General features: G+C 56.8%; 1 protein-coding gene across 2 annotated transcripts; it reads left to right on the top strand.

Annotated features, from left to right (window-relative positions):
* Positions 1–23,686: 23,686 nt before the first annotated feature.
* Positions 23,687–109,635, top strand: Grm4 (glutamate metabotropic receptor 4). Of its 2 annotated transcripts, XM_048347945.1 has the most exons (11): positions 33,208–33,214; positions 36,760–36,771; positions 55,219–55,435; positions 77,448–77,583; positions 79,936–80,090; positions 82,128–82,268; positions 93,942–94,142; positions 94,358–94,494; positions 96,740–97,675; positions 103,604–103,850; positions 109,012–109,635. In XM_048347945.1, the coding sequence occupies exons 1-11, from the start codon at positions 33,209–33,211 to the stop codon at positions 109,059–109,061; spliced, it is 2,238 nt and encodes a 745-aa protein (XP_048203902.1). In that variant the 5' UTR covers position 33,208; the 3' UTR covers positions 109,062–109,635. The 2 variants fall into 2 exon arrangements, with proteins under 2 accessions (XP_048203901.1, XP_048203902.1); XM_048347944.1 differs by lacking the exons at positions 33,208–33,214; positions 36,760–36,771 and adding an exon at positions 23,687–24,578.
* Positions 109,636–139,344: the final 29,709 nt, after the last annotated feature.

A 139,344-nucleotide genomic window follows, 5' to 3' on the forward strand; every position in this document is an offset into this window, starting at 1 on the left:
AGGAGCCATGTGGGGCTCCGAGTCCTACAGGGCCCTCGTTGGCCAGGCCTGAGAGAGAGATGAGCCTCAGGATGGCGTCTCTTGGCCTGCAGGTTGAAGTTCTGTCTTTCTTGGGCTCGTAGCCTCTAGCCCGGGGCTCAGCCCCCTGGTCCTCCTCTCTCCCTGCACACCCCTCTGCGGCTGCTCTGACTTCATGGCATGCTCTTCAGTTCATTCAATTTTCTTTTCTTTCTGTGTTTCCTCTTTGGAAGCTTGTGGGATATCTACCTAAATCTTCATGATAGGCTCTGACGAGCTTTTATTTCTCTCCATTACATTAGAACTTAATGGAAGAAACTCTTAGAGAAATGTGCTTTTTGCTTTGTTTTGTTTGTGCTATACTGGAGCTTGGACTCAGGGTTTTGCGCTCTCTCTCTCTCTCTCTCTCTCTCTCTCTCTCTCTGTTAGTCATGGAGCTTGAACTCAGAGCCTGGGCACTGTTCCTGAGCTTTTGTGCTCAAGGCTAGCACTCTATCACATTGAGCCGCAGCTCCACTTCTGGTCTCCTGGTGGCTAATTGGATATGAGAGTTTCACAGACTTCGCTACCCAGGCTGGCTTCAAACTGTGATCCTCAGATCTCATTACCTCCCACGTAGCTAGGATGACAGGTGTGAGACCCCAGTGCCCAGCAAGGCTTTGATCTCTTGCTTGACTTTATCAAGGCCGGCACTCTACCAACTTGCTAGTTAATTGGAGTGTCTCTCAGATTTAACTGCCCAGGCTGGCTTTGAAACCCCATTGTCAGATCTCATCCTCCTCAGGAGCTAGGATTATAGCAGTGAGCCACCAGTGCTTGGCTCTCCAGCCTGCCTTTTGCTGGTGATTTTGGAGATGGTGTCTAGTGAACTTTTCTACCTCAGCTGGCCTTGAATTACAATTCTCCAGAACTCGGCCTCCTGAGTAACTAGGATTACAGGCCTGAACCACTGACATCCCCTATGACTTAGTATTGAAAAGTCCTAAGCTAGGTGCTGAGACATGGAGACAGGCATCCCACTGTGTCCTTTTCTAATTGGTTCTGAGACCACCGAGCTGCATGCTGTTGAGGAACCGCACAGTTCCTCCAGATCTCAGTTCCTTCCGCCGAGTTGTGAGGATTGGACTCTGTGTGTGGTGGATTGTTGTGGTTGTGGGGGGAGGATTACACGTCAGGCGTGGACGCTCAGGTTGGTAGCAGCTGTGGGATGAGGCGAGGAATTAGAGAGGTAGGACAAAGAAGCCTTAGGACTGGCTACTCCCAAAGACATGGTAAAAAGGCAGACTCCCCTTCTGGCCTGGAGAAAGTGGCTGAACCAGTTCTGTCTTTTGAACCGGCTCCAGTTATTGGCAGGGATTATGTATCACTAAATCCAGGGACTGGAGAAGTCATCTGTCCCAGTCCTCCATCTGCCCCCCCCCCCCCCCCGTGCCCATACCTGCCTGCAGAGTTGGGCTGGCTGCCTCCTGGCCGGCTGGAAAGAGTCAGGGTCCCTGCTGAAGAAGAGAGCAGCCACTGGGCCTGGAAGTCCGTGGTGCGTGTTTCTGCACACACATCCTCACAGGACACCCCCGGGCTGCATGAGCAGGAGCTTAGGAAATCAGGATCCCGGGCAGGGCAGCGTCCACCCCCAGGGGAGGGACCCAGGGTGTCTGTCCCTCTCTTTCTCTTTGAAGCTGACCTGACCCTTGCTTGCTCCTGGCCAGGCTGACCTTCCTCAGGCAGAAGCAGAGGAGAGGAGGCTGGGGCAAAGGCCGCCGGGGGAGGGGGCACGGCCACTGCTTGAAGGATCAAGGAGGTGGGGGTCTCCCCTGGCTCCCTGGCCCCTTGGGGGACTAGAGCCACTCGCTGGACTTCCCGGGAGGACTCTCCTTCTGCAGGACCCCTCAGAGAGAGCAAGGCAGGAAGAGCCAGTACAAGCCCCCCTGCAGAGGTACCAAGTCTGTGGAAGACCCACCCAGTACCTGCTCCAGGAGAAGCCCAGCTCTGGGTGCTAGAGTACCCCTGAGCCTAGGGCCCCCTCCTTCCAGGCCCCAGCTCCTGCCTGGCCAGGACCTCCCTCTGCCCGCCCCCCCCATCAGTCCTGGAAGAGGTGGAGTTGGGGTTATTATTATTTTTATTTGTTTTGTTTTTGTTGCATGAACTCAGGGCCTGAGCACTGTCCCTGGCTTCTTTTTGCTCAAGGCTAGCACTCTACCTCTTGAGCCACAGCGCCACTGAAAGGTCTGTTGTGATGAATAAATGACACTGTGCCTAGCATGGTGCCTGGGACACAGTAGGGGCTCTGCAATGGCAGCTTCCTCCTCCTGTGCCTCTTCCCTTCCCAACAGTCCCCCCACAAGCCCCCCAAAAATCCCAGCCTAAGAGCAGGAACCATGGGAGGGCACGAGGGCATTGGAGCGCCCTCTGCTGGCCACCGGTGGTGAGAGCCCGAGCAGAAACCAAGACCTTCTGGCCAGGCCCAGCCCGGGAGCCTCTGAGGACGGAGCTGCCATATTTAACCTCCCAGCTCCTCTGGAGGAGGGATCAGCTTCTGCCCTGTGTGTGAGAGCGTGCGCGTGCATCGTGTGTGTGGTATCAGTAGCTGCCTGTGCACATCTGCTATCCCCTCAGACCTGAGGCTCCAGCGCGGTAGGGGTCTCCTGCAGCTCCCGTGCCTGCAGGTGTGGCTGGAGGGAGGGGCTGGTCTGAGCCTCCCCTCTCCTGATCTTCCACAGGCCAATGGGGAAGCGAGTTCTACTTCTTCATGTCTTGGTGCTGGGGGAAACAGAACCCAGAGCCCTGTGCCTGCCAGGTGGGTGTGAACCGCAGAGCCACCCTGCCCCCAATGTGCCAGCCGCTAATTTCTGGGGGGCAGGAAAATGACTCGGCCACAGCCGGGCCGGGGAGGGCCTGGTCTCAAAGCCAGGACTCCAAGGGCCCGTGCTGTTCCTGTGACTTTTACTGGAGCTGTAGAAAGTTCGTTTCCTTCCCGCTGGTTGCTCCCCCCCCCCCCCCCCCGCCCCCGCCGTGTCTGAGCCCTGTGTCCTGCTGCGCTGTGCCCTGTGCCCCACCCCGGCCATTCTTGGCTTTTTGTTTTTGCCAGTCTTGGGCCTTGGACTCAGGGCCTGAGCACTGTCCCTGGCTTCTTTTTGCTCAAGGCTAGCACTCTGCCACTTGAGCCACAGCGCCACTTCCGGCCATTTTCTATATATGTGGTGCTGGGGAATCGAACCCAGGGCTTCATGTATATGAGGCAAGCACTCTTGCCACTAGGCCAAATTCCCAACCCTCACCCCAACCATTCTTACCGCTGCAGAGGGACAGACCCGGGCCTCTGTGAGGCAGATGCCTTCCCGCCTGTGCCCCTTCCACGGGACCCTCCGACCCGGAGGTGTGTGCAGTGTTTATTGGGGGGGGGGGTGTCCCAGGGTCTTTGAAAGGAGGCCTGCTCTGCTCCTTCCCTGTGTGCCCGGCACGGACTGATGTTGGGGTCATCATTGTTATCAGTAGCGTAGCTCCAGACTTTCTAGAAGGGGTGTGTCCTGAACTTTCCTATCACCCCAAGTTAGGCTGACTCCCCCCTCCTCCCCGTCTCTTCTTCATCCCACCCTTCTCCCCTCCTCTGCTTGGTGTGTCACGGGGTCTCCTGCAGGCCTCCGCACCTTGCGTTTCCCCCTCAGAGACGACATCGCAAATGCTTGTCCTAAAACCTTGCCCCGACTCCAGTGCCCTGGTGGCGATGTCCCACATCACCAGCTGAAGGGACCCCGTGCCCAGAGCCCGCTCTGACTTCAGCCCTGCTGAGTTTGTCTTTGGGCCTCTTCGCTTTGCAGGTGTGTGAGCCCTGGGCTGGGGTAACAGCTCAGGGCGCGGCAGGGCCAGGCTCAGCCTTCCTCTGCAAACGGGCTGCTGTCCTTTCCTCTCACGCCACAGGACAGTGAGACAGTAAGCAACCCGTTCCTTTCTTTTTTTTTTTTTTTTTGGCCAGTCCTGGGCCTTGGACTCAGGGCCTGAGCACTGTCCCTGGCTTCTTCCCGCTCAAGGCTAGCACTCTGCCACCTGAGCCACAGCGCCCCTTCTGGCCGTTTTCCATATATGTGGTGCTGGGGAATTGAACTGAGAGCTTCATGTGTAGGAGGCAAGCACTCTTGCCACCAGGCCATATTCCCAGCCCCCGTTCCTTTCTTATTTAATGTATTTATTGTCTGTCATGGGGCCTGAGCTTTTTCACTCAGGCTAGCACTCTACCACTTGAGCCACAGCTCCATTTCCAGTTTTCTGTTGGTTTAATGGAGATGAGAGTCTCATGAACTTTCCTGCCTGGGCTGGCTTTGGACTATGATCCTCAGATTTCAGCCTCCTGAGTAGCTAAGATCACAGACACGAGCCATGGGTGCCCTGCTTTTACTTTTTGCCAGTCCTGGGGCTTGGACTCAGGGCCTGAGCACTGTCCCTGGCTTCTTTTTGCTCAAGGCTAGCGCTCTGCCACTTGAGTCACAGCGCCACTTCTGGCTGTTTTCTGTATATGTGGTGCTGGGGAATTGAACCCAGGGCTTCATGTATACAAAGCAAGCACTCTTGCCACTAGGCCATATTCCCAGCCCAACTTCAGGGCTTTTGTGGTAGTTAATTGGACATAAGAGTTTCATGGGCTTTCCTGACTGGATTGGCTTTGAACCTCCTAAGCAGTCAGGCTGTCAGGTGTGAGCCACAGGGATCTGGCTTAGCAGCTAGCTCCTGAGTAGGCCCACCACGGTTGTCAATGTATTTTTCTCTGGGAGAAAAAGCAGGCTGAGTCTGAGTCTGAGCTGCTTTCTATGAGGGGCAGGGGCAGGAAGCAAACCCATATTCCTGCCCCAGCAGGGTTGACCGAGACCCTGGACAGTGGCCACTCTACTTCTCCCCAGCTCCCCAGACCTTACGGAGCTGCACCTGGGGCTTCTCATTTGCGACCCACTGCACCCTGCAGGGACACTGTCTGGTCAGAATCTCTGCTCTAGAGGAGGGCAGCCATCTTCTGGCTTAAAATGGCTGTCATTGGCGGGTTCAGGATGCACCTGATCCCGCTTGGCTAATCCTATTACATTAATCCTAGCCAAAGTTTCCTGGACTCAGAGCATGAGATTAGGCCCAGGTCCTGTGAATTACTTTTTGGAAACCGATCCAAAAAGCAGTAGTCAACCACTCTATCATGTAGAAATCAGCAAGAACTCAACCTCAGGTGTTCTTGTAGGCCACGTGGGTAACATACCACATGTTCCGGTGACAACCTCCTGATTTTCATCCAGGAAGTACCTCCTTTTCCTCCCATGTGAGGATTGTGCTTTGAAGACAGCCTAGGCAGGAAAGCTCATGAAACTCTCATCTTTAATGAACCACCAGAAAGCCGGAAGTGGGGCTGTGGCTCAAGTGATAGAGTGCTAATCTTGAGCAAGAAAGCTCAGGGACAGTGCTTAGGCCCCGAGTTCAAGCCCCAGGAGCAGCAAACACACACAAAAAAGTGATGTCAGGCCAGAATATACATGATTTAACTTAAACTAGTATGAGACATGCTAGGCACATTCCTAGTGATAGCAGAAGGGTCCGGGGCTGCCCTCACGGGTCATCAGTGTTACCTGGGACATCGCTGGCTGCATCAGTTTAAGCTGGGTCCACACACAGGTGAGATCACCCTGGCAACAGCACTGTCTAGGTGTGCTGTGTGTTCTGCACCGCGTCTGGGGTGCTGAACTAGGCCACCAGGCCAAGGCGGAGTCCCTAGGCTTCCTTGGTAGGGGTGCCTCCTTGTTTCCCTGGGTGAGATTTAGAGCAGATGATTCCAGGTCAACTTCCTTACGTCCTTGATCTTGTTTGTATCTGGAAATTTACTCTTTTCTGAGGGAAGGAGGGTTCTACTTGCATGTGATATTCATTTTTCCTACAGTTTTCCTCCTCTTTGCTTGTGTGTATGTTGGACCTTCTTTGCCTAAACAAAGCCCAGAGGTGAACACTAGTTCTCTGTCAGCCTTTCAGAGCCTCAGTATGATGGAGATTTTCTTATACACCTTGGAGGGCCATGCTGAGCCGGAGAGAGCTACCCCAAGACTGCTCCCTTGAGCTGGAAGCCCCTAGTGGGGTAGAAGCTTGGGGTCTCCTGGTCAGACCTGATTTAGTGGCTTAAGGGGTGGCTTGTACCAGGAGTTCATAGGCTCTCTGGAGACTTGAATCCTCAGCAGGGTTGCAAACCATAGGGTGAGGTGATGCTGGTCAGGAAGCAGAGGCAGAGGCAAGGGTGGCTTGGATAGGAAGGCTGAGTTTGCAGGTTCCTGTGCCTCTCTTCAGCACCCCACTTGGTGCCCCGCTAAGGAAGCCAAGGATCCCTCCCCACCTGCTCCTGGCTGGGGTCTTTAAGGTTTGCCTGTATATCTGTGTGCATCAGAAGAGAGGGACCTCCCCCATTTCTTCCATCAGAACAGGTGAGCTGGGCGTCGCATGAATCTGAGGAGAGCCCAGCTGGGAAACAGCCTGGAAATAGATCCTCTCCCCACCCCCGCCCCCGCCCCCAGCTGTCCCTTGTACGAGTCTGCTCGGAATTTTAAACCTTTCCCTCTAGGTGCCGGACGTGGGAAGACAACCGTGCTGCAAGTGGTGCAGGCCCAGGCCCGGGTCCTGCTCCGCTCCAGGGGTATAGAGCCGATCAGTGCAATGTGTGAGGTTGGCCACAGGGTGGCGCTGTGGAGAGCTGGCGGGTGCAATGTACATGCTTGGTCACCAGGCCGCACTATGGAGGTCTGATGCAGTACCCATGCTCAGCCACGGGGCAGCGCTACAGAGCACAGGCCAGTGCAGTGTACATGCTTGACCATGGGGCAGCGCTGTAGAGGGCGGGTGCAATGTGTGTGATCGTCCCTGGGGTGGCACCGTGGAGGACTGGCCAGTGCAATGCACGCTAGGCCAGAAGGAGGCTCTGTGAAGGGCCGACCAGTGCAGTGCCAGTGCCTGGCCGACTGGAGGCGCTGTGGAGAGCCGGTCAGTGCAGTGTGAGTTCTGGGCCACAAGGTGGCACTGTGGTGGGAAGTGCCGGGGTCAGTGCTGCGGAGGGCTGGCCCATGCAGTGCTCGCACTTGGCCACATGGTGGTGCTGCAGGCCCGCGGCCCTGAAGGAACCCTGGTGCGTTCTGGGCTGCTGGGAAGTGATTGCCTTTCTTCGGTGTGGTAGCTGAACCAGGAGTCTGTGCAGCCAGCGCCTCCACTCTGCTGAAGGCACAGGGACAGCCCTTGTAGGCTCGCTGCAAGTCTGTCCTGGGTGTTTTGTCCCACATTTTCCTTTTGAAATCTAGATTGGGTGGTGGTCGTCGGGGAGGAGTTGGGCCCATGCATCATCTTTCTAGCCATTCAGTCTGCCCACCATTCACCTACCCAGGTTGCCCATTGTAAACCAAAGAAAAGGGGGGAGAGGGGTGCATCAACCCTCCCAGCCCCGGATGTCTCAGAATTCCGGACCAAGGGCCATGCTTAAGCTTGTCCTTTAAAGTTTCGGAGGGAGATGGGAGGGTCCCGGATTTGAGACTAGAGGCAGGGGCAGCCTTCAGAACAGCCCAGCTGCAGGCTTCTGCCTGAGGAAACTGAGGCAGGGAAGGACAAGTGGGCACACCTGGGGGAGTCCCAGGGGGTCAGGTGTGAGGGATGGCGTGGGCCGGGGTGGGGGGGGCGTGCTTGGCTGTTAGCTGCCGCGCATGTCAGCTGCGGCCTGTCCACCCTCACGGCCGAGGCCTGGCTCCGGCTCTCAGGACGCTTTTTGTGTTTTGAAGGCAGGAGACAGGATTTTGCTACGTAGCCCAGGCTGGCTTCAAACTCCGAGCGCTTCCTGCCTCCGCGTCCCGGAATGCTCGGGCTAAACGTATGAACAACTGGCGGTGTTCTCCTCTCCTACCGGCTCTTGGGAGAGGGTGGACTACAGTGCAGGGAAAGGTGCTATCTTGGGAAGGCGATACGTGGAGAACGGAGCAGAGCTAAGCAAGTTGCTGCCTTGGGGTCCCTACTGTGGAACCCCACACCTCTGGAGGCAGTGAAGTAGACTGGACTCCATTCAATTGCTGTGGAGCCCCAGCCTCACTCTGCCCAGCTGCTCCCTGTGTGTGTGTGTGTGTGTGTGCACGCGTGTGTGTGTGTGTGAGTTGGGCAGAGCCACCGAGGCTCTGGTGTGGGGCTCCAGGATAGTCTTGGGGTGAGATGCACAGGGGTGGCGTGGGAAGGCCTGGCCCCTCTGCCTCGGCCCCTTCTCCCCTCTCCGCGTGGGGTCTACCTGTCCTGTGAGGCCCGTGTGAGCCTCGCTTGGTCTCCGGGCCTTTCCACTTGTCGAATGGAATTGCGGCCCTGGGCTTGCAGGGAGGAGCTGCTCGGAAGAGCACCCCGGGGCCCGTCCCCTCCAGCACCCCGGGGCCCGTCCCCTCCAGCACCCCGGGGCCCGTCCCCTCCAGCACCCCGGGGCCCGTCCCCTCCAGCACCCAGCAGCCCCGGTCCCCCTGTCCCCTCCACCAGCCAGAGCCCACCCGCCCCTCGCCAGGAGGCACCGTCTTCCCTCACCCCTGCCACATTCACACCTGCCTGGCTCCTGGTGTCCCCTGGCTTCCATCTTGGGGGCCTTGTGCCCCACTCCAGCTGCTTGGAAGTCTATTAATATTTCAGTTTGATGAATTAAAGATTCTTTTCTACCCTCCTCCTTCTGATGTCCCAGGAGAGAATTAAAAGCGCATCCGATCCAATCAAACGCCATTAAAATGCAGCCCACGAGGGTAGGAGCTGGCGGGTGTGGGCTTTTCTTCCCCAGCAATGCTTTGTCCTCTTTGGGGGGTCTGTGTGGTAGTCCAGGATGAGAGGAAGAGGAGGAGGAGGAAGAGGAAGAGGAGGAGGAGGAGGAGGAGGAGGAGGAGGAGGAGGAGGGGGACCTGGGGCTGCTTTGCATAAATGCTGCTGCCTGAGGGGCACCCAAGCTAGGCATCCCAGAGTAGCTGGGTGTCCTGGGCCTGGTGCTCGGAGGTGTGGGGGGAGGTGTGGGGTGTGGGGGGGGTGGGGGGAGGTGTGGGGGTGGGGGGTAGGTGTGGGGGGAGGTGAGGGAGGAGGTGTGGGGGAGGTGTGAGGGGAGATGGGGGTGTGAGGGGTGGTATGGGGAGGTGTGTGGGAAGTGGGGGGGAGATGGGGGGTGGGGGAGGTGTGGGGGAGGCATGGGGGGAGGTGTGGGGGGTGGAGTGGTGTAGGGGGAGGTGTGGGGGGAGATGGGGGGTGGGGGGTGTAGGGGGAGGTGTGGGGCCTGTGGGGGGAGGTGTGGGGGGTGTGGGGGAGGCATGGGGGGAAATGGGGGGTGGGGGTGTAGGGGGAGGTGTGGGGGGAAATGGGGGGTGGGGGTGTAGGGGGAGGTGTGGGGGGAGATGGGGGTGGGGGGGTGTAGGGGGAGGTGTGGGGGGAGATGGGGGTGGGGGGTGTAGGGGGAGGTGTGGGGGGAGATGGGGGTGGGGGGTATAGGGGGAGGTGTGGGGGAGCCCAGTGGGAAGTGGGGTGGCCCAGCTGTGATCTCAGGGCCCCCCTCCAGGTGGAGCACCCCTCTTCCCCTGTGGACTGTATTTTCTGGGTCCAGCCAGTCTCCCCCGCTGTGTGTGTGGGGGGAGACACCTCTGCCGCAAGGACGAGTGATTTGGAGACAGCTGGGATGTGGGATCGGGATGCCGGATGGATCGATGTTCCGGAGGCTCTGCCGGCGGGAGGTCCCGGGGGTCCTGCCCAGCGCCGCCAGGCCGGTGCCCCCGGGGGAAGGGAGCAAATGCCAGGGCTTTCTTCCCAGTGCCAAGCAGTGTGCAGAGCTCAGTGTGTGTGGGAGGGGTGTTGACAGGGGAGAGGGCAGCCAGGTTCCCCGTGCCCCCGCCCCCCCTTGTCCACAACCTGTCCTTGCCTGTTCCCAAGGGCCTGGCCGGAGGACCAGAGCCACCAACCACGGCCTCCCTTACAAATGCTCCTCACTCTTCCTAGCCATCCCCCATGCAGCCCCTAGCTAAGGGGTCACCCCATGGGCATCACGCCCCCCACCCATGGAGATCACAGTCCCCCACATAAAGATCACAGCCCCCGACATGGAGATCACGCCCCCCACCCTTGGAGATCACACCCTCCCACTCATGGAGATCACACTCCCCCCTCGGAGATCATGCCCCCACCCCATGGAGATCACGCCTCCACCCATGGGAATCATGCCTCCACCTATGGAGATCATGTCCCCACTCACAGAGATCACAGCCCCCCCCCCCCCCACCCATGGAGATCACATCCCCACCATGGAGATCATGCCCTCCCTCACCTATGGAGATCACACTTCCCCTTTGGAGACCACGCCCCCACCCATGGAGATCACAGCCCACCATGGAGATCACAGCCCCATCATGGAGATCACACCCCCATCATGGAGATCACACCCCCCACCCATGGAGATCACACCCCCACTGTGAAGATCACACCCCCACTCCATGGAGCTTCACATTGGACAGTGGAGCACACAAGGCTGGGCACAATGGTGGATGGTGTCTGTGGCCAGGATGATATGAATGTTTACCTGAGGTGGGAAGGAGAAACGGGGTGGGAGGGGGAGGAGGGAGATGGGGAGGGGAAGGAAGGAGGTGAGGAGGGAGATGGGGAGGGGGAGGAGTTGGAAGGGGAGCGGGTAGAGGAGGAGGATGGTAGGCTGATGAGGTAGACTGGCCAGCAGGGGGCGCTCAGGGGCTGTGGCTGAGCTCCTTGCCCGCTCTCCCCGGCCAGCGGGACGAAGTCCCCCCTTGCCATGGCCGGTCGGCTCCCCTGGTGCCCAAGTTCTGCCACTGGGCCTGAGGAGCCGGCTGGCAGGGAGGCCGAGGGCGGGAGGGGCTTTTAAATGTTAATTGTATTTTGACATCCTGGCTTGTGACATCCATCCTAATGACATTTGGCTCCAGGCTGACAGCCCCCAGCCTTGGGGAGGGAGGGAGGGAGGGAGGGAGGGAGAGAGGACAGAGTTTTAAATTGCAGCTTGGCAAAAAAAAAAAAAAAAGGCTGGAAAATCCTGAGTCTTAAGAAAAAAGGGAGGGAAGGAGGAGAAGGAGGCAGGCTCTCTCTAGGGGGGTCAGTCATCCATTGCTTAGCTGTAGAGCATTTACTGCGCTGTCTGCCTCGCGGGGGTGCAGGTGCTCAGGGTGGCTCTGTGCCCCCCTCCATGGTGGGTCTCTCATTTCAGAGTCCTGCCCATTGTTCAAGGCCAGACTGATGCTCTGCCACATCCCTGGACCTCCTGGGGGCCAGAGAGAGGCCCCGTCAAGACCTGTGTCCTGGAGCCGGGTGGGGGGACCTGTTTCGGAGGTGGCTCTCTTGGGGGGCTACCCTGCCACTTCCTGCCCCACCTTGGGGTGCAGCCTGGGCAGGAGGTGCCCCTTCTGGCCTCTCCAGGATGCTGCCCACTGGCTGGAGGCCCCGATGCTGTTTCCTCAGCAGACGCGGCTGTGACCAGTGTCCTGCCGGGAACAGCATCTTCCTGCGAGCAGCTAGCAGGCACGGCAAGTGCGTTTTGTGCCAGGTTTTGGTGTGGAATGAATGTCAGGGCACCCTGGACTGCAGAGTGGTAGCAAGGAGCCCCCACTTCAGTAGACTCACGGCTCTGAGCTGGGGTGACCGGGAGGGTTCCTGGAGGCGGGGCCACACTGGTCTGAGGAAGAGCAGCCCTTCCCCAATGGGAACTTACCTTGTTCCAGCCTGTGCCGGAGCCCAGGCTGGGAGAATTCCCCGTGTTCAGTCCTCAGGACTCAGCAACCCCTGGCAGGGGATGGAAGAACAGTGGTGACCCCTAGAAAAGGGAGAAGGAGGTGGCCTGTATGTTCCTCAGGAGGCTGAGATATGAGGATCATGGTTCAAAGGCAGCCCAGGCAGGAAAGTCTGTGGGACTCTTATCTCTGATTAACCACCAGAGAACTGGAAGTAGAGCTGTGGCTCAAAGTGGTAGAGCACTAGCCTTGAGCTGAAGAGCTCAGGAACAGTACCAAGGCCCTGAGTTCAAGCCCCACGATGGACCAAAGAGAAAAGTGAGAATAATTTGCCCCAGGACTCTTACCCTGGGGGGTGGGGATGTGGGTTGAGACCCCATCAGCCCAGAACTCCTCCTCCTCCCCCTCCTTGCTGCCTGCCGGCGACTGCTCAGCCTGCTTTTCATCCTGAGGACGCCCTGCCCTGAGCAGTTAGTGTGCAAGCCAACTCTCCATCCTCCCACACTTCCACCTAAGGGCTAGTTTGGGGGAACCAAAAACCAAATTCCAGGAGATGCAGAGGCTTCATGGTTTGCTCAGTGCGGGGATGATTTGCAGGTGACCCAGGCCTTCCAGCCTCTCTTGGGGCTGGTTCTTTGCTTCTTGGGCCATGTTTCCAGCCCTGGTTTTTGCTGGCTATTTTGGGGGCTTGAATCTCTCAGATTTCTCCATGAAAGTCTGGTGCGGCCCAGGACGGCTGTCGGAAGAGCTAGGCCTCAGGCTGGGAACCTCCACTTGGGCTGAGCCCAGAAACCCAGCTGGTGTGACCCAGCTGGTGGGGGGGGGGTGGGGACAGGATAATGATGGCCGGGGTGAAGTCAGTTGGGAGGGGGAGGGGAAGGTGGCTGACTGAGTTAGTTTCTCAATAAACTACAGCTTGTGTTATTTTCGGTTTCATCCTTCCTTCCATCCCACAAAAGGGAATTGATGATTGTATTCTCTATTAGGAAGTGCTGTGGCTCCCACTTGCTTGTGGGTGCTAAACATGGCACAGATGCTGTGCACGCGTTATTTCCTTTCCTTTTATGCCCTCAGCACGGCCCAGACCGGACACCAGCTTGGGCCAGCTGCAGCCTCGAGGTGTGCTGCCTCCTTTGTCCAACCCGTGCCCCTCCCCCTGGTGACCCCTTGTAGTGAACCACCCCAGCAGTAGACCCTTGTAGTGCCTGCACCCCAGGCGGGCGGATCCCCGGGATAGCACCTCTCCAGGGATGGCTGGAGTCCCCCGCAGGCTCTGAGTATGCGCATGGCTGGGTGGCTGGGCTCTCCTGGCCTTTGCTTAAATCTCCAAAGTGTGCTGTGGTCTGCATGCTGCAGTCCCCTATGCCACACCCTTCGGGGGGCAGGGGCACCATTGCACGGCTTGTGTGTTCCCAGGGCCTTGAACAGAGCAGGATTTGGGTTGCACACACAGCATGAATGAATGGTCTGATTCCTTCCATCAGACTGTAGGCTGATTGGGTAAATGAGACATGTACAAAGAGTACATGCCTTGCCAACGGTTATTCATTCACCAAACAGTGCTAGGCCTCACTGCGGTGCAGAGGTGGTGCCCGGCCCTGAAGGGCTCGGAAGAGTTCTGGTCTGCATCGTCACAGTCAGGGAGGAGGGGACCAAGCTGGCCTTGAGAAGGGGCAGGGCGTTGAGTGATGGGCACGGAGGGAGAGAAGCTGAGGAGGGACGACTCAGCCTCTTATTCCCAGACACGGCTCCGTGCTGGGGCTTCTGTGGAAAGGCGGGACTGGGCGCCGCAGGCCTGGGCGCAGCACAGGCGAGGTGGCACTCTGCAGGTCGGTCGGGATGGCCGAGGGGCCTGCGCCCAGGGCCCCCTGGCCGGCCTCTCCAGCTCTGCCGCCAGCCCCAGTCTTCCTGCGGTTGTCTGGCATGGTGCTGTGCACCCTTCCCGGGACAAGGACAGCCACCACCCGGCCCGAGGGCAGCCACCTCAGCAGTCCGGCGAGACGCGGTGGCCTTTCCCCCTGCTTCCCCCGGCCTGGGCTCAGGCCGCCGCTCCTGGGAGGCAGGCGGGCAGGCAGGACGCGGGCTCCCCTCCGGGGGCCCAGGGAGCACCTCCCTCCCGGAGATCCCGCAGGCCACCTGTTACACCCAGCCAGCCAGCGCGGCCCTGTGGACCGCGAGTGGGGGTGGGGGATGGGAGGGGGCTCAGGAGGAAGGGTCCCCGCCCCTCAGCCTGGCGCAGGGGGGATCGCCGGCCTCACCGGGCCTCAGTTTCCCCTTTACATGCTGGAGCCAGAGCCGTGGGGTGGGCGAGCGGAGAGGGCGCGCGCCCCCGCCCGCCCCCCGCGCGCGTGGCGGTGTGGAAGCGGCCCCGCGGCCGGGGGTCCCGGCGGCCCGCAGGGGGGCAGTGGCGCACCCCTTCGCGCCGCTGTACTTTTCGGGGTGCGTGCGCGCGTGGGGCGGCTCCGATCCCCGGCTCGGGACCGTGCGGGGCGGTGGGGGGGGGTGGCACGGGCACAGAATGAGGGGGCAGCGGGGCTTCCGGGCGCGGGCGGCCGCGGAGGGTGGTGCTGGGGGGCCCGTGACGGAGGCGGGGTGCGGGGAGGTGGGGCGCGGGCCCCGTGGTCGCGCGGCGGGCTCCCCTTAAAGGCCGGGCGGGGGGGGGGGAGCGCGCTGCTCGGCCGCACTCGCTCCGCTCGCTCGCCGCGCAAACTTGCGGGGCTGGGCCGGAGGCTCCGCGCGCGGCTGCGGCCCCGGCCCCCCGCGCTCCCGCCCTCCGCGCCCTCCCCGCGGCTGCCGCGCTCGCCGGGCTCCCGCTCCCTCGCTCGCTCTCCGGCGCGCTCGCTCTCTCGCTCGCTCGCTCGCTCTCATTTTCTCCCCGCCGCCGCCGCCGCCGCTGCTGTCGTGGCCGCCGCGGCGCCGCCAGGCGTCCGCACCTCGGCCGGCCGCGCTCGCGCTCCGCTCCCGCTCCGCTCCCTTCCGAGCCCGGAGCCCCGGCCGGACGCGGCTCCGCGGGTCGCCTCGTCCGCGCTCCCGGCTCGGACCCCGGGCTCCGCGGCGGCCGGAGCCGAGCTCGCCGCCGCTCCCGGCTCGCTGGCTTGGCCATCGCGGGAGCCGCCGCCGGCCGCCGGCCGCCACTCCGGGAGTCCGGGCGGCCCCGTGCCGGGCTCGGTCCGCAGCGTCAGCGCCGCCCGCCCGCCCGCCGCGGCCCGGGCTCGGGGCACCCCGGGAACCGAGCGTGCAGCCGCCGCCGCCCCGCGCCCCCCGGCCGCGGCTTCGCCCTCGCCGGCGCGCGGTGAGTTGTGGCCCGAAGGGGCCGGGCGGAGGGGACCGTGCCGGCCCGGGGGGAGCGCGGGCGGCCCCGGGGGAGCGCGGGCGGCGGGGGGGGGAGCGCCGTGGCGGGGGGGGGGGACCCCGGCGCCGGGCAGGCGGCCTCCGCCGGGGGCAGGGCCCGCAGACGGGGCCAGGGGGCGCGGACCTGGCCGGGGGTCCCCGGGAGGGACCGGGGAAAGTAGTGCGGCGTGCGGTGTGCGGGGCCGGGTCGGGTTCCGGGGAGGTGGTGCCGGCTCCCGGGTGGGGGCGGCGGAGTCAGCGCCCCTCTGCGGAGAGGCCCCCGCCGCACCTCCGCCCCGAGGTCTCCGGGCAGCCCCGCAGCGCCGCCCCGGGCGCCTCGGCTCCTCTCCGGGCACCGCCTTCGCCACCGGCCGGAGCGGGACAACCGCTGGCCCGCGGCTGCCGCGGACTTGGGGCGGCGCTGCAGACCGGGGGGTCCCCCGGACTTGAAGCTCTGTGCGGACACTTGGGGCCGTCCCTCTGCGGGAGCCGGTCCGCGTGTGCGGGGCGCGCGGGGGCGCGCGTGCGGGCCCGGGGCCCGGCGGGGCTGGGGTCGGTCTCCCCGGGCCCGGCGGGCCGCGCGGTCCTCCCCCTCCCCGCGTGGGGGCGGGGCCCGAGCCCGAGGCCCCGACTGCGAGGGGCGCCCCCGCACCCCGCGGCCGCGGTGCCGAGGTGGGGCGGCGTTGGCGGGCGGAGGGGAGTCCTGGGGCGTTCCGCGCGGACGAGCGCCCTCTGCCCTGGGCCCCGCGACACTCCGTTTGGAGGGGCCGCCTCGGTTCCCCCCCTTCCCGCTTCTCACCTGCCTGCGGGGGTGCGGGGGGCTGGAGAAAAACGGCTTTGGGGGACGCCGCCTGAGCCTAGCTTGAGGGTTGGGGTGCCTGAGGCCGCGCGTTCTGCCAGTCTGCGAGGCACTTGGAGGGGCTGGGGGGCTCGCGGGCCCCTGTCGTCCATGCCCCGCGTCCATTCTGGAGGGGTTCAGGCGCGAGGGGACCCGTGCCCCAAGGGTGTCTATACAGAACACCCCAGGCCCACGGCGGCTGCACCGCCCCGCCGGCCCCTGGCGAGTGGAGAGCCTGGCAGGCTCCCTCTCCAGCCTCGGGTGTCGCCCCCTCATTCTGCAGGGCCTCGGGCTCAGGTGTTGACGAAAAGCTGGGGACTCTGGAGGGGAGCTCTTCTGAGGTGCCGAGAGCGCCCTCAGGGCTCCTGACTCTGCTGAGGGGGTGCCCGGAGGGGGCCCAGCTCTTCTCCTGGGCAGGTTGTGGGGTTATGGGGAGGGTCTGCGAGGGCGGGGAGGGGTGTCAGTTCTTTCCTGCCCCCCAGCCCAGGGCCGCTCTCCAGGGAGGCTCCCCCTTCTCCCCAGCCTGTCCTGGGGGTAGCCCTTCCGAGATGGTGCCCATGAGCCCTGGGGTGGGCATGCCTGCCCACTTGGGAATTCAGTGCCTACTAGCTTTATGTCCCTGACTTTTGTTCTTTTCCATGTAACCTTTCCCCACCCACCCACAACTTCACACCTCCTAAGGACGACAAACTCACCCCCAAAAGTTATACCCTCCCAGTAAGCCCGCCATGCTTTCACCCAAAGGAATGTTCTGTGGATGGCTTTTCAGCCCCTTGGGGTGGGGGGTGCGTGGCCTGTCACCTGGAGCAGGTAGTGAGCAGATGGAGGGGAGGCCAGAGTGTTGGGACTTGAGCTGCTTTCCAGGCCCCAGGGGCCTGGTGCGGGCTGCCCCTCCTTCCTCCTTCCTCCTTCCCTCCTCCTTCATGCCTACTCCGACCTGCTTCTGGGCAGCTTCGACTTCATTCTGTAGGAGCTGCGATGTCTCTGGTGGCAGCAGGGCTGGCAGGCCTGTGGGGGAGCTGCAGGCCGGAGGATCTGTGGCCAGGCTGGGGCAGGAAGGGACTCTGCAGCTCCACCCCCTTCCGGAGGGGCCCCCACAGAGTTGGGAACAAGACCCAGTGGACCCCCCAGCCTTATAATTATAGCCGACAAACCATCCTCTTCCCTAGACAAGTATGGAGCCTGCAGCCCCTAATTACCACCCATCCCAAGACATCTGCCCACCCCTGCCTGCTGTCCTCCTTGTCTCAGCCCAGAACCCAGCTTCCAGTGGGCAGGCTGTGCTGGCAGCCCGGGCAGCTGTGGGCTGGGAGGTTATCTCCCCTCTGCACGGTGGCAGCTGTGTCCCTGCCTGGAGGAGATGTGGGGGAGTTGGCATCTTGGTCCTTGCCCTACCCCTGGGGCTGGCAAGAGTGCTGCCCACGGAGCAGGCCCACAGCGGGGAGAGGCCCAGAGGCTTGCCCTGATGGCTTTCTGTGGCGCCCGGCAGCTCCTGGGAAGAGTGAAGAGGCTTGTTTGTGTCACCTCTGTCCTTGTTATGTGGGACCATTGGCACTGTGCTGAGAGGTGGCCCTGCCCGATCTTCTAGAATGCAGGCTGTTCCCTCCCTCTCCTCCTTGCTCAGCTCTGAGTCTCTGTGTGGTCTTGGCCTCCCTCAACCTCTCTGCTTCCTTCTCCCCAAGCTGATGGCTCCTCGTCCCCCCTCCCCCCTCCCCCCCCAAGCTTCATTTTTCTGGCCTTAGTCCCTCTGTCCTCTCCCCTGTTCCTGCCTGGGACGGCCCCAGTCCACCGTTGCCTGTCTCCTACCCCCCCCCCCGCCCCCCCGGCCCCCATGCAGCAGACAGAGGCTGTTCTGATGGTCTACTTTTCTGCTGGGAGAAACAAGCATCCCTGGGTATGAAACATTCCCCTTAAATTCTAGCTGATGACTCCCACTGAAATGCTTTGTTATGAACCTCCTTGTTGACTGATCTCGTGGCACCACGAGGCATAAATATATGTGAACTCACATATATTAAATAAGTAATGACATGATCGGGACCCGGCTCAATTCAGGTAGATATTATCTGTAGTAATTGGGAAGTGATAGCCCATGACGGCCCAGGGGGTGCTGGGCAGAGGGACGTGGTCGTGTTAAGTGACTGCCTGTCTGGGCCAGGCCAGGCCACCCGTCAGTGAGTCCAGGCTGAAACGACCGTGAGCCCAGGGGAGCTCAGCCACTGCTCCCCTCGGCTGGCCCACTGGAGTCAGGAGTCCAGGATTCTGCCTGCTCCCCGACCCCTGCCACCCCCAGCCGTCCCCCACTCTCGAAGGGGACACACACCGGCCACTGGGCCTGCCTCCTGTCAGGCAGGACTTGTAGTACCATTCCCGTCCTCGTCATAGCACCATTTGGAGGTTCCACTATAGAAAGGAAGACGGGGACTCAGCCTGGGCTCCAGCTTCTCACGGGCCTGGCCACCGATGGCGTCTGCTGCCCCTGCCTGCCGCGTGGCCTTCTCGGGGGCCTGGGGACCAAGTCTCCCCAAGCAGGGCAGGGGCGTTGGGTGTGGGTGGGGGCTGGCCTGAGGAGGAGGACAGGAAGAAGCGGGATGGGGAGCCCACCCGAGGGCCGGCTGCAGACCAGTCACTTGCCTGCTTGGGTCCGGGCTGCACAGCCTGGGACGGTGTTGTCCCCGCGGGGTGGGGTGGGAAGGTGAGGCCTGCGGGGGTGGGGGTGCTGGCTGAGAAGAAGACCTGGTGGATGTGGACATGGTAACTCAGGAGGAGGCAAGTCAGCACTGGGTGCTTTTCGGGCTGCACTGGGGACCGAGGGTTGGTGACACCTGCCTGCCTTGTGCCTGGTGATGGAGCACGTTGGTGAGACTTCCACCTTAGGTGGGCTGTGGCCTGAGCAGGTGGCTGTCCTCCTGTTTCTCTTGTCACAAGTCCCCAGAAGCCCTTTGAGCAACCCCTCGTTTCTCTCTACACTGTAGCCCAGGAGGTCTGGCTTGACCCTGGCTGGATGCCTCCTCTGGTTTCATCTCCTTATCAGCCCCTCTTTCTTCCCACCATCCCTCAGCCATGGGAGTGTCTGTACTAAGCCTTGTGCACCACAGGGCCTTTACACTTGCTCTTCTATCTGGAGAGGCACGGGACTCCTTCCTTTCACGCTTTTAATCTGAACACCACCTCCTCAGAGAAGGCTTTCCAGAGGATGTGCTTCCCAAACAGGCCCGCTCCCATGCTCTATCTCTGCTTGCCCCCGATTCCCCAAAGTCCCCTCTACGCTGACGTATTTGCTGACCCTGGACCGGGAGCCCCACAGGTGTTTCTGTGTCACAGCAGGGCAGGTGACTGTGGGTGGCTCTGCTCACCTCAGAACGCCATGGGAACGGCTCAGTGGCCGTGGTGGGAAGGACTGCATTCGCTCGGCCACACAGCAGGGCTGGAAGAATTCAGTGCGAGGTGGGGGACCCTCTCTGTGGAGGGGAATGCCCCCGCAGACCTTGCCGTGGGCTCTGCCTCTGCCTCAGAGGTACAGGGGGCTTAGGGGCTTCCTCCCCTTGGTTCTTGCTAGCGTTGAGTGGAGGAGTGACTTTGCATCCATCTTCCTCTCTCCTGCCTTCTGTCCTTCCATATGCGTTCGCGCAGGGCTCTCTGCCCAGCACAGAGCCGGGCCCCTGCTCTGGCTCAGGGAGTGGGCTCTGGGGGGGCTGACACAGCCCGGGGGAACTCAGGGTAGTGGGAGCAGAGGCGCCTTCCCTCTTGCTCTCAGAACATGGCCTGAACTCACAGCCCAGATCTCACTGTTCCAGCCATTCCTCTGCACAGAGACTCCTGTGAGCACTGTGGAGCGCCCCCCACCTCCCCAGACCTGCTGGGTGTCAGGCGCAGAGGGCCAGGGCACAGACGCGGAGGTGAACGGGGCCTCACATCCATCCGGGGGTGGCTGTGTGCTGGGATTGCAAGGACCGAGCCGGCCATGCTAGGCTCCCCCTGTGGGCTTTGTCCCAGGGGCAGCTGCTGGCGGACGCGGGGCGTGGGGTGGGGTCCTTTGGGTGACCTCACCCTGGGTCTAGGTCCAGCAGCCTCACCACCACTTAGCAGCAGCGCAGGGCCTTGTGGCCTCGGGACCCTAGGTGAAGGGAGGGGAGGCCAAGCGTGTGCTTTGGGGGAGCAGTGGGGAGGCATCTGGAGCTCTGCAGATGCCACAGAGATTTCACATGTCCATTTAGAGTCCACAGCTTCCTGGGCATGTGGGCAAGGCCGAGGTGTGGCGAGAGGAGAGAGGCCATAGGTGGTCCAGAGGCAGGAGGGCTGAGGGTGTGTGCCGGGCTCCAGGCTGGAACCCCTTCTTTCTGAGTGGTCCCCCCCCTCTTCCCCCACCATCTTGTGGACCCTACTCTCAGAAGGCCAAGTTCAGCTCTGGTTCCCCTGACCTGGAGCCAAGCATGAGACGGCTGTTCCCTCCCAGTCTTTGCCCTTTACTGTGGTGTTTGGGTTTTGTTCTGTTTCGTTGGTTTTGCAAGAATGAGAAGCAGCTCAGTGAAAAATAATTGGGGGTTTAGTGAATCATGGTAGTTGTCTTGGGCTCTGGTTGTTGCTTTGTGGTTTGTGGTTCTCCCTGGCTTGGCCGTGGCTGGGCGGGGAAGGACTTAGAGCAAAGAGCGTGAAGCGCCTCCTTGTTAAGACAGCAATGCCATGGAGTTGGGGGTCCCTGAGCCCCTGGGGCAGCAGAGGGCCCCTCCCTTCTGCGCTCTTGTCTTCCCCCTTCTGTGAGAGCTCTGTCCTGCTTGGGGACAGAGGTTAGCCAGGACCAGAGAAAAGGAGGGAATGGGGAGAGGGTGGGCAGACAGAGGGGAAGAGGAGGGGAGAGATGGGGAGGGGGGCTGTCACATACCTGGGCCTGCAGCCATCCTGGTGGTCCCTTCTGGGAGAGGGCTCCCCCAGCTGCCCCACGCCTGCACCTCCAGGCTATTTTGGAATTGAGGGGAAAGGACTTCAGAGAAGAACCCCCTCCAGGCGGGCCCCCAGCCCCCCCTCCCTCTGCAGGTGGAGACAGCGCCTGGCAGCCCCCAGCTCTGCTGCCGGCTGCTTTCACTGGGGTATTTTTACTCTGCCTTGTTCCTGTTACACGATCAAAGGAGAGAGGGGAGGCTGAAAGAGGCTGTGCGTCTGCCCGGCTCTTTGGAGGAGCTCGGCCTGCGAGGACCTGCTGTGGTCAGAGGCTGGGTCCCTTCTCAGAAGGCGCCGAGGGAGCTGCCCAGCTGGCCGGAGCAGGCCCAGGCTGCAGGCTCAGCACACTGGTCTAGGGGGAGCCAGCTTCTGTCTTTCCCTCCTCCCAGACTTCCTTCACCACAGGCCTCTGTCCTGTGTGAGTGTACTTGTGAGTGTGAGCATGTGTGTGCACGTGTATGAGACTGGGGTGAGTGCGTGTGTGAGTGTGCATGTGTCCACGTGTGTGCAGACTGTGTGTGGGCATGTGTAAGTGTGCATTGGGCATATTTATGTACACGGAACATATGCATGCAAAGGCATGTGCGCGTACACACTAACATGGGCACACACGTGTGTAAACCAAAAGTACAAGAGTGTGTATATATGAACATGTATGCACACGTGTGAGTGCATGTGCAGGCTGCATGAGTACGTGTGTCTGGGCATGCGTGTGGGGTGTGCAGGTGTACACACATGGGTGCATGTGTGAGCATGCGTGCGAGTGTGTGAGTGTGTGTCCCTGTGTGTGCACAGTGCTCAGCCCGGACGTGCTTGGCCTCCAGGAGGAGCTGTGTTGACCCCAGGAAGGATCTAGACGCCGCTGTCAGGCTCAGCTCGGGGGCTGCTGTGTCTCCCCCAGCCTGAGCTGGCCTGCGGTGGCCAGCAGTCATGAGGCCAGCGTCCTCCCGTGTGACATTCCTGGGGACCATTGTTATTCTCTGCGTTAGGACTGGCAAGCCATGGGAGCCAGTGCCTACTCAGCGTCCCCGTGTTCTGTGTCACTGAAGTGTCAGTGCCTCAGTTTCCTCCGCTGTGAGAGAAGGGTGAAGTATCCCCAGCTCTTGGGGCTCAGGGGCTGTGGGTTCCCCCAGGGCTTGCGAGTACAGCCGGGCAGGCCAGGTACACAGCGGTGTGCTGTTATTTTCTGTGGACCACGGTCGTTTGGATAGCCCAGAGCTTTGGCTGTCCCCACCACGGAGGGCAGGTGGCATCTCTGAGACCCACCTGCACCCTGCTAGCAGGTGGCTCCCCCACATGTTGCGTTAAACCCTTCCCAGAGCACGGCTCTGCCCAGCTTCAGAGGTCTGGGCCCTGGATGGCCGCATCAGACAGCATCCCATGGAGCCTTCTCAAGTTCCTTCTGGTGGCTGCTACTAGCTTCCGTGCCTTGTTTTGCTGCATGACATTGGAGAGTTATGCAATGCTTCTGAGCTCTTGGCTCACCTGAAGAACGGGACTAAGAGGACTTGGTAGCCATAGTCTTGTCTCTGAGGTGCCTTGTGGCACAGGGCTTTATGCTTGCTAAGCAGGTGCTCTCTCTCTTGAGCCATGTTCCCAGCCCTTTTGCTTTTCGTTTGTTTGTGAGATGGGATCTGGCTAAGTTTTGCCCAGGCTCGACTCGGACCTTGATCTTCCTGTTTGCCAAGTAGCTGGGATGACAGGCCTGATCCGCCGTGCCCAGCCTAGCTGGAGACACTTGGATGAGGGAGTCAGAAGCGAAGTAAGGGTCCTTGAGGGTAGAGAAGACCAAAAGCTAAGGCTGGATTCTGGGGGTATGCTCTCTTTCTTTTCCCTTGGCTGAGAACAGGAGTCTTTTTCCACCTTCCTGGGAAACTGAGGCATGAAATAGGCAAGTGGCTTGCTGGTCTCCATTGGACAAACCCACAGGGAAAGGCCTTGGGCTGCCTTCCCAGTCAAGCCTTTCCCCTGTGGTCTCAGTGCAGAGGAGGGAGGCTCTGAGCCGGGGGGTTGGGGGGGGGTGAGGGAAAGAACCCCAGGGGAAATTAGCCCAAATTAGCAATGAGAATAAGGAAGAGCTGGTGTTCTCTTCTCTACCCTTGCAGATAAATATTTAATCACAACAACAATAATAATGACGATGACCGTGGTAATGTGCAGGGGCAGGCTGTAACCCGAGCCTCACTCAGAGGAAGGAAGAGCGGTGGAGGAGTAGAGAGAGGAGGAAGACCAGAAGGAGGGGCAGCAGAGCATGTAGAAGGGGACGGGACGCAGGGTTTACCCCTGGCAGATGGGATGGCCATGTGGGAAAGGAGGTTGCTACTTGGACTTCCTGCGTAGGAGAGTTCAGAACCTCTACAGAGCGGCAGCTCTGGCCTGGGCTCAGCGTGCACCCTAGCCTTGCAGGCTGCTTTCTTCCGGAGGCCTGGTTTGCTTTCCTGGGGGCCTCAGTGTCCTCTTCTCCATACTGGGGTTGGGCCAGCCAGACTGGTTTCTTGCCATATCTGCCCTCTCCAGCCGTTTGTTCCCACAGCTCCTGGAGGGCTGGGGACCCCCAGCCTCGGAGGGCAGTGGGCACGAGCCCTGAGAAGTTTTCAAACGTGACCTAGTTTCTGCCTCCAGCTCTCCCATTTCAACCAGAGTTGAGCTGCAGCCTGGAGGAAACCAAGTCGAGGAGATTTATGGAGTCTTTGGCGATAACCTCCCTCTCCCAGGCTTCTGATGAGAGATCAGAATAGCTAATGTCTTCTCTGGGCTTGTGTTTGATAGTCTCTCTCTCTCTCTCTCTCTCTCTCTCTCTCTCTCTCTCTCTCTCTTCCTCTCTCAGGTCGGTAGGAGGAAAGGAGCTGTTTTCTGCTTGATGCCAAGATACGCCAGGCTAGAAGCGCCCTTCCCTTTCCACGGGCACCGGCCGCGAGTAGGCCTGCAGGCCGAGGGGCCAGGCCTCCAAGCTTTCCTGCAGCCCCGGCCTCTCCCTGCGGCCTGTGGGCCTGGGCTGTGCAGGCACCTGAGTGCTGTCCCAGTGCTGAAGTGGAGAAGGAGGAGGAGGAGGGAGAGAGCTCAGGCATGGTCTGCCCTGCTGGCCGCGCTCCACTGTCCTGCTGCTGAGACAGCCCTGCCCATGTGCAGCTGGGCTGTGGGAACAGTGGCCTGCCGGAGCTAGGAGGGAGGCCCACCGTTCATGGGCCTCTATGACTTTCGAGATGCCCGGAAAGAGAGGCTGGGGCTGGTGGTGGGCCCGGCTGCCCCTCTGCCTGCTCCTCAGCCTTCCTGGCCCCTGGGTGCCTGTCCTCGCGAAACCTAAGGGTCACCCCCACATGAACTCCATCCGCATAGACGGGGACATCACGTTGGGAGGCCTGTTCCCTGTGCACGGCCGGGGTGCGGAGGGCAAGGCCTGCGGAGAACTGAAGAAGGAGAAAGGCATCCACCGGCTGGAGGCCATGCTGTTCGCTCTGGACCGCATCAACAACGACCCGGACCTGCTGCCCAACATCACGCTGGGCGCCCGCATTCTGGACACCTGCTCGAGGGACACCCATGCCCTGGAGCAGTCACTGACCTTTGTGCAGGCGCTCATCGAGAAGGACGGCACGGAGGTCCGCTGCGGCAGCGGCAGCCCGCCCATCATCACCAAGCCTGAGCGCGTGGTGGGCGTCATCGGTGCTTCAGGGAGCTCAGTCTCCATCATGGTGGCCAACATCCTCCGCCTCTTCAAGGTCAGTGTCCGCTTGGCCTTGCGGGTGCTTCCACCAGCAATCTCGCTCTCCCCAGACCCTTCCTTCTTTCCCCATCCTACCACCAGGGGAGAAGTGAGGCCATTCCACGGCTCCTGTGGCCTGGCCTGAGTATGCACATGGCTGATGGGGGGCCACGAGCGGAGCCCCAGAACCCAGCTCTGGGTGCCGACCCTGGCCCTCCTCCGGGAAGAGCAGCAGGGCAGGTGGCAGAGGCAGAAAGACACGGAGAGACAGAGAGAAAGGTGGACGGATAGAAGGACAGACAGATAAAAAGGCTGAACAGAAATAGGCACGCCAGAGATTGCAGAGAGAAAATGCAAGACTTGTTTTGACATTGTTTTCAAATGATTGCAATTCCCAGGAAAGAGATGTTTTTCTTTTGGTGAGTGGAGGAAGCCTCCAGCGGCCCTCCCGCTCCACCCCGTGACTGCGGTTGGAGAACTTGCTTTGTGTGTTCAGTTTTTTGAATGGGGTGCGGCTGGCTGGGCCTGACGGGATGAAATGCAGGTGAGGAGGGGCTCACAGGCCGGGCCACGGGGCCTCTGGGTCTGGAGCCCAGCTGCTCCTTCCTCCTTCCCGCTGCCCTTCCTCCTCACACACCTTTCTCCCCATCCTCCCGGAGCCCCGCCCGGCCCCCCTCCACGAGCCTCTCCTCCTCTCTTCCGGGGGCAAGAGCTGCTGATTTGCAATTCAATTGGAGCCAAGTGCTTCGCTAAGCTGCTAAAACAACTGAAAGCTACTGGATAGAGAGAAAAACATTACAAGCATTTTACCAATTATTATGTGCCCGCTTTTCTCTCCCTGAGCCTGCCTTGTTTGCTCTGTGTGCGTCTGTGCGACAGCGTGTGAGAGAGATAATGGGAGAGGGAAGGGGAGGGACAGGGAAGCTGGCCAGTCCTTCACTCACCGTGGGGTCACTATCAGCCTCTCTCAGTCTCCAGATTGCAGAAGGCCGGGAGACTTTGCACCGTGCCGTGCAAGGAAGAGCCAGGCCCGGTCCTGCTCACCTGAGCTTTTCCAGGAATCTATTTGCCCAGATCCCAGTGTGCATCAGTGTGAGGGGCGTCTCTGGAGGCCAAGGTGGGGCCTCTGCCAGCGTGGGCATCAAGGGCCCTTTCCCCGAGTCTGGCTTTACCCGGTGATCTGGGTAGAATAATGTGGTTCTAGTTACAAATGGATGTATATGAAGAAAGCCGCATGGGTCCACGTGCTAAGAGGGACCCGGAGGCCTGCGGGGGAACTCTGTCCCTGCAGGGGACAGGGTGAAGCATCCCTGGGGCTTGGGAATGGGTGGCTGGTGGGTCGGGTCTCGCACTGAGGAGTGCAAGTGGACAGCTGGGGAGGACAGGCTGACCACGTGGGCCAAGGATGTCTGGGCTGGCTGAGTCATCCCTCCAGCTGCCTGGCCAGGCCTGCGAGGGAGGCAGCCTGGCGGCAGAGGGACCAGCCCCGGGCTCCCTGTCTGCCTCGGGGAAGGCCGCACTGCACAGGGGCTGCTGTGGCCCCCGCATGTGAGCTCTGCCTGCCAAGCTTAGAAGGATGGGGTAAAGCAGCCTGGCCCGGCAGGGCTGTCACATCAGTGCAAGTCCCTCCCACAAAGGAGGACCACTGTGATTTACTAGGACAGGCTCAAAGGCCACCTGCCTTGGTGTGTGTGTGTGTGTGTGTGTGTGTATATGTGTGTGTGTGTGTGTGTGACCTGACACACAGAGGCCCACAGTGGCCCCTCTGGGTATTAGGTGCTCAGAGTCACCAACAGTCCTCAGCTGTGACTTTTGTACCCTCTTCTCCTGGGATGGGGAAGGTGGGGTGGGGGAGGGGCCAGGGTTCCCTGCCAGGGCTCATAGGGACACCTGACTGTTTTTCTCCCTGGGCAGAAATGAACATGGTGAGCTGGGCATGGTGGCATATGCCCGTAATTCTAGTCACCCAGGAGGCACAGGTCAGGAGGTTCAAAGCTAGCCCGGACAAAACATTAACAAGGAATCCCAACCAACAAGCAGGGCATGGAGTGTTTGGCCCTCATCCCAGCTGCTTTGGAGTCAGGTAGGGATGTCACAGTCAGGGGCTGGCCCCAGGTAAAAGCTCAAGACCTTACCTGAAAAATAATGAAACAAGGGGCTGGGAATATGGTCTAGTGGCAAGAGTGCTTGCCTCATATACATGAGGCCCTGGGTTCGATTCCCCAGCACCACATATATAGAAAATGGCCAGAAGTGGCGCTGTGGCTCAAGTGGCAGAGTGCTAGCCCTGAGCAAAAAGAAGCCAGGGACAGTGCTCAGGCCCTGACTGACCCAGGCCCAGGACTGGCAAAAAAAAAAAAAATAAATAAAAAATAATGAAACAAGCCAGGCGCCAGAGGCTCAGGCCTATAATCCTAGCTACTCAGAAGGCTGAGATCTGAGGAGAGTGGTTTGAACCCAGCTCTGGCAGAAAAGCTCTTGAGACACTTATCTCCAATTTAACCACCAAAAAGCCATACATGGAGCTGTGTCTCAAGTGGTAGAGCACAAAAGCTCAAAGACAGTGCTCAGGCCCTGAGTTTAAGCCTCAGGACTAACACACACACACACACACACACACACACACACACACACACACACACACACACACACACCCCAAAAAGGGCAAAGCTGAAGTGGTCAAGTGCCTATCTAGCCAGCCCAAGGCCATGGAAACCCCAGTGCAGGAAAATTTCTTTGAAAGAAAAAAATAAAGAAATGAATGATGTAGCCTCTCTGAGTTGGGTCATAGTAATAGAGTGAATGGGCCAGAGGTCAGAGGGGTCAGAGACAGGACTAGAGGTAGAGGCCTGGGGAGCAGAGGGGGACCAGGGAGGCCTTGCTGAGGAGGGAGAGGAGGTAGGAACCCAGATGGCTGTGTGCTGCCTTCCCCGGTCCCTTTTAACAAGTGTTAATGGTCTGGGTTGGTGACAAGAGGCCTCCTCAATAATTAAACTGGTAGAAATGAGAGATGAGAGGCTGGGTGAGAAACTTAAAAGCCATTTACAGAGGCAAAAAGATTGTGCTTTGGAGAGGGAGGTCAGGGGCTGAGGGAAGGCACCTGAGGCCAGCAGGTGTCTGCTCCTCAGGGAGACACTGTCCCCAGCCCTGTGCCGGCAGCTGGGCTCGCGAGACAGTGCTCCCAGCTTCCCTTGTTCTGGAGGTGGATTTCTGGTGCCTCTTCCCGGAAAAAGACCTGGCGAAGGGGCTTGGGGTGGTGAGTGGGGGAGGGGAAGTTCACTTCCCGCCTGGATAAGTGCTAATGAGGTGCAGACAGGACCCGGTGGCATGAGCGCCACCCAGGAGTGTAAGGCTGCCAGGGGCTGACCCCCAGCCTGGAGATGTGGAGGCTGGGCTCTGATGACAGGGCAGGGCCCGAGTCACGGCCCCTGTCCACATGCCCGGTGCCCTCCACACCGCCACGGTGGCAATGCGTACTCCTGACTTCCGGCCCCCACCTCCCTGCGTCTTCAGTTGCCCCGGTTCTCTTTCTCCCAGGCCCAAGGGCAGAGCCGGCGCGGCCGCCCGCAGAGCCTGTGCAGTGCCATTCTGTGGGAGCACCCCAGGTTCCCGCGCCAGACGCGGTCTGAGCGCGGTTCCCTCGTCCACCACACTCGGCTCACCTCCGTATCAGTCGTTGAACCCCGATGTCAGTGTGGTCTTTTTTGTTTTGTTTTCTTTCTGAGACTAGCCAGTGTGGCGAGGGGAGGGGACCGAACAAACCGATGGAGCGGTTTCCCAAATCTGGACTTGTAAGAGCTGTCAGGAACCCAGAAACCCGTCTTTCTGACTTTGCAGTGGAGAGAAGTGGGGTCCACCCCGGGGAGGGTGCGGTGGTGCGCACTTCCAGTCTGGCCAGGGCCTGAGCATCTCATGCTTGCGGTGAGCGCCGAGCGAGGCCAGCACGGTGCCTGGCACACAGTCAGCCCACAGGAAATGTCAGGGCGCAGCTTGGGCTGGGCCTCAGCGTGAGAGACTCCACTCGTGCAGAAGAGCGTGGCGAGGGCGGGCAGCGACAGACGGTGACCTTTGAGGCGGATCCCAGAGAGTTCCCGCCATCTGCACTGGCTCCTGGCTGGCTTGGGGCACCGGCCGAGCGGCCGGCTTTGCTTTTGGACAGCAGCAGTGTTTCTGCGGTGGCCCGCGGGCACGGGAGGGAGGAGGAGTCTTGGGGCGGCTGCCCCGAGTCCTCACCTGGAGCACCGAGGAGGCTCTGTGGCTCAGGTGGCACCAGACTTCCTGTTGAGGACGTGGCTCTTGTGGCTGAAGAGTTTTTCACGGGTGGCTTAGCCAGGAGGAACTGTACACAGCTGTCTTTGTCTTTCCAGGTGCCCCCACCCCCCCAAAACAGTTACGTGTACTGCCTTCTTTATGCTCCTTGAAGATACCGCAGGGCCTCTAGGGCAAGAGGGCACAAGTGGGACTGACCTCTTGAGTCATCTCCATTGCCTGCCTTTCTACCCCCAGACAGAAAGATACCCAGGTGGATGTTCAGGCAGGCAGGCAACTCTGGAAGCCTGGGAGGGGATGTGGCTTGTGGGCTGGAGGCCTCCATCGATGATCTGCCCGCCATCCTCCCCTCCCCACCCTCCCCTCTTCACCTCTAACAAGCAGCGTGCCTTTCATTCTCTTCCCAGTGGGCTAACGCAGCATGTGTGTGTGTCTGGCTGACCCAGGCAGGTTGGGCAGGAAAAGGCGAATCCTGCTTTTTATTCAAATGGACCTTTCTGCGTGCCAGGGGGCTGCGCTGGGGCGAATCCAGGACACACAGGCCAGGCTTGCTTCACAGAGCCAGTGCTGCCGTGGGCAGTGATGGCCGGAAGGTATAGTGTCAGAAGGGCAAGGATACCCTTAAGTTCATTTTTGTTTCCCTCAGTGTGGAGAGGTCCTAACAGGTCCTGAGAGGCCACAGCCAGGCTGGGGTTCTTTCCTCCCTGTCCTCCAGGGCTGTGGTCCAGGGGAGGAGGGGCCGAGTTGGCCCTGTCAGGGAGGGCCTCCTCCCCATTCCTAGCTTAGATTCTGGAATCTGAGATTTAGAAATCCAGTGTGGCCCCATTCTAGTGCAATGGCAAGCAAGCAATGCTTAACCCCACGGGATGAGTTCTAGAAGACCAAAGGTTTGGGGGGGGGGGGGAGAGAGAGAGAGAGAGAGAGAGAGAGAGAGAGAGTGTTCTAGTACTCAGGCTTGAATTCAGGGCCTGGTGCTGTCCCTTAGCTTTTTTTTCTCAAGGTTAGTGCCTTACCACTTGAACCATACCTCTACTTCTGACGTTTTGGTAGTTAATTGGAGATAAGAGTCTCATGGACTTTCCTGCTTGGGCTGGCTTTGAACTTGATCCTCAGAGTAGTTAGGATTACAGGGGTGAGCCACTGGCGCCCAGCCCAACTGGTGTTTTGTTGCAAATAAAAACCATCGCATGAAGTGTCTCCATTGAGGGTCTTCTCCTTTCCATTGACATGCTTGTGTTTTTTATTATTTTGTGTGGAGGATGGAGCCCAGGGCCTTGAGCCTGCTAATACGCACACACTCTACTCCTGAGGCCCCTACCTAGCTCCCTTGATATATCTTGCAAATGATTCTAAGCATGTGGCAATTATAGCGAATACTGTAATGGACAACGCATACCTAGCACCTGGCCACATATTGATTCTTGCTCTAATAACATCCACACTTGTTTTTATCTTAGAACCTTGCAAATAGGATGAAAGGCCCCTTCCCTCCTTGTTTTTTTCCCCCAGTGCAACTGCTACTTGGTCCTGGAAGTGTTAGCTTACATCTATTTATTCCCATGGACTTGAAGAAATATCTAAATATAAATAATGTTTGGTTTTGTGTGCTTTAACTTGATACAAACAAGACCTTGCTCTATGCATTCTACTCCCCCCCCCACCTGACCCTGTGGTTTGTTGTTTCTTTTCCTGGCTGCATAGTGCTCCACAGCAGGATTCTGTCGCTGTGCATTTATGCATCCATCCTCCTGTGCAGGAGGACCTTCCTCGTGTTACAGATGTCCTTGTTGCAGAATAGAGTTGCGAGATTGTGGGAACATGCCTGCTGATGCTCCCGGGGGTTGGTGCCTTACTGCCCCCATCCTGTGCAGGGCACGGCGAGACCTGCTTCTGATCGGAATCCTCTTGGGCTCATTCATGCACAGGGTTTTCAGTGTACCTAGGCCTGCGTTACACAGCCTGCCAAGGGACTCACAGGGCATGGGGTCTTGTACCAAGCCCCTGGGGTCCTGGACTTCCATGTGGCCGTACCACTGTCCAGCTGTTTTTTTGGTTCCCTGGCGTCTTTGCTGGCTTACCACTCACTGGCTGTGAGCCTTTGGGGAAGTCCTGGGCTGTGTCCTCGTCTGTGAGCTGGGCAGGGTGTCAGCGGAGACTTCTGGTGGGAGGCTGGTGGTGGCTGACACTCAGGGGCTGTGATTGCCAGGTGAGGAACTTCCGGGGAGGGCGCACAGGGCATGAAGGCCTGGCCGTCACAAGCAGAGAGCTGTGCTGTGGGCAGAGGCTGCTGGACTGTGGGTGGCCACCTCCAGGGCAAGGATGCTGCAGGGGCAGGGGACCTGACAGGAGTCCCCTCCTCTGCCACAGTGGCTCCGCCAGGCCTCCAGGGCAGCTGGAAGGGGCTTTAGAGAACCGTCTAAGTGTGAGGGAATGTTAAGTGCCTTATAAGTACTTTGATTATTTTAAATAGCTTAAGTGGTTTTCCAAGATGGTCCTACGTATCCTGAGGACACAGATAGATGTAAAATCAATTAAGAAAGTCCAACACACCGAGGGGAGGGAAGTAGCCCCTCACCTGCTCCTGCCCCCACCCCTGCCAGGGCCCGTGCCATCTCCCTCCCCATGCTGCACGGAGCTCTGCTGGCCTCGGATCCTGCCTCCCTCCGGGCGTGTTGGGCTGCAAAGGCCTTGGGTGGATGGGAGACGGGCCTGAGAGGGTCTCCTTCGAGGACTCCTCTCCCTGCCTGGGCCTTTACCCAGCTGTCCCGGGGGCCTGGGGTGCTCGCTCCCCCCACATGGTCTCATAACTTACAGTTTACTGTTTAGTGCACTGTCCATTCCCACATGCCCAGGCTCCAGTACCCACCACGGCAGCCAGGGCAGGAGGGGCCCCAGGCACACCCGCCACGACCCCCTGTGACCTCAGGAAGTTCCAGTGCACAGGCCCCTTTTCTCTGTGAGGGTGCTTCCTGTCTTCCTTCATGGAGCCTGCTGGGCCACCATCCTGACCACCTTGTGCAGCCAGGCACTGGTCAGGGTGCAGATGTTTGTGGAATTTCCATAGACAAGGCCACCTCAGCCTTCCTGCCAGTGAGGGCAAGGGGTCCTGGTGCCTGGCAGTGGGGCTCCCGGCTCTGGGGCCAGCCGGGCAGGGCATGGCGGAGGCGGCTCTGGGCCCATCCCCACCTGGCCTCAGTAACCTGCATGGCAAGTCGGCGCAGGGTTTCCTGTTCCTTCCTTCTATGGATTTCCACAGAAGGCAGTGGGAAGGCCAGAAAGACTGTTTAAGGAAGAGGTGTCACTGTGAGGAAAGCCATGCCCATTACTGGCTCAGCGCCAGCTGGACACAGGTAGTAGGTACCCCGTTCAGCCGTGGGCGGCTGGCTCCCTGCTCATGAGGGGTCAGGTGAGTGGGTTTTGGGGCCTGTTCATATACTTGTCTATAGTTTGGTAAATTTTATTTAGTATCTGCTGATTTGCTATTGAACAAGGAGAGCTCTCCTCTTTTCCTTTTTCTTATTCCTGCTATTGAGACTGACTTCAAGGCCTTGCACTTGCTAGGAAGGTGTTGTACCACTTCAGCTGTGCCTCCAGTCCTCCTCATAGCTGTTGGTCTCCAGCTGGGTTCCTGTGTGGGTATTTGAAGTGTACCTTGGGATTCAATACTTGAGTGTAGCCCACAGTGTCTTGAACTTTTAGATTACAACTGTGGACAACTTCTGGGCATTTCTTAGAAGCTGTGGAGGGGACAGAGGAAGGGGCTGGTGGAGAATGTGAAAAGGGAAATCCTACAAGGCTTTTTTTTTCTTTGGTGCTGGTACAGGGGCTTAAACTCAGAGCTTGGGCACTGTCCCTAAATCTTTGTGCTCAAGGCTAGTGCTCTACCACTTTGAGCCACAGGACCATTTCTGGCTCTTTGGTGCTTAGTTGGAGATAAGACTCTCATAGACTTCCTGTCTGGGCTGGCTTTGAACCTCTATTCTCAGCCTCAGCCTTCTGAGGAGTTAGGATGACAGGCATGAGCCACTGGTGCCTGTCAGTCCAGAGAGTTCTTTATGGTCTTTCATAGTCACTCCTTGATCAAAATGGTCAGGGCACTGTCCTGTTTTACAGATGGGAATGCTGAGCCTCTGAGAAGTTAAGGGGGGTACAGGTCAGTTAGAAGCCCAGCCCTCTGTGTGCCTGGAAGCCATGCCCATGTGTTTTGGTCTCGTAGGTGCTTTCGGTCAGAGTTGGAAGGTGGCTGTTGAAGCGAGTCTGCAGGCTGGAGTCAGATCGGCCCTCTCCCTCTGACTGGGCACAGTCAGGCTCTGACTGCTGTGTGTGAGCAGCCTGATGTCCTCTGACTCCTTCCTGTTGTGGTTATAAAGAGCCAACATGTTGGTTGCAGGTCTGGAAGGAAACAGAAAAACATCAAGAAGCAAGTAGAAATTGCTCAATTATCCCCCTAGCCAGGGTGACAACCTTGATCCATTTGTGTATTTCCTCCAGGCCCTTCTGTGTAATTTACCAAGTCGATATGAAAACATCTATATGTTTCTGCAGCTAGTTGTTTGTCCACCTACTGTAGTGGTGAGCATCTTACAATCTCCTCAGACACTCCGTGAGGCACAGTGTTGGACGGCTCTGACCACCATTGGGGCATGGTGTCTTAGAGGTAACATGTCCCACGGGCTGGGAGGTGGTTTGGGTCTCAGCCAGCCTGCCTCTCTGTCCCTGAGCTTCTTTTTGCTCAAGGCTAGCACTCTGCAACTTAAGCCACAGTGCCACTGCCGGCCTTTTTTTTTTCTATATATGTGGTGCTGAGGAATCGAACCCAGGACTTCATGTATAGTAGACAAGCACTTTACCACTAGGCCATATTCCCAGCCTTCTTCCTTCTGCACTTTTTTGGTGAGAAGATATGACAATGCAGCCCTGCAGCCATGTGGGGTGCAGTAGGTGGGAGGCTCTAACTGGAGTAGTTATCTTGGAAAAGCCAGGTGCTCAGGTGGAGGGTGCGTGGGGAGGTGGCGTGGAGGAGTCAGAACCAGGTGTCCTGGCAGTGTGGAGGGGTCTAGGGCTCTGCTGAACCCAGGGCATGGAGGCTGAGATCTGAGGATCACAGTGCAAAGCCAGCTGGGGCAGGAAAGTTTGTGAGACTCTTCTCTCCAAGTAACCACCAGAAAACCAGAAGTGGTGCTGTGGCTCAAGTGGTAGAGCACTAGCTTTGAGCTGAAGAGCTCAGGGACAGTGCCCAGGCCCAGAGTTCAAGCCCCACAACAACAACAACAACAACAACAACAACAAATCCTTGGAGCCCCAGAAATTAAACGCAGAGATTTAAATCAAATCAAGCCTCTTGGCTGAGAGAGGGGTGGCAGGGGGCCAGGCTGGCAGGGAGGGCCATGGCCTCCTGAGCACCCATGGCTGTGGACAGGTGGCGGGTGTGGTAGGAGGGACCTGGAAGGAGGAGCTGGGAGCCCTGGGGGCTCCTATAGAGCCTGGCCCTCTGTGTCTGGTCATCTCAGGTTAATTCTTTCCCTCTGGCCCTGCCACGGGGGTGGGTTCTCCAGGCCACTCCCTACACGCCATCTGCTGGTCCTGAAGATGGTCCTGCGCCCCTCTCCCCCAAGTTTCTCAGTATAACTTACCCATAGGGAGATGCAGGCTGCGTAGGCACAACCTGTGAGGTTTTGTTTTGTTTTGTTTTTGGACATGGAGCTTGAACTCAGGGCCTGGTCACTGTCCCTAAGTTCTTTTGCTCAAGGCTAGCACTCTTATCACTTTGAGCCACAGCACCACTTCTGGTTTTATGGTGGTTAATTGGAGATAAGAGTCTCACAGCCTTTCCTGCCCTGATTGGTTTGGAACTGTGATGCTCAGATCTCAGCCTCCTGAGTAGCTAGGATTATAGGCATAAGCCACCAGCGCCTGGCTTTGTGTGCGTGCATGCGTATGTGTGTGTGTGTGTGTGTGTGTGTGTGTGCATGCATGCGTGTGCATGCGTGGGTGCTTGCCAGTAATAGGGCTTGAACTGGAACTCAGGGTCTTGAGCATTTCCTTAGCTTATTTGTTCAAGACTGGTGCTCTACAACTTGAGCCACACCCCCATTTCTGGCTTTTTGGTGATTAATTAGAGATAAGAGCCTCACAAACTTTCCTAGCCAGGCTGGCTTTGAACTGTGATCCTCGCATCTCAGCTTGCTGAGTAGCTAGGATGACAGGTTTGAGCCATAGACTCCTGGCTAAACTTTTGTGCTTTGATGCATGTAGGTATCTGAATGGCCATCAACACAATATCCTCAGAGTCTAGAAAGTTCCCTAGAGGCCTCAGGGACAGGGTCTCCTGCAGCCTGGCTCAGAGTGTGGGACCTGAGCTTCATTTGATGCCCACAGTGAATGCTTTCTGTCTGGTTCTTTGGCTCATTTGTGAGCCCAGCCCTGGGGCTGGGTGTGTTGATGGCTTGCTCTTTTTTCATGGCATTGTAGTATTCCATCATGCCATTTTATTTTGGTAGTTATCCATTCTGTTCCTGTTGGATATTTGAGCATGACGAGTGTTTGGCTATTATGAAAAACGCTGCTGTGGACATTGGTGAATGTGTCTTTCAGTGGAGGTAAGCGCTCATTTTTTTGTGAGTGTATTGTAGGTGGTGCTGTTGACTCCTCTGGTTATGTGAATGATGAGATTTAGATATTTTCCCAGAGTGGAACCTTCTAGCCATCTCTTCCTCTCTCTCTTTTGGCAGTATTGGCAGGTGCTATAGTACCTAAGCCATGCCTCCAGCCCCATTTTGCTTTGCTTTGATTATTCTTCTGTTAGGGTTTCCCACTTTTCACCCAGGACTGGCTTGGAACTGCAGTCCTCCTACTAATAGCTTGCTCCCTGGCTAGGGTAGCAGACACATGCCACCATGACCAGTTTGTTTATCACCATGGAGTCTCTTTGCCTGGGCTGGCCTTGAGTCACACTTTTTCTGATCTGTGCTTCTTGAGGATCTGGGATTGTAGGCATGCTGCTTCTCCAGGCCCTGACCATCTCTGCTTCTGGACTTCCTATATGCTGTCTTCCACCATCTTGATAGATGCCACTGGGGCTCTCTGGGGGTCAGCTTCACAGACAGGGGGGTCTGTCTTCTTCCCTGCCTTGCCCTCCAGTGCTTGGAAGGTAGTAGGGGCTTAGTAAAACGTATGGCCGGCTTGATGTGGTGTGTGCTAGGACTCTCATGGAGATTATTTGGTGCAAGTGGTCAGCCAGGAGGTGGGTATCACTGGCTCCATTGTGCAGGCGGGGAAACTGAGGCTCAGTGGAGGCCCCAGGACCCCAGCACTGCCTGTCTCTGAAGCCTGTGCTCATTTCAGGATCCAGACGGCAATGTTGTAGTTCCTTGCTCTTTTTCAGCTCGCCCACTGTGATTTCACTCGGCCTCATATTCCATTCCGGGGGCTGTTGGATTAAATCCCATGGTGCCCCAGTTAGCTTGTGGTCCAGACAGTACCGGAAGGATCTGCCAGCTTTTGCCATTCTGAGCCAGGGCCCCGGAAAGGGCGATCCAGGCTGGGGTGGGTGGTGAGGCAGGAAACCCACTCACACACACTGTCTCTCTCTTGGTATGGCTGAGGGTTGTACACATTGTCATCTTTTCAAAGTCCCGGTACACTGATTGAGACCATCTCTTGGGGGCAGAGCCTCTCCACTGTCATTTTGCATTTTCTGGGTGAAAACTGGGGTGGGGGAGAGAGAGAGATTGAGAGAAAGAGAAAGAGGGAGAGGGAGAGGGAGAGATGTGATGTGTCTGAATTCCTCCTTGACCCTGAAGATCAAAGTGAGGAGTTTGAACTGCTGCCTCTGGCCGTGGCCTGTCGTATTTTAGGGAGACTCTCTGTGGGTGGAGGAGTGGAATCAGGCCCACCACAGCCAGTACAGCCCCTCCGGGAAGCTAGAGAGGCTGTTTCAGGTCATTGATTGACTAAGTGGTCCACGAGAAGTCTGGAAGGTCTGTGGTGTCTTGAGGCTGCCTCTGAGTTGCATGCAGTTCACGGTGGATGCCCCAGGCTGCTGTCCAGGGTCCTGACTGATGTGGGCGTGGCCTGGGAGGCAGGGCCCGCCCACAGAGCCCTGGGGCGGGCTGTGCAGCCTGTGCAGCCTGAAGTCTCTCTGGTTCACGGTGGTGGGGGCTGGGCATGGGCCAGGCAGACGATGTGTGTGCCTTGATATTTTCATTGAAGCCCGGAGACATGGTTGCTCTCTCAACTGTGCTAACAATGTACAGAATAAATAATTCAGTCATGGCTGTGTTGTGCCTGCTGTCTTGGCCCGTGGGGGCAGCCACACATGTGCATCAAGGCCCAGGGGCTGCAGTGAGGGGCTGTCTGTATGGAGGCAGAGACTTGCTGGTTTAACAGGACCCTGGCCACCTCTCATCCCCTGAATATCCATTTTCTCCCAGGCAATCCCTGCAGAGAGGGTTGCAGAATGTGGAACCAACCTTTGTAAGCAGCGATTAAGTGGCACTCAAAGGTCCATTTGTCCTCAGAGCAGCCTAAAATGCCAGCAACCTGGAGGCAGGGACCCCCTTAACGGGCCCGTGTCCAGGGCTGTGTTTGATGCAGCAAATGTTTATGGTGCTTGAAGCTTGTGCAAGAGAACAGAGCATGTGGAAGGGTGGGAGAGACTGCCCAAGTGAATAGTTCTGAGTAGTCCCTGGGTGAGGAGGTGTGGCTTGCACATGAGTAGTCCCCACTCCACGTAGGATGAGGAGGGCTGGGTGGAGGTGCACGGCCAGGTCTGGGGGTTCAGAGGAGAGCGAGAGAGCAGTTTTGCTTGGTGTGTATGGGTGTGGGCTTCCAGGAGGAGGTGGCTGGTTTTCTGCACTAAAGACAGAGCCATGGTACTTCTCTCGGTTGCAAGAGGGCCCTGGGATGAGAGAATGACTAGGAGACTGACAAACAGTCCAGTTTGGGGGCCATGCTGACCCACCATAATGTATCTCATTCATTCATTCATTCACTTATTCATTTGTTCATTCATTCATTCGTTTGTTCATTCAGCAACGAAGTAGCTGGTCAATGTTTTATGAAGCAGATGTTGGGATGGGCTGTGGATACAGCAGGGAGCAAAGAACTTTCCAGATGGGGTGAGGACAGTGAACACAGCAACGGTTCAAGTGGACATAGGTGCTTGGGAGGGAAATGGCATGGGGCTAGGGGTTAGAGAATGGGGCAGCAGGGAAGCTGCTCTTGTGGCCAATAGGGGTGCCCTGGGGAAGGGACACTTGAAGTAGACCCAGGTGAGTGAGGAAGGGAGTCAGAAGGCTGGGTGGTGCTTCAGATGCAGGGTATAGTCAATGCAAAGATCCTGAGGCAGACACATGCTTGGCCCTCTGAGAAATAGCAGAAAGTTGTTTAGGGAGGAGGGGACAAGGTGGCAAGAGTGGGTCAGCAGGGCCTTATGAGACCTGAGGCAGACTTTTTTTTTTAAAGAGGACATTTATTTATTTATTTATTTATTTATTTATTTATTTATTTAGCCAGTCCTGGGGTGTGGACTTAGGGCCTGAGCACTGCCCCTGGCTCCTTTCTGCTCAAGGCTAGCACTCTGCCACTAGAGCCACAGCACCACTTCTGACCTTTTCTGTGTATGTGGTGCTGAGGAATGGAACCCAGGGCTTCATGCATCCAAGGCGAGCACTCTACCGCCAAGCCACACTCCCAGCCCCCTAAGGCAGACTTTGACTCCAGGCACAGTGGAGCCATCAGAAGGTGTTAAGCAGAGAGTGACATAATTAGATTTATTATTTAAAAAAAATTTTATTCTTTGCCAGTCCTGGTGCTTGAACGTGGCCTAGGCGCTGTCCCTGACCTTCAAGATTCGTGCTCTGCCACTTGAGTCACAATGCCGCTTTCAGCTTTTTCTGAGTAGTTTATTGGAGATAAGAGTCTCATGGATTTTCCTGCCCAGGCTGGTTTTGAACCATGATCCTCCGATCTCAGCCTCCTGAGTACCTGGGATGCTAGGTGTGAGCCACTGGTGCCTGGTTAGATTTATGTATTGTTTGCCTATTGTTACTGTTATGCCTATTTTTTGAGACTAGGCCTCATTGCGTCACCCAGGGTAGCCTCAGACTCATGATCCTCCAGCCTCAGCCTTCTAAGTGCTAGGTTTACAGGCGTGTGCCACACCAGTTCAGATTCACATTCTGCAGATGCTGACCTTCCTAGGGGGTCATAAGCTCCACAGGAAACAGCAGTGGAGGCTCCCAGAGGCTTTGCAGCTCAACAGAACTCCTATCTCCTCAGAGCTAGGACTTTCGGATGCCACCCATGGCCCACTCTGGGCCTCCGTTTCCCTCCCCTGTAACGTTAGGCATCTGGACAGATGTCTTCCTCTCGGGGCTGACGTGAGGTTGATGTGGGGAGTGAAAACCGAATTTCCAGAAGGCTCTGGAACCCACGGAATCATCAGTTAGGGGCCTGAGATTCCCAAAGGTGGCTCTAGTTGAAAACATTCAAGGCTTCGAAAGTTCCAGGGAAGAAAAATAGGGGGCGTTCCCAGAGCCAGGGGTGGGGAGACCCTGGGAGGCAGGCCACTCTGGGCTGAGGAGGTGACTCCTGCTCTCACAGGAAATCTCAGCTCCTCCTCCAGTGCCTTCCCACCAGTAGGCTGGGGGCCCCCCTGGACACTGCTTCCAGAGGCCTCATGGGGGCGGGGGGGAGATTGTCTGTCCATCTTTCACACTTAGGCCCATGGCTGTCCCCAGAGGAAACTGGAGGTCATCCACCCCCATCAGTATGGCTCAATAACAGGGACCTCCCCCGTTTGTCTTGGGGTAAGTGGCTGGAGTACTGCCCTTCCTGTTGATGTGAACTGGGGCTGTGCTAATCGAGGGGTTCCTCCTGGGGACCCCTCTGCCGATGTGGGGCGTGGAGGCACCGTGGCTGTCAGCCAGCAGTGATGGAGTTGTAGAGGAGCCGTGGCCTCCCCAGGCGGGGACAGGAGGGAAAGAAGGGCCTGTTTAATTTAATTCTGTGTTTTATCGCTTGTTGGATAAATAACCTTCATTAAGATGGAAGGTGGGGGGATGGACCAGGAGAAGTTTGATTAATTTCTAGCTGGTCTCTCATTTGTTAATTTTCTCCCTGTTCAGCAGGATCATTTAAACAAATCACCCAGCTGCTCTCTCCTCCCTGGGTAGGAGGAGCAGAGTACTCGCGGAGTGATGGGCCCCCTTCCCACGAGCTATTTCTGAGAAGGGCCCCTGTTTATTGCTGAGGGGCCCCAAGTCCCAGAGCTTGGTAGAAGGTCCAGGCAGTGGAGACATGGGCAGGTGCGGCTGGCCCATGGCATGTTGGGCAGGCCATGACCAGGGCTTGGAGCCTGAGGAGAGGGCCTGGGGGGGTGGGGTGGTCCAGGGGGCAGGCGGTCTTTGGACATGACAGGCAAGATGTAGCCTCTGGGCTTCCCGGCGCTGACCCAGAACCTATGCCTCCAGACCTCCACCCAACCCACAGGCTCCCTCCCGGACAACGCCATTCAGTTCCTCCCCACCCACTAGCTTGGGCCCTCTGCTCTGCCCAGCCAGGCTGTGTCTCCTGCTGCCCAGGAAAGGGTCCCCTGCTGGGTGCTATGGAGTGCTTGTCAGCACACACACTGCTCACAGGGCTGTTGTCTTCTAACCACTTGTCTTGCTGGGCAAAGGGTGGTAAGATTTTTTTGGGGGGGTTCTGAAACCTTTGTATTTCCTCCTCAAATGCAGCCAATGCTGTCCCCATCCTTCCTGAGTCCGTGTGTACATGCCCAGTTGTATGTGCAGAGTATTTGTATGGAATGGGTGTGCACAGGGTGTGGTGTGTGTGTGATAGGTAGTGTGTGTGAGTGCACAATCAAGGGCATCTCTCACTAGGGGCCCTGTGAGCCTGTGTCCAGGAAGCCCGTGTGGGACCCCGGGAGAGCCCCACCATGTGTGTGCACACAGAGAGCTCAGGCTCCTGAGTGTGTGTGTGGTGTATGTCAGCAGACGTCCTGCCAGCTAGTGGCATGGCTCAGCCTGGATGCATATCCATGGGCGTCATCTCTTCTCTGGCCTCTGCACCCCCAGCCAATGCTGATGGGGTGTCTGTGTTTACATTGCCTGGGAGACACGTCTCCATCTCCACTTGCTCCTGGCTGCCTGCAGGGCACAGGACTCCTCTGGAGAAATGCCTCCTGTGGCCTCTCGACTCTGTCATCCCCAGTCTGCCCTGGGACCTGCTGTGTCCTCCTCTGCAGGCCTGAGCTGGAGAAATGACAGGCGGAGGAGAGCTGGTAGGAAAGACGATGGCCAGGAGGCCTGGGCAAGGAGACATGAGTATCCTGTGTCTTCAGCCCTCATGATTCACAGGTTATGGGTACTGCCAGGTCTATGCCCAAAGTGTGTGTGTGTGTGTGTGTGTGTGTGTGTGTGTGTGTGTGCATGTGTGTATGTGTGTGTGAGAGAGAGAGAGACTGGCAAGGTAAGGGGATATGCAGTGGTGGTGACTCTATGTGAGATGTTCAGTACCCACTTCTCCAAGAGGAGATGTCTGATGGAGAGGGGAAGGGAGCAAGGGGAAGGTGTCCCGTGTGCACAGGCCCAGACTTGGGTGCCCAGGGCTGGTCTGGGCAGCCGTTGTGGCAGGGCAGGGAGTGGGGTTAGTAAGAGCTAATCTCAGCAGGGGTTGATATAGGGCTAGGTTTTCCTTTGAGGTGGGAGATCACGCTTCTACATGGTGGTGGTCTGGCTGGCGGCATGCCCACCTGTGTCCATGGTACGTCTACGTGTGCTCAGGGGTGGGCCTAGACTGCCCAGAACAGGCTGGGTGGCCTGGTGGGGCTGAAGACAAACAAGGAGAGGAAAGATGGATCTGACTGGGATCCTCTGGCTGCCAGATGGGAATGGACTGGGTAGGTGTGGGGGGGGGGGTGGTATGTATGGGAGGCAAAAGGCCAGAGCTGAGGCCAGGCAGCCAAGCGCTCATCCAGCAGGAGGACCTGGTGGAGTCCTGGCTGCATTCAGTCAAGTTTTCAAAGTAGAGCCAACACCACGTGTTGATAAATCAGGTTAGGGCTGTGTGAAGGTCAGGGGCGTGGCCAAGCTCAGGCCTGAGGGGGAGGGGCTAGTACAGGGGCCCTTCTCAGCCTGTAGCCTCTGGCCTGTGGCTTCGGAGATCAGCCTTACCCCTGCTTGTTCTGAGCTGTTCCTTGGGGGCCATGGGGGGTCCTCAAATGGGCAGGAGCACCCCCAGTCTGCTTGATTCCTTTTGGGCATCCTGAGCTGTACGTAGCCCGTGAAACCATTGGGCAGCCTGCCATAGCCTGGGGAGTGAGTGGCCAGGCAGGCAGTGGGGGTGCAGAGCCTGGTAACCAGGGCAGAGCTGGGATAAACGCAGGAGGCCGAGGAGGGCCTGCCTGGGTCAGATGCTGCTGGAGGGCCGTGCGTGGGTGTGTGGAGGATGGTTGGGGGCTGGGCTCTGAGCCCCACAGGACGGTTTGGCATCTTGCGGGGGGACCGCCCTCCTGGCCTGGCCTGCAGGACGGAGCCATCTTTTGATCTGGCTTTGGCTCTCCTTTTCCTCCCAGGGCTCCGGGCTCCTTTCCCCGGTGGGACCCGCAGAGCCTCCGTGGGGCGTTCTTCCTACCCTATCTGCCTGGGCGGCCAGCCTGGCTCTGGCCTGGCTGTGATATAAATTACTCAGAGTGATGGGGATGTGACTTTTATCGGTTCATGTGTTCAATAATGTTAATACATCCCATTATATCATATTATATTAATACAGTGCAATATATTACACACAGCACAGCACATTAACTTGCCTTGGGAGAGCACTGGGCAGACATCTCGGTTAATTTTCTCTCCGGCTGGCCACGCCTCCACCACTGGCTCTGCGGGCAAAGTGGTCATCAGGACGTGCACACGATTACCTTCCGCCCTGCCCCTGCCTGCTGCGGCCTGTGGGAAGCTTTGGGTTTTGTCGAAGAGGCCTGTGCAGGTTACTACCACTTGTGGAGCCCTCCTCTGCCCCTTTCTTGGCACGTGGCGGGGGTCTGTAAGCCCCCACTGAACAGACGCAGGCAATGGAGATGCAGAGCCTTGAAGCAGAGTACCCAGGGGATGTGGTGGGGAAGGGCCAGGGGCAAGGACTCCTGACCCTCATCCTGGCTGCTTCCCAGGGGAGGGAATAGTGTAGGCCAAGGACAGGGTACTGGAGCTAGACAGACCTGGGTTCAAATCCTGCCTGGCCCCTTATTGTGTGATTTTTGCGTTGTATTTTCCTGGGCCCATCTCTCATCTTCAAATGGGATGTTGGAGTTCTGCAGCTATCGTGGGAGGAGTGGAGGGGATGGTGCCTGTGAGAGGCTTAGCACAGTTGGTCCTGGCAGAGTCACCTGGAACATCACTTTATGTGGCTGTCAGGACTGCCTGTCCCAGGCACAGCTGGGACTGTCCCCACCCATACTTTTGTCCTTCCCTCATCTGGACTTGGCTGGTGCCCGGTGCTGTAGGGGTTCTGGTCCCAGGGCATCGTGGGGAATGAAGGCCTCGATGCTGGGGGACCCTAGGTGAGTTCCTCATCTCTCGGGCTCTTGCTGGGCTTCTTCACTCAAGATGGGCGCTCTACCACTTGAGGTGAACCTCTACTTCCAGCTCTTTTGCTGGTTTATTGGAGATAAGAGCCTCACAAACTTTACTGCCAGGCTGGCCTTGAACCATGATTCTCAGGTCTCGGCCTCCTGAGTAGCTAGGATGACAGGCATGAGTCACTGGAGACTTTGAAAAGTGTAAGCACCCATTCTCCTATGTGACCTTCACCTTGAACTGGACAACAGCAGATGTTCCCTGTGGTGCCCGCTTGACAGATGAGGAGACCCATGCTCCGTAGCATGGTGACTTGCCCTGAGTCGCACAGTGACCCGTTTCTAACCTCCAGAAACCTGTCTCTGAGCCCTCCTGGGCCCAAGGTTCAGGAGGTAGCGCCCCATGGGTCTGTGTCTTGACCCTGGCCCCTTCTGCTTTGGCCTTGGGCTCCTGCTATCCCGGCACTCGCTCCTTTCCCCCTGCAGGATAGCTCCTGACAAGGTGCCGGAGTCAGCATGTAAACCTGCAAAAGTGAGTGTAATTTATTGATCTACATTTGGCTTATGAAATAGGACAAGTGCTGATTTGAGGATCTTGTTTGCTCTCGGCCTGGCGCCCGCCGCTCCCCCCGCCGCCTTCCAGCTCTTATCTGCCGCCAGCCTCAGCCCGGTTTCTTTGTTAGTGGGCAGAGCCAGCCTCACTTCTGGCCCTCCATTCTCCCCCAGCTCCCTCCCGCCTCACAGGGTGAGGGTGGGGGCGTGTTGGCTGGGCTCCTAAGAACAGATATAGTGTTTAAAAGGGTGAGACAAGGGCCTGAATAGTGTGCCTTCTGGGGGAATATTTGTTCAAAGGCCCCATTGCTTCGTCTGTCTGGTTCTCTCCCGGAAAACATAGTTCAGAACAGCTGGGAAATTCATCTAAGAGTCTGAATGTTCTCCTGATAAGAGACTGAGCAGCCAAGGAGGGGAGACTGAGGCAGCTCCCAGTGATTACCTTCAGGGCTGTCGTGGGGAGGCGGGGGTGGACAAACTGCAAGCAGTCCCAGGAGGTAAGGGAGGGTGGAGGAGGGAGGAGAATCTCAGAGCACCGTCCATGTGCTGGCCACAGGCTTCAGTCACATACTGTCTAGACCAGGCCCAGGCAGAGCATCAGGCCGAGAGACAGTCAGAGCTGGCAGCTGACCGGCTCTGTGTCCCTTTGAGGCTGAGACGTCACGGGTGGAGGTGAAGTCAGAGGTCCTGCCTGTGGAAATCCTCTGTTAAAACCCCAAGTGTTGATGATTTTGACAGTGCTCTGTGCACAAGTATAAAGGTATTTTGTTAACACCACCTGTTGCGCTCCCAGAAGAAAGCTGATGAGTATTCTTTGCGAAGGGAACTCCTGCTTCTGCGCAGCTTGAATGTTTGGAGCTTTGGTTTCAGGACAATGCCAATTCTGTGAGTGTGTGTGTGTGTCTGTGTGTGTGTGTGCGCGCGTGTGTGTGCGTGTATGTGTGTGCTGGGATGGGGCTTGAACTCCAGCATAGGTGCTGTCCCTTAGAGTTTTTGCTCAAGGCTGGCGCTTTATCACTTGAGCCAAAGCTCTACTTCTGACTTTTTGGCTTTTCTGCCTGGCCTGGCTTTGAACCATGATCTTTTGGTCTCAGCTTCCTGAGTAGTTGGGATCATAGGTGTGAGCTACTGGAGCCCAGCTACAATACCAGTTCTTCTAAGCTAGCTCCTCATGGTGCTATCAGGAGACAAGAGGGGCCGATGGGCCTTGGGCGCCATGCAGGGGTCAGGGGACAGGCAAGGGTCCTGGGGAGGGGCTTTGACCTGGACCACGGGGCATCGGAAGTTGTGCCTCCACACCACCGGGCCCATGACCTTGGAGGAAGAAGTCAGGGCACGGGGCTTCTCCTGCAGCCTCGGGTGGGGTTGGTGATCCTCATTAAAAGCTTGGATCTAAAAGGCTTGATGATGGAATTTCTAATTAAATCAATTCCATCTCATCTGGGAGACAGAGGTTTGCATACGATAAGCATGAAATTAATAATTATGTTTAGAAATTAGCCATTACTCAAAGCAGAGCCATTTACACAACCCTCTGGGGCCCTGGCCACACCTCTGCCCTGTCCTTTGTGTTGGAGACAGATGGGCTGCTTCAACCTGTGAGGTGACAGCTGGGATTAGAGCCAGGACTGAGCCAAGGCAGGAAGCAGACCGTCCCCACAGCCAACCTAGGATCCTGTCTCGCAGGAGACATGGGCTCCCTGGTTGACTAAAGCCCCCCCCCCGCCCCGCATCACTCTCAGATTCTATGTGCATGTGTGTGTGCACATGCCCTCCATGTAAGGAGGAGACAGGTTTCATTTCACGGTAGAATGGGAGCCAGTCTCTTTAGTTCAAATTCTGGCTCAGCCACCCTAAGTAACCTTGGGCAAGTTACTTAACCCCTCAGTATCTCAGTTTTAGAAACATGGGGAGAATTAAGAGGACCTACTTAACAGGATTTTTCTAAGATTGAAGGTAGTAACTTCTATAAAACTACTCAGGACGCCAAGTGTAGTGGCTCACCTCTGTAATTCTAGCTACTTGAGTTGGACGGATCAGAGTTCAAGGCTAGGCTAGTAAAAAGTTTATAAGACCCTATCTCAGGGCTGGGAATATGGCCTAGTGGTAGAGTGCTTGCCTCGTATACATAAAGCCTTGGGTTCGATTCCTTAGCACCACATATATAGAATACGGCCAGAAGGGACACTGTGGCTCAAGTGGCAGAGTGCTAGCCTTGAGCAAAAGGAAGCCAGGGACAGTGCTCAGCCCTTGAGTTCAAGCCCCAGGACTGGCCAAAAAACAAAAAACAAACAAACAAACAAAAAAGACCCTATCTCAGCCCATACAAAATTGGCATGGTGGCCTAAGTGTGTCATTCCAGCTATGTGGGAAGTATAAACAGCAGGATTGTAGTCTAGGCCAGCCCAGAGGAAGGAAAAAAAAAGAGAGAGATCTTATTTGAAAAACAATGAAAACTAAAGAAAGGAGATGGGGCTCAGGTGGTACAGTGCCTGCTTAGAAATGGTGAGGCCCCGAGTTCAAGCCCCAATACCCTGCTTCTCTCCTAAAACGCTCCTTAAGAACCACTCAGGGCACTTGTTGGCGCATAGTAATCATCTAATAAACATTAGGTATGCTGCCTCTGGTTTCATATGTACATACATTATAAGAATTTAATTCAAGCTGGGCTTCCTAGTTACTCAGGAGGCTGAGATCTGAGGATCACGGTTTGAAGCCAGCCCGGGCAGGAAAGTCTGTAAGACTCCTATCTTCAATAAACTACTCAGAAAAAGCCAGAAGTGGCACCGTAGCTCAAGTGGTAGAGCACTAACCTTGAGAGGCTCAGGGACAGCCTTGGGTTCAATCCGTAGGACTGGCAAAAACAAAGCAAAACAAAACAAAAAAACCCCATTCAATTCCTTTTATTCCCATCTAGCCTGTGATACAGGTAAACCTGACACCCCCCACCCCCGCAAGATGGAGATAAATGAGTCATGATGCTGGTGTCTAGATTAGTCAGTACAGATGAGGTGAGGCTGCAGAAATAACCAGCTCCTGAGAACATAAACAGTACTCTGTGCTCTGTGGGTGGTCTCAGTGCTCTGCCAGTCTCCTCCGGGGCCCAGGCTGGCATGGGACTTGGCTGTTGCAGTAGTGGAGGGGACTGTGTACCATGGGGTCTTACACCTGCGGTGACATACTTGCTCCCAGCTCACTAAGTAGCACTTGCCGTGTGGCCCTGGCTGACCACAGGGGCAGGGGCTTAGAATGTTACGTGTGCCAGCAGGCAGAGAGCTGGGCATATTTGGTCAGTGGCTCCAGTGAGCAGCCCCCTCTCCCCCTTACCCCAATTAGCTATGTGTGTGTACAGGTATGCCCTTCTTACCAATACCCTATCATCCCGGCTACTCAAGAGGTTGAGATCTGAGAATCACGGTTCAAAGCCAGCCGGGGCAGCAAAGTCCCTGAGACTCCTTTTTTTTTTTTTTTTTTTTTTTTTGCCAGTCCTGGGGCTTGGACTCAGGGCCTGAGCACTGTCCCTGGCTTCTTTTTGCTCAAGGATAGCACTCTGCCACTTGAGCCACAGCGCCCACTTCTGGCCATTTTCTATATATGTGGTGCTGGGGAATCAAACCCAGGGCTTCATGTATAAGAGGCAAGCGCTCTTGCCACTAGGCCATATTCCGAGCCCCTCCCTGATACTCTTATATCCAATTAACCACCGGAAAACTGGAGGTGGCGCTGTGGCTCAAGTGGTAGAGTGCTAGCCCTGAGCTGAAGAGCTCAGGGGTAGCACTCAGGCCCTGAGTTCAAGCCCCACAACTGAAAAAGAAAAAAAACAAAAGAATGTCTCAGTTATGGAGGCAGAAGAGAGGTCCAGGGTTCCTGGTGTCAGGGCAGAGCAGAACAGGGCCAGGCCTCTGGGGTAGTAACATCCAGGGGCTCAGCAGGCCTGACTGATGGCACTGGGTCCATAGGCCACAGGCCTAAGGTCAGACAGGGGCTGTGGCTGGGCTGGGTGTTAGTTGTGGCTGACCACAGAGCAGAACACTAACTAAGCACTGATGAATGATGTCCTGGCCTGGCTTGAATTCCCAGGGTCTGGGGGAGGTGACTAGGCCCTAAATGGCTCCAGCAGGTGTGGGAAAGATGACTGCCAAGGAGTAGCCCCAGCGTGTAGGCCCTGGAGGAGCCTAGGTTTGCCCATCTGGGTGCGCCAGTCCTTCCAAACACTACTAGTACGCCAGGTGCTGATGGCTCACGCCTGTAATCCTAATTATTCAGAAGGATGAGATCTGAGGATTATGGTGTGAAGCCAGCTCAGGCAACAAAAAGACAGAATTGGAAGTGTAGCTCAGGTGGCAGAGTGCCAGCCCTGAGTGCAAACCCAAGTGGGAACATGCAGCCCTGCGTTCCAACCCCAAGGCCAGCACAAAAGAAAAAGACCACCGGTGCTGCTCGCTGTTCTCCCTGTCTTGCAAGTGGGTTCTTCGTTGGGGCACAAGTGCATATGGCCTCATGGCCTGTCCCAAGCTGTTGGGATACCTGCCTGAGGTAGCCTGGTAGGGCAGGCAAGGCCCCCGTCAGCTGCCAAGCCTCTACTGTCCATCTCACAAGATGTCCCTGGCCGACTGCCCTCCTCCTTAGCCTCTGCTTCAGCCTCTGTCTCTGCTGTCCCAAGGCAGTTTGCACTCACCTTAGACCTTTTCCTAATACATAACTTGTATCCAAATGCTGCAGGTAGCTCTGAAATGGCTCCTGGGCCATTTGCTTTGCTAGAAGCTCCGCAGTGTTCTGTACTGTGCCCCTGTCTCCTGCTAGATGGCCAGAACTGCCTGTCTACCACCCCCCCCCATCCCTGTGCAGGCTCAGGGCTATTCTGCTTCCCTGGGTCCCCTCCCCCTGTTAGATGTCCAGCTCCCTGGTACTCCTGGAATGCCCCTACCGGCTGTGGCATGGCCTGGGGAGGCTCTTGTGGCTCCGTCCATGAGCCCTGGGGCATGGCCTCCAGCTCCATGACTGCCCCCATTCCCACACCCTGGCCTGGGCCCCTCTAGGCTGCGGTCTATGGCTGCTTGATCGCTGGGATTGGTACTGGGGCTCTGCTCACCCTACTGACACGCAGACAGGGCTGCAGAGGGAGGAAGGGCGGCAGGGCGCTGGGAGCCTGCGTGCAGCCTCCTCTGTTTCCGAGGTCTGGGTTTTACAGCAGAGGCCCATGGGAGATACCTGGGGGAGGCGGGCAGGGTGTCTGGTAAGGGACGGTGAGGCAGCCAGGCCCTCTCCCCTTTGGCTAGCTTCCCTGCACCGCAGAGCCCCACCCTCCTGCCTTTTATGTACCTGAAAGCCTTGCTGCCTTTTATCTGAGAAGAAAACAGCTCTCCTGAGAGCCAGGCGGGCAGCGAGGACTTGAGGCAGCAGAATCAGGGGGGCAAGGAGCGGGCAGCAAGCTGGCCCGTGCTGGCCCAGGATTTTCCTGCTCCTCAGTGGGGAGTGGTGGCTGAGGACGGGGGCTTCAAGGATCTGGCCATGGGCGTAAGGAGAGCAGTATGAAGGGGTGGTGAGGAGGGAGCAGAGCAGCCCACCCAGTGCCTGGCTTCTGATGGCCCTGGGTCATCTCGCGGAACCTCAGTTTCCTCATCTGTAAAATGGGCACAATGGTCCAAGCCATGTTCACCTGTTTGATAAGATCGTGCATGTGTGGTGGGCCCTTATAGGTGTTGTCCTAAGTCTTTTTCATCTATCTAGGGATAACGCTCTCTGTCATTATTGTGAGCCCCAAGTCATAATTGTAGGGGAACAAACAGGTCTCAGGAGGCCCCCTACTTGCCTCAGAGTCACATCAGAACAGCAAGGCTGGGTTACATTGCCTGTGTTAGCAGGCTGGCTCCAGAACATTCTGGAAGTTTGTGCTCTGCATGAGGCTTAAGGAAGAGTACTGTACCTTGGCTCCCGCCACGGAGATCCCCGATGTCTATGGCCATGGCCTTGGACTTCTGGTCACTTGGCTACAGGAGAACGTGGTCCTATGGAGGACAGGGGGAAGACTTCAACCTGGCTGCTCAGAACGCTCTTGGACAGAGCCCTGGGCTCTGGGGACCATGGGATTGCATCCTGTGAGCAATGAGCACTAGGAAGACCCCACCTCTGCCCCCGTGGATGGCACAGGACACGGATGGCCGCTCTCTGAAGGGAGCCTCGGATTCTGCTGCTTGAATACCCAGTGGCCCAGAGCCAGGTGGGTCTCAGCACAGCAGGTGTGTTCACCCAGACACTCCTCCGCGTGAAATGTCCTTCCTCAGGTATCCACATGGCTCCCTCCTTCCTAGCATCCTGACTCAAAGCCACTTTGTAAGTGAGAGTGCCGCCCTCACTCTCCATACACTTCCCTCTTCTTCCTTTTCCTCCTCCTAAAAAAAAAAGATCAGGCACTGGTGGCTCACACCTGTAATCCAAGCTACTCAGGAGTCTGAGATCTGAGGACTATGATTCCAAGCCAGCCAGGCAGACAAATGTGAGAGATTCATCTCCAAGTAGGCCGCTAAAAGCCAGAAGTGGATGGGGTAGTCTAACTGATAGAGCACCAGCCATGAGCAGAAAAACCCTGGAGTTCAAGCCTGCCACACACACACTGTGTGTGTGTGTGTGTGTGTGTGTGTGTGTCTGTGTGTGTGTGTGTCTGTGTGTGTGTGTTGATACTGATACTGGGGCTTGAACTCAGGGCCTGGGTGCTGTCTCTTACCTTTTTTGTTCAAGGCTGGTGTTCTACTACTTGAGCCATACTTCCGCTCTGGCTTTTTGTAGTTAGAGATAAGAATGTCATGGTCTTTCCTGCTTTGGTGGCTTTGAACTGTAATCTTCAGGTCTCAGCCTCTTGAGAAGGTAGGATTACAGGTGTGAGCCATTGGCACCTGGCTGCTTATTATCTTTGAGACAGAATCTTACTTTGTAGTCTAGGCTGGTCTTGAACTTGAGATTCCCTACCCTCTACCTCCTGAGGACTAGCATTACAGGCATGAGCCACCATACCTGGCTTCTCCTGTTCGTGATGTCCATTGGAACCCTCAGAATTTCCCTCCTCCCTGCCTGGAGTCTGAGCTCGGGCTTGGGAGGGCAGGTTTCTGCTGTCTGCGTGGGCACCGAGGGCCACACTGGCATGCTGCTAGTGCTGGTGACTGTTTGCAGAGGGATGAATGAATGGGTGGGGGCATAGGCTCCGGCACGTGCTGTGTACACGCACACACGCACCGAGATGCCCTGGGAACCCATCTTTATTGCTGCTCAATCCCAGAAGCAGCTTTTGTCTTTTCCCATGTGGCCCAGATCTCCTGTCATTCTAGTGGAGGGGGGGAAGGAGAGGAAGGGGAGGGGGAGGCAGGCTCATTCATGCATTCCCTTCCCCTCAGAGTCTCCCACCATTGTCCCAGCCTGAGTTCTTCTGCTGACCAACTGTGTCACTGAGAGGTTCAAGATCCCCCCCCTCCCCAATGGGCCAAACTAACGGAGTGTTTTCCCACCAGCGTCTTGCCTCCCCTGCAGGTGTCTCCCAGGATTCAGCAGGTGCCAACCGGCATCTGGGTGCCATGAGTCCTGCCCACCTCTGCTTCACCCCAGATAGCCTAGCCTTGCGCAACAAAGAGCAAGGAGTAAGACAAATCGATGGAGAGTCATGATGCCAGGGAGGGCTCCAGTGCCCCCACACTGGGTGCTATGGGAGGCTGGGCGGTCCCCGGAGGGCCCAGGGGGGCTTCCTGAAGGAAGCCATGTCTGAGCTCTCTTCCAGGAAGGGTTTGGTGCAGGCCGAGAGGCAGCCCTGGCACAAGGTCCTGAGGCTGGCTGGGGACTGCTGGGCTTGAACAGTGTCCTTGTCCTCAACACTTCGATTGGCACAAGGCACACGGTAGGGGGTCTGTGTGTAGCCCAGGGGAGGGTGGAGGCCGGGCTGGGCAGCCGGCCGTGCTGCCCGCCTCAGTGGGAGAGGTGAGGGACATCTCTGAGGTGAATGTAAATGGAGCGTTCCCTCCCCCTCCAGCGGGGCTGCAGACCTGGAGGGTGGAAGATGCATCAGAGTCCCACATGGCCAGGTTGTCACTGCCGCCTGCTCACAGGCAGACTGGCAGGTTCACCCCGTGCCCCGTGCCTGGCGTCCCTGGCCCCTCCCCCACTCCAGGCTGGGGCAGAGCCGGGTGGGCAGGCAAGTTAGCATTCTCAGGATGTCCCCATGACAGTGACAATGGTGTGACTGTGGGGAGAGCTTGGGCAGGCAGACAGGCAGGGCAGGTCCTGGGAGGACCTGGCTGCAGGGAGAAGCAGGAGAGGGGGTAGGACGGGGGGCCTGGGGAGGGGGGCGCTCAGCTCTGCAGAGAGCCAGCGGGAGCAGCTATTCCGGTGGTCACATGAATCCCTCATGTGGCTGTCACAGTCTTATTATTCAACAGCTACTGTCACTGACCCCATGTGCAACTTAAAGAGACTGTGGCCCAGAGAGGAGACACAATCTGCCCCAAGGTCCAGCTGCAGAGCAGCAGAGTGGGGATTTGAACCCCATCTCAGCTTGATAGCATCTCCCTAGGACACTTAGAAACCCGTGGGGGGAGGGGATGAGGAACGGGAGATGGGAGTAGGGTGCATGTAGTAGCTGGGGGGCAGAAGGCTCCGGTTCCTATCTGTGCTGGGCCTGGGCCCAACACCTGGACACACAGCTGGCCATCCATCACTGCTTGTAGCAAGGGTCTGACTGGAAGGGGGGAAGGGCTTGGAAGGAAGAATTCCAGGGCTTCCACCCCTGTCTGCCTCCAGCGTGGCGGTCTAGACTCCCGACCCGGGTCCCCTAGACTAACCCCTGCCTGTGTTCTGGAAGTATCCAAAGCGGAGCTCCCTCAGGAGGGAGTAGATACAGCTGTGGCTGTCAGCCCAGGACCTGACAGACAGGCAAATTGTCAAGCAGACGGATATGTGGACAGCGCCTCTCAGGGGTGTGGGAGAAGGGGGGCTACCTGTCAATGTCCTCCCCTGCTCGTTCTGGCTCCAGCCCCCAGTTCAGGGTATATCAGGAGGGCAGCCTAGCATTTCATTTTGCTTTTTTTTTTTTAATTTAAAAGCTCTTAAAAATGGGCACTTCATATATATATAGCAGGCACCAAACAATTGTCAGTTTCTTCTTCCTCCCTCCCCATCTCCCATCCTCACCCCTGGTTCCTGTTTTATTGTTTTTTTTTTTAAGATTTTTATTAGCATATTTTAATTGTACAAGGAGAACTTCATTGTGACATTTCTGTGCATGCATAGTCCCCCGTCCTCTTCCTCCCGCTCTGCCCCCCTCAATTTCTTCCAGGCAGACCTCACAACACCATGTCACCTCAGTGTATCTTTAAGTAAATGGTTGTTCTGGACTTGGGACACTGTTTCCCCAGGACATTTGGCCCCACGTGGTGATATTTTCGGAGGAGAATGTGCTACAGACATGGAGTGAGTGGAGGTGCAGTGCAGCCCCCCTCCTACCCCCCACCAGGGGCTGAGACCCTGCTCTAAAGCTGCAGCCACCTCCCCCTCCTGCCCCTCGGCGTAGCCAGCTCTGGTATTGATCCGGGATAGGATCGCTGATGGAGTCACATCTCGGAGGGCGGCTGTCTGCCTGCAGCGCGTGCCCCAGGGCAGTCAGTCAGGCTTGTGACGCTGCTGACAGACGTGGGAAAGGGAACCCATCCAATCGTGTGATGTGGTGCGTGGCTGTAGACTCCAGATGGCAGGGGGCAGGAGGGGAACGGCCCAGCCCAACCCGGCGCCCAGTTCCCTGTTCCCCGGCACCACCCCTTGGCGAGGGCCCTGTTTTGCTTCAGAGCAGCACACGTCTATGCCCCTCCTCATGTGCACAGACGTGCCTGTCCCCCTGGTTGCCATTGTTTTGACCCGGCCATGTCTTGGAGAACAGAGGAAGATGCCTCATTCTTTTTTCATCGCGGTGTGACATTCCTTGATGGCTGCCACTGCTTTAACCATCCTCTCTTGATGCACGTGTAGGTTGTTACCAAAGTTTTGCTGTTGCATACAGTACCACAATGAATTGCTTAATGTACTCGTGTGTGTGTGTGTGTGTGTGTGTGTGTGTGTGTGTGTGTTACTGGGATGAACTCAGGGCCTCACATTTGCTAGGAAGGCACTATGCCACTGAGACCACTGAGTCACATCTTCAGTCTTTAAAAAAAAAAATCAATTGTGGGGCTTGAACTCTGGGCCTGGGTGCTGCCCCTGATCTCTTCAGCTCAAGGCTAGCACTCTGCTACTTGAGCCACAGCGTCACTTCTGGTTTTCTGGTGGTTCATTGGAGATAAGAGTCTCACAGACTTTCCTGCCCAGGCTGGCTTTTGAACCGCAATCCTCAGATCTCAGCCTCTTGAGTAGCTAGGATTCCAGGTGTGAGCCACCTGCACCAGGCTGGTGTCTGGCTCTGTGCTCACTGCTGAGCTCAGCCCTCTGCCTGTCCCTAGGAGGGCGAGGATGGGGCAGAGGCTGGGGGGACCTGGGTGTGCCCTGCAGTTGGGCCTCGCTGGGCCCTGTGAGCAGATGGAGAGAAGGGACTTCTCTGAGGCCCCTTGCCCCCTGCACTTCCTCCCATGGGTGTGGGCGTGGGTCAGGGAGCTGGGACCTGGGCTCGCTCGCTCTCCTCTGAGCTGGGCAGGAGGCAGTTGTTGAGCCCAGAAACCCGCTGTTTGGTCAGTACCGAGGGTGCTCCTGGGGCCAGAGGTTGGACCAAACAACACCCTAGGATCCCTGTGGCACTCATCTCCCCACCTTGAACCCCACGCTGAACTCCTTCTCCACCTGGACGTCTCCCCCAGTCTGGCTTCTCCTAGCTGGTGGTGTAACTCCTGGCATGGCGCTGGGAGGGGGCTTTGGGGCCCGTCAGTCGCAGGATCTGGGAAAGCGGGTGGGAGGACTCTGGGGGAGGAGGCTGGATCATCTCACTCTGTCTCTCCTCAGCCTTACCCCTGCGGGGGTGGACAGGATCTGGGATTGCTGAGGGGCGAGAGGTGGGTGGCCCGGACCCCCACCACAGCTGAGGCAGGGCTGACCACTATGCAGTAGCCATCCTGTTTCTTCCTGGGTCCGGTGGGGCTGGACATATCCTGCCCATGTTATGGGGTCCCCAAAGGGTGAGGGAGTCTGTGCCCCTGATAGCACCGTGGGGAGGAGGGAGGTTGGTGTGTAGGGGCACGGTGCTGGCTGGGTGGGGTGGGCTGCCAGTTGCCCCCTCAGTGTTCCCTCTCATTCCCCCCAGATCCCCCAGATCAGCTACGCCTCCACCGCCCCCGACCTGAGCGACAACAGCCGCTACGACTTCTTCTCCCGCGTGGTGCCCTCGGACACGTTCCAGGCCCAGGCCATGGTGGACATTGTCCGTGCCCTCAAGTGGAACTATGTGTCCACGCTGGCCTCGGAGGGCAGCTACGGCGAGAGCGGCGTGGAGGCCTTCATCCAGAAGTCCCGCGAGGATGGTGAGTGAGGTGCCCCTGGCTGTGCCTGGGGAAGGGGTGTCGCTGCAGGGCAGTGGTGAGGGGGGCCAGGCGGGACGTGAGCTCGGCCACCCCCAGCCACACCTCTTGTGGGCCTCAGTCTCTCCTTTGAGCTGGATTAGAACCAGTTTCCTGGCTGCCAGGTAGTCGTGGGGGGCGGTGAGGCCCTTTGCAGACATGGCTAGCCGAGGAGGAGGGGCTGTGCGATGCAGCGATCCTAACGTGTGTGTGTGTGTGTGTGTGTGTGTGTGTGTGTGTCCTCTCCTCATGCCAGTGGGTGGGTTGTGTTGGTTTGGGCCTCCATGAAGATGTTGTCCCTGCTGATGGGATGCACGTGACTTTGGGTGTGTGGCTGGCTCTCCTCTGGTCTCTGCCTAGTTTGTGTTACCTACACTGCCTCCCTCAGTGGCTCCTGAGTCTAAGCTTTCAGGACAAGGGTTGACATGAGCCCCTGCCTGGGGCCCCCGGGGGGAGGCGGGGATCCCTATGCCCAGCCAGGCGGCCCGGCCCATCCTGCAAAGCCCTTCCACCCACTCCCGGCCTTGTGCAAGGCCCTGTCTCTAAGTAGCACACCTGCCACTCTTCACCTTGGACTGTGGTGTCCCTATATTTATACCTGCAGGGCTCCAGGACTCTAATTGCTTTTCCTAAGGACCATAGTGTCCAGAGGCTGAGGCTGGTAACACCCCGCAGGCGTAATCCTGCCATAAATCTCCGACGAGCCCCTTTAATTGTACAGCTGAAGCTGCCTGGGTGCCACAGCTCAGCGGAGGGGCGGCGGGAAGTAGGCCGGGGTTGACTGATGGCCCTTGGGTTCTCCTCACCTCGCAGCCTGAAGCAGGGGAGGAGCAGGCCGGCCGGACCTGTCCACCTGCAGGTAGCTGGCAGCAGCACCTTAGGAGCCTGAGTGACAGCGTCAAAATGGAGCCACAGTCCCCTATCTCCCTACCCCTCTGGCAGCCCACACATCTGTCCTTCTATGGCGGGCGGGGTGGGGGGGAGAGGGATGACACCCACCTCTGTCCAGGTCACGCCCCCCTCATATACTCTGCTTCCTGTCCTCCCAATGGCTGATTTCTCCCACAAGCAAGTCTGCTGCCTCTTGTTTAAGGTATGACCTTTGTAGGACTCGGGGACATACGTGGTGGTGGACAGAAGAAGGGACAGAAGGCTCACAGTCGTAGTGTCCATCTGTTCGTCTTTGCCCTAGCCAACCTAGAGGGGCCCCTAGGACTTCCACAGCCCCCACATATTGACCTCTGCTTTCAGGTGACCCCTGACCTATAAGGTTTACAGGAGGGGAAAAAAGAGAAGGCCCTCTCCTCCCCCTCCCCCTAGCCCCCCAGTAACCAGCAGGTCACATGGAACACAGGGGCAGAAACAGGGAAGACTCTGGACTCCAGGATAGAAGTCTTAGCTCTTCTTGTCTCCTTGTTAACTCTGTCTTGTGCCCCTGCTACCCCCCCTCCCTTACTGTGACCCATATGGATCATCCTTGTATCAGACAGATAGACAGACAGAGACACACACGCACACAAACACTGCCGGGAGGGGTGGGAGATGCATCTCAGATATTAGGTTCTGGCTGAAGTAAAAGTATGTGAATTGTTTTTACAAGCAGCTAATCAAGTGCTGCGAGTTAGAAAAAAACAAAGTCTATTCAAGATGTTAAAAAAAAAAAAAAGGCCTCACAGACTAGAAAAACTAGAGAATCAGCTGTTATGCCAGGGTCCCCCGCCCTGAGGGGCCCCCCACACCCGCCACCCCGAGTGCCATCTCCACGTAGCCGAAGGTTCAGCTCCCGCCTGTGCCTGGACCCTCCTTTTGTATCAGCCTTACCACACTTGGCAGGCCTGGGGGCCTGGCTAGCCTTGCCCCACCTGCGGGCAGCTAGCTGTATCCCCCGGCCCCGCCCGTTTAATGGGATTTGATTTGGAGGAAGGTCTTTGGGTGGGTGTAAAAGAAAAGGAGAGAAAGCCTGGCTGCAGCTGGCCAAATTGAAATCAGAATTGAGTGGCTGGTAGAAAGAGGCCGCTGTACCTTGTAGCCTAATCCCTGCGAAAGATTAAAGATGTCTTCGGCCGTATATTGTATTGATTTGTCCTCTGAAGTATAAATCATGTGCAAGTTGCTCAGAGGAGTTGGGGAGGGAGGGGAGCGCACACTGGTCTCCAGCGGGGGGCCCACATCACAGCCAAGGTGAGCTACTTCCCGGGGGCGTCTAGCCTGGGCTGGGCTCTGGGCCCTTCTGTAGAGGAGTAGCCAGGGGTCAGAGAGGGCAAGTGGCTTTCTCAAGGCCTCACAGCCAGAATGTGAAGAGCTGGGGCCAGGCCCTAACTTTGTCCTCCAGAACGAGAGCCCCATCAGTGGGGGCTTACCCGTTGGAAAGCCCAGCTGGTCAGCTCCTGTCATCCTTACCTTCTTTGCTCTGGGCAAATTCTGAGGCCTTGACCAAGCCTAACCTTCGCCAGACCCTCTCCCTTCCCCACTCCTTCTCTCCACGTGTTGAAATCCTGATGAAATACAGCCAGGTGCGCGAGCAGGACGTGAGGAGGCCCGTGGGCCCGGCTCTCCCGCCATCTTCCTGCTTCTCCCTGCTGCCATCACAGTCACTGGCAGGGAGTGGTGAGGCGTCAGGCTCTGTGGCCCTGGGAAAGTTGCTGAGCTCCCTGGATGGCTCCTCCTCTAAGGCTGTCTTCAGAACGAGAGGTGGTGGTGGTGGTGGTGGTGGTGGCAGCGGCGCATGGGCCTGGGGGCTCAGGGATGCCCCCTGGAGGGCTGTCAGGGGGGTCTGGCTGCCTGGCTCTCAGCTGCCCCAGCACTTGGCTGTTCCTAGGGAGGCCTGGGGAGCCAAAGGACCCAAGGGGGCTGTGCTGCGCTGACCCAGGCTGCATATGGGCTCAGGGATGGAGCTAGAGGAGCCAGGCCAGTCTGGTTCTCACCATACTGCGGGTCTGGACTCCAGCAGGTGCGTGTATGTGGAATCTGGACGGTGCCCCCGCCTCTGTGCGTGGTTAGGAGTTGTAAGGGCTTTCCCCTTGTGCATGGTGGCTGGCTGGGAGGCACAGCCTCTCGGGCTGCCTCCCTGTGTGGCTGAGGCCAAGGAAGGCTGCTGGGCGGGTGGAGCCGCTTCCCTCCCAGCTCCTCTGTGGCGCAGCCGGGGATTAGACACGCGGAGCAGGCCTAGCCTGCGCTCCCAAGATAAGGCAAGTGCATCACCAGCAGAGGGAAGGCAGGCAGAGGGGTGGCACAGGCCCGAAGGTGGCCCCGTCCCTTGTGCCCGCCACCTCGGCACACAGGGGTTTAGGGTCTGGAACACCGATTTTTAAGCTGCAGAGCCTCTTCTGATCCCCGGGGTCCTGTACCAAGCCTCGGTTTCCCCCATGAGTGCCCTCACTTTCCAACAGAGGAAATGCAAGGCTCAGGGATGCTAGGGCCCTTGGCGGGGTCACTTGGAAGCACCGAGTCTCAAGATAGCTGTGCTGGGCAGAGCTGGGCCAGGCTGGAGCTCAGAGCGGTGGAGGGGCTCCCCTGAGCGGCTCCCCGCCCGCAAGCCAGAAGGGCAGGAGTGGAACCTCGTGCAGGGGGTCTCCTGGGCCACTTCCCTGGCTGACCTTGTGTCTGTCCCCTGTCCCCTCCCTCTGCTCCAGCTACACCAGCCTCCTTATTGGCTCTCAAACATGGCGGCAGGAGCTTACCTCGGGGCCTTTGCACCGGTTGGTCTCCTGCCCTGGAAGGGGTTTATCCACCAGGTCCACATCCTTGGTATGCTCAAGTTACCCTTCTTCAGAGAGGCCTCTCTGATCTAACTCAGCCCTTCTTCACTATTTCCCCCACTTCTTGTGTCCAGCTTGGTTTCTCTTTATAGTGCCGGGCTAATTAACGTATTTTCTATCCTACGGTCCACCGGGCAAGGATTTTTTGCCTTGTTTGTTTCCTGTTGCACCCCCACTATTTAGCTCAGCCCCTGGTACATAGTAGTTGCTCAATACACATTGGCTGATTGGTTCATTGATCACAAAATGTAGCCTCAAGCCACTCATTTGTTCTTTAGTTCTCCACCTGCCTTGGCTCTTGGAAGTTCATCTCCTAATCTATGACGGGGAAGACTGAGACTGACCATGCAGGGGGCTGCTCAGGCTGCCCTGAGACCCCTCCTCCCCGGTGAACTAACTTGCTCCACCTTCTGCTGATTCACTGAGGACAGACGTCCTGGCCCAGAGGCAGAAGGCACTCAGCAGCCGCATCAGGTTTGCTTGTTTGAAATGTGGGCTTCCCCTCCCCTCATTTCTCAGTGCATTGCCTGAGGTGCCTCACCCCGAGGTGCTTCCTGTGCGGGAGGGAGGGTGCAGGAGAGGCGCAGCCCTTCTTCGGCTGCCCCCGCCCCTCCCCCCCCACCCCGGCTTCCTGGACAGAGCAGGGCAGAGCCTGAGGCAGCGCCCCTGCGTGAGGAAGCCAACACCTCTGGTCCAAATGGCAAGACACAGGGCTGCAGGGCACAGGGAGAGAGGGGTGAAAGGGCAGGCTGAGTGGGAAGCAGTGGGGAAGAGCCTGGAGGCAGGACAGGGCAGAGGGGACCTAGCAAGGGGCTGGCCTGGTGCCTGTGGCCGAGGGACAGGGAGCCCTGCCAGGTGAGCTAAGAACAGTGATGTCCGGCCAAGCCTGTATTTTGAAATACCTCTGCACTTGGGCCACTGTCTGCTTCACCGAGGTGGTGGTGTATTGGTGCCTGCCGCCAATACCAGGTGGCTTGATCTCTTCTGGACCCCAAGGGTCTCGATGCTGAGCTCCCATTTCCCGCAGATGTCCCTTGCATGTCCCCAGACACAGCTGCTCCTCCGTGGGAAGCAGGCAGGGGGGAGAGTGGCTTCCCTGTCACACAGCCTGGTGGTGGCTGCGTCTTCTCTCCACCTCTTCCCCTAGTTCTACGGCCCGGGAGGGACGAGGCCCTGCTCGGGCCCGGGCCCCTCTTCTCCCTTGCACATCACGGCCTCCACAGATGTGGGTGAAGGGCATGGTGAGCAGCCCTGGTCCCTCAGGACCGCGGCAGCCATCTGGGACTTCCTGTCTCTGTGGCAGGTACGGGACTTGGCCTCCCCCTCCCCCGGCCTGTCCCGCGGTCACTGTGGGTGTCCTCTGAAGACTTTGAGTGCACTGGAGTGTTGGACGGCATTTGCAGAGTCTCAGGGTAGACGTGCATGCCTCCCTGGCTGACTGTGGGGGCGGCGGCCCCAGGGCCAGGCTGCCCAAGGCCTGCACACTGAGCCTTCAGATCCTGACTCCTCCCAGGACTGGGTGGGAGTGGTCCTGCCTCACAGCCAGCCTTCACCATCCCAGCCTGCCCCCCGGGCCACCCTGGCCCCAGATCTGATCCTGTATTCTGTCACTCTGCCTGGGGGAGGGAGCATTAATTAGACCGGACAACGGGGTCCCCTGCGGAGACACAGGCCCACCAGTTACAGCAGCGGGGTCTCCTTCCCAGCCTGGAGATTGGCAAGGTGCTGGTGTTAATGTGACTACTAGTGATTGCCAGGTCAATTCGGGCCTGTTATGAAGATGAACCCCTGCGCTGGTCTGCCTCGCTCCGGGGACTTCGCCTGTCCGCTCTGATTTCCCTGCCACTCCAGCCTGTGGCAGGGCGCTGACATCTCTCGGTTTCCTCACTCCCCGGGGCTGGGTGTCGTGAGGCCCTGCTGCTTTTGTCTTGGTGTGGCCACTTTTCCCGGCGCTCCCTCTGATGTATGCAGCCGGCCTATCATGGCAGGGACTCCAGCCCGCGGCCTTCGCCTCTGAGCTTGACAGCAGTGACAGGAGGAAGATGTCACGGGCTGGGCTGCTCTGCTCTGGATTCGTCCCTTCCCCTGGACGGGGACCGCATGTTCATTCACTCGCCTCCCTCCTCCCTGTTTCCACACGTGTGAAGATCCCTTGGGGGTTTCAGAAATTCCCCTTGCCTTTATGGCTTCGGCCCTCCGAGCCCAATTCTAGCAGAACTGGGTGACCCAGAGTCCAGAGGCTGGGGCAGATGACCAGGTTCAAGTTCTGTCTTTCCACCATGAGCTGGGCTACCTTGAACAAGGCTCTGCCTCAGTCCCTTAGGGAAGAGAGCAGGGCCTGTTGTAGGGTTGCTGTGCGGTTGGGTAGGGTTGCTGGACATGGTACTGAACACTTTTGTTAAAGGTGTTGGTTACGGTCATCATGAGCTAGAGCAGAGTGCTGGGATAGAAGGCTCTGGGCTGGGAGTCAGGGCTGAGTGTTCTCGTCTTGGCTTCAGGCAGCTGCATGACCCTGCATGACCCTGGATGGGTCACTGTCCCCAGAGCCTCAGCGTTTTCACCAGGGTTGCATGCTGTTGCTCTTCTGGCCTGCCTGGCCCGATGGAGGCCCAGCCCCAGGTGGGATCTTGGCCTCAAAGGCGCCTCTTGTTCTTGGGCGCAGCGCAGCCACAGTGTAGCTAGTGTGTGTCCTCAGCCCCAGCCCCTTGGGAGCCTTTACTGGTGTCTCTGACCTAATAACGTGCTCAAGTTCACCCCCGTCCTTCTCCCACCTCCCTACCTGAGCCTCTGCCGGGGGACCCTTCCAGTAACCCCCTGCTGTGAAGGCCGCAGACTGCTCCGCCCCTCTTCACCTCTGGGCTTCCGCCTGCTCTTCTCTGTGGAGGGGGCCTCCAGGCACCCCAGAAACCCCTCTGAATTCCTTAGAGATGCAGCAAAGCCAGTGCTACCTGCACCTTTACATCAGTGAAGAAGCTCTGAGAGGGACAGTTGCCTGCCCAGGCTCACAGAGCTGCCTGTAGACTCAGTTTCCACCCTGTCTTACCTGCTCCTCCTCCGGCCCTGCTCCAGGCTAGTATGGGGCCACTGTGTGCCAACGGCCAGCTTCCCTATTCTGTGGTGGGTGACCTTAGAAAAGTCCCATAGTGCTGGGAATGTTTTATGCTCTGGTTGACCTTGAACTGTGATTCCCCCAGTCTCTGTCTCCTAAGTAGCTAGAATTATGGACTTGAGCCACTGAGCCTGGCTTGTCCTTTGTCCTAATACACAAATTTCCAGGCATTAGAAGGCTTGTGCCTTCCAAGCGTCTGCAGGCAGACACTTCTGCCTTGTCTCCTGCATTTCCCACTCAGTCCCCCCTCCCACAACCCTTGAGCCTGCACAGATTCTATGTCCCACACCAGCCTCTTGGCCAGCCTGGCCTGCTTCCTTTATTTGTTTATTATTACTGTGTGCCCAAACCGAGATTTGAATCAAGACTTGAGAGCTCTCTCTTAGTTTTAGGGTTTTTTTTTGTTTTTTGTTTTTTGTTTTGTCTCTACTCAAGACTGACTCTTTGCCACTCGAGCCATACCTCCATTCTGGCATGTTTGGGGTTAATTGGCGATAAGAGTCTCCTGGACTCTCCTGCCAGGACTGGCTTCAACTGTGATCCTCAGATTTCAGCCTCCCAAGTAGCTAGGCTTGCATGTATGAGCCCCTAGCACCTGGCTTCTGTTTTTATTTTTTTTCCTCAGTTCTGGGGATTGAACTCAGAGCTTCACACTTGCTAGGCAGGCACGCTTGCAGCTCCTTTTTGTTTTGGTTATTTTCAAGGTAGGACCTGACTTTATGCCCAGGCTAGCCTGGGCGGTGATCCTCTTACTTGTTCTTCCCTGTATCATTGGGCAGGACAAGAAGATGTCATTCCACCCAGGGACTTCATTGAGATGAAGTCCTGTGAAGTTTTATGCTCTGGCTGACCTTGAACTGTGATTTTCTCCGATCTCTGTCTCCTAAGTAGCTAGGATTATGGTCTTGAGCCACTGAGCCTGGCTTGTCCTTTGTCTAAATGCACAGATTTCCAGGCATTAACCATCGAAATAGAAGTCACCAGTCCCAGCCTCAGTCCTTGTCCTGCAGCCCTGAGGAATGTCGCCATCTTACAGAGATACCTGCAGCCCAGGCTGCCCAGGGCTTGCCCAGCCTGCCCCACCCCCCAGCTGCAAGGGAGGGAGGGAAACAAGGAAAGGGTTGGGGGAGAGGAGTGAGAGAGAGAGAAGCACCAGGCATCAAATGTTCTTGGGGCCTCAGGGCCTCAGAGGTTTGAGTTTGTAGTTTGGGCTCCAGGTCACACAGCTCCTGAGAGGGTGTGGCTGGCGGGGGGGCAGAGCCATGGGGGCGGGGCTTTGTCTTTTTCCTGGCTTTTGCACAGCAATGCATTGTCTGCAGAATACATATTCATGAAGGATCTACTATGTGCCAGACATTGAATCAGGACCGGGAGCCCACAGTGGGCTCCCAGACCAACAGCCCTGGCCTTGTCATCTGGCAGGAGGCCAAAGGCAGCTCCCAGTGGACAAGTCCACACAGCACTGTTAATGAGGCTTCCAGCAGGAGCTAGGCTGGTAGGGGAGATGCCTCAGGAGAAGGTAACAAAGCCTGCCTTCTTGCAGGCGTGGGGTTTGTGTTTGGCTAGAGCCCCAGTGTGGGGAGGGGTGAGCCACGGGCCCTGTGGGAGGTGTGGGAAGATCCAGGAGGAGAACCGTAAGTGCAAAGGCCCTGAGCTAGAGCCTGCCTGGCAGATAGGAACAGCTGAGAGGTGGGAGCAGAATGAACAAGGGGGGAGGAGAAGGTCCCAGGGTGTCTCCTGGGTATCCAGAGCATTGGGCTATTGCTCTGAGTGGGACAAGAGCCACGGGAAGGGTGTAAGCTGAAGGGAGGGGGCTCCAGGGAACTCAGGGCTCATAGACTTGCTCAGGCTCTTGTGTAGGGAGTGGACTGGGGCCTGGGCAGGAGGAGGCCACTGCGGTCACCTACGAAAGGTGATGTATGGAGCAGGTGGTAGAGGTGGTAGCAAGCTTGGGGTGAATTTTGCAGTTTTAGCCCACCTACAGGGCTTACTTCTGGGCTCCAGAGGGCAGAGATGGGAGGCACTTGGGCAAGGGGGGGTGGCAACAAGGCATCAGCACTATGGAGAGCAGCAGCCGATGCCACTACGTGGCCCCCATCTCTCCAGTCCTAGGATGCTGGGCAGAGCCAATTATAAAGTGCACGTTCTCTTCCCCTTGACTTTATTGTCAATTTCTTTGTTTTTTTCTTTCTCCCCTCCCCCCCCTCTTCTCTCCCTCTCGCTTCTCTCTCTTTCTATCTCTCTCTCTCTCTCTCTCTCTCTCTCTCTTTCTCTCTGTCTTACCTTTATTCCAGCCCTTCTTGGGAGCAGGCTGTGCCGAATGCAGGTGTGCCTTCAGGTATTCGATGCACAGCTGGCTAAGCTGTGCTTGTAAGGAGGAATAAGGAAGGGGAGGCCTGCCCAGGGCAAGGCCCGTCCCCGGGGGAGGCACCCTGGGTGGGGCAGCCTCCAGAAGAGCAGCCAGGCTCGGAGGCGCAGTGTGGTCCAAGCCTGCCAGCCCTGCAGGTCCTTGGTCAGCTCTTGGTGTCTCCTCTGGAAAGTGGAGATGATTGTAGTCTGCTGGTTATTGTGAGAATTACACACACACACACACACACACACACACACACACACACACACACACACACACACACGTGAATTAATGTCAGGAAGGCCAGGCAGGGGCAGAGGGGTGAGGCACTGCTTCTGCCTCCAGCCCCAAGGATGAGCCCTTGGCTTCCTCATGATCAGAGTCCGCCCTCCTCCCCCGGCAACTGCGACTGTCCTCGAATTCCTCCCTGACTGACTTGCACGGTGCATTATGTATCCATGCCCCATTTTGCTGTAGACAGAACAATCATATGGATATTCTATGCAAATTCTCATTTTTAATGAGCCAGAGGAAAGCTAACGATGTCTCGGAGCCCAAGAGAGGCCTAGGATGAGAAGAGGAAGCAGGACAGGGTGACAAGACAGAGGGAGGGGGGAGGGGACTGGAAGAGAGCCCTGGGCTTTGGAGACCTGGGACGCTGGGTGGGTGGTGGTGGGGGTAACGGGGCCCTCCCTGCCTGGTTTAGGTGACAGATTCAGAGATGGGAGGACAACCTTCCAGGTCACCTCAGAAGGTGTGGGGCCGAGGGTGGAAAGAGAGAGAGAGAGAGAGAGAGAGAGAGAGAGAGGGGGGGGGAGAAGCTAGGGTGAGAGACGGCTGGTGGTGGAGGAGCGGGGACTGAGCTGTGGCGCATAGGAGGGTTCTGTTTCCTTTTCTGTAAAATGGTCTTATGTCACCGGGCATGACTTGATTAGAGGGACAGACGGACAAACAGTGAGCAGAGTGAGCCGGGGAACAGATGGGGAAGAGACCTCTGGACATGCCAGCCAGCTCTTTTTTTATTTTTTAAGTTTTGCTTGGTTCTAGGGTTTGAACCCAGCGCTTGGCACTCGCAGGGCAGATGCTCCGCCGTTTGAGCCATAGCCCAGCCCAGGCCGGCGCTTAGTGAGGTCATCCATCTATGATCTCACTCCTCCTTTGTTTAGCCCTTCGCTCCCTGGACCCATGGTGCACTTCGGGGGATGTGCCCTGGATGAGGCGGGGCCCTAGCCTGCCTTCCTGTGGTGACTCCCCAGCCTCAGGACTGTTCCCGGCAGGGGTGTCTGAGTTAGGGACAGCTCTGGGCCCAGCGGTGCCCCAGGCGGCTGTGCTCCCAGCAGGGAGAGCCTGGCGACACCCCGGAAGTCTTCCTGCGGGAAGGGGCTCTGGGCCGTGTGGGCTCCTGAGTGAGTTTGGAGAAAGACCCGGAGAGTGTTTCTGTGTTCCAGGTGCTGGGTGCCTGGGGAAAATCACTGTCCTTCTCTGGGTCTGGATTTAGATCAGAAAGGAGCTCAAACCGCTAGGCAGCCCCACCCTATGGGGGATCTGAGAGGCTGTCATGAGATAGCTGTCTACAAATAGTGTTGGGCTGGGAATATAGCCTAGTGGTAGAGTGCTTGCTTCGTGTACATGAAGCCCTGGGTTCGATTCCTCAGTACCACATATATAGAAAAAGCCAGAATATGGCCTAGTGGTAGAGTGCTAGCCTTGAGCAAAAGAAGCCAGGGACAGTGCTCAGGCCCTGAGTTAAAGCCCCAGGAATGGCAAAAAAAACCAAACAAGTAAATAGCCAGTGTTGATTAAAAGCCTGGTAAGGAAAATGAGCCAATTCCTCAAGGCTCCTCCCCAGCTGTGATGTGGGAGGGGCCCCTTGTCCCTGCCCTGCCCGTGCCCCGGGATGCCTGCTGACGCCTGCTCCAGGCGGGTTCCACTGTGGCCTGGTCCCTGCCCTCCCCTCCACCCTCACCTCTCTCTCCCAGGTCTGGTCAAGCTGACCCCAGTGTTGGGGCTCCAGGCCACTCCCAAGGCGTACACAGGAGCCTGGGGTCATTGGTTTTGGAAGGCTCTGGAATCTGCAGCTCAAAGCCCAAGTCCAGTTCTCAGCCAGGGCACTGGTCCACCGGCCCGTCCTAACCCAAATCCTGGTAGCCCTGAGTCTCCTGGTGGCCTCTTGGCACTCTGGTGGGGCTGGCTTTGGCCGTGGCAGCGTGCATTACCCTGGTTCTCAGCCTCCACCGGCGGCACCAGGGCTAGTCCTGTCCCCATGTCCCACACAGACCGGCAGATCTGTCTTCCATGAGAGGAAGTGGGTGTCTGAGGGGTGAGGGGTCCCCCAGTCAGAGCTATACCAGGGCTGGACCCAGGCCCCGGCTCTGCATCTGGGGAGAAACCAGGATGGGCTGCTCCCCTCCTTCCCCTCTGGTCCTGGGGGGCTCCGGGGCTGGCGGGTGTGGGCCAGGGTCCCGGAGGACGTCATTACCTGCTGCCCGCTTGTGGCAGGCCGGGGCTGAGCCTCAGGGGCAGGCAGGAGGCATACTTGGCCTGCCTTGGTAATTACACCTCAGAGTTTCATTTTGCTTGTCAGTTTCTACTTCCTGGGGATGTGGGCTCCTAAATATTTCATTCTTTCAGGCCAAACTGCAGGTCTGGCTGCTGGCCCCTCTCCTCAGCTCCTCACTTTCCCGGTGGAGTGGGGCTGGCCAGGGCGTCTTTCCAGTGACCCTGTCCTCACCCCGCGCTCCCGGCCAGCGGCCCCTTGCTGACTTTTTTTTTTTTCGCCTCACATTTATCTGGAGGATGAGGAGACTGGCAGAACACATAGCTGGAAATTAGGATCCAGTCAGCCAGCATGGGTTGAACTCCTCCTGTGTTCCTCTGAGAAGTTGGGGAATGAGAAAGACACAGTGTCTCGTTAGGGCCTGAGGCCCTGGGCTGGTGGAGGAAACCAGCAGTGCAGCAGTAGTAAGCACTTGTGGGCTACTTATGTGCCAGGCACCGTTGGAAGCACCTTGTCTGTATTAACTAGCCCACTCACCCTCCAGGATCTGTTAGGAGGAGACAAGAGCCAGAGAGGTTAAGAAACCTGTCCAAAGTCACACAGTTCAGAAGTGGCAGAGCTAGGATTTGAGCCCTAGCTACTTGGTTCAGTCCTCCCCCTGAAGCAGGTGAATTCCAGAAGGGACCCCTCTCCCACCCCCAGCAGAGGATGGAAGGGGCCCACAGGGAAGAGCAGAGGGTGTGCTGGGAGCCTGGTGGGAAGCCACGCTTGGGACTATGGGAAGGAGCTGGGCAAGTTCTTAGGGAAGAGTGGGAGAGGTCAGGGCCCTAGGCTGGGAGGGCAGGTAGAAAAGAAAGCAGGGAAGGAGGCATCCGTGGCTCAGAGGCTGGAGTGCAGGAATGTTCTGGCTGGGCTGGAGGAAGTGGAGGAGGTGGAGGTGGTGTGTGTCGGGGAGAGGGGCACGGAGGGGCACTGAGGGGCAGGAGGAGGGATTGGGAGAGCCCTGTGACCTTGCCACCTCGAGGTCCCTGGAGCTGGGGACAGATGGAGGCGTTGACACCATGTTCTGAATGTGGACAGCACTGCGCTCCCAGCCCAGAGCTCCCTGCAGCCCTCCCCCGTCCACTCCACACCAGGACCTGGCACTAGCTGCGGGGCCTTGTGGGAGCCCCTCACACCCTGAACCTAACCTGAGGGGTAGGTGGGCTCCCCCACTGCTGGGTGATTGCCACACAGCCGTGGAGGGGAGAGGAGACAGAAACCAGCTTCTCCCAGTGCTCTGTTCCCTCAGCCCCCCCAGCTTCTCCCCTGCTCTGTTTACCCCCCCCCCACTTCTCCTGGTGCTCTGTTCCCCCACCCCCCCCAGCTTCTGGTGCTCTGTTCCCCGAGGCCCCCCGCCCCCCTTGCCCCCCTTCTCCTGGTGCTCTGTTCCCTCAGCCTCCCCAGCTTCTCCCTGTGCTCTGTTCCCCCAGCCCCCCCCCAGCTTCTCCTGGTGCTCTGTTCCCTCAGCCTCCCCAGCTTCTCCCTGTGCTCTGTTCCCCCAGCCCCCCAGCTTCTCCTGGTGCTCTGTTCCCTCAGCCCCCCCAGCTTCTCCCGGTGCTCAGTTCCCTCACAACCCCCCCCCCCCCAGCTTCTCTTGGTGCTCTGTTCCCTCAATCCTCTCCCCAGCTTCTCCCGGGCTCTGTACTTCCAGCCCCGTCCCCTGCCCCCAGCTTCTCCTGGGTTCTGTTCCCTCAGCCCCCCGCCCCCCCCCAGTGCTTTCCAGCCAATTGCCTCAAACACTTTCCTTCTCTATTTCGCTTCCTGCTTCTCTCCCTTTGAAGGTATTTTGTCTAAATGGGTTTGTGTTAAGATATTAGGTCGATCACTCAGCAAATTTCCCTCTGCTCCGAGCCTACCACCATGAATAATACAGCTCTAAACAATGCGGGCTGCGTGGCCCCATCAGACAGACTCCTGATGGAGGGCCGTGGGGCTCAGCTCTGAGGCCTGGAGCTGCAGCTGCCCAGGTTGGGCGGCGGATCTGTGCCCGCCCCTCTCCCCAAGCTCCTCCCAGGGGCGGGGCATCGGGTTTGTACCCGCCCCTTCCCCAAAGCCCCTCCCAGGGGCAGGACATAAGGTCTGTGCCCACCCCTCTCCCCAAGCCCCTCCCGGGGGCGGGGCATCGGGTTTGTACCCGCCTCTCCCCGAAAGCCCCTCCCAGGGGCGGGACATAAGGTCTGTGCCCGCCCCTCTCCCCAAGCCCCTCCCAGGGGCGGAGCATCGGGTCTGTCCCAGCCCCTCCCCCAAAGCCCCTCCCAGGGGCGGGACATAAGGTCTGTGCCCGCTCCTCTCCCCAAGCCCCTCCCAGGGGCGGGGCATCGGGTTTGTACCCGCCCCTCTTCCCCAAGCCCCTCTCAGGGGGCGGGGCATAGGGTCTGTACCCGCCCCTCTCCCCCAAGCCCTTCCCAGGGGCTAGGCGGTCCTCAGCCCTCTGTGTCCAGGGGTGGAATGTGCCTCCCATTTTACAGGTGAGAAGTGCAGGTCAGGTGACTTGGCTGTTGCAGGAAGCCGTGTGTGGACTCGATGAGACCTGGCATCTGACTGTACCCACACGGCCTCTGGGTCACAACTGGCCAGCTGTGTGAGGCCTTGTCATTGCCCCCCACCCTCCCCTTGCCACCCATGGCTACCCCTGCGATTCAGCCCAGTTGTCCACAGAAACAATCAGGGCAAGGGGTACTGAGGACCACGGTGGGGATCAGAAGGAAGGGAGGTGAGGAGTGGTCCCAGTCCAGGACCACTGGGGCTGTGCATCCCCATCCAGGCCTTCCACACCCCCCTCAGTACAGAACTGCAACCAAGGGGAGGCGGAGGCCACTTCCACTCGGCTCCTTGGAGGCGGCTGCCCCAGGCTCTACCTGGCCCTGCTGGTGCGGGCGTGGGCCTGTGGGACCTGCGGTGCAAGGCCATGAGACTTGCCCTCGAGACTTGGCAAAGGGTCTTCTGTGAGGCCAGTGGAAAGCTGGAGATGGGTGTGGTATGCACGCGATGTGACTGTGTGTGTGCTGTGTATGTGACTGCGGTATTATATACGTGTTGCGCATGTCTGTGTGTGGGTACATGGGACTGTGGTTGTATGCGGTATGCACGTGTTCTACGTGTGGTTGTGTGTGGGTGTGTGATTGCACATGACTCTGTGGTCCTGGTTTGTGGTATGAATCTGTGGTTTGGTGTGTGTGTGTGTGTGACTGTGATTTTGTGTGTATGTGGTAGGGGAGGCTGTCTGTAGTTCTTGGGGTGAACTTGAGCTGATGTGTGCGGGCATGCACAGCTCAGAGGCTCAGCTTGTGGGGACTGGACTTGGTGTGTGGTGGTGCTGCGCGGTTGCGGTGTGAGCTTGTGTGGTGTGGCTGTGTTTGTGTGTGTGGCCCGAGGCTATCTGAACCGTCCTGGGCTCTCCACTGCACCCAGAGAGGGCTGGGCTGGTGTCTATGTGAGGATCCATGGCCCTGTGTGTGGATGGGTGGGGGGGCACCGAGGAAGGAAGATGCTTGCGCTGCCTCCGATAACCCCTGGGCCGTGGCCCTGGGTTCTGCCAGCACCCCATTTCTGAGGACAGCACTCAGTTGAGCTTAGTGTTTCCCCCTTAACTCCTGAGTTACAGAACCCAGCCATCCTGAGTCCTGGCCTGCCTGAGTGATGAGGTCCCGTCAGGCCCCACCCTCCTGTTAGGCCCAGATGTACGGCTCCAGGGGCAGACCTAGGCCTTTACCTGGTGGAGGTAGCGAGGAAGCCTCACACCCAGAGAGGTTAAGTAACTTGCCCAAAGCCACACAGCTGGAAGCAGAGATCTGGCTCTCTCCACTGAACAGGAAGTGGCCGCTGGTCTCCAACAAAACATTCATGTTCTGCACACACCTAAGACCATCAGGGTTCATCAGGCCCTCTAGGTGGGAAACTGAGACTACCCTAACACCTGGGTCTCCCTGAAACCTTCCAACTTCCCATAAGTGGGCCCACTGCCTGCCTTAGGCTGGAGTCTCCTGAAGCAGGCGCGAGCCTCCCGGCTCCTGTGGTTTCTGTTGGCCTGGTTGTCTTCAGGCCCATCTGGGTGGCTAACTCGCTCTTTTCTGCTCCTGCTTATCCTTTGAACACCTGTTTCCCCAGCCCTCATGGCGGGGAATTTGCTTCTAGGTTAGTGGAGGATTGAAGAAACATCCATGATAGCACGGTGCCCCCACGTGTAGCCGGGGCTCAGAAAGACAAACCTGCAGGAGAGAGCCATAGCTGGGCCAGGGCAGCAGAGCGCTGAGGACCTGCCCAGGTGGCTGCCTCTGGTGTGGGGGGGGCAGGAGGCAAAGGCCTAGTGGGCCGATGTGGTGGGAGGGATGAGACAGGTCCAGGGTGACCGCAGGATGCAAACCTGGGGACCAGGTGAGGCCCACAGAGCTACGTATCCTGGCACATGCACACACGCATGGGCACACTGTGGGGGCCTCATACATTGTGCGCCCTGGCATGTACACGCTTACATATGCACACACACAGGTGTGAGCGGAGAGCCATGGTCTGGCAAATTGGATAGAGGAGGGTGACGAGGGCTGGGGAGGAAAAAGCAGGGTGGAGATGGAGGCCAGGCCAGAGTCACAGCCTAGACAGACTTGAGTTGTGTGCAGCCCCAGACTTGTCCCCCACCTGTACTGTGGAGCGGCCGTGGGGACAGACACATCCGCTCAGGACCTGCAAGCCCTCTCTGCCTTCCTCTCCTGCCTCTGGGAAACGTCATTCATTACAGTGTGGCTCAGCAGAGAACAACAGCAGTCCCTTCTGGGTGACCTGCCCCCTGGCTGGCTGTTCCTCTAGCCCTTTGTCTGAGAGCAGGTTCGGGGAAGGGGTTGGTGAGGACTTGGTTTTAAGGGGAAGGACCAGGAAGAGAGAGAACTGTGTGTGTGTGTGTGTGTGTGTGTGTGTGTGTGTGTGTGTGTGTGCACATGCCAGTGTGTATGCAAGCATGAATGCGTATGACAAGCCCTAATGGTCCAGGGAAAACTCCAGCCTCTTCCTGCCTCCCCCCTTCTTGCTAGAAACCTAGGGAATCCTGGGGGACCCCTCCCCTGCCCTGCGGGTTGTATAACTCTCCACCTCCATCTCATTGTAATTTGCCACCTTCAGATTTTGCCGCAATGTAGATTTTTCCACTCGATTTCCTAGGGTTTGTCTTTGCATTGTTTTTCTCCTTTTTAAATTTGAAAGGATTTTAAAAGGAGAAGAGAGGGAGGAGAAGAGGAGGCTTCGCTGGCTTGCAGGACCAGCTGGTTGCCTGTGAGAGGCCAGGCCCCACTGGGCCCTGGGCCATGCGACTGGAGGCAGAGACAGGCTAGGCCAGGCGGGCTGCAGAGGATTTCTGTCCTGCCTCCTGGAGCTCAGGGCTGGGATTTTCAGGGCACAGGGGTGGTGAGGAGACCAAGGGGCCATGGGCTAGGACTCTATTTTGGAACCAGCTGCAGGCTGGTAGATTAGATCCCGGAGACCCAAACCTGGCTTGGTAGCCTCAGAGTAAATGAGTGAGAGGCTTAGAGGAATTTGAGGAAGCTACAGGTAGGAGGGTGAGATGGATGCCCAGTCCTGGGGCACATAGCTGCAGGCTTGGGGTCTCTGGCACGTGCTTCCTGGCATAGGAAAGCATGGGCAAAGACAGACTTCCATAGGGGGACACCTCTCCTGCCTGCCCAGGCCTCCTGCACCTGAGGCTGCTTTAAAGGCCCAGGTCTCCTTGCAAAGGGTAGGTCCCAGCGGGACTAGAAAGGACCGAGCACTCTGGGAACACAGAGGGTTCTGCCCGCCTCAGGCTGGAGGGAGAAGGAACTGTGTTCAGGTCCAGGTCACAGCGTGTATGAACCCAAGTCCCGGGCTCAGGGGGAGACCCCGCAGGCATTGGCAATCCCAAGCAGTGGAGGGCCAAGAAGAGGATTCCATCTGCTCAGCAGGAGCTTCCTCAGGCAAGCAGAGGAAGATCAGAGCTCCCCCAAGTTCCCTGTCAGGCCACGCCCAAGAAGGATGTCATTGTGTCTAAAAGCTTTGTCCAGGGTTGACTGGTGGTGCAGGTCACATGTGGGAGGTACTTTTATTATTATTATTTTTTGGTGCCAGTTCTGGGGCTTGAGCTAGGCCTGGGTGCTATCCCTGAGCTTCTTTTGCTCAAGTCTAGCGCGCTACCCTTTGAGCCATAGCTCCACTTCCAGTTTTTATTTTGGTTGTTAATTGGAAATAAAAGTCTCATGGACTTTCTTGCCCAGGCTGGCTTGGAACCGTGATCCTCAGATCTCAGCCTCCTGAGTCGTTAGGATGACAGGTGTGAGCCACGGGCCTCTGCCTCCATCGGTTGAATATACTGCACTTTGTATTCCTCCTCCTATGGTGAAATATTTAGGTTTTTCTAGCCTTGGACAGTACTGTGGACCACAATTGTGTATGTTTTATATATATATATATATATACACACACATATATGTATATATATAATCTTATGGCTTCCCTGGGGAAAAGGGTATGTGCTAGCTCAGAGACAACCAGCACCAGAAGCTTTACAAGAGATGGTGACATAGCTCGCTAAGTGTTTTGATGGATACTTCTTGACCAGATGTCCATTTGAGCCACAGCATCAAGGATGCATCCAATTTGGTGGGTTAAATGGCACAGGGAGAAGGTGGTGGTGTGGAGGAAGGTAGGAGCAGGGCCACAGCCTGGAGGCTAAAGAGGAACCTGAGGGGTAGGGGCGGAGCCTGAGAGGCAGGGGCGGAGCCTGGGAGGCAGGGGTGGAGCCTGAATGCGGCTCCTCCCAGAAGCAGTCAGAGGGGTCCTGGACTTTAAGCCTCCTTTTAAACCACCTCAGTGGCCAGAGCCTCCTCTAGAGGGAGGCTTGACCTGGCTGCTCTGTGCCCTTGGGCAAGGCACCCCCCTCTCCGGCCTCAGTCACCCATCTTTATCCAGTGTGAACCGGGAAGTCTCTGGGGTACTCCATACTCCTTGTGCTCAGATGTTCTTGGCCAGTGGCTGTGGCTTTCTGCCCCTGGCCCAGTAAACAGAGGCCCTGGCTTGGCTGGGCAGCAAGGCTTGCAGCTGGCATGTGGCAGGGTCTGGCAGCCAGAGTCTTGGCTGGAGGCTAGGAGGGGGCTGGTTGGCGCTGCCAGAGGCTTAGCAAGGGGGACTCTTGGAAGCCCTAGGGGGCACCTCAGACTCCTGGTTCTATACCTGCCTTGAGTTAGGGAGTGGGCTGGGTTCCTGATGGGTCTGCAGGCTTGGATTTGATTCTATGACTTTAGAACACATAGACTCTTGCTGTATCCACCGTGAAAGCCAGGAGGACGAGGGTGTGGGTGGGGAGCGTTGGACAGTCTCACTGCGATGGCCACAGGGCTGGCCACAGCTACTGGTGGGCTGATATGGGGCAGAGTAAGGGCTGCGTGTACCTAGGTGTGTGCAGTCACCCACCTAAACAGCAGACAGGCCCTGGTGTGGGAAAATACCACCCTTTACCCTTGGTGGGTGTTATTCAGGGATTACTTTGCAAGTAAAGGGATGCCGAGTGGAGGGGGGTTAAGGCGGGGTGGGGAGGGCTGCAGGAGATAGGGCCTCTGCCTGAGGGACACCAGACACCGACCATGATCACAGTTCCACAGTTGCTTGGCCAGGCTCTGTGGCCTCTCTGAGCCTCAGTTTCCACATCTGTCAGATGAGGATATTAGCATCCCTCCCCCGCCCCGGGGGTGTGTGAGACTCATCAAGGTGTGTCCCGCATGAAGCCAGGCAAGCAGTGAGCATCAGTTAAGACAGTTCCTCAGGGGCCACTCCACACGACTGTGTCAGAGGACAGAAGCTGTCCCTCCCCAGGAGCTGCGTCCCTCAGGAGAGCTGCGGGTGAGCCGCCACTCCCCATCTCTGTCACCCCTAGCCGTCACGCTACCCATGGCTAAGGGATCTGTGGGTGCTTCCCCAGGCCCCCCTCCCCGTTCTAGTTCACACTTGACCTGTCTGGCGAGGTGACTGTCAGGTGACCCTGGGATCTGATAGCCTTTGGCTCCGCCCCTGACGGTGTCCTTGACATTAGGGAAGCCACGGGTTTGTCATCTAGATGCTGAGGTGTTATGGCAGTGGCCTCTGAGGAGCCAGTCCACGTGGAGTCTCCTCAGAGCCTGGTCGGCCTGCCTTGGCCCCACAAATGTCCACTGTGTTGGGGATCTCGGCATAAATACCTCCCCTCCACACCGCTCTTACAGTAGCAAGAACATCAAATGTTCCCCAGGCCACCACAGGGCCATCTTGAGGACCCAGGCCTGGCTCCTTTTCTCCCTCACCCTCTTGCTATATAGAGTGAAGCCTGTGAGCCAGGTAGATGGCACCCAGAAGCTCAGAACTCACAACTTCACAGTTTCTCCCTGTTTGAGAGCCATTAACACCCACCCAGTCCCTCTGGCTGCCTCTTGCCCCCCGCGGCCAGGTGGCCTATTCCCTCCCCTCCCGGGCCAGCTTCTTCCTCTTGTCCATCTGTCTCCCCAGATGGGAGGAGAAATGTCGCAATTGGCCCGCTTTCTAACTGGAAAGAAACCATATGGAGGGGTGAGCTGGGAGCCAAGCGCCTTCCGCTGTGCTGCACACGGCCAGCATGAGGACTCCGGGCTGCCCCTCTGCCCCGGCTTCGTCTGTGCCCTGGGAGGGGACGGGTCCAAGGGCTCTCCAGGTGTCTCCTAGTCCTGCTGCCCTGTCCATAAGCTCCTCTCCTCTGCTCTTTGGGATTTCTTGGGTGGCTGGCTGAGGAGGTGTATGTGTGTGTGTGTGTGTGTGTGTGTGTGTGTTACCCTGTGGTCCCAGGCCCAGAAGGGCGCCTGGCACACAGTGACCACCTGTGGTCAGCACACCTGTTCTTCCCAGATGCCCTACCTGGCCACTCACACCTCCTGCCTTCTTAGACTCAGGATGGTGACCTCCTTGGAGCAGCCCTGGTTGGCTCCTCCTTGCCATGGAAGGAAGGGTGCCACATGAGGGGGGCCCTGTGGGTCATGTGCTGCCTCTCCCGCCCCCCCACCCTCCCCGCGCCTCAAGAGCACCATGCAGCCCAGGTCCCTGCACAGAGGTGTTGGGCGCATTGGGCACTGGGTCTGTGCAGAGAGCTCAGGTGGAGTTCAGGGGGCTCCAGGGGAGAGGTGGGGTCCCCAACACAGTGGGTGACAAGGCAGGGCTGAGTCCACAGGACTTACAGGGGACAGATTAGGTCAAGGGTGTGGCTTCTTGAACATCCACCCTCGTGCTTCTCTGTGACAGTCCCGACTCCATCACCATGGCCTCCAGGGGTTTGCTCTCTGGGGTCCCCAGCTCTGGAGTCGAGTCCTGGTGGGGCAGGGCACTGTGTGGCTGGCTGCAGACCAGCTGCGTTTCTCCCTCCAGCTTCCTCCAGCATTAGATGTGTGGTCAGGGGGTGCTGTCTCAGCGACCAGGTGGGATTTAAGTACAGGAATGATGTCGAGCTCTGATAGCACTAGTGGCTTGGGAACCAGCTGGTTTGAAGAGCCCCAGGTGTCTAGTGGCCACACAGCCTGGGTGCAAATCCTGGGGACAATGTGTCTGTCTTGGACAGCTCCAGTCAGCAGCCACGCAGGGGCCCTGACCCCAAGGCCTTTGGTGGGCAGGGGCCTTGAGGAGAGGAGCCTTTGGAGATGTGTGGGTGTGGGTTTGGGGACACCAATGGCCAGGGTGGCGCTCACACTCAAGGTTTAACCCTCTACAAAACATTCTGAGATTGTCACAGCAAAGGCAATCAACACTGGCTACATGCCATGTAACCAGACAATTACTGTGTTTGTATGAGCCGATACACTTACTTTACAGCAGCCCGGTGAAGTAGCTTTATTATCTCCAGCTAATATGTCATGTATCTGAGACACAAAGAGGCTCAGTAACTACCTGAGGTCACAGAGCAGTAATTAGCTGAGCCAGGACTTGAACCCTGGCTCCTAAGGATCATACTGTACTGCCTCTTGTTATACTGTGTCTAGTTTCTATACAGGGAAACTGAGGCACACCCAGGCCCATCACTGGTGAGCGGAGCCAATACCTGCTCTGTGGCTGCTGTGGTTGTGGTTATGTAATGCCCTGGAAGTGTGTGTGTGTGTGTGTGTGTGTGTGTGTGTGTGTGTGTCAGCCTGCACCTCGTGGGGTGTGTGTGGAGGGAATGGAGGGGAGTTGGGGCTCCCTCCCCACCCAGGCTGACCGTGCCCCACCTGCAGGTGGCGTGTGCATCGCCCAGTCTGTGAAGATCCCCCGGGAGCCCAAGATGGGCGAGTTCGACAAGATCATCAAGCGCCTTCTGGAGACGTCCAATGCCCGGGCCGTCATCATCTTCGCCAACGAGGACGACATCAGGTGAGGGTGGGTGGCGGTGGGGGGCAGGGAGAGGATCCCCAGTTCTTGTCCTGCTGGAGACTGCCCAGGAAAGCCTGACTCCATGTGGGATTCAGAGATGGGTATGATGGGTGTGTGTGTGTGAGGATGAGGATGAGGAGATGAGGAGAGGAGACCCCTCCCCCCAAGACTGGGGCAAGGCTACTGTTGACAGGGCTCCCTTCCCTTCCCCCTTCAGTTTCCTGCACTCTTTCACCCATCAGGGATGGCAAGCAGGTACTTTAGTGAGGGCTAAAGCTGTGGGCTTGGGGCCACGCCCCTTAGTTCTCATCTCACTCAATCTGCTGTGACTTCAGGTGAGTTTCTTCCCCGCTTTGGCCTCTTTGCTGCTGAAAACTATACTGAGCTAATGACGCTCGCTTGCTAGCATTTGAGAACTGAACACAGGGATGTGCATAAAGGGCAAAGAGCAGGGCTGGGCATGAAGCAGGTGCCCTCTAACTGGGGACCCTTGCTCAGCCTCCTTCTCCTTGGCTTGCAGGGCACGGGGGAGAGGGCAGGGCCCGCCTCCTGTCTCGGCCCACTCACACAGCAGGCAGGATGGCCCCTTCCCTCCCCAGGCTTCCGTCTCTGGCCCAGGTGGCTCTGGTGCCAGCACCCCGCGGTGCAGAGACCCCCCCCCTCCAGCCCCTCTCTGTGCCTCTGCCCCGGGATCAGGGTCACAGGTCACAAGCTGGATGGCCCTTAATAGATGGTCTCTAGGTGCCCCTCCTAAACTACTCCCTTCTAGATGCTTCTCTCTTTCCTACTTCCTAAAAAGTCCTACTGCAATCCTAAGTTCTAATGCTGCAGATAAACCCCAGGGACGCTGCTACATCCCTGAAAGAAGGGAGGAAGGAATGCTGGAAGAGTCTCGTTCTGCTGGCGATGTCCTGAGTAGGGAAAGGTGGGGAAGGGTCCTCAGCCCCCGGCTGAGACACAGGCAGCTCAGGGCCCTTAGAGTGTTCAAGCCCCCTCATTCTGGCTGTCCATGATGCATGCAGGCCGATGCTTGCTTGCTGGAGGACTTCTGATCCACAATGACCCCTGTGGCCGATGCCCCCAAGGCCTAGCAATGGGCTCACTCTGTACCTCACTGTTTCTGGGGGCATCTCAGCTCAGAGAGACCCACAGCCTGGGAGGACAGGGTAAAGGGTCCTTGACCCCCTAAGAGGAAATCTCTAGGGGAGGGGACTCAGGGAGACCCCCAGAGTTGCTGCAGAGCATGCTGGGAGGGCTGGGGCTGATTCTAGAAAGCCACGTGCATTTTCAGGAGCAGAGGGAAGTAAAAATAAATGCAAGTGCTTTGCAGGGATGCAGGGTGGGGAACGCTGGTCCCCTGGGGCTGGCCGGATGCGAGTGGTATTAACAGGGCTGCGGGCATGGGTTTAGAGAGCAGTCCTTGCATTAGTGGTAGCTTGAGGTGGGGGCTCCTGGTGAGGGAGCAGGATATGATGGAAGCAGGAAGGTAAGGTGGGGCCAGGATGACCTCCGGCACCTGGAGTTGCCTGTATTTCTCCGGAAGCCCAGGCCCAGCATTGGGCTTTGTTGAGGGGAAGGGCAGGGACGACATCTTAGGTATAAGGTCCTTGCTTCCTCTGCTTCGGCCCCTCCCTGAGGGGAGCTAAACTAAGGGAATTCCACCCATTCTTCCTGGCTGTTCCTCGGTGAGAAACGTCCCCAAGGACCCCTTCATCCCTGCTTGCAGTCAGGCGGATGGCATGCCTCAGGGCTCCCTGGCCTGTGCTGAGCAGCTGGTCCCTGGACTGATGTCTTGATCCAACTTGTCACTGCCAAGTAGGAAGGGTGAGGAGCACCTGGCCCCTGACCCCATGTCAGGCTGGGGTGGGAGAGGCTCTTGAAGGGCCTGGACTTCAGCACAGAAGAGTATGGCTGGAGCGGGCACTGTGGCAAGGCACTGTGTGCAGAGGGGTCAGGGTTTTGTGAATATGTGTGTGTTTGGCCATGGGTACATGTATGAGGATGGGCTAAGGGATTTGGTGTGACATGTGCTAAGCAGATGTAATTCTGGGGCCTGAGTCAGACATAGGCAGATAGGATATAGGGAGGCAGGTGTGGTTTTTGCAGGGACTGATGTGGACCCGTAGGCAGATGTAAGCCCTAAGATCAAAGGTATCAGGGTGGGGTACTGACTCACCCTGGGGTCAGGGGCCAGGTACAGGCTGTGACAGGGACCTGTGTGTGTGTGTGTGTGTGTGTGTGTGAGAGAGAGAGAGAGAGAGAGAGAGCTGACAGCCCACAAGTAGGTGTGTCCAGGGTAGGACAGCCGTGTGGCCAGACACGCCTGGGCTGGGCTGGTGTGTGTTCCCACAGGCGGGTACTGGAGGCAGCACGGAGGGCCAACCAGACCGGCCACTTCTTCTGGATGGGCTCAGACAGCTGGGGCTCCAAGAGCGCACCTGTGCTGCACCTGGAGGAGGTGGCAGAGGGTGCCGTCACCATCCTTCCCAAGAGGATGTCCGTTCGAGGTAGGCCTGGAAACCCGGATGGTGGGACGGCCACACTCACCCCACCAACTGCCATCCTCCTGCTCCCCCTCCCCCCTCCCCACCCCCGTCCCTGCCTTCCCACATCCTTCCTATCTCTTCCTTGGCCTACACCTTTTGTATTCCAGTTCCGGGCTGGAAGGCCTTTTTGAGCTGCACCCTACCTTGTAAATTTTGATTGCAGACTCAGGACCTGTTGTCCTTCTTTTCAAAAAGATACTTTGGGAGGTGTGGGAGCTGTCTGCACATAGAGTAGGCTCTGCTTACCTTTTGCCTATCTGGGACACAAGGGGTAAGACCTGTGCTCTATCTGGAAGACCTGGGAGCTTCCAGCGGGGAGAAAGGAGAGAGGAGAGAGGGAGAGGAGGGAGGGAAGGGAGGGAGGGAGGGAGGGTGCTTCAGGAACCACCTGGATCCAGTAGGCCCTGCCCTGTATCCCCTCCTCTTGGGGCAGAGTCACCTTGGACAGAGTGGAACTGCTCCAGCCAGAGCCTTGCAGGGCAGGAGGCCTGCAGTTCCCTTTAATGGCCTGACTTGGCAGGGGCTTTGCTGTCTCACAACAGGGGAGGCTGCCTCCCCAGGCCTTCTTCATTGCCTTCACTCGGTTCAGCAGAACCAGGGTTGATGGAGCTGTAAGGGACCCCAGACATCAGCCCCCCAAGAGTCCGAGGCCTGAGGAGGGGAGACACTTGCCCAAGGTCACAGCAGCGTCCTCTCCTCATATCCAGGAGGGAAGGGAAGAAAGCAAGTGCAGGGAGTGGAAATTTCCATGTCACCCTCTCAACCCCAAGCCATAATAAACACCCACCAGCACTAGCTATGGCCTATTGGTACTGATGAATGCCAGGTTGCTTTCAGGCACTGCGTATATAGTCTTCCCAGCAACTCTGTGGTACACTGGGATTCCTGCTTAGTTGATGGAGGCCTAGAGAGATGAAGTGACTCAGGACACCGGGAGGGGCAGAGATGGGATTTGAATCCAGGACTTGCCTGGCAAGCACTTTTTTTTTTCTGAGACATCAGAGTAGCTTTTCGAATAACAGTTCTCATGGGTGGGTAATTTTTGTCTCCCAAGCGACATTTGGCAGTGCCCGGAGTCATTTTTGGTTGCCATGGTAAGGGGGTGATGTTACTGGCATCTAGTGGGGGGGGGGTGTCTCAAATGCTGTTCAACAGTCTAGAATGTACAGGACAGTCTCCCACCACAAAGAATTACCCAGTCCAAAGTGCTAGGGCTGAGAAGGCTGGCTATGTACCAAACCCATCCTTGAGCAATGCCAGCATTTCTCCCACAGCCATGACAGTCATTTAGCTTCCACTTGGACCCATCCATTGACAGAGAGCTCGGCATACAATATGTATTGTGTTTTCAAGCCTTCTGGCACATTCTAGGCGACTCAATTACCTGCTCAGGACAGTCAGTGCCCCAGAGCAGATATCTGGGTGGAGAGACGGCCTGGCTCCGACCAGCTGCCTGCCCAGGGACAGGACTGCCTGTGGTGCAGAGCTGAGAGTCTTACAGAGCTCATGGAGGAGGGAGGCAGCCTGCATCTGTGACAGGGGCATTCGGACTCCAGGTCCTGCTCATGCAGTGTGTCCTGGGTGACCTCTGCCTCCTCTGGCCAGGTCTCCTCTTGGGGTGTGTCCAGGCTGGGCAGCTCCCCTAGCCACTCTACTGTCACCTCAGGAGCCCTCTGTGGCTCCTCCGCGGAGGCCTGGGGTTAGCGTCGCAGTGGTGTAGGCCGTGGAACCGTCCCCATCGGTGTCCTTCTCTTCCGTAAAGACAGCAGTTGTGGAGTCCACATGCTCCCCTGGGGACTTAATCCAGTTCTTTCCATTTGGAATGAAATGAAATGTTCCACGTTTTGTTTGTGCTGGCTGGGCTCTAAATCAGGGAATGTGCTCTTCCCTCCCTCTGCCTGGGCCATCTCTAATCCCCGGGGGTGGGGGTGGGGGTGGCAGCAGGAAGAACCGAGGAGGCAGGGTACTAGAGGCCCTGATGTCCGGATTCCCTGTCAGGCTTTGACCGCTACTTCTCCAGCCGCACACTGGACAATAACCGGCGCAACATCTGGTTTGCTGAATTCTGGGAGGACAACTTCCATTGCAAGCTGAGCCGCCACGCGCTCAAGAAGGGCAGCCATGTGAAGAAGTGCACCAGTGAGCATGCGCGGGTGGGGAGGGGCGGGGCAGCCGGCGGGGGCGGGGCCGGCGGGAGGCGGGGCCCGTGTGGAGGGGCGGATCCAAGGGCGGAGTCATGGGGGAGTGGCTCTCTGAGGGCGGGGCCTGTGGGGGCAGGGCTGAAGGCATTGAGAGAGGGAGGGGCAGGGGGCGGGGGGGGGGGAGAGAGAGACAGAGAGACAGACAGAGAGAGAGAGACGGAGAGACAGAGACAGACAGAGACTGGTAGCTGTTTGCATGGAGATGGTTGGCACCCAAATCTGAAGTGACTGAGCTACAGCCAGTTTCGGGTGTGACACAAGAGGGCGAAGGGTGACAAAAACCACTGTCTCAACAGCGAAGCCATCCAGCCTCTGCCTGAGGGCTCACGTGAACATCTACAGTCTAGTCCACTGGGCTGTACTGAGCTCTCCCTCCCTGATGACCTCTCTGACCCCTCGGGGTTCCCTCAACCCCTCCACAGGCGCGGGTCTGGCTCTCAGGAGCACTGGCTCTGCTCTATGCACGGTGGATATAGTAACAAACAAGAGTGGAAATCCTCTTGGAGATTTTATTCTAATGGAGAGGAGGATGATAAACACGATAAATAAATTATGGACTGTGTCAGAAGGGAGATGTGCAGGAGAAATGAAACTGATAAGGAAAAGATTGGGGAGCATTGTGGGGGAAGGGCAGCGATGACTTAGCCCTGAGAGAAGAATGAGCCAGACAGAGGATGGGAAGTAATGGGACCTGAGCTCACATAGGAGAGAAGTGGTAGGGGCAAGAATTGAACCCAGGTCTAAGCTCTAGGCCCAGCCTCCTAAGTAGCCGACTTTCTTGGGTAGTGGGGTCCTGTGTACTCTGGGTTTGAGCAGCTCTGTAGCAGGACACCTCAGTGACATGGGGGTGGGGGAGTTGGGTGCCTGTCACCCTGAGGGGTTACCTAACCAAAATGCCAAGTTCCCTCCTCTATTCTTCTGATGGGCCTGTGCAGCCTGGGTGAAGGACCAGTGGGCTGGAGTCTCCCAGGCCAGGGAGGGAGCCTGCCAGTGGGCCGGGTGGGTGAGTGAGTGGGTGGTCAGTAGCAGTATGCTGCCCTCTGGTGGCTACAGCTCACAGGAACCCAGCCACTGGACCTCAGGTATCCCCCGGGGGTCCCTGGTGAGCTCTCCACCTGGCCCACTGAACCCACCACAGTTGATCTACAGTGAACATCGTGGGTGGTGTGTGTGGGGGTTGCAACAGGGGGATGCCTGTAACTGTGTTATGTGCATGAGTGGTGAGTCTCACCGTGTGTGTGTGTGTGTGTGTGTGTGTGTGTGTGTGTGTGTGTCTCTGGAGGCTTTGCATTCATTCCTGGGTGAGCTAGTGTTTATAAACACCACTGTTTATTATGTGTTCACTATGTTCCAGACTCCTGAAACACACCATCTCATTTCACACTCGCTCTAGGAACTTACAATTCTCATAGACAAGGATAGGGTGAGTCAGAGAGGCTAAGCAATGTGTCCAAGGCAAATCTCTTCATCCCAGTAGCAGTGTAAGAAACACAAACATGCATGGGCATGGAGGTTGCTCCGTCATGGGGCAAGTGGCCACGTATCCCATTGACTCCTGCTGTCCTGGTGTCATCACTAAGAACATTCTCCTGCATTCTCTCTCGGGGGCTCCTGCTGCATTGGGGGACATGGTTACTAACCTTTGTTTGAGGATGGAGATGGGATGAGTGCACTGGAAGTAGGACAAGATGGGCCCATGGCACTTCCTGTCCCCAGAGTCTGGATTCCCTCCCCTCCCCCTGCTCTGTCCACACTGCAGGCCTCAGGTTGGATCTCTAATTTCTCTGTAGTCCTGGGGGGACCTTGTCTGCCTGTCAGAGAAGACAAGGGAAGGAGGAGCAGGGCAAGTTTCCAGAGATCATGGGGTTTTGCGGAGAGTCTAGAGCAAGTCTAGTGACCTCCAGATTCTTTGCTTGCTCATTCGAGAAATGGGGCTGATGTGAGCTGGCTCAGAGAGGCGTCTGGGAAGGAAGTAAGGGAGCCTGCACTAATAGAGATGCTTTCTGAACTGTAAAATGGTGGCACTCCAGCCTGGGAGAGTGTTAACATCACCCCGGGAGCCTTGAAGACTGTTCCGGTGGGGGAGGCACACCCACCAGCTAGACGGGCACCTCAGGGTGGGGCCTGGCTGTGGGTTTTTAAAGCGCCCTACGTGAGGTTAGTGTGTATTTCGGGTTAGAGCTGTGGTTTCCAAGCTTTGTCTATATTGAATCAGCTGGGGAGCTTTTAAAACTACAGATACCCGGCTCCCACTCTCGGGCGTGCTGACTTGATTTCTCCTGCGGGCGTGTGAACACCAGGATTTCTAAAATGTGCCCTGGGTGGGTCTATTGGTAGTGGCAGGAGGCAGTGGGAGTGCACCCCAGGCAGGAGATGGGGAGGGACAGGACCTCACAAATCCTTCTTAGGAGCCCTGGTGGAGGCTGGTCAGGGACCTTGCGCAGCCTCCTAACAGGCAGGATGTTAAAGCACCCATCTCTGGGGAGGCGAGGGTCTGCAGCAGCTGGGGATGTGTGTGGGACTAGGAGAGGGGAGGTGGCTCTGGCTCCCCTCAGCCCTGCCCAGGGATGAGCTGGGAGAAGCCAGGAGGGCTGGAGGACACCCCAGTGCTGGCTGGAGGCTTGCCCCGTGACCACGCCCAGGCTCGTTCACTTCTCCGAGTGGAGTGGCTGGTATTGGTAGGACAGGAAGTCGCTGCCCATCTCTGGGGCTGTGAGGACAGAGCTCTTGAAGAGGCTGCTGGGAAATGGTGTGTGTGTGTGGTGCTGGCAGGACAATGGCCATGGTTATGTGGGTCTGTAGATGCCTGGACTGTCTGCTGTCCATCCTGGAGAAAGGAGGGTGCCATCCTGAGGGTGGGTGGTGTCCATGGTCACAGGTGTTGCATCCATTTTATAAAAGAGGAAACCGAGGCAACTCAGGAACACTGAAGTGCTCTAGAGCCCTGCTCTCCCTGCCCTGTGCCTCTACTTCACCTTTCTCCTCTCTCCCTACCCCTCTTCCACACCAGGCCAGGCCAGGTCAGCCTGGAGCACCCCCCACCCCCAGGAATGTGTCCCCCCCCATCTTCCCACGGAGGCGGAGCCTCTCCCCTCCTACCAAAGTGGGCTCTGCCAGCCTCCTGGTCATAGCGTCTCAAGTCAGCTGCTGTCTGTCTGTCCCTCAGTCCCACCCCACCCTCCCAAGATCTCTCAAGGAGCAAGCATACCTTCTGTGTTTGTCCCCACGGGTGGGCTGGGCATCTTCTGAGAGGGTGCAAAGGGCCAGCTCCTTCCATGTCACACATGGGAAGAGTGCCCAGCTTTGGGACTGGCTTCCCTTGAGCCAGCCATTTATTTGGAAGAAGAAAACAGAGCCACTGGAACTGAGTTCTTAATGGGCTTTGGGGATAGAGAAGAGTGGGCCTAACCCACATCCGACTGCAGTGCTGGGGCGAGGGTGTGCCAGAGGGTGGCGAGGACGGCCACGGGGGCCCTGGCATCTAAGCCTGCCCAAGGCTTTGTGGGTGGCGGGTGCTCAGCTGGGGACCGAGACCCGCACTCGCAGCCATCAGATGGAGATCGCAGACCCGAGTGGGAATCTGGCTGCCACCTCTTGCTGACCATGTGACTTTGGGCTGGAGACCCAGCTGCCTCATCTGTCCTGCTCAGCCCCGTCTCCCTGGGGTGCTCCTCCAGGCTTCTGTCTGTCCTGCTCAGCCCCGTCTCCCCGGGTGCTCCTCCAGGCTTTCTAGGCACGGTGGGAGCTGACCCACAGGCTGCACTCACAGTGGGCCTGCAAACAGCCCACCCCGTGCGCCGCCATGCGTCGATGGGGTCGATGGGGTCGTGGTGAGGGAGTCCCCAGCGCCGTCAGGCCTAGGGGAGGCCGTCCCCGATTCTCTCCTCCTTGCCCGAGCCCCTCCGTGGAGCTCACCGAGCAGGGTTTGGGAATTAAAGTCATAAACAAGGCAGATGTGGCATCCATCTTTTTGACAGCCCTGCCAGCCAGGTGATGGCTGAGCGGAGGAAGGCTCGGTTTATGAGGAGATAGGAAAAATTTACTGCCTGCTGCTCGGAGGGGCTGGGAGCTGGAAGAGGGAGGGGCGGCCCACGATGGCTGGGGCTGTGTGAGAAGATGCCAGTCACTGGGCCAACAGCAATCATAATAACGATAGTAAAACAGAAGGATCACAGCAGCTATTATTTACATAACACCTATCAGTGTGCAAGCTCTGTCCTAGGGCTTTCAGTACATTTTTACACCAACCCATTTTACAGATAAGAAATGGAGGCTCACAGTGGCTAAAGACTTGCCCAAGGTCACACAGCTGAGCAGAGCCGGGATTTGAACCTGGGTCATCTGGGTCACCCCAGCCAGGGGTGTCTTTGGCCTTCCTTCCCCTCCGCCACCCCCCCCCCCCCGACTCCCAGAATCTTTCTACATATCCCCAGAGGGAGCAAGGGAGCCTTCTTGCTGGGAAAGGGAGGAAGAACAACTTTGAGACCCCCCTATTATGTGCCAGCTGTGTATTCCTTGGAGAGACCAGTGAGTGGTGCTCAAGCCATCAAGCACTTGGCAGCCAGAGGCTCTTCCCTTCTGGTGTCTCCCGGTCATTCAGCCAGGAGACCAACCAACCAGTGTTCACTAAGCAGCTGACTGTGCCCAGCCTGTGTGTCCAGTTTATGCTGAGTTCTGTCAGGGACAAACTTGCCTAGGAACCCCCCATACAACTAGGATACCTCTGGCCTTGCAGACAGGAATGGAACAAGACCTGAGCCAGAGGCAGGAGGAAGCCAGTCCCAGAGGCTCCTCAGTGGGACGCTGGGAGACCAGGCGTCTTGTACATTTGAGTTGGAAAATCTCACTGAGAAGGTGACATTGGAGCAAAAGCCCGATGACAGCGAAAGAGCAAGCCAGCTAGAGACCTAGGGGAGAGGGCAGCATGTTCAAAGGCCCTGAGGCGGGCTTGGGTAAGGGATGGATCTGTGAGCCTTGCAGGCAATACTGAATGGGACACAATCATGGTGGGTGTGAAAGAGGGTGGAGGGAATCTGCTCTGCGTCCTAACCACTCTCACTGTCTGCTGCCCTGGGAGGAAGCTGGGCCAGGGGGCAGAGCTGGAGACAGTGAGGTGGCTGGTGCTGTCATCCTGCGGTCATTCAGGGGGGAAGCCATGGGGCCTTGGACAGGGTCACATGGTCGTGGAGAGAAAGGGTTGTTTTGGGCAAATTTTCATTATGGCTGTTGAGTTTGCTCAAGGACTTAAGGTAAAAGAAAGATGACAGAAAGTCAAAGATGGCTTAAAGCATTTTGGCCAGAGCAAGAAGATCGTCAGGTGGGTGGTGGGAGGAGCCTGGCCTAGGGCAGAGGGGGGAGCCTGACCTAGGACCGAGGGGAGGAGCCTGACCTAGGACCGAGGGGAGGAGCCTGGCCTAGGACTGAGGGGAGGAGCCTGACCTAGGACCGAGGGGAGGAGCCTGGCCTAGGACTGAGGGGAGGAGCCTGGCCTAGGGCAGAGGGGAGGAGCCTGGCCTAGGACCGAGGGGAGGAGCCTGGCCTAGGACTGAGGGGAGGAGCCTGGCCTAGGGCAGAGGGGAGGAGCCTGACCTAGGACCGAGGGGAGGAGCCTAACCTAGGACCGAGGGGAGGAGCCTGGCCTAGGACCTAGGGGAGGAGCCTGGCCTAGGACTGAGGGGAGGAGCCTGGCCTAGGGCAGAGGGGAGGAGCCTGGCCTAGGACCGAGGGGAGGAGCCTGGCCTAGGACTGAGGGGAGGAGCCTGGCCTAGGGCAGAGGGGAGGAGCCTGACCTAGGACCGAGGGGAGGAGCCTAACCTAGGACCGAGGGGAGGAGCCTGGCCTAGGACCTAGGGGAGGAGCCTGGCCTAGGACTGAGGGGAGGAGTCTGGCCTAGGACCTAGGGGAGGAGCCTGGCCTAGGACCGAGGGGAGGAGCCTGGCCTAGGACCGAGGGGAGGAGCCTGGCCTAGGGCAGGGGGGAGGAGCCTGGCCTAGGGCAGAGGGGAGGAGCCTGCACAGATGGGCAGGCTGGGGAGCAAGGGGGTGTGTGTGTTGTTACAGATGATATGTGACACAGGCATGTTGAGGGGAAGCAGGCAAAGAGGAAGGGGGGACCTGAGCCTGGTGTCCCCGAAGTGAAGGGGGAGCATTGGGGGGGAGTAACTGAACTGAGAGTGGGAGGACTTAGCAGCCTGGGTCTTCCATGACACCCCTCCCCCGTCATCCCTTGGCCAGGAGGGAGCTGCCTCAGGAAGAAGGGGTCCCTGGAACCCCGCTGACAGCTGGGCTTGGAGCAGGGGCGGAGGAAGGGAGGTGTGCAGGGGGGAGCTGGGCTGGGAGAGGGTGTGTTCTATCAATGCTGGCTGCCCACGCCTCCCTCCTGGCTAGCAGCTCACCACTTCGTGCCCAGCTGGAGAGTCTCTAGCTGGTCTGGCAGATACTTTGGTTCAGGCTCTCAGGGACCGGGGATTTTCACAAGGTTCCTTAATCATTGTGGTTCCAGTTTGATGGCTCTGTCCTCTCCGGACTAGAGGTGCTTCTCATCTGTAGGGACCCTGGAAGTCACTCTCAGAGCTGGGACTCGGTTTCTGACGCCAGAGTGTTCATCCTGGGTCATGTTTGTGCGCATGTGTATGTGGAGGGGTTTGGCAGGAGCTGTTTGCCCTCAGAAGGTGCCCGTGGCTACTGTAAGGTGGAGGAGCCCAGTCCGTGTCCCTCTGAGATTCCCAGACTAGACAGAGAGCCTGGGGCCCCTTCTGGCCCAGGTGAGGCAGGCATCACCTCCCCGCGCTGTTCCCTCACCTCTGCCGTGGTGATCTGTCTGCTCCAACTCATCCCTTAAACACCAAGGTTCAGCCCCCCACTCCCACAGGAAGGAGTGGGTGTAGAGTTTGGGGGAACAGAGCCGAGATGAAGGAATTGAGGCTGAGTTGCTTAGAGACATGTGGGGTTGGAAAGCCGGCAGGTGACTGGATGGGTTGGGAATTCAAGGGGAGGGACCAGCAGAAACCCAAGTGTGGGGCTAAGCCAGAGGGCGACTGGGAGCAGGGGAAACCCAGGCTGGGAGCGTCTGGGAATGCCAGCCAGGATCAAGGGACAGGACTTGAGCAGCATGTGTCAGAGGGGTGGTGGGGATGGAATGGCTCTGCACGGGGGGAGGGAGGATGAGGGTGGTGAGAGGAGGGAGGGAGGAGGCTGGGGGCACCGAGGTGGGCTTCCTCTGTCCCCTCTGTGCACTGACCAGACTGACAGGAACCTCTGTCCATGTGCAGTAGGCACCGGGCCTGTCTTCATACTGGTAGCCCTGAGAGCTCTGGCTGGGAAGCCGGCCTGGGGGTGTCAGGGGAGAAGGAGAGCTGAGGCTGAGAGGACGCCTGGACCCACGGTGGGTCACTGTCTCCTGCTGTCCTCCTGCCCCTCAAGGCCCATCTCACCACTGAATTCACCCCCCCCCGCCCCCGAGGGAACCGAGGCCCCAGAAGGCTCATGGGTCTTCAGGTCACCTAGCTGGCCTCTTGCCTGAGCCACAAGTCAGGGTTCGGTGTGTCTGCTACCGGAGACAGCTCTCTCCTGAGGAGGCTCAGGGGATGGAATCTGGTGTAATACATTTGTGTATTTATATGTAAATGCCAATTTGCAAGGGCAGACGCATGTGGCATCTGTGGGTGTGTGTAGATTGATGCTCTATCATGCACATTCACCTGAACACACATGCTTATGCAGACCCTGGTGAGCCTCCCACTCCTCTCGCCCCCACCACCCCATGTGAATGGGCCTCTGAGGGTAGCTCTCAGCCTGAGCCTGGGTCATCCTTGGCCAGTGTCATGAAGGTCCCAGTAGGACAGGTCCAGGCTGCCTCAGTTTCTCTGCCACTCCCCTCCCCTCCCCTCCCCTCACTACTTCCTGTAGCCTCTGAATGAAATACCTGTCCACTTAGCCTCGTCAGGACCTGCTTGTGTGCCTGCCCAGCCTAGGACAGGGGTGACTCTGAATGACTCCTTTTAGCTAGGTCTTTTTTTTTTGTTGTTGTTGTTGCTAGTCCTGGGGTTTGAACTCAAGACCTGGGCGTGTCCCTGAGCTTTTTTGCTCAAGGCTACCACTCTACCACTTGAGTCACAGCTCTACTTCCAGCTTTTTGTGGTTAATTGAAGATAAGAATCTCATGAACTTTCCCCGCTCAGGCTGGCTTTGAACTGTGATCCTGATTCAGTCTCCTGAGTAGCTAGGATTACCGGTGTGAGCCGTCGAAGCCTGGCTTTGTGCTAGTTCATGTTCGGTATGTAGCTATGTATGTATTATATATGTTTCTATGGGTGCCTGTGTCTGGCCTGTGTGTGTGTGCATGCTGCCTCTGGAGTGTGTGTATACAGAACGGAGCGCCTTGGACACGGCGGGGCGGGGCTCGTGGTGGAAAGGTAAGGGGGAGACGGGAGGACTCTGATTATTTCAACCTTGAAAACTCATTTCAATTACAATTTACAACCTGCAGACAAAGGCTGCAGTCACCGCGGTAACCACCGCTCCGGGGTTTGACGGAGAAAATCCTCCCGATGGTTCTCCGGCTGCTTGTCACCCGTGGCTGAGCCAAATGCATCTCTGCTCAGGGTGCCCGGGGACACAATTAGGACATCTTCAAACTGTTGCTGCTGTCACTGCCGCCATGTGTCTGGAATTTATCTCCTCCAGTAGCTCTCAGACATGTGTGTCTTGTCTCATTCCCAGAGCTGAGGTTTCCTGCCCAGGCCTGGGGTCTCCACTACCCTCGATGGGGTGATTCTTGTCCACCACCTCCCTCCTCTGGACCTGCAGGGAGGGGTCCTTAACCCTGAGTGAGGCCTGGCCAGACAGGGCCTGGCCCAGGGAGGGGAGGAGGCGGCAGGGGTTCCATGGAGTAGAGGCAGTTCAGGTGGGGAGACTTTTGGACAGTTCCTGTCTCCGATATGGGAAAAAGCAGCACTTAGGCTGTTGCTTCTGGTGAGGCACAGTAGTCCAAGGCTGGGCTGTGTGTGTGTGAGTGTGTGTGTGTGTGTGTGTGTGTGTGTACACACTCATGGCCTGGCTGCTCATTTATTAAGTGGCCTAGATCTGAGTCGCAGTCAGAGACGGGAGATGACCTGAGTGGCCGTGCGGCAGCTCTGGCTGGCCAATCAGAAGAACCATGTAGGGCCTGCAGCTCCTAGAGCCCCGATGGAGTTGGGCTTTCCTGGTGAGGGTACTCCTGTGGGGTGTCCACACTCCTGCATCCACTCCACTGGCTTTGGGACCCCAGCGAGAACACATGGAACTGCCCATGGTTGGACATGGTTGTTGCAGCAGGACTTTGTGATGGGCGTCATGGGAAGCCAGGAGGAGAGAGGCTAAGGCCAGCTTAGAAGTGGGCTGCGTCTCACCAGAGGGCAGCAGCCCCTGGCTTCCAGGTCCTCTTGGCCTTGGGAGGAAGTTGCCTCCTCAGCAATGGTGGCAGCCTCCTGCTCTGTCCCTGCTGGGAATTCACCTTACGGGCATGAGGGGGGTGTGAGGGGAGCCCAGGAGTGGGGCGCTGGGCCTGGGCCTGGGCTTGGGACACTGAGCTGGGCCCTGGCTCCAGGAGGGGGTTTAATGATGCTGCCCTGGTCCCCTCTGTTGCCCTCAGAGGCCAGGATCATCCTTCTCTTTTTCCCTTGGTTCCTGGAATCCTGAGACCTAAAGCCTTGGACAGGAAGGTGGGATGGGGAGAATTTGCATCTCCTGTTCTTCCCCGCTGTTTGTGCCTTGACCTAGAAATAATGTTGCCTGTTAGCAAAGCTAACAGCTCTGCTCAGCCGAGGCCCCAGGACAAGTGGGAGCTGGGAGGAGTCAGGCTGGATCTGGAGCTGGAGTACTGCTCACCCTGTCATCAAGAGGCGCAGCCCCTGGCTGTGCGACCTAGGTTTCCTCTCGGGAGCCCTGTTTTCCTATCTGTGAAATCTCATCAATGGGGGCCAGTGAGTGCAGTGACCCTGCCATCGTAAGCACAGGGGTTCAGCGGTCTTTGACATCCTTTTGGCAACCTGTGAACATCTCCCCAGAGATGGCCTAAGGATGGGCTTCTGACCCAGAAGGCCAATCGAGTGACCAGGCTGGCCACAGGCTAACAGATGCCACCCACCCAGTCAAATCCACATCACGGGGTAGGGGTGGTGACCGTCCCTCCTGGTGGGAGGGGATTTGATGGTAGGACAGACCCCAGGAAGGCAGCTGGTTCTCCCTCCAGTGCGTCTGTCTCCAAGGCATCCAAAGCAGAGAATGGGAACATTGCCATTCCCAGGTAGGCAGGCCCATCGTCCTGGTCCCTGCTGGAGAGTTCCCTGAGGCCATTCCCAAAGGGCCATGTATAGGGGAGGCCTCCCCTGCCACTTTTGAGGAACTAGGTCTACACTGCTGTGCCTCCCCATAGAGAAGAACAGTCTGGGAGGACGGCTATGACTGCCAGTTCCATCCTTGAGAAGGGGGCTGGGGTCTGGATGTGTGCAAGGCTGTGGCCTTAGGAGAGAGGCCAGGCCTCCCTAGGCTCTTCCTGTCCCCTCTCTTTCTCTCACTAGGTTGCAGCCAGTCCTTCCTGCTTTCCTGCCCTGTCTCTACCCTATCCAGCGTCATGCACAGGCTTGGAGCCAGAATGTCTGAGTTCAGATCCCGCTGTGCCTGGGCCTGCCGCATTTCTCAGTTTTGCTAAGCCTCACTTTCTAGATCTCCATCTCTGTAATGGGGCCAATTACTCATTTTATAGCTTTGCTGTGAGAATTCATTGAGTGGCTCTCCATAGAGAGCTCAGCACAATGCCCAGCACGCAGCAGGTACTCAATAGATGTTCCCAGCTGGAGTTATTTTTAATCACTGTCGTGCAGGGACCAGGCCAGGAACCTCCTCCTTCAGAAAGACTTCTTGGCCACCGCAGCTCAGCTCTGCTGCCATCAGATGTTCCTACTCCGACCATGCACACGCAGAGCATCATGGGTGGCCACCCACTCCGTGCCAAGGGCTTTCTGCACTTTGTGCCCCTGCAGCCTCACAGCCTCTTCTGCTGGTGGAGACACCAGGGCCTCTGGGCCAGCTGGCTCTGAGCTGCCGAGGAGAGAGGCTGAGTGGCACTGAGGGGAGGGGCACAGACAGGAAGTTAGACTTCCAGGAGCCTCTCCAGTCGGCAGCGAGGGGTGGTGGTGGGGGGATGGGCATCCCTCTTGGCCACGCTCTCTCACCCCGGCTGCTGGACAGGCTGTGACTGAGGGGTGAGGAGGAGGCAGGGATGATGATGGCTTCTGGTATGAGGAAATAGGAAGCCAATGAGGACACCAGGGAGCCAGGCTCGCAGCTTCTCTTGGCCTCAGTGTCCCTATCCGTACTCTAGGGAGAAGTCAGTGCCCTCTGGCTGCACAGCAGGTGACCGACCGCTCCCTCTGTTCTCCACACATCAGCAGTGCAGTGGGGGGCAGTGCACCTGCCATTTCACCCCTTGGGCTGATCTCCAGGCGCCTCTACAACCCATGTCCTGGGGTCAAGCAGGCTCTGGGCGGTGCCACTCTTCGGGCCTCAGGGCCCGCCGTGGTTCCTGCTGTAGAACTGCATGCCACAGGCTCCCTGCCGGTGTTGCCTTGCAGACCGGGAGCGCATTGGGCAGGACTCTGCTTACGAGCAGGAGGGGAAGGTGCAGTTTGTCATCGATGCTGTGTACGCCATGGGCCACGCACTGCACGCCATGCACCGTGACCTGTGTCCCGGCCGCGTGGGGCTCTGCCCTCGCATGGACCCCGTCGATGGCACCCAGCTGCTGAAGTACATCCGACATGTCAACTTCTCAGGTAGGATGACGGGGCGTAGCACTGCTCCACCCTGGGGTCCTGGGCCATGCATGCAGCCTGGGGTGGGAATGGGAGCCTCTGGAATGCCTCTCAGTGGTGACACCCCCAAGATGCTCCATGGTGGAATCTCTGCCCAGAGCTGCCTTTCTGTCCCTAAGTGTGCAAGCCCCCTTGCTCCTGGGTAACGCTTGGCAAAGACCCTCCCCTCCCCCCAGGCATTGCAGGGAACCCCGTGACCTTCAATGAAAATGGAGATGCGCCTGGGCGCTATGACATCTACCAATACCAGCTACGCAACGGCTCTGCAGAGTACAAGGTCATTGGCTCCTGGACTGACCACCTGCACCTCAGAGTAAGCAGGAGGGTGAGGAGGGGCCTTCAGGGGGTGGGGGTGTGGCTAGTGTCATCCCAAGCCAAGGGGTGCCTTTGCCAAGTGAGGGGACTTGGCCAGAGCCCATTCTAGACCTCAGAGGCTGAAGACACAGTTCTCTCCAGCCCTTGCCCTCTCCTGGAGGCTGGGGACTTCACCCTGCCACCCACAGGGCAGGGGTCTGGATGGATATCTCCCAGCATGGTGACATGGCTGAAGGTGTAGAGGATGTGGAGGTGAGAGCGGGTGGGGAAATTGTGTTTGGACCGGGGCAGAGTCTAAGGCAGCAGAGCCTAGGCTGTCCCTAGGGCCTACAAGGGGGGAAGGGTGGGCACAAGGTAGGCACAGTGTGGGAACTTGGAGGGCCAGGTCTCCTGACCTGGTCCTCAACTGGCCTTAACCCTTCTTCTTCCTGGATGGTGGCCAGCCGCACGGTGCCTTGCTCTCTCCTGCGGCGGTGAGGACCCCCTCAAGCCCTTCCAAGCCCTTCTTGGGGAAACCTCTCCGGAAACTGGGCTCTGGGGAGGGGAAGGGCTTTCCACAGGCCACACAGCTTGTAGGAACAGAGTACACCCATAGTGAGGCTCCACAGATGCCCAGCAGAGGGGCAGCCGCCCATGACAGTGGGCACACTTGACAAGGTGTGAGCACACCAACCCATGGAGGCGTCTAGTGTGGGTCCAGAGGCAAAGGCTGGCCAGTGACCTGAATTCACTTGTGGCAGCAGCAGCAGTAGCAGCATCAAGCTGATACTTTTGAGAATGGCTGGGCACTGGCAGTTTTGCAAAGCAGGCACTATGCTTGTTCTCCTTCTCCAAATGGGGGAGCTGGAGGCAGAGGTGGGCATATAGGGGTGGTCCCGAAGGTCTCCCTAGTGATGTAAGCCCCCCATGCAGCCAAACCAGCTCCCAAGGCCCAGCCTGGGTCAGCCTATGATATCTTCTGGATTCTCCCTCCCCACCCCCCCATCACCCACAGACCACAATGGAGCTGAGGTGGCAGGAGCAGGTAGGGTGGGACTGGTCTTACCCCGCTTACACTCTAGGGTCCCCAGCAGGCGGGTCTTGGGGAGCCAAGGGAAAGGCCTCAAGCTGCCTGGCTACTGTGTCCTTGCTTGGTCTGAGAGTGAGGGGCTATCATCATGGGTGTCTGCCATCTCTTGGGCCTGGCTACCAATATCTATTCTCTAGGCCGCTAGAAGGTGCTAGCATTTTGCTGCGGGACTGCAGGGATGGCTTCTGAGCCAAGGAAAGGAATAGATGGAGTGGAGGGTGTGTAGGGATCCAAAGATGGCCTCATGGCAAGGCAGGAAGCAAACCTTCTGGACACGTTTCTCCAGGAATGACAGCCCAGCTGACAAGTGGGCCTGTCTAGCCAGGCTTGCTGCTAAGAACAGATTCTGCCGAGGAACCGCTTTGTGTAGAGCAGACTCCCAAGTGTAGCCAGACTCCCTTCACCCAGCGCCCGCAGCAGTGTTCGGCCACTCCCTCACTTTCCACAGTATCATAACACATTCAGTAGGGCGTGACAACACTCCCGAGGCTCCTTTGCTCCCACATTGTATCTTCAGACACTATGGAACTGTGAGTAGCACTAATTTAGAGCAACATGTAAAGAAATACTAACCCCTGGGCACACATTAAGTGTCCTCTGATTAAATCTTCGCTCATTGCTCTGTGCTGCACACAACTCCCTGTACTACTCCACGGAAGCTCCACAGGCTGAGCTAGGGGGCTGTGCATCTCCCACTCCATCTTGCCCATCAGTCATGCGGGGGCGGGGCCTGTGGAAACAGATTCTGAGGAGGAAGGCCTGGGAGGGGCTGGAATAGAAATTTCCAGCAAGCTGTTGGTGATGCTGAAGCTGCTGGACAGTCGCAAAGCCTTGGGGCGGGGGCAGGACTCTGAGGTTGTCTCCGCTCTGTTCTTGGTGTGTCGTATGGTTCGAGATTGGCATTGCTTCTCCCTGGGCTTGCTTTCTACAGACGAGTCTCGAGAGTTTCAGGTTCACTTAGGATTTCCACAGGCAGTAGTGGGAACTTCACACTGGGGAGCTGATGTAAATCTAGCCATCAGAATCCATGAGTTCCGGTGGGTCCAGACAGCTGGACTTTTGGCTAACTAATGAGCTGATTCAAATGTAGGGACCTGAGGGCGCCTCCCAGGGGAATTTTCCAGGTACTGGGCGCCATGTCCTGAGTCCTGCTCTGCGGTGCTGTCGTTGCCAGATAGAGCGGATGCACTGGCCGGGGAGCAGGCAGCAGCTGCCCCGCTCCATCTGCAGCCTCCCCTGCCAGCCGGGCGAGCGGAAGAAGACGGTGAAGGGCATGCCCTGCTGTTGGCACTGTGAGCCCTGCACGGGGTATCAGTACCAGGTAGACCGCTACACCTGTAAGACCTGCCCCTACGACATGCGGCCCACTGAGAACCGCACAGGCTGCCGGCCCATCCCCATCATCAAGCTGGAGTGGGACTCGCCCTGGGCGGTGCTGCCCCTCTTCCTGGCCGTGGTGGGCATCGCTGCCACTTTGTTCGTGGTGGTCACCTTTGTGCGCTACAATGACACGCCCATCGTGAAGGCCTCGGGCCGGGAGCTGAGCTACGTGTTGCTGGCAGGGATCTTCCTGTGCTATGCCACGACCTTCCTCATGATCGCCGAGCCTGACCTTGGCACTTGCTCCCTGCGCCGAATCTTCCTGGGGCTCGGCATGAGCATCAGTTATGCGGCCCTGCTCACCAAGACCAATCGCATCTACCGCATCTTCGAGCAGGGCAAGCGGTCGGTCAGCGCCCCGCGCTTCATCAGCCCTGCCTCACAGCTGGCCATCACCTTCAGCCTCATCTCCCTGCAGCTGCTGGGCATCTGCGTGTGGTTTGTGGTGGACCCCTCCCACTCAGTGGTGGACTTCCAGGACCAGCGGACGCTGGACCCCCGCTTCGCCAGGGGTGTGCTCAAGTGTGACATCTCGGACTTGTCACTTATCTGCCTGCTGGGCTACAGCATGCTGCTCATGGTCACGTGCACTGTGTATGCCATCAAGACGCGGGGCGTGCCCGAGACCTTCAATGAGGCCAAGCCCATTGGCTTTACCATGTACACCACCTGCATTGTGTGGCTCGCCTTCATTCCCATCTTCTTTGGCACCTCACAGTCTGCTGACAAGGTGGGTGTTGGGGCTGGGGACCAGGGTGGGGTGGGGGCCACCTCCTGAAGCTTCTTTCCTGCCTTGCTTTCCCTTCTCTGACTCCTGGTTGCAAGTTACTGTTTTTTCTCCCCCCCCCCCCCCCCCCGCCTCGGGTTTTGGCTTTTCCTTCCTCTTCCTTTTTCCTCTTTTTTTTTTTTTTTTTTTTTTTTTTTTGTCCTTTGGCCCTCTTCTCTGTCTGGCTCATAGCTTTTCTTTTTTCCTTTCCTTCATTCACTCTTCTCTTCTCCTCTTCCCCTTCCCCCTTCCCTCCTTCTCCCCTCCCTCCCTCCTTTCCTTCTCTCTCTTTCTTTCCTTCCCTCCCTCCCTCCTTCTCTCCTTCTTTCCCAAATCCTGCTTACCCCCTCCCACCTCCCTCCTTCCCCTTCTCTCTCCCTGCTTCTGGCAGCTTTCTTTCTGTCAGCAACGCATAGAGATATAGTGCTTTCTTTGATTCATTCTTTCTAGACTCTCCCCTCTCTTTTCTCTCTGACCAGCCCCATCTTAGTTTGGGCCCTGTGCTCCCTCTGCCATCTACCATCACATCCTCCTGGGCCACTGAGGTGGGAAATGCTTTGGGTACTTGCTTCCTTTCTCCCCTGAGGTCCAGGAGCTTGGCAGTGCCAGCCAAGAGCCTGCACAGCTGACGCTACAGAAGGGCTGCCTCTGCATTCAGTATGGCAGGGCCTGAGGGGCCGCACGCACCTGAGAGTCCTGAGGCTCCTCGCCACCTCCCAGCCTGGGCGCTGCCCGGTGACTGGGCTAGGGAACTGTCTGGAAGGGTTGGGAATCACTGAAGTCAGGTCTCATGGTGGACTGAAGACCCTGCCTCCTGGCTCGAGTGAGGGTCCATATCTGCCTGGGACCTGGGCAGGGAACCTGGCCTCTCCAGCCTCAGTTTCTTCACCAGTAAGTTGGGGCCACAATCCTTTCCCTGCCGTCCTTCTGGCTGTGCAACAATGGTGTGCCCCAGTGGTGTGGATACAGTGTCTACCTGCCGAGGAGAGGGGAGATGGGGCAGCAAAGGAGGGTGGTGGGGATCGGGCCAGAGGTACCGACGGTCCAAGGAGATACTGCTCTTATGGTGAGTCACAAGAGAGTCCTGTGGGGATCAGAACCCAGAGGCTTTAAAAGGACCAGAATCTGAGCGATCAAGAAGAGAGGAGGGACCGTCATGGTCTCGACGGGAAATGTGGGCAGCAGGAGTGGTAAGAAGGGGAGTCTGGGTGGGTTTGGAGGTGGCGGGTGGGTTTCTGATGGACTGCACACGGGGAGATGTAGGAGGGTCATAGATGCTTCCAGAGGTTTGGTCTGAACAATCAAGGCATTTCCATATGCAAAGGAAGAGGCCGGAGTCACCTGGGCGGGGGCCTTCGAATGTGAGTTTGGGATGCTGTACCAAGGGCAGCTGTTGAATCATGGCTGAGCATGAGAACTCAGTTTGAGACTGGGGTATCCTCAGCTTGGTGTGGCTTTTAAAGTTGAGTCCCGGGCTGAGATCTGGAGGTACTTGACCTTCAGCAAGGCAGCCATCAAAGCGGCTGTGGATGGAGTGCCCGTCCTGTGCCGGACACTTTAGTTAGCGGCCATCAGACCCCACAGCAGGGGACCCTGCCCTCTTACAGGGGAGGACACAGGAAGGGGAAGTGGTTTGCTTGAAATTATTCAGCCAGTGGATGGCACAGCTGGACTTGACCTCACCCTGTGTAATGCAGGAGCCTCCTACTTCCAATCCTCACTGTCCTGCTGTTCCTCCAGCTCTAGGACACCTTTCCAGTCTCCTGGGGTTTCCTGGTAGGAGCCCATCTTTTCTCAGCCTCTCCCCAAGAGCTGTGTCTTTCACTGTAAATCCCCTGGGCTTGGTTTGGAGGGGCCTCTGCTGTCTTCCAGTGGTGGCGTTGGGCTGGGGGCTAGAGGCCAGAAGGAGGGTCCTAGGTTACCATTTTGGGCCTGTCTGCCCAGACGCAGCCTAGGGAGAGGCCTAAGGTAGGAAACCAGGCCTGGCTTCAGTACCAGCACCACCCCTCATGCCTGAGCCAAGCGGCCTCCTGCAGCTCACACGGAGCTGGATGTCTGGCCCCCTGCTGGGGGACAGGTGCTGGCAGGCAGAGTCCTACCCCCCTCTGTACCCATGATTCCTCTGGGTTCGGTGGTCCCACACCCCAGGAAGCTGGCAGCTTGAGAAACGATCTCAGTAACATCAGGAGGCTCCTCCCATGTCTCCTCGGGGAGTCTAGGCCTGCTGCTGGGAGGCCCTGGCATGGGGTTAGATTCCTCCCACCACCTGCACCCCTTCCCAGGGGAGTCCTATCCCCCCAGAGGCCCCACCCAGCACCGACTAGGGGAAGAGATACTGAGATAATCCCTTCAAATTCCAAAAAAAGGGACAGACTCGTCCCAGGTCCCACCACAGGCTGTACTGATCGATTACCCAGCCTGGGACGTGGGACACGCTCCCCGCCTCTACAGTGGTTGGGATGGGCTGATGTATGTGCCAGCAGATTCACAGCTGCCAGTGAGGATGTGGGTGTGCCGGCCGAGTGTGTGTTCACATGGGTTAGAAAGTGTCTACAGGTGGCTGTGTTTGAGTACCTTTGTGCATGCGTGTGCACCCAGCTGCATGAAGAGGGCTTGTGTGTGTGTGTGTGTGTGTGTAGCTATGAGTTCAGGTGTGTGTGTGTGTGTGTGTGTGTGTGAGCAGGTATGCAAGCATGTTTGTGTGCAGCCCAGGAGCTGCACCGGTCCCCAGGGTGTGGGATGAAGCCGTCTGCACCGCTCTGGTGAGCAGGCAGATGGATCACCCGGCATTAGTCTGGATTTCCGGGGCTTAACACCACCGCCGTGTGGCCTCCCCCTGAGCCGTCCTGAGCGGCTTCTCTCCCGTGTGAGGTTACAGCTCAGCCGGGCTCGGGGAGGGTGGAGGCACAGAGGTTGGCCAGGGTGCCTACCGGGGGTGGCCTGAACAGAAACTAAGCAGGCAGAGCTCTTTATCCTTTCTGCACCCCGTGCCCCCAGGCCTCTTATGCCTGTACCTCTCAGGCCTAGCAGGAAAACAGGAGACTCATCATGCACAGGAACCACGAACCATCGCTGCGCCTCCCTGTGCCCAGCCCCCTTCACTCCAGGAGCTGGTGACTGGTCCCATGCAAGGGGTCCTCATGGAGGAGGGGGTTTGGCTAGACTTGACTCACCCTGGAGCAGGTATGGTGGAACATCAAGCCCCAGCGTGAGAGGAGAGAAGATGAGGTGGTATCCTGAGGTCGCCTTTCCCTTTAATGTCTTTAATACCCTCCTGGTGCCTGGGGTCCCTCAGGGGCAACCCCTGGGCTCTAGAGGACATAGTTCTCCAGAAGAGCACAGCTGCTACTGTCTCCTGGGACCCTGTGCACCTCCACACCCTGATGCCAGAGAGTGCTGGGGCCAAGGGCTGGCGCCAGGACTGCGGTGGGGATTCTAGGCCCTGGCAAGGGGGAGAGACAGGCAGCCCCACTTCTGTCTGCCTGTCCAGGGCCTGTCCTCTAGCCTAGGAGTAGCTAGTGGAGGGCTCCAGGACCATGTTGGGAAGGGGAGGACCCCAAAAGATTTGGAAGCAGCTCTGTTGCCACTTGATCTGTTCACACTGCTGCTGGGGTTTGTCTTTAGAGCGCCAATGCCTGCTCACACCTGTGTGAAGTGACCATCATGATTTTCAGGACCCCCTGTCAAACATCATTCAGTATTTAAACGGCAGTGGCAGCACATCAAGCCGAGCAAGGGACCTTCTAAATACAGACCCCATGAAGCTGACTCTGCCTGGGCGAATGGTGGGTTCCTGGTACCCAGAAAGGGAGCAGATTTGTCTAGTGTCTCGCCGTGGCCCAGCCAGAGTGGCTTCTGGAACCCAGGCCCCAAGCTCTAAAGCAAGGCGGTATCCCCTGCAGAGCTTGAGTAGCTCAGAGAGAGGCCTTGATTCGTGGTCCAAGCACCTGAGTATGTGCCAAATCACACTCCATCCCCATCCACGAGGGCCAGGGGGAAGGGAGAGGCTGGCAAAAGGTGTAAGATAGGTGTGTGGCCTGGATCACAAACCATCGGGATCATCAAACAACCACCAAAGTGAAAGCAGAGACAGGACCTGCCCCCTCCCATCCCCTGGGAAGCCCCGTGTAAAGAGGGGACACACGTTTCCTCGGGGCATGCCCAATCTACAGGGAAGAGCCAGATGACGAGCCAGTTCCTATCTCACCCAGTCCACCATACCCTGCTCTGGGGCCTCTGGATCCTGGCGCCACCCCAGCCCTCTTACTAGTGTCACAGGAGAAAAGCGCTGGACCAGTGGTTGAGAGTGGGCAGTGTGTGTGAGAACTGAGGCTTGTCTGTGTGTTTTGGGGGCATGTGCTGTCTGGGGGACAGACCATTTCCCCTTGGGCCTGTGTCACTGTCCTGAACCAATCAGCTCTCCTATGGAGGCTGGACTTTGAGCTTTGAGCATCAAGACTATCCTGTTGGCTGTGCCCCGTGTCTCTTCTCAGTTTCAGTCCAGAGCCTGTAACCAGTGAAAGCAGTTTTCATGTGGCCTTGCAGGCTGTGCTTGGGTGGCTTTATAGTGTGGGGGAAAAGAGGTGCTATCATCTCACTGCACGGGCAGGAAAACTTATGCCAACAGAGGGTCAGACTTTCCTCTTAGATCCTCCAGCTTCTCTGGCCCCTCACCCAAAGGCTGAAATGGAGGTCTTCTACTCCATGGTATAACTTGTAGACATAGAGATTGGGAAGAATATGACAGTGGGGAACCCCTGGCCCCTATCCTCAGTAGGTCCCCAGATGGGGCTCGGGCTTTTGTGACCTATGTCAAGACCTATGTCCCATACTGCTGGGCTGGTTCAAGAAGTGAGATGTCATTGGAGGTCAGGTGGGCCTTCCTGGAGGAGGACCATCTGAGGGACAGGGAACCCAGGTCCAGGCTCAGCAGATTTGAGAACAGGGCTTTTCCTGTCTGTACCATGCCAAGGGGGTATACATTGGGTCCTTGGCCCTTGACTGGCTAAGGGGTTGGAGGGACAGCTGGGACCTAGAGGACTTGGGGGGAGGGAGAGGACTTAGAAGGAAGAGGGAGGTAGGAGGGAATCCTAGTGGGGCAGTGGAATTGCTTGGTCCTGCCTGGAAGGGCCCACCACTGAAGGATGGATGATCTGACACTCAGATTAATGGGCTTTCATTTTGTTAAGCATCTGTCACCGTTAGTGCTGGTGAATGAGCATGAAATGAGCTTTGACTGAGCTGCCACTGCCGCATTGTTGCCGAGTTCTTTGGGTCCCATGCCCAGGGCCTGCTCTGCACAGGTGGCACATGGGGCTGGGTCTGAGGGGTGGTAGCATAGCCATAAGGGACCACTCCAAGACACCAATGGGTGCTTGCTTCCCCTGCAGCCCTGAGCAGGGACTGGTCCTGAGAAGGTCAGCTGTGGTCCCCCAGGATTAATACAGTGGGGCAGTCTTCCCTGACAATACCAAGCACCGGACAGCACTTCCCATGCACTTAGCATAATGAAGTAAGTCCTCACCAGAGCCCCAGAGGTAAGAACTGTGATTATTGTGTCCATATCTTATGTGAGGAAGCTGAGCCACAAGGGCCGACGTGTTCAAGATCACACAGCGGGAGCAAGATTTGAGTCCTGGAATTATGGTCTAAAAGCCTCAGCTTGGAAGTGGAGTCATTGCTCAAGTGGTGGAGAACCGGCCTTGAGTTAAAAAGATCCAAGCAAGAGCACAAGGCCCTGAGTTCAAGGCCGGGTGCAGGCAGGTGCACGCGGGCACAGCTCCCCCCTGCCCTAAGCCAGCAGCCCCCCGTGGGCTTGCCCTGGTTGGGTGGGGTCCCCCATCCCCTTCTCCCCCCGTGGGCGCTGGCACTGACGCCGCCCCCCTTCCGCAGCTGTACATCCAGACGACCACGCTGACGGTGTCGGTGAGCCTGAGCGCCTCGGTGTCCCTGGGGATGCTCTACATGCCCAAGGTCTACATCATCCTCTTCCACCCGGAGCAGAACGTGCCCAAGCGCAAGCGCAGCCTCAAGGCCGTCGTCACGGCCGCCACCATGTCCAACAAGTTCACGCAGAAGGGCAACTTCCGGCCCAACGGGGAGGCCAAGTCCGAGCTGTGTGAGAACCTGGAGGCCCCAGGTGAGTTTCCGGCTTGGCCCCGCCCCCAGCCCGCAGTGCCCCGCCCCTTCCACAGGAGGCGGAGTTACAGACCCCCGCCCTCCAGGAGAGGCGGAGCTTCGGGCCACGCCCCTATAGACTGGGGGTGTGTGGCTACCAGGAGGCCACAGGTGAGCACCGTCAGACTACAGGAGCAGTCTCGAACCTGTCCCGGCTCACCCGAGGTCCTAGTGGCCTTGAGAGAGCCTGTGCGCTCCCACACCCTGTGCTGGCTACACCCTTCCAGAGATTTCTACCCCACCTGGTGTGGGGCCACGGAGAACTGGGCACAGGCTCTATGATGAGATACTGAGGTCCATATCTCAGCCCCACCCTCCAGTCTCTCTGGGAGAAGAGGCCCAGCTCACAGGTCCTTGGGCAACCTGGGAAGCGTCCTGGTCCCAGAGCAGCTGCTGGTACCCTGCTTGGCTTTGTTTAGCAGCCCCTTAGAAGGGCCTATGAGATGGGGGAACCAGGACATGGGCCGGCCCAGGACAGGGATGGAGTTGGACCTTCAGAGGTTAAGGTCCCCAGGTAGCAGTGTGTCACCAGGGGGTTGCTGGGAGAGGTCCTGATCTCCCCCCCCCCCCCTTGGAGGAGGGTAGATTAGCTTTTGCTTGGAAACAGAGAACTGTGCACTGAAAATATAGAATGGCCAGAAAGAGAAGGGAGCATGGATTTCTCATCTTGTGGGATGGACCCAAGGCCCACTAATGTAGCGTAAAGACTATGCCCTCATCTTTTCCCACCCTCTCTTCTTCTTAGACTTAGCTGTGTTTGGGGAACTGAGGCATAGAGAAATGGAGGGGTAAGGATGCAACAGGCAGGGGCCCAATGAGATGCTCCCCAGTCCTTGAGCCCTGACTGTGGGTGGACCTATCACCTGCCAGCTTTCATCCCAGCTACCACCTAAGGCAAGACTTTGGTACTGTGAGATGTGGAGGAGGACCACAGGAGGCCAGCGACTTGCCCAGGAGATACAGACCACAAGGAGGCCCAAAGAAACAGGAGACCTTGACCCCTGGGCGTCTATGCTGGGCAGACCCCCAAGCCCCACCTGAGGCTCTTGGTGAAGCATCTTCACCCATGAAGATGCTCCCAGATGAAGGCCCCTCCAAATTCCCTCCCACATCCAGCGGGACTCTTCAGGCCCCCAAGCCTTTCCCCTCTTGGGTGATCTTCACAGAGGTTCTGAGAGGCCCAGCAGGGATGGGGATATATAGAGTGATTGGAGGTGACTAGTAGCCCCTCAGGAAAAGAAATCCAGGCATAAAGGGCAAGCCTACTCCCCTGAGTCCTTCCTTGAGGCCCAGAGAGGGCGAGCGCCCCCAAAATCATGATCGTGGCTGACTGGCTCCAGCACTGTGTCCTCTCTGCTCTGACTTCATGCGGCCTCCTTCTCTCTCCATCTCACTCTCTGTGTGAAGCAGAGAACCTGGCTTCTGACATGCCCCCCCCCCCCCCATTTGATATGTGCCCTAGAAAGGCTTTCCTGTCCCAAACAGGGACCCGGCCCTCTCCCACTTCTTCCCTTCATTCTCTGGAGATCCGCCCGGTCATCCCATCCCTCCGGGCCCCTGGGTACTGGGGACAGGTGCAGCTCTGCACATGGCCTTCACCCCTGGCTCCTAAGGAGAGCGTGACAGGTCCGAGGAGACCACAGAAGACAGGGGACGTTGTAGAGCACTGGCCCACAGCCACACTGTTCCTGTGCTCTCTGCTCAGGCTGGCCACCCATCCAGGCAAGGAAGCCCTGCCAGGGAAAGGTTCCAGCCCAGCACCCCTCCCTGGCAGCCACAGCCAGAGGCAGTGGGCCCCTCACCCCCACTGTCTCTCAGCTCAGTGACAGGGCCAGGAAGGTGCTGGGTGATTAATTCCAGGGACAGCCCCAGAGGAGGGGGTGTGAGCTGGAGGAGTAGGAAGGTGTCACTCTAGTGGAGCAGGGACATTTTTCACCCTGTCACTGGCAGGCCACGTATCTTTAAACAAACAACAGAATAAATAATTTAGGGGCCCGATTGCAGGCAGATTGGGTTGTGGAGACACGGGGCGACAAATGGGGACTGTCAGCTTGTGCCTCACGCAGCCTGCCTGCCAGCTAATTGTTCTGAGTCGCCTATGGCAGCAAAGCAACAGGGCGGGCCTGACATCAGTAGGGGGCCTCTGCCACCTCGCCCCTTCCCCTCCTAAGAAGATGCCCCTGTAAGGTCCTGGGCCTATCCCTCTTCACCCCTGAGGGGTTTCAGCCTACTCCTCTGTCCAGTATTTTGTAGGGGTATAGTGTTTTCAGCTACCCCAGGCCAAGAGCCAGCTGTGCATGTGCCGTGTGTGAGTGTGTGTGTGTGTGTGTGTGTGTGTGTGTGTGTGATCATCCCATTTACAGACAAGAGGATGGTAGCTCTGGAAGGATCTATTTGTTAATGTCTCATGTGGCTGGTGGTGAATCCTGGACTGGGCCCTGGGTCCCCAGCTCCTGTGTGACTGTTCCTTCATGACTCACCGTTAGCCTGTGGCCCTCCGTTCCCACTGAACTCCTAAGACGGAGGGGCTCTGCCAAAGGGCTCTGAGGCCCTGACTTGTAGCTGAGGGCTAAGGCCAAGGCCATTGAGTCTACGAATTGGATTTTTTTTTAGAGGAGACAGACGGCTGTGGATGTAGAGGGACAGGGCACAGCTCTCCCTCCCCTCTGCCTTCTGACTGGCTCTGGGCGCCCTCGGTACCCTTCAGGTTCACTGTTCCCTGCAGCCAGGATGTTTAACTACTGCTACCATTGAGATTTCCTTTCGCCTCTGAGCCGGGAGCTGCTGAAGGGTTTTATAGCTTGGAAACTCAATTTTATCAGCTCACCCAGGGGGTGAGGGAGCCCTGGGGAGTTGATTCGCACTGGCCTGGTTGGCAGGCAGGTGATTAGCAGAGCCAGCTGCTGACTCCTCTCTTGACTATGGGGGTTGGCTGTATAGAGGGGCTGGAGGTGGCTAGTAGGCCTCTCAAGTAAAGTAATGTGGGCACAAAGGGCCACCCCACCTGCTCAGGCCATAGGCAGGGAAACGGAGGCCAGGGAAGAAGGGAGGGAGCGGTTTGAGGTACTCTAGGGCCATTGGGATTCCCATCACTGAGTATGAGCCACCCACTCTCCACACACCTGCCATTCCCAGGGTCACAGCCTCCTCCCCTCAAGCCCAGGCGACCTCCTATACAGTGTCCCACGGGCCTTCTGCTCCTTGGTCATTCAGTGCCTAGAGGGACATGGGAACATGTGTGTCTTATCTTTCTCTAGACTCTGTGGTGCCATTTCTTTCCATTAGCATCTGACCAGGTAGCACTTTCTTGTCACGGGCCAGCCAAGTGACTGTCCATCCTCATTTGAAAATTTCCGTGGAGGAAGGAGTACACTACCATGGAAAGCTGCTGGCTCCCATCTCGCCTTTGCCCAGGGGAAAGCTCGCTTAGTTGAACGGAATCCCAGTCTCGTGCCTCTGCATGGCTCCTGTGGTGGCCACTTGTTTGACCTCCCATTCATTCCCAACAAGTTTGTTTCCATCTGATGGGACCCCCTCAGACCCAGCAATCCTGCCCGTGTGTGTGGGCTTTTGGTTATGCTGCTATGGCCGAAGGTGCTAGAACAGAGAAGTTCAAATCAGGCAGATGTTTGTTTCTGATAGGAGTGTGCAGTTGGTGGGCAGGAATGGGAGGAAAGCCCAGGGTCTCTCCAGTTTGCTTCTCCATCAGCTCCCACAGGACTGAGGCTCGCTCGCCCGTCCATGTCTGCTCTACTCATGGAAGGCAAAGGAAAGGAAGGAAATACAGGGGAAACACTGTCTTGATCAAATGACATGGACATTGCACCCAGTCCCTCAGTCACATTTCATTAGCAAGACGTTAGTCACAGAAGGCCTCACTCAACTGCAAAGGGGGCTGGGAAATGTAGTCCTAACAGCCATGTGCCAGAAAAATTGCGGAGAGGATTTGGGGAACAACTTGCCGATCGCCCCACTGTTCTTCCTGATGTCCTCTCCTCCAGACCATTGCTCTAGCTCAATCAGGCAGGTAACACCCACTCCTCCAAGCTGACAGGATCCCCACTGGGGACCAGAGCAGCTTTAAGACAAAGGCCATGAGTTTTCCTCCTATCCAAGTCCTCTTCTTGCATCAGCAGACCGGCCTCACCTAAGCAGCAGCAATGCCACCCAGGGGACCTGAAACCTGGCTGTCCAGGGCAAAACTGAGGTCTAGCCAGGCCCCACCTCTCAGCTCCTTCTCTGTCAACGGGGCTGGAGCCTTGGCTCCTCATTCAGTTGCTCTGAGGCTGCGGCCCAGTGGGACAGCGGACATTTGTGAGCGCTAATGCCACGCATGGCCTGGTGGGGAACTGGCCCGGCGGGGCTGTGGCCAGGAGATGAGCGATGCCCACAGTTGCCATCCCAGTGCCAATGGTGATGTGAGAGAGAAGGAGCTCTCCAAACTGAGAGGAGACAGAAGGAAGAAATGGGAAGGGAGGACATGAGCAAGGGTTGTGCGGGTCTAGGGATTTATGTTTTCTCTGGGCATGGGGCGTGGGTCAGGTCTATCATATTCCTCAGCTTCCAGCCAAGCCAAAGCCCCTGTGGTTGTCAGTATTTCCTGTCCCTGCTCCTTTTCCTGTCCACCGCTGCAATATGTTGGGATGTGTGTTCTTCACACGTGTGCTCTTCCAGAAAGGTTGAACTTGTGAAAGAACTCCCTTGGATAATAGTTTAGGGTTATATAATCCCATCACAAAGGAAAGAATTAGTGTTAAGGTGTGGTGGAATTAGAGGGTGATAGGGGCTTCATGGCAGGGGGACCTTTAGAGGAATGGGTTTGGGGGGGGTGTCTTGCAAAGGGGGGGGTCACCTCAAAGTTATACAGTGTGGGGGAAGGGTGCTCCAGGCAGCAGCCTAGCGAGGACAAAGGTGCAGAGAGAGCGTGGGTGAGACCAGGGGCCGCATGGATGGGTGGGTGGCGGGTGGTTGGAGGTGTATTCATCGCTTTGCATAGGAGTCTGGGCTGGGTCCTGTGGGTGATAAGAACCGCAGTTCCGCCTGCGTGCCAGGCTATGCCTGCGGTGACAGAGGTTTGAGGAGCAGCCCCTGACCTCTGGTGATGCTGGTGTCTCTCCTTCCAGGGCTGGCCACCAAACAGACCTATGTCACCTACACCAACCATGCAATCTAGCTGGGCTGCCAACGCCAAGTGGGCAGAGGAGGACCCACGACCCATGTGGAAGGTGCGTTGGGCCAGGGCCACTCCCAAGGGCCCAGCTGACGTCCTGCCTGCCCGTGGGTGCCCACGGACGTGGCTTGGTGCTGAAGACAGTGGAGGCCGCCGCTGCCATGCTGGCTAGGCAGTCTGGGCAAGCCAGGTGGGCAGCAGGGAGTCTGAGGGGCCAGGGCAGTTTCCGGCCACCACCAGGGACTTCGCTTGGATGCTGATTCTCCAAGCCCCCAGAGCACAGGGGCGCGGGATGTGTGGGCCCGAGCACTGGTTTCCTCTCTCCCTCCACCTCTGTCTGTCCTGTTGGTGACCTCAGTCCGTCTCCACCCCCGTCTCTCCGTCCTCTTATCTCTGTGTCCCTGTGGTTTTTCTCTGCACGTCTGGTTTGTTTGGGTTCTTGGCTTCTGTCCCTTCTCTTTCTGGTCTTGCTTCTGCCTCCTGGGCCATTTGCTCTGTTCTGCTCTTCTTGCTTCTGGGTTTCCTCCGTGTCACTCTTCTCATGCATTTTTCTTTCCTCTCCCCCCCCTCAGTGTTATTTTCCTCCAGCTGTGGGCTCTCCCCTCCCCCACAGCACCCTTTCCTAATCTACCAAAACCTGTCACAAAGAGAAAAAAAGGAAAAAAAAAACAAAACAAAACACAAAAATGCCAAAACGAAAACACAGATCTCGAGTGTGGTGCAAGGTGCCATATCCTCCTGGTGGCCCCGGTGTGTTTCTGTGGCCCGCAGCCTGCCCGCCTGCCCGCCCCCACTGCCGCGTGTCCTGCCCGCCTGCCCGCCCGCCTGCCCCTCCCGCCGCCGCCGACGACACGGAGTTCAGTGCCTGGGTGTTTGGTGATGGTTATTGATGACAATGTGTAGCGCATGGTTGTTTTTATACCAAGAACATTTCTAATAAAGATAAACACCTGGTTTTGCACCTGGCCTCCACATTCCCTGCGGGGCCTGCTGTGGGACCCCAGGTTCAGCCACAGCTGGTGGCTTGAGGGTGGGGGGAAGGGACCCTGGGTGCAGGTGCTGCAGTAGGCTGGACTCAGGGGGTGCGGTAGAGCCTCCAACGGATGCCAGGGCTCAGGTAAGGGGCAGGGCCAGTCTGCAGTCCCTGGGAGGGTGCATTCTTCTCTGTCCTCCCTCTTTCTTGGGTCCTTCAAGCTGAGTGTCCACCCGTCCCTATTGCTGACCTGAACCTCTTCCTCTAGCGAGGACAGTCTGCTCCGAGGAAGTGAGTTCTGGGGCTGCCTGCACCCACAGCCCCTGTCTTGTCTCTAGGTCCAGGTGCTAAGGTGGTGGGTGTTTGTCTTGGAAAGCCACATGTGTGGCCATCTGTCCACATGTCCGTGAGTACCCAGTGCAGTGGGTGTCCAACCCCCCCCCCCCCCCCCCGTGCTGAGAGCTCACGGAGTGCACACAGGTCCGTTGCACACGTGCGTTTGCCTTGCACATGTCAGTCTGCCTGTTTAGGCCCCAGTAGTGTGAGTCATGAGTCCACATGTCCCAGGCTGGTGGCAAATGTGCGAGGCAAGGATGTGAGTGTCCACCACAGCTGGCTCCCTTGATGGGTTGGGGGGAGGGAATGGGGAGTAACTTAGGGGCCGGGCCCTGCTAGGAAAAAATTATAGAGTTAGCGACACAATGAGGCCACAGGCGGCAGCTGGAGCCCAGGCTTCCTGTGCCTTCCCCTCTCTACCCCGTCCCCCTCCATTGCTAGCTGACAGGTGCCGGACACCATAGCTAAGGGATTGGAGGGACCCTGAGCGGGGAGGGAGAGGAGGATGGAGTGAATGGAGATGAGGCAGGGCACTGCGTAGTGCCAGATGTTGGGGTGGCTGCAGGAGCCAGCCCTCCCTCGCGGTGGGGGGGGGGGGCATCACACACAGCTGTGTCCAGGAAACAGCGTCCCTCCAGGTCTGCACAGAGCCCCCTGTTCATGCTCAGTGTCTGTCTCTGCAAGGGAAGGAGGGAGGAGAGGTTGCTGACTCCTGTAAGATAGCCTTACAGTTCACAGTGAGGTTGCTGGCCCCAGTGTGTCTGCTCCAGTTTCACCTTGTATATGAGAGACTGGGGGCAGAGTAACAGGTCCATCTTCCCTCTAAGCAGAAGCACCTGCCCCCTCTCTGCTCCCTTCCTCCCCTTTCCTGGTACTAGGTTTGAACTCAGGGCCTTAGGCTTGCTCAGCTTGCTTACTTAGCTGGTGTTCTGCCACTTGAGCCCAGCTTTTCACTGATCATTTTGGAGATGGAATCTCATGGACATTCCTGTCCGGGCTAGCCTTGGACAGCAAGCCTCTCTTCAGTAGCTAGAATTGCAGGTAATTCATGCTCTAAACACAAGGCTGGAGAGGCAGAGGGCCTAGCCCAGGGCAATGGGGTGAGGCCTAACCCAGGACTTCACAGGCTTACCTGTGTGGGGAACCCCATCCAGAATGATGGGAATAATCACCTTTTCTCCAAGGAGATGCTGCCTTCTGCTCCCCAGGACTCAGGAGAGGGCAGTGGGAGGCTGAGGGTGGGGGAAGGAGAAGAGGCAGTGGCGAGCCCGTCTTGGCCATCTTGAAGGTTTCCTTGTCTGATGGAGGAGGCAGCTCTCCGGGTATCGTTGAGTTTAGAGCTGCTGCTGGTCCCAAAGTAAAATGACCGTGGGAGTAACATGGATTAAGTGGGGAGGCCCTGGGAGGGGGAGTGCTAAGCCCCTGAATCTGGAATGCAGCGAAGTGTGGCAGGCAGGGGGGACCTATGCAATCAGACCTGCTCTGCAGTTCAAGAAAGGGGGGACACATGGGGGGTCACTGGGACCCTTCTGGCAGGCCCAGGCAGTGAGTCCAAGGCCAGGCTGATGTACTGGGGTGGGGGAGGCCACCTGGGCTCTTCCTGGGTCAGCTGGTGGCTCCCATCCTAAACGGTTGACACCAGGGCTCCTTTGAGACACCCAAGAGATGGCTAATCACTCAGAAGGTTCAGGATTTTGTATTTCAGCAAGATTAGGCCAGCAGTCCCCAGAGGGTCTGGGGGGTTACTGCAGGCCCAGGGCTCACTCCTGTCCTGGGGCTGGAAGGATTGGGGAATGTGTCTTAGAGCCCCAGATCTGAACCACTGTGTGAGACCGAGTAGGCTCTTGTGTCCCCCGGAAGGTACACGTGGATGGGTGTGGGCCAGACCTCAGGGTTTGTGAAGCCAAGTCCCACGAGTTTGTCTGAGGCTCACGTCCAACGAGAGCAGCGATACTAGGGGACTCAGCCAGCCCTGAGCCTCTGGCTCTACCACCCAGCCCCCCAGGCCCACCAGGGGAGCCCCAAGAAGACGGTCTACCTGCAAGAGGCGCCTGTGGAGGATGGGCCATGAGCCTTCTTTCTTTTCCTTTTTTTTTTTGTCAGTCATGGGCCTTGAACTCAAGGCCTGGGCATTGTCCCCGAGTGCTTTTGCTCAAGGCTGGCACTCTACTACTTTGAGCCATGGACTCCACTTCCGGTTTTTGAGTGGTTATTTGGAGATGAGAGTCTCACGTGGACTTTTCTGCCCGGGCTGGCTTCAAAGCCCAATCCTCAGATCTCAGCCTTCTGAGTAATTAGGATTACAGGTGTGAGCCACCAGCACCCAGCTGCGCCCCCTTTCTGATGCTCTCACTGGGTGTTTCTGACTACTCCTGGCTCTGAGGGGGAACTGAGGCACAATCCCTGGTACCTAGAACTCTTCTCCATCCTCCTGCCTGCCCACAGGTCTTGGTCCAGGCACTCTGAGCCTCACAGGGCCTCTGGGCCGCCCCCACAGACAGCCCAGCACTGAATGTCACACGCGCCCAAATCTCACTTGAATTGGCAAAAGCAGCAATTAGCATCTAATGAGGCTTCTTGCTTTATTTTTAGGTAACCTCTAAGGCCCTGCCTGTGTAACTCAGCCCGCCATTGCTCGGCAGATAATTAAAGCATGTCACCATAATTTGCCTTTTTTTTTTTTTAAATGAAGCCCCGTAATTATGTTTTTATTGCAAGTGAGGGGGAAAAAGAGAGGGGAAAAGAAACAAAGAGAGGTGGGACTAGGGCAGGAAATGGGGTCTTCTCAGCCAGGTGCCTCTTCCTTCAGCACAGAGCTAGGAAGGACCCCTCAACCTGGGTTCAGCTTGTCCCCCAGCACCTACTGAACTCTCAGGTTGCTTCTGGGAACACGCCCAGGCTTCCTCCTTGTGGTTTACCTATCACCCCTTTTCCCCCTAAAGGCAGCCCCCTCTGCTTCAGCGCACTCCAGCTGGCTGGGAGGGGAAGTCAGAAACCACAGTGCTGTAACTTGATTTTTGGGCTTCCAGTGAATGGTGGCATGGGGGGTGCTTTCTGTCAGATTCCTTCTGTATGTGACAGAAAATTTCCATAATAAAAAAGTTAAACAAAACTCCACTCCTAGGCAGGGGGCTGCTGACTGCTGGGTCTAGAATCCCCACTCGGAGCCCTGTTCTTTAACTCTGTGGTGAAGGGCTGTCTGGAGCCCTAGGAAATGCATTTTTGTCACTGGTGAGGCTGCTTGCCAGTCCTTCCTGGGGCCTCTCCAGGGCTGCAGGCCAACGGGAGGCAGGCAGAGCGACTGTCCAGTGAGCCCTCTGACCCCAGTATCTTTCCAACTTGCAGCCTGGGCAGCTCCAATTCTGTGGTTAAAGCTTCAGGCTTCTTTTAGCTAGACACCATTACCTCCCACCTGTAGCTTCTGAGGAGGCTGAGATCTGAGGCTCAGAGTTCAAAGCTGGCAGGGAAGTCTCCTTATCCGTAATTAACCAGCAAAAAGCCAGTGGAGGTAACGGCTTCAGTGGTAGAGCACCAGCCTTGAGTGAACATGCCAGGGGAGAGCAGAGGGCCCTAGGTTCAAGAACCAACCCCAGAACCAGCACAGACACATAAAAGCTTCAGATGTCTGGGCCCAGGGCTTGTTCACTGGAAACACACCAGCCGTGACCCCCTGGCACCTGCCCTGAAGAGCTGCACCCAGACACCCAGCCAGAGTGACAGGGGACAGGTAAGTCTAGCATGTGTGTTTGGAGGTCACCCTCATTCCAGCAGCCACCCCTGCATCTTGGGGGTGGGACTACGGAGGTCCTGGACCACAGCTTCCCCTCAGTGGCATCAGCGGCCCCCCTTCCCAGATGTCAGTCCCTCTACAGATGTCAGCCCGGGAGGCAGGGTTTTTGTCTGCATGATCATGGTGGAGTCACAGGGCCTAGCACAGGGCTCTGAGCCTTAATCCCAGATTCCGAAGGGGTCATTTCTTCCCCAGCCCTGGAGAACAGGGAAGGATCCAGCATGCTCCGCTCTGGGTTAGCAACTGACCTGGGTTCTAGGTAAAGCCCTACCACTGATTTTACTGTGTGCCCTTAAGCAACGTGTTTTCCCTCTCTGGGCTTCAGTTTCTTCAAATCTTACAACAAGGAGCTGAGCTAGGAGCTCTCAGAGTCTGAGTAAGCAGTCAGCATTTTAGCTCTACAGAAAAGAGGAGGAGATGGCAGAGAAGAAGAGTCTTTGGGGGCCAGTTGCTATGGCAACCGTGCCCATCATAAAGGGTGGGGGAGGAGGGGTCTGAGAACGCACATCAGACCCTTCCTTTGGCTTCCTCAGCCTGGGTTGTCTGCCTGCCACGGGAGGAAGGAGGCTTTGTTAGGAAGGAGCAGTGGGAGAGGACAGAGGGGAGGTGAAGGGTCCTGTTGAGAAGTTCGGTCGAGGGGTGGGGGGTTCTGTCTGTGCAACCCCTTCATTTACAGGTTGAGAAAGCTGGGAACTAAATGTTCAGGCCACTCACTGCTCGCATCACAGTCAGAAAGCTTGTCAAAGCCTCTGAGGGAGCCCGGTGCTGTGGCTGGCGCCTGTAATCTCAGCTACTCGGGAAGGGAAGATAAAGATGGGTGGAGTTCTGGCAGTTCCAGACCAGCCCAAGCCAACACAAACAAACAAAAAAGTTGGAGAGGGGCTGGGGATATAGCCTAGTGGCAAGAGTGCCTGCCTCGGATACACGAGGCCCTAGGTTCGATTCCCCAGCACCACATATACAGAAAATGGCCAGAAGCGGCGCTGTGGCTCTAGTGGCAGAGTGCTAGCCTTGAGCAGGAAGAAGCCAGGGACAGTGCTCAGGCCCTGAGTCCAAGGCCCAGGACTGGCCAAAAAAAAAAAAAAAAAAAAAAAAAAAAGTTGGAGAGACTCCAGCTCAACCAATAGCTGAGTTATGTTAGGTGCCTGCTTGGAGGAGGAGGAGGAGGACTTATAGGAGGAGCAAAATCCAGGCTGGCCCAGGCATAAAGGGAGATCCTATCTAAAAAATAACCAATGCAAAAAGGGATTGGAACAAGGGACTGGTTGAGTGGTTCAAGTGGTAGAGCACCTGCCTAGCCATTGTAAGGCCCAGAGTGCAAACTGTAGTACCACCAACAGAATAAAACCCAAGAGGGTTTCAGAGGACCCACCTTGCCCCGCCGCCCAGGGCGGGCAGCTGCGCTCTGCACCTGCTCTGCAGTGGAAACCCAGGCTTTGGTCTCTGCCAGGGCCTGTGGCTTGGCCTCTGAGTGAGTCCCCTCACCGTCTGAAATGCACCTGCCTCAGGGAGACAGATCAGAGCAGCTCTGCATAATCGCTGCCAGATACCAGGCGAGCAGGTGAGAATGTGAGCCCTGGCCGTGAGGTCAGCACAGAAGGCTGTCCTGGCCGCTTCTCCTGCCTGGATCTCCTCCCTCTGAGGTTTTGGGGGTCTTCCCCCGCCCCCCCCATACTAGGTCTCCTCTGGTGCTTTAGGCCTGCAGCTCATCTCTTCTTTTCTTTCACTTCAAAAATCCAGTGGCCTCTGATTTAAATTCATGGTTCTATTATGTAAAAATTGAACTATGGAACTTGAGGGTAAGGATGGGAGGAGGAAAACGGGGGAGAATGATGGAAGGGGATAAACATCGATCAAGATGGATTATATTTGTAATGTGATGTATGGAATTGAAACCTCTTTGTACAACTACTTAGTAATAAAAAAAAAATAAATTCATGGTTATAGTACTTGGCAAATGTTCCTCACTCCTATATTCCCCAGCCTCCCTTGCAGTTGAGAGGTCACGTGACTGTGCCGGCCAATCAAGTGTGGGCAGAAGGAATGTCCATGGCTTCAGGTCTGGGGCTCTGTGTGTCCTCATACTGTGCCCACTTTGGAAGTCACATGTTGAGATAGTGGCACCTAGGATGAAACACACGTAGGCCCCCGAGTCACCGGATAGAGGAGCATGGAGGAGACTTTCTGCTAACCCACAATGAACTTTGGGCGAAGAAGAAATGAGCTCTTGCATTAAAAAAAAGATGCTGCGATTTCAGGGTGTCTTTGTTACTGAGTAGTTGCGTTTCTCATCCTAACAAGCATCCCACAGGATGAGTGTGGGTTACGGGCCATTCCCAGCCCCAAGCCTCCTCCTGAGCCCTTCAACTGGCCTCCCGGCTGTCCTGCCAGTCCCTCATACTGTGTGGGTGATTTGCACTCAGAACCCTGTCCCAGCCCCAGCCCCTTTTCACTCTCTCATCTGTCCATACTTAGTTCCACGGCCTCTCTGCCCCCTTTCTATGCCCACTGCTGCCTCCCGGGTTCAGGCCCTCCCTCTCGCCCTGCCTGCCGTCACTGCCTCCCAGCTCCGCTAACTGGGCCTTCATTTCAGCCCTGCTCTCTGTCTTCCCGATTGTGTAGCCTTCAAGGCGCGTCCTTATCTTTGACACCTTCCTTGTCACTGTTCTTTGTATATAATTAATGTCTCTGTCCCCTGGCTCCTTGTGGGGCATCTCTCTTGCTGGTTTTAAGCAATTTGATTACTATTTGAGGTAGTGTGGTTTTCTTCATGTTTCTAGAAGTTGGATCTCCGGAGTTATAGTTTCTGTGGTATGTGGAAAATTTGGGGCCAGTATTTCTGCAAAAGTGTTTTAATCCCCCCTTTATCTTCTGTTCTCCAGAGACTTCTGTCATGCACGGCAAGCTTCAAAGTTGGTCCATAGCCCAGTGAGGTGCTATTGGGTTTTTTTGGTCTTTTTTTCTGTGTGTTTCATTTTGTCTCATTTTTTATTGCTGTGTCTTCAAGTTCACTGATCTTTTCTTTTTCACTCCCAATCTGCTGTTCGTCATATCCACGCTGACTTGAATATTTTTTCTTGAACTGGGCTTGAACTTAGGGCCTGGGCACTGTCCCTTAGCTTTATCACTCAAGGCTGGTATTCTACTATTTGAGCCACAGCTCTACTTCCAGATTTTTGGGTCATTAACCAGAGATAAGGCTTTTCCTCCTTGGCTGGAACCATGATCCTTCGATCTCAGCCTCCTGAGTAGCTAGGATTTCAGGCATGAGCCACCAGCTCCTGGTTCTGACTTGAATCTTTAAAAATATCTCCTACATCTTTTGTTAGATGTTCCCTTCCCCCCTCTAACTTCTTGAACATATGGGATACAAAGGTCATAATGGCTTGAATATTCGTGTCTATGAATTCTACCATCCCTGTCGTTTCTGGGTGGGGTTCAGTTGGCCAATTCTGTTTCTAACAGGCCGCCCCAGCAGCTCTCCTTCCCGGGCTTGCTAATTTGCTAATGTGACTTTTCTTTGCTGGGTGCTGATTATTTTTGTAGACAAAGAAATCATCTTGATCTTCTTCTGAGATGTGGGTTGTTACATGGAAATGGCTGGGTCCTTTGAACTCTTACCTTTCAGCTGGTAGGGCCAGAAAAGTCAGCCCGGGTGGCTGAAAAGGGGCCCTCTGGTTTCTAGGCCTTTCTAGACCCCAATGTGTAGCACATGAGCGGAAGGGGAGGTGCATATTCTTATGATATTTGTTTCTGTCCCCATTCTCCTATTCCTCTATGCATTCCGTGTGCATAGCACACACTGGTGAGATACCACGTCTTCTCACAGGAGCTTATGGTCTAATGGTAGAAGGAGACAGATGCCTCTCAAATCGACATGCTCGTGTGGATAATTGCAGTCAGGAGTAAGTGCTCCAAAAGACATAAATCGGGCTCCAGGAGGAAGAATAACTGTCTATGTGATTTGAATGGCGAGTCAGGAAAGGCCTTCCGGAGGAGGTGGTCATTAAAATGAGATCCAGAGGAAAGGAAAGTCAGGGAAGAGCCCCACACTTATGAGGAGATGAGAATGGCTCTGCCAAGGCCCTGTGGCAAGGTGGGGCCTGGCAAATTTAGACAACTGAGGAGGATGTGTGAGCCTGGTACAGAGGGGGGAAAGGAGAGGGGAGGCATGGTGCCCCAGCAGCCAGGCTTGTCTTGCGTAGGACAGAGCCAGGACCCAACTGCTCTCCGTGGTGGCAGTGCCAACCGCCAGCACCCTCAGCCGGATGGCGTAGACGCCTTGAGAGCCTCGCCTGCTGCTTCTCAGAGGGCCACGCAGACGCAGTTGAACCTTCACCCTGCTTAGGACCCCATGGCACCAAGCCCAGGAGATGCCCTCCCAGGACCCCTGCCAGCGGGGGGGGGGGGCAGCGTTCCTAGGCCATGTCCCTTCTCTCCCCTTCCGGCTGCCTGGCTGCCTACTGTCCCCACAGGTCAGCTCTGTGCCTGCACCATGGGACCCTCATCCCTCTCACTGTGACCCAGCTGAGCTACGTGATCCCCCCCAGAGGGGTGCTTCCTGACAGCAGCCACGACTGCTGCATACTCGGTGAACCCTGAGACCCCCATCTCCCAACCCCACCACCACCATGGTGCCACACGCCCTCAGTGTCCACACCCCATCTCCCAACCCCACCACCACGGTGCCACAGGCCTTCAGTGTCCACACCCCATCTCCCAACCCCACCCACTGTCGAGGTTTTTAGCCTCCCCCCACGTTCCCCTGACGTGGGGGAGAGATGGGGAAGGCAAGCCCCGACCAGACGAGCCAAGAAAGGAAAGGGCCAACAGACCACTGGCACCCAGCACTCCCTCACTGGAGGACAATCAGATGCGTCTGGGAGCCGAGTCAGCTGCAAGGTCTCCTTTATTTAGGTAGATCGTGCTATTAAATAAGACACAGGGGCCAATCAGGCCAAAGATCGACAGGAAGGGGAGGGGTGTACGTGCACCTATCTAGGGACTATGAAGGGAGGCCTGAGCTGTCCATCAAGGGTGGAAGGGCCAGGGGACCAATCCCAAGAGGCGGCCTACTTTTCCGTCACAGCCCACAGGACCACCTTGGGGTTCACCACCAGGCACCATCTTAGTCACACGTGGTCCCAAGGCCGGGAGGCGGGGCCAGCTAGAACCGCCTTTCCAGGCTCATCCGGCATAATAGCCACACGTGGACCCAGGGCTGGGAAACAGGCAGGGCCAGCTAGTTGCCTCTTTCTGATGTAACATGCCCTGGCATGTCCCACAACCCACCATGGTGCCACACGCCCTCAGTGTTCACACCCCATCTCCCAGACCTCCTCTGGAACCTTCCTTGGTCTCTCCCCAGGAGAACAGGGCATGGTTTGTGGAAGGGATTTGCTGTTTCTGCCCAACTTTCCAGGCTTGCAGTGCCGACACTTGGAACACGGTTTACAAATCCTTCTAGAAGGAGTGAGTTACTGAATATCCTTTTAGGGAACAGAGGCCTGGCTTTGCTGTGTGGCGGGAGGCGGGGAGGGTGGCAGGAGGCTTGCTCTGCTTTTGCTCTGCTTTGGAGCAGCTTGCTGCTTCTCCCTCTCTGCAAGGTAGAGCATCTGAGCGACACGTGGGAGGGGGGAGAGGCCACCCCACTTGCTCTGGAGATGTCATGAGTGTGAGTGCCGCTGCCTGGTGTGTGTGTGTGTGTGTGTGCGTGCGTGCATGCACGCATAAGCACTTGCATGGCTCTGCTCTTGAAGCATTAGATAAATGCTTTTCCCTAAAGGCGCAATTAGAGCACACGTGCCTGTCCCAACATGGTGTCTGGTGAACATGAACAGCCTGGACTCGGGGACACGCAAGTCAGTGTTCACGATGGCCTTGTGCAGGCCTGAGCCGGCCTCTTCCACTCGCTTGTGCATTCGTGTGGTCGGCACTCAGCCCCGGGCAGCTGGACACCCGAGGTCTGGAGAGGCAGGGCTTGGCCTCAGGGGCCAGGGGGGGCCCCCAGGATGGTGAGACTTTGGGATTTGGGGCATCAGGACAGCAGCAACGAGCATGTCCCATCTCAGGACTGTCTGGCTTGTCTCTTGTACTTTCTGGGCGTCCAGGTATGAAGTAGAGGAGATGAGAGGTGGGAGGCAAGAGGTAAGCTAGGGCAGCAAATGTTAGCAAGGAGGCCACAGGTGGGGTGTGTGTGTGTGGGGTGTGTGGAGAGAGTCCACCTCATGATACTATAAAAAACACCGGAGCCAATAAACTCACAATAAGAAAAGCTTTATTTGGGATCACAGCTGTAAGTGGCCCCGTTGTTTTAGGGGCTCTGGGAAATGAAAAGGAAAGAGAAGGGGCTTAAGACCACCCTCCAAAGACCACACCCCTTAAAGGTTCCATGGAGTTCCATGAGCAGCACTCTGGGGAATGAGCATTTAACAGCAGGCCCTTGAGGACCATTCCAGACACAACTACAGCAACGTGACAAGGGAGTATCTTGGAAAATCTGCCGCAGAATTCCCCTAAGTGCTTATCAGACAGCCTCACCCCTTTGCCTCCCTCCTGCTCATGCTGGGGTCCGGGTAAGCATTTGTCTCACCTGTGTGCTCCCAGCGGGGAGTTGACGAAGTCCCACCTGCCTTCCTAGCTGGAGGGAGCAAAGGGAAACTGCCTGGGAAGGGGCACAGCTGAGCTTCTGTGCAAGACCCCCATGGATAAGCCCAGCTGAGCTTGGGTTTACAGCACAACATTATGAAGTACTGATCACCACAGGGTCGGCACAGGCAACAAATGCAGAGAAGTAGACCTTTAAGACACGCTACTGAAATGATCAAACCCAGACTGCCTGCTTAAAAGCTTGAAGAGCTGGGCATGGTGGTCCACATCTGCAACCTCAGGTTCTTGGGATCAAGAGTATTGTGGTTTGCGGTCATCCTAAACAAAATGTTATTGAGACCCCCCATCTCAAACAAGATAGGCATGTTAGATTATGCCTGTGATCTTAGCTAGATGGAAGGCCTAGGGACATGGGTCAAGGGGTAGAACCCTTGGCTAGTAAACAGCAATAACTAGAATAAAATGCTCAAAGAAATAAAGATGCTATGAGAAAAACAAGGTAAATATGAAAAAATAGATTCAGAAATGAGTCTACAATAATGTTATGATTTACAATTCCATGGAAAGAATAAACATCATCAAAGAGATAGTGAACTTGAAAATAGTTATCAAGAAATCAGTAGCCATAATGCAGCACACAGAAAAATCGGAACAAGAGGAAAACTCATGAGATACATGAAATTCCTAAGGTTTCATCTAGGAATCTCGAGATCTTGAGAGAATTGGGAGAGGAAATCGTTAATGATCTACATCAATGAGGAATTTTTCAGCCATGGTAAAAAAGACAAGTCCAGGGCTGGGACTGTGGCTGAGCGGTGGAGTGCTTGCCTAGCATCCACTAGGGAAGCCCTGGGTTCAATTCCTCAGTACCACATACACAGAAAAAGCTGAAAGTGGAGCTGTGCTAGCCTTGAGCAAAAGAAGCTCAGGGACAGTACCCAAACCCTGAGTTTAAGCCCCAGGAACTGACAACAGAAAAAGACAAGTCCAGGAAAGAAAGCATAAAGAATCCTAAGCAAAATAAACAACAAACTAGCCAGACCTAAAAATGTCTTAGTGAGCAGAAACCTAAAACAACATCAAGAATTATCTAGCTGGGAGCTGGTGGCTCACGCCTGTAATCCTAGTGACTCAGGAGGCTGAGATCTGAGGATTGTGGTTCAAAGTCAGGCCAAGCAGAAAGTCCGTGAGACTTTTACCTTCAATTAACCACCAGAAAATGGCAAGTGGAGCCATGACTCAAAATGGTAGAGGGCTAGCCTTGAGTAAACAGAGCTCAGGGACAGTGCCAGGCACGAGTTCAAATCCCACTAACGGGAAAGAAAAAAAAAGGTAGCTAGATAGTGAAGGTAGATTAGCAGTAGCCGGAGAATAGTCTGTGGACTGTCAACAGCCCCTGGGGGCAGAATGACTAGGGGTGGGACCTGGGAAGAAAGCCTGGGCTACTGCCAGCACAGGAGGGGGGGGTGGGCCTTAGACCATTTCTATTAAAATAGCTGTAAGCAGGACCATAACATCCTCAAGCTGGCCCTGGAGGCTTCACAGCCTAATTGGTGTGTGTGTGTGTGTGTGTGTGTGTGTGTGTGTGTGTGTGACCCATTCAGTAGCCTGCCCCCCTCCCCTCCCCCCGCCCCCGTGGGGCATGGTGGTCAGCGCCTGCCCTGCCCCTGGGTCTGGGTGGGGCTGTGGACCAGGGGCAGGAGAGGCACCAGGACTGGATGTGGGGGATGGGGAGAGCCGATGTGCCCACTCCTGGATCGCCCAGGCTGCTGGGGCCACTGCTCTGAAGGAATTCTGTGGGACAGTAGAAACTGGTAGGAGGGCCCCTGGGGGGAAAAGCAGGGGAACCAGTGTGTGTAAACTGCAGGGGACAGGAGCAGGCTGAGAAGGGAGGGTGCAGAGGCAAACCAAGGGAATCTCATTTGTAGGTGAGGACAGCATCTCCTGTCCCCACTGCACGTGCACATACAGGCACACACATATGCGCACGTGCAGGCACACAGACACACATCCATGCACGCACACCTTCTCCATTGTTGCTATGAATTTCTCACCAAACAAGCTCCATTAATCGTCTAATAACCGGATTAATTAAGGATGCTGAAAGTAAACAGCAAGAAGGTAATTTGTTCCTGATTACTGAGTAATTGCAGGAGGATGAACTCATTTGCATATGCAAAGAAGCCTCCAGACAGAGTGACAAAGGAGGGAAGTGATTGTCTATCTGACACCTCCCCCCCTCCATTCTCCCCTCCGCCTCCCTCCTCAGGTGCAGAGGGAGGGGAAGCTGAGACAGCCTGGCTCCCCAGCCCTGGGGGGTGGGGGGGTGGCTCTTCCTGCTCCTCCCCTCCCGGAGGGGTGGGTCTCTGAGCAGGGGCTGCGGGTTCCAGCCTCATCACCCTGAGAGCCTTGGACAAGCTCCAGCCTCAGTTTCCTTAGCTGCAGAATGGCTCCCGTTGTGCCGGGCACAAGGTTTCACCGAGCCAGGGCTCGCTGAGTGCCCCTCACAAACCAGCCTCGAAGCCCACCTCCCCCGGAAGCCCTCCGGGCTCCTGCCGCTGGGGGAGCCGGCCTGCCTTTGGGGAAGGAAAAGCCTTTGCTCATTTTTGCAGATTCCAGCTGCACGCGCCTCCCTGGGATGGAGGGGGGTCCCTCCCGGCTCCTCCCCGAGGCGAGGCCTGGGGGGTCGTCCCGGCACAGGGGACCCCCCCCCCCGCCCGCCTCAGTCGCCAAATTGTTTTCTGATGACAGCAGCCTCTTCTCTCCTGAACTCAATTTGCGTTTTCAAAGCAGCTAATAGACGCATTAAAAAATCCATTTTCACTCAGGATTCAATCTGACTGCCCGAGCTCAACCCGCAGAAGACTTCTCCCCGCCCACCGCCGCAGCCACGCCCCCGTCGCCATGGAGACGGCAAAGCCGCCCCGCCCGCCCGGGCTGCGCCCACGGGATGGGGGCGGGGCCGGGGCGGGGCCGGGGCGGGGCCGGGGCGGGGCCTGGGCGGGGCCGGGGACTGGGTAGGGGGAACTCTCAGACTCCTCCCCGCCTCCCCACCTCCCGGCCCCGTATAGAGCTCACAAATCTTACCACCACCCCAAAATCAAGTGTGCAAGCTGGAGTCCTGGGGGTGGTGGTGGTGGCTTGATTTAACCATTGGATTGTACCCCAAAGTAAAGTTGATCCCCCACCCATTCTGAATGCTCAGACTCTCCCGTCCTGGCAATGGCTTGGCCCTTGAGTTTGACAGGCCTCTTGGCCTGGGTTCAAATCCTGATGCTCTCCTGGTGAGGGCTTGGTTAGCCCTGTCTCTTCCGGGGTCCTTTCCGCTCTAGTCAGCAAATAACGAGTCTCCCTGCGGCCTGGGCTGAGCTGGAGGAGGAACCATGTCAGCCGCAGCAGAGCTATAAGGCTTACTTACATGGTCGCCCACTCTATGTAAGGTGGCCTTCTTCCCTCCCTCTCCCCCCTCTGTCCCTTTTGCCCCCCTCCCAGGGCTTTGGTGTGCAGGATCACTGGGTATCAATAAGGAAGGGGTCCTTGCAGCCCAGCAGGGGGGAAACTGGAACACAGGCCTGGTTCCTGGGTCTGCACTGTCTCCTCCACTTCCTGCTGAGCAGAAAAGTTGTGGAGTTTATCTCCAAGTAACAACCCAAAACAAACAAATAAAGACCCAGAAGTGGAGTGGTGGCTCAAGCAGTAGAACACCAGCCTTGAGTGAAAAAGCTAAGGATAGCATCCAGGCCCTGGATTCAAGCCCCTGCCCGGTACCAGCACAAACAAAATGAAACAACAAAACCCAACTGCCTCCCCCCAACCCCCACACAAAGAACCAGAGCAAATAAGGAAAGGAAGCTGTCATCAGTCAAGATCGTGCAATGCGCCTTTTCCTAGGATTAACCTGCCAGGTGGCTTCATCAAGCGCAAAGCCGGTGGGAGACTATGAATACATTGCTTGCTGTGTTCAGCAAGCGTTGGCCTCCAAAGCTAGTGATGTTTAAGATCAACCACCAGCAAGAGAGCCATAGAGTTTATTTAGGTTTTATTTTGAAAATCAAAATATAACATATTTATAGTAAAGTGTATCAAATCCACAGCCTGACAGAGAGGCCAGAGCTGTTCAGAAAAATGGGATGGAGTAGGCGGGGTGGGGAACCTGGTCCAAGTAGCTGCTTGACTTTGAGCTTCTCTTGCTTTATTGCACTATTAGTTTTTCTTGTGATACTGGGGTTCACCCTCAAGAGCTGTCCCTTAGTTTTTATTTGCTCAAGCCTGCTGCTTTACCCCTTGAGCCACACCTCTACTTACTTTTTGTTGGTTAATTGGAGATAAGCATCTCCTAGACTTTCCTGCTCCGGCTGGCTTTGAACCATGAGCCTCAGATCTCAGCCTCTTGATTGGTTAGGATGACAGGTGTGAGCCACAGGCACCTGGCAGCTTCACTGGACTTTTCCTTCTCTCTGCCTTTGGATTGTACTCCATTCCTGTGTTCAGACCTTGGCCCCAAGGTGACCTGCCGAGGGTGAGCTTGGGGATGGGTGGGAGGTCCTTTCTTTGCCAGTCAACCTCAACCCACCTGGGAGGCTGCACCTGGCTTGCCCACTGGGCCAGATCCAGGCTGTGCGGGAGACATGGGTGGCTGGTGCCCCCATAAGAGGTGTTGGTCGTGTCCACCTGCTCAGGCTTAGGGGCTGGACCGTCCATTGCCAAAAGATACCAATTAAACCCTTGGCAGCCCCAGCTTTGTTTGCTAATCACACACTTGGTGCTGACAGAAGCAGTTCTTGCCCAGATTATTCTTAAAGGGGGCAACCCCTTTTCTTACTGAACATTTGAAAATACAATTACAAGGAAGATGGTGATTTTAAAATACACTTTACTAAGCACTTTCCCTTTTATTTAAAAAACACTTTTATGGCACTTGTCAAGGGCTAAGCACCTTGCAGATCTCATCTCAGTTAATCCTGACTCTAACCCTGTCATTACCACCACTGTCTTACAAGTGAGAGGTAGCATGGGAGTAATTAACGGGCTCCCTCCTGGAGGGCAGCTAGCAGCTGGACTCCATGCCTCACCTGGAGCAGCTGGCCTCCGGGGGAGGGAGGTCTTCATTTCTGGAGCCCCTGGAGCCTCCCCTTCAGGGCTCCTTTCCTGGGCCGTTGTTAGCTCACACACTTCAAGCTCTGGGAAGAGCCCCATCTGGATTCCTGGGCTGAGGGCGGAGCCTCTGCCCACAGGGTGGGCGGGGCAGGACCTGCCTGAGTCTGCTTCCTGGTCCCTCAAATCCAGGTTCCAAGAAGCCAGGCACTAGACGATTGGCTTTGAGTCAATACCCAGGGAGACAGCAGTCCGCTAGGGCAGGATTCCATGTTCTTGGCATAGAGCAGGTGTGTGGATGGATGCCTGCTGGTCAGGAAGGGCAGCCAGGCTGGCAGAAGGGGTGGAAGACGACAAGGGAAGAGACCCCAGGGCAGCCTGCCTGCTTTTCGTCCCTTGAATCTGGTCCAAAATACTCCTTTGTAGGAGCGAGCAGGGCAGGGGAGGATGGGAGGAAGGAGGGAGGAGAGACTCCAGGCACAGCTCTTCATCTGCAGGCACTTCTCCAGATTCCACATGGCCCACCCTTCCACCTCCTTCTTGTCTCTGCCCACGTGTCACCTCCTCAGACAGGCCTTCCCTGGCTGCCCCATCTAAAATCGCACACACTCTCTTGGCACCTGGCTTTGGCTTCTCCCTCCAGCCCCCTGGAAGTGCGATGAAAATATTGTGCATATCCACTGCTCTTACTGCGTCCCCGCCACCACACTGCAAGCCGGAGGAAGGCAGGAGGCTTGCGTATTCCCTGTGGGCTGGTGCTAGGGTGCGGCTGACACATGCACCCCAGGTGAGGGTGAGAGGTGCCAGGCTCACCGTGGGCCCTGCGTCTCCGCATCACTTCCTGTGTGTATGCTGGGGGAGCCAGTGGCCGTCTTCCATCTGACCAGGGGTTGTCAGGACAGGCTCAGTGGTACTGCACTGCTGCTGTGCTTTGGGCAAATGTTCCCCAAGGTCCATGTGTTAAAAGGCTTGGTCCCCCGGCCCTGGTACTAAGGGCAGGTGGTTGAACTTAGGGTGGGGTGTTCTGGCCACTGGGGGCATGTCCTTGAAGAGGATTGTGGGATGAGCTGCTGTTTCTTTTTCTCTCCTGCTTCCGGTCATGAGGTGGGCAGTTGTGTCTGCCCCTGGTTCTCGCCATGGTGGGTAGCCTCACCACAAGTCTAAAAGCAACAGGGCCAACTAAGCATGGACTAAACCCTCACAACCGTGAGCCCAGATGAACCTTTGCTCTTTATTTGTTGCCTGCCTTGAATACTTGTTGCAGGAACTTGTTGCTACCCCCTGACTAGGCACAGGTCACAAGCACCCCCGAGCTCAGGCTGGGCTCCAGCTCTGTGTTTTCTGCTCCTGTGATAAGGGTCATGGAATGTTAGGGCATCTTTCTGGATTATAATCGCCTCTGTGTTTGTGAATCTCTGGATTTAGGCTCTGCTTCTCACATCTGGAACCTAGAAACTGAACAGACCCTGGCTCCCCCTCCCCTTCCCCCCCACACTTGGTATCCTGGCTTAGGACAGTGTTCTCTTTTGTGGGAGTGAGTGAGACAGTGTACTACCAGCAGGAAGTAAGGTGGTGTTGATGACAGTAGGTGTCAGTAAACTTGGGGGTGGGGTGAGGGGCCCAGCCCTGGAAGAGCATAAAGAGCTCATTGCACACGCCGTTGGCCCGGTGACTACCATAGGGGTGAGTATGGAACCCAGCCAAGCCCATAGCAGGAGGGCAGCACATGGAGGAATAGGCCTCATCCCGGGAGAGAGTTGCAGGTGGGCTTCCCGGAGGAGGCGGCACCCTGCGGAATCTGCATGGTTGAAACTTTGTGCTTCTGAGAGGAGGAGATGTTGCAGCTGCTGAGGTAGAAGCCAAGGGGGAGGCGGAGGACTGGGCTTGACACACGGGGATGGGATGGCGGGGGGATCATGCCGACTTGGGTCTCCAGGCTCTGCCTCAGGACTGCGCTGTCAACAAGGCAGGCCTGGCAAGGCTCGTGGCAGGGACGGTGAAGCTGCCAAGGCCCCACAGAAGAAACTGAGGCAGTGTGACTCATGGTTCACGTCTGCCTCTCCTTCCCCGGCCTCCCACCCGTCCCCGGGGACCTGGGCCCCTGAGGCCACCTCCATCCTCCCCAGGCCAGCTCTGCACCCATGCCGAAGACTTCCCGAGTGAGAGGCACATTGCCCTCTGCCCTGTGTCTCGGCCTGGTGTCAAGGCCTGGGCCTCCCCCTCGGGGGGCCTCCCGCACGCACTGCCAAGCCAGCCAGGTTCGGAGGGAGTCTTTGTGCTCACTGCTGGCTTCATCCAGCCGGGAAGGCCCGTCCTCCCTCCGCCTACCCAGGCCCTGCTCATCTTTGAGGACTTCCCCGGGCCTTACGTCCCAGGCCCCTCAGAGCTAGGCTGCTCCTGTGGAACGGTCCGGATCACCAGAAGGGCTGGCCACAAAGCGTGGCCAGGAAGGTCAGGTGCCAAGGGCCTAAAAGAAAGATCTGGACCAAGCGGATCAAGAGCTGGAGAGGGGCCAAGGAGAGTGATAAATGCCCTGCGTTAGGTGGTTTCCTGATACTGTAACAAAAATGCCTGACAACATCAACTTGGGAAGAGGAAAGGTTTATTTTAGTTTACAGTGTTTGAGGTTTCAGTTCATGATCTGTTGGTCTGTTGGATCGCTGAACGCAAATCCAGCACAGAGGACCTCATCCCTAAGTGTGTCTGCGATGGTGACAGCCTCCCGGAGGCACAGTGAGCCTCTGGTTCTTACACGGAGACCACTTTGTGATCTGTCACTTGGGCAGGAGCTTCCATGAGTGCTGGGCTTAGGGCATCTAAGGGCTGGACCAGGTCTCTGGTTTGGTTTTGGACCCCAGCTCCAAGTTGTCATTTCTGTCCCCAGACTAACCCTCAGGTCTCCCGTGGTCCCTCCCAGCCCGCCTGGGGCCTAGGGATTTGGAGGCTAGGGCTCTTATCTGGCCTTGCAGCAGGTGCGCACCGGCCGCTGTCCTCTCCACGACACAACACGACACGCAGGGAGCTGACACTCCAAGCTTAATCTTCTTAGGCCATCCTCTCTCACAGCTGTCGGATTCCAACTCAGACCTCAGATCCCCAGTCACACTCCCTCCCTCCCCACCTTGCTTCCCCCCCTCTCCCAGTCCTCACTTAGATAGAGCCCAGGAGGATTGGGGGGGGGGGGCTATCCCCACAGCACCATCCTTGCGTTTGGGACTCCTTAGATGGGAACACTAACTCCACCGGGGTAGTAGTCACAGTAGCCGTCCCTATTTGAATGTCTGCTTTCTGCCTTCCTGACAGCTCAGGGAGGGCTTCCTGAGGCTCAGAGGGGCTCGCTGGTCCCTGCAGGGCCGCGCAGCTTGGGCAGGGCTGGGCTGTGGGGCTGGGCTGTGGGGCTGGCTCCCTCTAAGGTGCCCATGCTCTGCTGCTGTGCCTTCCCAGAGTCCTCGAAGCCTGGAGCTCAGTCAGCTCAGGCCCTCGCCAGTGGGTCAGTCTCGCCAGCTGCCGTCCCCACCCTTGGAGTGGGGAGGGTGATACGTAGGGAGGCGATAGACCTTTTTCTCTTTTTCCCAGATAAACCCGTCAGTCCTCCGGTGCAGCCTGGGGGGTGGGATGCCAGGCAATTTGGAGAGCAAACTCTGGGTTGTTTACCCGCTGGAGCGGCTCCGGGTGGTTATTTACTTTTCTGTGATTCCGGGAGGGGGGAAACGAGCAGGGGGGGCCTCTAGGGGCCTCTGCAAAGTGAGGAGAGACACCTGCTGTTAACTGATTCTGTCAGCAGCTCAGCCTCCCGGCCACGGCCACGTGGAGGCCATTGGCATGCATGGCGAGTCTTGGGAGCTTGGTGACAACACCGAGGGCACATCGGAGCCAGGGGGGAACTGAGGGGGCCAGGGAAGCTGAACCCCCACTCACCACCACACTGTCCAGAAGAGGAGACATGTCAGAGAGGGAAGGTCACTTCCCAGAACTCACACCGCCCAACCAGAACAGAAACTGTTGCAAAAGGCACCAGGAAAAGGGGCCTCGAGCTTCTGCAAACTTAGGGTCCTGCAACTGCGGTCCCAGGCAGGTTCTCAACTTTTGGGGGCTGAGTCTCTTTCTCTGAGGGCACCTGCTGATTAGTTAGAGATAAGACTCTCTGGGACTTTCCTGCCCTGGCTGATTTTTGAATCAAGATCCTCAGATCTCAGCCTCCTGGGTTAGGATGACAAGCGTGAGCCACCAGCACCAGACCGCTGGCTGTCCCTTGAGACCTGAGGGCTTTGTAGGTCCTGAAAAGCTTGGTGGACTTGGAAGGGCTGCAGAGAAAGCTACTTTCCTGCCTGGTTCAGAGGAGGTGGCATGGTTTCCTTCCTTGAGGAGGCAGGTGAGGTGCCATGGGTGACTGCTTTGGGTGAGCCTGTTGTGAGGGGGGTTAAAGTGTATGCCTGTGCTCACTGAATTGACCCCTCCTTCTCTGCGTGACTATCAGGTACCATGTCACTCCCCCCAATTCACAGGTGGATTGGCACAAGCCGAGGTCGGTGCCTGGCGGAGGTTGTGGGCAGGGTGTCCTCACCGCCTCACATGTGCAGAGAATAGCAGCCACTTCCACAAGGAGTGTTTTTGAGGAGCCTGTCAAAATGTTGTGCTTTGTTAAACCTCCATCCTTTCCTCTTCTAATGTGTGTGGTAGAATGGGAAGTTCTTCCCAAGCATTCCAAACAAGGGGTGCTTTTTCTCAAGGAATAGCACTTGAGAGATGGAGCTGGGAGCTGAAATTGCCATCCACATTCCCCCCGCCCCCACCAAATTTACTTGAGAAAGCAATCGCAGACCAACTATAGCTGCCCAGTCTAGGGACTTGGCATCCATCTTCCTGAGAATGAAGGAAGTGAGCCTGTCTCGTCAACAAAAGCAAGGGATGGTATTTGTTGCCAATGAGAAATTTTGAGCTTTCAAGCAATAATTTGAATTTCTGGAAAGCTTCCATCTGCTACTATGAGCTTACAACTTTCCCATCCTTAAAAAGACTTTATTTCCAAAGAGCCGAGGTATGCATGGCTTCAAGGGTATAATATCCATTCTGAGTGGAACATAGACTGGGGCTTTAGCAGAGCAGGAAAAGTGTTGGATGAGTAAAAATAAAATAGTGGGATGAGTTTTTTTTTTTATTCCAGACTGCAAGTAACTCTCAAAAATCACTTATTTAAGCCAGGCACTGGTAGCTCGCACCTGTAATCTTAGCTGCTTGGGAGGATGAGATATGAAAGATTGCGGTTCAAAGCCAGCCCATGCAGAAAAGTCTGAGAGATTCCATCTTCCAAAATAACCAGCAAAAAAGCTAGGCTAGAGACCTGGATCAAGTGGTAGAGCACCAGCTGAGAAAGCTCAAGAACCCGAGTTCAAATCCTGGCACTGGCAAAACCAAACCTAAACACACACACACACACACACACACACACACACATACACACACACACCCCTTCCATTTGCTGAAGCATGCTGTAGTATCATGGGAGAGAAAGCCATATCAACTAGAAGGCTAGAATTAGCCTTCCACCAACTCCAGATGTGGGTGATGCCAGATTTTCTTAATCTACTTCAACCAAAACAACATATTGCCAGAGACAGAGGGTAGAGGCAAGAGAGAGGGTCCAGCTGTCTTCCATTAAGCCAAACTCCGGAGAGATTCACAGAAATGTAAAGCAATGCTACTCCCCCTTCTTTTTTTGTTTTCAAAATAGTAATCTTCAATTAACAGGAGCTGAGTTTATTTTCATCTTAAATATGTTAATAAGGGAATATTTCAAACTTCTTCAGTTTTAATTTTTAACATGATAAAATATCAATAAATTGGGACTGGGAATATGGCTTAGTGGTAGAGTGCTTGCCTTGTATGCACGAAGCCCTGGGTTCAATTCCTCAATACCACAGAAACAGAAAAGGCTGGAAGTGATGTTGTGGCTCAAGTGGCAGAGTGCTAGCCTTGAGCAATAAGAAGCCAGGGACAGTGCTCAGGCTCTGAGTTCAAGCCCCAGGACTGGCAAAAAAAAAAAGTATCAATAAATTTACATAAACCAAAATTCTGGGGAGAGGTCTTCAATGATTTGGGAGTTAGAGATCTATACACATGTTCAGACTGCAGCTGGTGATGTACCCATTGCAGCTGGTAATGGCAAGCGAGGGGACTGGAGACCTGGCTTTGTAGCGGAGATTGTTCTGGTTACTGAAACTGAGGGTCTCACAGGAGGAACAACAGACAGCAAGGAGCACCCCAGAAACCAGTGTGAGCTGTTCTGACCACATAGCTGAACAATGATCTGAGCTGTTTTGCATAGACCAGGCAGATATTTACATATCCGGCCCTCTGCCAACTCCTGGGACCAGAGGCCTCAGTATGGCCCCTCTCTATGGCCCCCACAGAGAGCCCTTTGGGCCACCTTGGCCAGATTCAGGGAAGGGGTAAATCACCACGACTATGCCTGCCTCAGCCCTGGGCTGGGGCCTCATGTCAGGACCAGCATAGAGCCTGCGCCGCCTTTCAGGGCCTTCTTTTCCCCAGGATGGGGTCAGTTTCTAGCTTGCAGGCAGCTTGGCTGCTGTGGGGGGTTGGGCAGGGGAGGACTGGCCTTTTAGTGGTCCTCAGTGGGGGCACAGGTGGGCAGACCTCTCTGTCTACCCCTCCCACATCTCCACACCCAGGGTCACACAGCGCTGGCACTGTGACAGGCCTCTTGCCTCTCATGATGGGACCACTGTTACCAGAAAGCCAAGAAGGGTCCAGGCCAACGTGGACCCCCTTTCCCCCAAAGCCTGTCCCCTCTGAATATCTCCACTCCCACCCTCCTCTGCTTGGTTTTGGAGGCAAGGCTCTGTAGTCATAGTGGGCACAGAGCAGCTGTTCTGCCTGGCTGCTGGGAAGAAACTCCTGGGGTTTGGGGTTGGGGAGGGGAGCTGGGCTGGGGACAGTGCCCTGGCCCCTTCTGCCCTATGACTCCTCTGAATTCCCCGTGTCTCCTGCAGGCTGCCAGGGTGACAATCTCATCCCTACTGGTCCTGTGGAAGAGGACTCGAGGGCCCCGAGACCTCTGCCCAGGCTGCACAGCTGGGCACCTAGGGCTAGACTTGAGACCCCCTCACTCTTGGCAGCCTTTCCTTCTCACCCAGGGCTAGCTGAGCCACGTCCCCTCTCCCTCAGAGGAGGCTGTGGGCTGCAGATCCTCCGTCCAGGCAGCTCAGGACAGAATCCAGTAAATAACATGCTCCCCATCGATCTGAGGTCACCAAGGCTGGGGCCAATCGATGGCTGCAGACAGCTGGGCAGGCGGGTAATGAAGTGCCAGCTCCTTGGCGGGGGCGCTGGCTGGCCCTGGGATTTAATCCCCTCACCTCCCCCACAAGGCTCGCTCCCTCGCTCGGCTCAGGTGACAGGAGGCAAGATAGATGAGGCTCTGAGACCCAGCGGGGCAGGGGCAGGCTGGGGACACAACTGCAGGGGTGTGTGTGTGTGTGTGTGTGTGTGTGTGTGTGTGTGTGTGTACACTGGGCCCAGCTCTCTGAGGCTCCCCTGGGCTGTCTCCTTTCCCCTACAATCTCCACAGGACCCCTCCCCCCCACCCTGGAAGAATGTGTGCTGCCCCTTCCTTCTTCACACTGCACACAGGCACACATCCCAATGCCCGTTCTTGCCTCTGTGGGGATAAAGCGGTTCCCAGTGAAAAGAGGGTTTGTGGAGGGGAAGGAAGGGCACGCAGAAGGTGCCAACTCAGTATCCTGGGGCTCTGCACACGTCATCTTGCTTTATCTCCATACAGCAGAGTGATAAATCTTATTACACACATCCTAGAAAATAAGAAAAGAGGCTCAGGGAGAAAGAGTTGCCTGAAATGGACCAGGACAGGTAGCCTCGTAGGTGGTGAGGTCCCCATCTTTCCAAGTAATGAAGCAGAGGCCAAAGGACCTCAGAGGAGTTGCTGCCAAAGGCGGTGAGGTTCTCCCCAGTTCTGGGTGTGTTTGTGTCTTTGGGAAAGCCGGAACAGACTAGGCTTCAGGACCGGCTGGGCCCCCAGGGAAGGATGGGCAGTCCAGATGTGTGGCCCCTAAACTGGGGCTTTTCCCCTACGTCTGCAGATCCCCCTGCTCCTCTGATCAGAGCACACAAGTGTTTCACTCCACTGTTAGTGCTCAAACAGTTCTTAAATACAGGTTCCGAAAGTGAGGGAAGGGGTGACATTGTCCAAAAAGAAAAGTACGCTTGCTGGGCACTTGTGGCTTATGCCTGTCATCCTAGTGACTCAGAAGGCTGAGATCTGAGGATCCAGGTTCAAAGCCAGCTAGGGCAGGAAAGTCCATGAGACTCTTATCTCCAATTAATCAGTAGAAAAGCAGAAGTGGTGCTGTGGCTCAAAGTGGTAGAGCGCTAGCTTTTAACTAAAAAGCTCAGGGACAGTGCCCAGTCTCTGAGTTCAAGCCACAGGACTGACCAAAAAACAATAAAGAAAAGAAAAAAAGAAATGCATTCTTTACCAGACTTATGAACTATAATCTCTTGGTATACAATCTTTATAGTAACAATAAACAATTTAAAAATTAATAAAATGTTAATTAGCAAAAATAAAACTCTACAAAACTTTCAGGTCTTTGGAAGATTTGCTTTGGGCTCACTGAGGACTCAAATATGTCATGTGGCTGCTTTTCTTTTTTCCCCCCAGTGCGAGGCAAGAGATCTACCACCAAGCCACATCCCAGCAACTCTGACTGTGCATTGAACTGAGGGGTACTGCAAGAAGATGTAATGAAAAATCCCTCTTTTCACTCATCAGTATGAACAAGTAACCTGGTACAACAAGAACACAGAACAGAGGCAAGGGAGGGGAGGGGGGAGTGAAATTGTCACTGGCAATCCCTTCTTCCTGCTTTTTTATCCTAGAAGCATCCTGTTTTCACCTTATCTGGCCTTACTATCATTTTGTTCTCCCTCATGAGAGGGGTGTGGCCTATGAGCGAACAGGTCAAATGCATTTGTACTCACAGAAGAAGGTGAACTTTTTTTGGTTATGCACTTGAACTCAGGGCCTGGGCACTGTCCCTGAGCTTATATTTTTTTGCTCAAGGTCAGTGCTCTACCACTTTGAGCCACAGTGCCACTTCTGTTTTTTGAGAGGTTCATTGAAGAGTCTCGCAGGGACTTTCTTGCCTGGGCTGGCTTTGAACTGAGATCCCCAGATCTCACCCTCCCGAGTAGCTAAGATGACAGGCATGAGCCACCAGCGCCCACAAGAATACTTAAAATATATATATATATATATTATAATTTCACTTAAGTTTCATTTGAGAAAAGCTCTGCCATTGAGAAAGCAGGCACAGAATGACCAAGGCTGCCACCTCAGGTCTTCTGTTTTCCTTTTGGGAAGTACTGAGGTTTGAATTCAGGGTCTTGCGCTTGCTAGGCAAGGTGCTCTGCCACTTGAGCCCGGCCTCTGGCCCTTTCTGCACATGCCACTGTGCCCAGTTTTTATTTGTTGGGCTGTGGGGAAGGTCTTGTGAACTTTTTGCCCTGGCTGGCTTTGAACTATCATCCTTCTGATTTCTACTACCCCAGAGAGTAAGATGACAGGTATGAGCCACAAGGCCAGGATGATGGGGTGTTCAACTCCTCACACAGGGGCTGTGGCTTTGGGGAGCCTATAATGGGTGCACAGCTGTGGCCAGCACTGGGGGAACTCTGACCAAACAGACCAGGGGTGGGGAAGAAAGGAGCACCTGGAGCCGTTAGGCTTGCTCCTCCTGAGGTGGGAGGCCTGGGCTGGAGCAGTACTGTGGTAACCTTTGGTGGTGATGGTGGGAGCACTCAATGCTCTACAGAGAAAGCCACAGGCAACACCAGACCCAAGAGGCCCACATCAGAGGAGAGGTCGGAGGCTGCGATGAGGATGGGCCAACGGGACTGGCCTTCATCCCAATGGGAAATGCACTTGACCCTGCTCTGCTGGCTAGCCAAGGGGCCCAAAGGTTGAGGCTACCCCCAGATGTGCCCTCCTCTTCTAGAATGTTCATTGGGACTGCTGGACTGCTAAGGCTTTCCTGGAGCCATGAGGATACACACAGACCTCACTGGACTCCTCATGGTTGCTGCTGTGACTCTTTGAGAGCCGGGAGGCTGAAGGGCGCTTTGGGGGAGCCAGATGGGAAGAAATCCAGAGCAGGGGCATAGGGCTGGCATAGGGAGGCGGTGGGAAGGAGGCGGGCCCAGGCCCCCTCAGGAATCTCTAGAGGGGGGCATCTAGATTGGGAAGAGAAGGGGAAGGAGCGACCCAGGGAGGAGAGAAGATCAATACGAGATCTTTTAAGATCTCTCAACATTATCCGGTCACATCACTGGCAGGTGCACTCAGCCGCTTCGTCAGCATTCCGAGGGGAGTCATCAACCTTTCTGGGCCCCCCTGAGGAGGCTCTGTGGCTCTGCTGCGGAGGAGGTAGGGGGGTGGGGAGGGGTGGGAGGGGTCGATGATCCAGACTAAGCTGGGAAGGGGAGCACGTGGCTGTCTGGGCTGGTGGGGCTGGCATGGGGCGGAGGCCAGGGCCTAGCAGGGTGGGCAGAAAGGGGATCCGGGAGGTGGGGCCTGCCAAGGGCTTTGCTCTCCCCCTTTGGCTATCCTAACACCGGGGTTCCCTACCTCTCCACCTAACCTTGTTTAATACAGCAATTAAAATTTAAAGGCCCATCAGCATGGTCCCCGAATGCCAGCTTCTTCCTGCACAGAATTATTTAATAGACTGGATGGCAACTCCGGGGTCCCGCCTTGGGCCACAGACCCACCGAAGCGGAAAATTAATAAAAACTATGTGGACACCCCCCCCCCCCGGCCCTCTGCCCTGCTTCACACCCCTTCTCATGCCCACACAGAGCTGGCAGGGCCAGATTCCCCAGGCTGGGGCAGCAGGGAGGGTGAGCAGGGAGGACAGCAAAGCCCCAGAACCTTGGTGGAGGGTCTTGGGGTGCGGTGGCTGGCCTCAGTGCTCTCATCCGTGTAATAGGGTCACACAGGTGATATACGGAAAGCTCTGGGCGGGATAACCAGCCTGTGGCAGGAATTCATTTATGTCATCATGTTCCTTCCCTCTGCTCACAAATAATCACACTTGGGCGCTGACGTGGGTCACCTGGCCAGGGCTAGGGCAGAGGGAGGGTTGGGGACAACTACAGTGGTAACCGGGCAGTTCCTGCCTTGCCAGGCCCGAGGGTCCCCTGGTCCTTGGGCCTGTGGCAGCCAGAGGGAGGCCCCTGGGACTGGCAACCGGGTGGAAACTTCGTTCCTCATCTGGTGTTTGTGAGGCTTTCTGGTCTCAGGGGTGCTCTCCCACAAAATGGGACAGGGAAGCAAATTGTGGGGTTCTCGTGAGGATGGCAGGGTTTGTGGGAAGCATCTTGAGGGCTCTGATACACACCTACTGTGTGCAGAGGGACAAGAGCATCCAGGAGAAGCAGGAGTGGGCCGGGTGTATCCTGAGTCCCAGGCTGGGGACGGGGAGTGAGGCATGGCCCACACCCAGAATCCTCTCTCCCGGCCCTGTTCCAGACCCCGCACCCCTCTGTCAGGTTGGGTGGAGAGGGTGGCAGAATCCTCACCCAGGCTCCACAGTACCCTAGCCAGTGTAGGTGGAGTGCTACTATGTGCTCAGTTAAGTGCTGAGAACTCAGAAGTGACCACAGCCAGGCACGATGGCTCACATCTGTAATCCTAGCAACTCAGGAGGCTGAGATATGAGGATCACGGTTCAAAGCCAGCCTAGACAGGAAAGTCTGTGAGACTCCTATCTCCAGTGAACCACCATAAAGCTAGAAGTAGAGCTGTGGCTCAAGTGGTAGAGCACTAGCCTTGGGTGAACAAGCTAAGGGACAGTGTCCAGGCCCTAAGTTCAAGCCCCAAATGACCACAAAGAGACCCTGTCCTCATGGAGCTGATGATGGAAGCTTAGGTTGTGCACAGGGAAGGGGTGAGTGAAAGGTGGCATTGAACAGAGCCCTGTAGCAAGCAAGGAGCCATGAGAACAGTGGGGAGAGCCTTCATGGAGCGGAGGGAGAAGCCAGTGCAAAGGCCGGGAGACAGGCATGAGGTTGACTTGTTTGAGGAACAGTAAGGAGGAGGAAGAGAAAATGCAGAGCTAGAGGAAGGGAGGTGTTTGGGGCGAGGCCTTACGTGCACTATTTTACTCAAGACCTCTAGGGGCTTCTGGAAACAGCCATGGTCTCAGGAAGTGTCCCTTGAGGCTAGTCTTCCTGCACTCACCCAGCAGGGTTGTGGGGCCTGCGGTGCCCAGTGTGTGGGGGGGTGGTCTCCGCCGGGCTCCGCTGGGTCTTTGGCCTGCATGGTGAGCTGCTACAACGGAGGCACAGAGATCCAGAGTCAGAACAAGGGCAGCGTGAGGAGGGGGGTCCCCGTGGACCCCATCCCAACTGCCCATCCCTGGCTGCAAGTTCAGACACCTGTTAACCTTCCTTGGCTGTATCCCCTTCACAGCCTCCTGTCCTGCACATGGACGGGTCCTGAGGTACCTTGGGATGTTTGTTGTTGTTGTTGTTTTAATTTTAGTCTCCAAACATTCATTGTGAATTTTTAGACATAGGGTTTTTGGCTTTGCTTTGTGTAACCTTGCTAAATTCAGTTGCTACTTCTTGGGCATTTTTTTTGGCGGGGGCTGGGGGAGTACAGGGATAGATTCCGTGTTTCAGATACAGGCAGCCACGTCATCTGCAAATGTAGACAGTTTTCTTTCTCCGTTTCCCATCTGAATGTCTCTGATTTCTTTTTCTTGCCTTTTCGTGGTGGGAAGGACTTCCTAGACTTCTGAATAGGGGAGATGAGAGTGGACACTCCGGGGCTGGGGATCTGGCCTAGTGGCAAGAGAGTGGACACTCCTGCTTGCTCTTAGTCTTTCTTATGTGCCAATACTGGGTCTTGCACTCTTGCTCAGATTTCTTACGCATGGTGATGCTTATCACTTGAGACATGCCTCCAATCCTACTTTTTGGCTGCTTTGGAGATGGAAACTCTTGGACTTTTCTGACTGAGTTGGCTTCAAACCATGATCTTTTGGATCTCAGCCTCCTGAGTAGCTAGGATTATAGGCATGAGCCACTGGTGCCAGGTTCATTTGATTATTTTTTTGTATTCCGTTTTATTTCTAAATCATCTATTTTACTCTGTTTCTCTTTTTCCTCTCTCAAGTGGTAGATCTAATTATTACAATATGTGCTTTGACTATATAGCCAACCTAGCAAATTTTGTCGGACAAGGTTATTATCAACATGGGGGATGAGTTAGAATTAGCAATGCCAGATTTAGCAAAATACAGAATGATCCTTGAAAGATTTCAAGGATTTCATAGAATTTTCAAGAAGAAAACACTAAATCATGTCCAATTATATTTGAATTTCAGATAGATTATGAAAAAGTATTTAGTAGAACTCATGCAAAACTTCAGACATACTATACT

This window comes from Perognathus longimembris, chromosome 6, assembly GCF_023159225.1.
Source record: "Perognathus longimembris pacificus isolate PPM17 chromosome 6, ASM2315922v1, whole genome shotgun sequence".
Taxonomy (NCBI): Eukaryota; Metazoa; Chordata; class Mammalia; order Rodentia; family Heteromyidae; genus Perognathus; species Perognathus longimembris.

Excerpts from the sequence above, each read along its gene's own strand:
- Grm4 (XM_048347944.1), top strand. The coding sequence starts at position 24,051 with ATGACTTTCGAGATGCCCGGAAAGAGAGGCTGGGGCTGGTGGTGGGCC. Across the intron at positions 55,436-77,447 it reads CCAGAAGTCCCGCGAGGATG|GTGGCGTGTGCATCGCCCAG; the intron begins GTGAGTGAGGTG and ends CCCCACCTGCAG. Across the intron at positions 80,091-82,127 it reads CAAGAGGATGTCCGTTCGAG|GCTTTGACCGCTACTTCTCC; the intron begins GTAGGCCTGGAA and ends ATTCCCTGTCAG.